This window comes from Chlamydotis macqueenii, chromosome Z (genome assembly GCF_036417535.1).
Source record: "Chlamydotis macqueenii isolate bChlMac1 chromosome Z, bChlMac1.mat, whole genome shotgun sequence".
In the NCBI taxonomy this organism is placed as follows: domain Eukaryota; kingdom Metazoa; phylum Chordata; class Aves; order Otidiformes; family Otididae; genus Chlamydotis; species Chlamydotis macqueenii.
This window is the reverse complement of record NC_141593.1, coordinates 14,090,117-14,234,295: the sequence shown is the minus strand read 5'-3', so window position 1 is coordinate 14,234,295 and position 144,179 is coordinate 14,090,117. Positions and strand designations below refer to the sequence as shown.

Genomic DNA, 144,179 nt, shown 5'->3' with positions numbered 1-144,179 from the left:
GAGATGCTGCTTTGTAAGGTTTTTAGTTCACAGTGAGTTTTTATGAAAGCTGTATTATGGTGACTAAAACTAGCCCCCTGCATCTATCTGCTGTGCACTTTTTTTCCAGTGTTGACACATGAAATCACGAAGCTCTATTGAAATAATTTTTTTTTTTTGCTTAGAATCAACTTTCTCTTTTAAAATGCTAAATTATATCAACTGGGCCTATGATACCTTAAAATACAACATTCACAGAGTGGGAATTGTTTGCAAAAAAGCTGCTTGTTTAACTATGCGGTGCCTTTCTGACCCTTAGCAGTGTTTTGTCTTTGCCTGAGACATGATTGTGGAGCCTTCTCCCACAGCAAGTCACAGGACCTGCTGGGCGCACTAAGTGTTGAAGCTCTGCTCTTGGGAACAGAAACAACCTGTTATATTGTTAAAGTGCAGGCAAATGCCATTGGGTGGACAAATCTGGAAGTTTTGACAAAAAAAAAAATCTGGTAATTTTGACAGTATGGTGTGCACACTGAAACAATATTGAGTTTTCAGGAAATTTAGATTTTCTGTGAGAATGTGAGGTGACATCATCTGAGAGAGTGGCTTGTCCTAAAAATGCAGGTTCATTCTTTTTATGTCCTTCTGCACTCACTCTTTGAATTTATCTTCTGAAAACTTCATACATAAACCACCGTAGACTGAGAGCCAGATCCAGCCTACAGTGCAGCACCTACAACTTCTAGGACTATGAAGAAATGTAAATTAGACAATATGTCCATTTTCCTCCTACTCATGCTGCTGTGGTGTGCTGTGCCTGCTCTTTGCAGAAGACTCCTTCTCTGCACACAGGGAAGATGTGAAGCTTCCCACATGGCATCACCAGCATGCAACCCTACTGAGCCTCTTAACACTCTCTGTCAATCATTTCCTTTTTTTTTTTTTGTGCATGGTAGAAGGATGAAAAAAAGCTTGACTGTGAGCAAAAATATTGTGAAAATATTGATTCAATATCTGCGCCCTTGGCCAGTCAATAGCTCTTCAGTTCCTCACTGCCTAGCTCTTTCCTCCTCTGTTGCAGCAGACTGCAGAAGAAGTATTAAACTCTAGTGTTCAGTTTTGGTTAATAGAAGATGAAAGACCAAACTAGCTAATCTGTCAGGGGCATTTTTTTTGGAAATGTCAGCAGGGTCAGAGAGAAAGTGAGAGCGACTGGTCCAGCAAGGAGACAAGTTTGAGGAAGATGATCTTTGAGCAATTCCAGTCTTCCAAAACCTGGAGCTGTATAGACATGTCTGTGCACATGCATGCAGGTAGATGTTGTGTGTCAATGGCAGTAGCTGTCCTTTTTTTTTTCAGAGCAATATTTCATACTGATGTTTTTATTTTTCAGTAGGAAATAATTTTTTTTTTTGTTTGGAAAACACAGCTTGGAAGTAATTAACCCTACTTTACATTATGCTTTTTATTTCAAGCACTTTACCATGGGCAAGCTAATGAATTAATCATATCATGTCCTATCTTAATAGAGAAATCCAATAGGTGAATAAATTTTTTATAATCATGGCTAATATCTACAGTTATAGATGTGCATAGGACCATCTCTAATGCTAGCCAAGGGAGCCTGGCACGTTGCTTAGGGACTTTTTACAAGTAGAGTCTGCGTAGAAATTGTGACCAAGGATGGTTAAAAGCCACACATTTCACAATCTGTCACATATCTAAATCAGAAACATGTGGGTCTGTAACGTCAGCATCCTCTGCGGGGGCACATAGCCACTTCGACGTGTGCATGGGGCTCTTCTGTCTTAAAATGGCAGAACTCCCTGTGCCAGGTGAGGTTTTTCTGGATAGCTTTGTCATTGTCCACAAGCAAAAACAAATCAGTCTGAATTGTTAGGAATATTTTTGTTGCTTTTCTCAGTTTACAGGAATTCTGCACATTCACTCCCTGCAAGAAGAATGATTTTCTTGTCCTTTGAGGATAGCCTTTTATTACATAGGAGCTAAGATGCGTATGCTTATAACCCTTGAAATGTAATTCCCTGTTTCTACTCAGAAGGTGCAGCAGTCGCGCTGTGAAGAATAAGATCAGCACCATCATTCAATTTTGGAATTTGGATTTTGGAATCACTAGTGTAAAATGAAGGCTTCTCTAGACTATCCAGACAGTACATGCAGCCCAATGATGTTACTTGTTTATTCTTCAAATTCACCTACTGTTCACTGTTGTTTAGTCTCTCATACACAAGTCATGCATGAAGGCACATGTTCTCTGCAGCTTATGCTTATAAGAGCCAGAAACAGTGGCTGAACAGCAGTTTTCTCACTCACTATAAATACCAGATGATCAGAGGGCTGGAGCACCTCTCCTATGAGGACAGGCTGGGAGATTTGGGGCTGTTCAGCTTGGAGAAGAGAAGACTCTGGGGAGACCTGATAGCAGCCTTCCAGGGCCTCAATGGGGCCTACAGGAAAGACAGGGAAAAACTCTTCAGCGGGGCCTGTTGTGATAGTACAAGGGGTAATGGTTTTAAAATACAGGGAGGTAGATATAGAAATTTTAGAAATGGTTTTTTTTTTTTGCAATGAGGGTGGTGGAACAGTGGTTGCCCAGAGAGGTGGTGGATGCCCCATCCCTTTAAACATTCAAGGCCAGGTTGGACGAGGCTCTGAGCAACCTGATCTGGTTGGAGATGTCCCTGCTCCTTGCAGGGGGGTTGGACTAGATGACCTTTAAAGGTCCCTTCCAACCCTAACCATTCTATGATTCTACCCAGGTTTTGCTGGTCCCATTGAAGCCCCTGACTCCTTGTGAGCATCCACTTAGCAAAAACCACATGGCACCCAGTGCTGGGCCAAAGCACGCTGCGACGATGGTGCTGTGAAAGGCCTATGGGCTCTCCAAGTGATATGGCTGCAAAATTATTTCAAAAAGCCCCTGGGTCTACAGAGTTTAACTGGTTTATACAAGAAAGAGTGGGCTTGTAATTCATTCTTTTATAATATTAATGACATTAAACAATCTTTTCCCAGGTGATCTGAACAGAGATTGTTATTTCCCTCATCACATTCAGATTTTCAACAGAGAATAAACTTCAGAAGACACCACATACAGCAATGCACAGTGTGCCTCTGCAGAGGCTCTAACACATGGTGTTAACTTTACTTCTCCCTTCTGTGTACACATAACTAATCAGGATTATCTAGATTTTATACAGGTTCTTACAGAACCCCCACCACTCTAGTTTCTGAAAGGTTTCTGTGGTACTTCAGTCAGGAATGGGCCCTTCTGTAATATGCCTTCAGAGGGAAAAATGTAGTTGTGGAAGAGCATTTTACTTTAGAAATACTTTTGTTTAGATTTGAACCTTTTTGAGTTTCAGGCCCTATTTGTGTTACATGGCTACAGTTCAGGTGGCAGCAATACAAAGCTGTGAAATCAAGGCTGGGTCATGTGTGAGGATTGCAATCAACCTCTTACAGAGATGGCAATGATGAAAGCACTGTTCATTGATGCTACCTGCATCAGCACCATGAAAGAACTGCAAATTTCAGACTGAACTTTTTCTACCTGCAGATACTCGAATAGGAGCCAAGACTTCCTGAGCCACCACGTCTAGTCTCCCCCCTATCCCTGTCCGTCACTTCATGTTTTCCCATTCTGGTGTCTGCCAAGCCCCACTTCAGCATGTTGTCTTGCCCATTGTCCAGGCTGAGAGGCTGCTCCAGAGCCTTTTGTGACTGGGAACATCCCTCTTGCTTCCAGCCTGATCTTACTTGTGGCAATTTGCAGGTTTTGCTGTAGTGCCAAACACACCTCTTGGCTTTAATAATCCTTCTTTCTGGTGTTTAGTTTATCTATACTGTATTTCAAGAGAAAAGTCCCACCACTCCCTGCCATGGTTTCTACGGCTAAGAGCTCCAGGAGATTTCACACCCTCTCGGAGACTGGCCAGCAGCCCTTACCCATCTCGACGTGTGCCTGCTTTAGTTCACGTTCATGCATACTGCAGACAAAGGGCTTTCATTGTATGCCATTGCATTTAAAAATCCTATTATGTTAGCAATTTGTTTTCTGTATTTTGTAATAATATCGTTTAATGGTAGTCACTGGATGAGGTAAGCCCATAGCCTGGTGGACGGGAGCTCTGACGACACTTTCACCTATGGTCACTTTCACCCCCTCTCCATCCTCAGGAGTATTGCATTATCCCTTGCAAAGTGATACTCACAGAGTTTTGCTTCAGGAGAGCCTGCAGCCAGTGGTTTGGGCACTCGGAAAGGTGCTGTGGGCTCAGACCCTTCTCAGTGCAGTCTCCTCATGGAAACCATTGATATGGGGATCTGGGCAGGCACTTGGGGTCCACAGGGTCTTTCCAGGGGACAACAGGGACACAGGATGTTGATGAACCAACATGGCAGGTGAGGAGGGAGTCACAGGGTTTAAACTGGTGACCCTGCATCCCAGAGTGACAAGTCAGTAGTTTTTGGCCTCCAGTGATGCACTGTACCTTAAGCCTTTCCCCTGGCTTGTGGACACCCGTCCAGCCATGGTGACCTGGGCACCTTCACCTCTTCTGCAAAATGAGAGCACAGGGAACTCAACCCGTGGCTGGAAACTCTCCTGTTGAAAGGCACGGATACTCGGGCAAGGATATTTGTGGCACCATTGCCATCAGCAGGAGGAATATCGCTGAAATAGGAGAAGCAAGTGGTTCGGTGTTACCTGGAATATTTTGTAGAAACCATGGCAACAGTCATCCTCAAAATAATAGCAGCTTTGCTGTTGGGGAGCTCATCCTGTGCCAGCTTAAGCTGTTAGTTGTGGCTAATCCCTTTCCTGTGCTAGGGCTGCCTGAGCGGGTGAAGCCAAGCACCTGAGCACTTGTTTGAGAGTTTGGTCATTCGACCATTGCGGCTTCAGAGAAACAGCTTGAGAGTAATTTTCTCAGTGAAATCTCTGTGTATGCATATAAGTGTGCGTGTCTGTGTATAATTTCCACCTAGATAATTTTAATTTATTGATGTATAAAAGCTCTCGCAGTTTGCTGTTCATCCTGCATTGTTCTTGTACACGGTCAAATCACTCTTCAACGCGGTGTCAGAACAATTATTTATGGTCTTGGGAAGGTCTCATTTTTCATTGTATTGTAACATTCTGCTTTATACTAATTAAAAAGTGGGACTGTTTGTTTATTTGCTCAAACCACAGTGGTTTGGCAGTATTTCTATGTATTTTGCAAGGCAATGTGAAGTGCAGAGAAGAGAGTTGCTCTCCAAGAGCATTTGTTTACCCATGCACAAGGGATGCCAGTATTATGGATGTGTGGAGGCACCCACATTTTGCTTATTCTGCCAATGTATATGAATTAATGCTCTGCAATGTTCACTGGAAAGAGGGTATTTTGGAGGTCTTCTAAGAACCAGTTTGGTCCCAGAGCCGTTTTATTTGATGAGGTCTGTTTTGTTTGATGGGTTCTGTAAAGAGCATCTTCTCGGATGCTCTTACAGGAGCATCTCTTGTTGCACCAAAAGGGACGCACTCTGCCACCCCAGGGCTGTTTTGTACCTCGGTGGCTGTGGCAGAGCATCTGGTGCTGCAGAGTGGCCGCACGGGGGCAGCTGTGGCAGCTCCTGTGTTTGTCACCCAGCTCCCGCAGCAGGACCAAATGCATAGGGAAGGCACTGGGGAAGAGGCTATGAGCCCTTGTACTTCCTCCCCGATTTACCGCAGCCTCCCGGGCAGCTGATCTGGCCTGCTAGCCTGAGGATGAATGATAGTAACAGTAGGATTTTTTTTTTTCCAGAGATTTCTGAACTGTACTGCTACATTCAAATGGGAGAATAATTAACTAAAAAAAAAAAAAAATCAAAATCCAAGCATTCCATGCCTATATTGCTTGAGAATTTTTTATTAATATGAGTCACCGAATGCTGTTATTAAAATAAAAACGATTGTCCTCATTGCTGCAAAGAGAGCCAATGTTTTATGGCAGAAGTTCTTTTAGCTGCAGCTGCGTAAAGCCTGGTGTTTTTTATTGAGTCAGAGAGTGACAGGATTTGAACAATACATTAGTGCAAATGGAAAATCGCATAATTTTGTTGCTTGATACGGTGATCCATCTGTAATTCAATATCATCAGTCTTATATCAGTTGGTAATAGAATCATTGTGAGCTGAGGTACAAATCTGGTGGTTATTTTTTTTTTAACTGAATGGAGGCCTTTTCAGCCATTTTTAAGGAGCTCTCCTTGCTAAGAGTACAGAGATTGCTTTTACTTGATCCAATTTCACATTAGGACAAAGAGTAAATTTCATGCTACATTTCATTTTCAGATGTAGAAAATCATGAGCTACAAAAGAAAGTCATGTACTGTTCCTATCCTTTGTCTCATAATGAAACAACAACAAAAAGTGTGGAGAGAAACAGAAAGTTTCCTAGGGAAAAAAGCCCCACCATGTAGAAGTGAAATCAAGACCCTGTGCACCTTCCTATAGAATATGTTGTAGCTTTATTTATTTGAAGAGCAGTGATTTGCCCACCTGCAGGTCAGCAGATTTTATCACCTGCCTACCTTCGTTCGTGCCTGTGGTTCTTACTGAATGCACCATCTTTCATTTGCTGCTCAGATCGGCAGCTATTAAGGCTATTAAGGCTGGAAGACAGCTGTAGTTATTTAGTTTCACCAATATGCCATGTGCTATAAAGGTTCACCCTGCGCATTGATATATGATTTATTTTCCAGAAAGATACCCACTCTTGATATGGAGAGACCAAGTGATGGCTGAACATCAATGTCTCTTGGTGCTTTGTTCCAGCTGTCAGCATCTTCACTTGCCAGACTCTGCATCCTCATATCTCTAAGGTGGGGGTGTCTGCCATCCATTCTTGTTATTCTTAGTCTGTGACAGAGATGACTTGACTTTAGGGATGGCTGTATTTCAGTGGGCAGCAAAAGGAGCCCTTATTCACCCTCTGAGATTTACAGTTCTAGGGAGATCTACACCTTTTTATTCAACCAAAAATACATACATACCCACATAGTAATTTTTAAATTATAAAATCAATATATTATGCTAAGACTATCTAGCCACAATCAGAAGTTTGTCCGTTATCTTTGGCTGAGAATTAAACCTCAGAAACATGAGAATGATCACCTAAGAAAGCACAGTTCAGATAACTGACATTTTCTTTGAAAGCCTTGAGACAGTACATTGCTGGAAAAACATCATCTGAACGTCTCCAAAGAAGAAAATTCCCTGCCAGAGAGACTAGCATGCTGGTACACTGACAAAATACTACAAATTCTGACCATGTCAGATCAAACCCAGCTGTACTTCTTCAATGGCCCCACATTTCTTCATTGTTTTGTAATGAGTATATTAAAAATAGGGACAAAAAAAACAATTAGAGATCAGCATCCCCGCAGAAAACTCATCCAGACTCAAACAAAGCACAGCTGAAAACTCTCGACATCTTTCTGCATTGACATTAGAACACATACCTAAATAATCTCTCTTCCAGGCACAACTGTATCAGACAAATCCTAACTACTGTAACAGCTCTGTGTGACACACAGGTAATTAATCCTGGCTGTCAATTATGTTTCCAGGGGTTGTCTTCTTGATTCTAAGGCAAAATTAGAATGCAGAGATACCAAACCCAAGAAACGTCCTTATTGAAATTTAGACCTGCCCTTCAAAAGAAACCCAGAAGGCTGTTTGTGGTCTACTGACTCTCGGTTTGTCCATAGCATGGAGGCCACACAGCCCAGATGACCAGTCCCTGGAAAGATGTGACTGACCTGCCACCTGCAAACCTGTAGTTGTCCCTGTATACTGCTGGTGCCAGTGACCTCCTGCCACTGCTCAGACCCAGGCTGCCACCTCTGACACGGTGACAGCCCGGTGCAAAGGAGTGCTCATCTTCAGGGTCCCAGCTTTGGATGAGGGTGTGCTGGTGTCATGGACAGCTTGCTGCTGGCCTTGAGCTGGAGGCACCAAGAACAGATGCTTTCATAGGCTTGTGGCAGGATTTTGATATCAAGGAGTGTTAAAAACCTTATATGAGGACTTGAGGACCTCCTTGCACAGGGGTATAACCTTTTGGATCCTAGTTAGGCAGATACTTCTTTCTGTCCATGTAGGTCTGTATGTTGACGAGTCACCCAGGCTCCATCTCTCTCCCTTTGTTTCCTCCCTCCCTCCCATTGCTCACTCTCAGGGAGCTTGTAAGACAAGACATTTACACCATACTTCTGTAGACATACCAATGATTTTCCTTCCTTCTTTTTGCAGAAATCCTGGATATTGGAAAACCTGAACTGATGGGCAGAGAGCAGTAGATGGAAGTTTTACTCAGCCAAGACATTCATGTGAGTTAATAGTTTTGTACCGGTTTTGTACCAGTATTAGGAAACATTTTAAATATCAGTTTCATCTTTTAGTCTCCCCAGTATTTTGAGCACCTCGAAGCAGGATACCAGAGTATAGCATTGTGCTTATGTTTTGTATTTTGGTCAGGAAGTTTTCAGGTAGCTCAGAAACTTTCTCTTTACTTAAGTAAGGAAACATCTCTGCTGATCCACATTCCTGTCATGTCTGTTATAGACTCTCACAACTCCTTATTCCTCTGGCTTAATATGAACACTACAGGAAGCCCGAGATTGTACAGCATGCAGCTACATGCCTCGTAAACAATGATGGCCCACGCAAGCAATTCACATCTGCTCTTTTCTAACCGTGTTTCATCCTCCTCAGTTTCAGAAGAGAGTTCAAAATCCTCCTCATCATCTACAAAGTCATTGCTAGCATAATGATGAGCTCTCCACTTTAGGGACTTCTCCATTTTCCAGAAAGCTTCATGCTCCAGGGAAGACAATACTTCTGGGACAGGTTCTTGGTTGTTTGAGATGCACAGAGCATCTTCAGTTGAGTTTCTTTTTAGAAAGAGGGGAGGGTGCACTGAGCATGAGCTTGACTGTGATGACACAGAAGTGTACAGCACATTCTTCTTTAGGACCTGGGTTTAGTACTAATGCCAATACCATGGCAGTGGGGTTGGCACTAGTTGATCTTTAAAGTCCCTTCCAAACCAAGTCATTCTATGATTCTAATACACGCTAAAAAAAAAAAAAAGAACAAGACACCTAACCTCTTCCAGTACATAGATATTCACACCCTGCAGTAGGGCAAGGGAATGGGCCAGGAAGATGGAGTGACCTGTGATTAAGGTGTTGCCCGCAGGCTTGACTCTGCCTCTAGGCTCCTCTTGCTCAATTTTTAAACCTTTCTGGATCTTGCTATTTCATTTGTAAAATGATGGCTTGAAATACTGCTTTTGTCTTTTATCCAGATAAAATGAGGTTATGTTAAGGAATGATTGTAAGGGACTGGAATAATATGATGATGGGAAAAATACTATTTGCTTTTGAATCTATGGTCCTACCTTGATAAAATCAAGCTTAACGTATAAATACCAAAGATTATTTTCTAAAATTACATATGGTGGACAAATAAAGAATTGAAGACATGTTTAATTAAAGCCCTTGGAGCATCTTGGCTGAAAGTCACCATAAAATTGCTCATTATCATATTTCTACACTGGACTAAAGAGTAGCAGCTTTCCCATTTTTTTTCCACTCAGACTTGCTTTCTTTAGAAGCAAGTGCTTGATGCTTTGATACTGTTTCTTGCCTAAATGAGAAGACCATTGTTTCTACAATATGGCACAAGTCCAGAGCACATGTCCCATTTGTCCTTGCCTGAAAAGTTACCATGATGGTGCCACGTCATGCTTACAAATGTGACCAAGACAAGGCTGTCAGGAGCCGTGCACGCCCTGGTTAATCCTCAAATAATAGCTGATGCTCAAAAAGCTGCTGAGCTGAAAAAACTATCCCCTCATGCTGCTTATCACAAATGAAAGCCATCAGATCTTGTTTTATACGTAGCAGCACTAGCAGTGTGTCTCAAGTCTGGGGAGAATGTTCAACTCCTTTTATTTTGTCTTAGAAAATCATATTGTAAGAAATTACTTAGTCTAGCTGGGATTTAATAAAGCAGTTCTATTATATTTTATGTTGTGGAAAATTATGTTGAAGGAAGAACATATTCCGTAGGAGAGAGGCTATGCCCTTTCCTAATGGTTGTCTCCCTGAAGAAAGAGGGGCTGTTGGCTGTGAGGACTTGCTGTTCCACTGCTCTGGGAGCGTCGGGGCCATGGTTCTCACTGCTGCTAATTAATGGGAGTCACTCCTCTGTGTGAAAGCAAGCCTCACTGGCAGCAAAAATACTTCACCTCACCACTTTCCTTCCCTTCTTCAAAGTTTTTGTAATTTTGTGAATGAATGCAATTACTACTTTGAAATCAGCGAGCTTCAAAGTTGTCAGATTATGCATATACCACTGTTTAAAACAAACAAACAAACAAAAAGGACAAATTGTGGAAATGTGAAAACGTTACCAGTAGTAAGTACAGTGGTGTGAAATGAAATCAGTCACGTTATTACTGGAAAATCTGTTGTGATTATCAAGCAAATAGAAAGTTCAGGGATTATTCCTAATTAATTTGATATACATGACATTCATCCTCTTTGCTGTACACACTAGCTATTTCTACATTAGCCAATAAAATTAAACTATCCATAAACCTGAAGGCTCTGCTCTCATATGCAGCTTAATATGTCAATAAGAACAATGCAATTTCCTGAGGACGAATAACCAGGGGCTTGCTGGGAGCTAATGGGCCAAGGTGTGCACAGAAACAACCAAACCCTTCTGGTCATTAATCCTTGGGATCAGCATGTTGTGATTATTACTGTGTAATTAGTTAATAAAGCCCCTTTCAAAGCGGAAGAGAGCCACTTTCTCTGAGCACAATGTGCATTGCATTTATCACGGTTTATTCATTCTGGATGAATCTGATTCTCATTTAAGAGGCTACATCCTGGGAACTTAACATCTCTATTGTAATGTTTCTGCTGTTTCTAACACTGCAAAAATAAAAGACGGTAATGATTATTAATTATTTTCATCTGAGACAAAATTCAAAGAAGCAACTTATATTGTGAGCAGTGTCTTGCGTTGTGTATAAAAAGTAAAGGTGAAGGAAGGAAACTGATATTTCATAGAGATATTTGCATGTGTGACTTGGAGAAGATGACATATAATCTGAACAACAAATATTTTCTCATTCTCTTGTCCAGAAACAGAGTGATATTTGATTGATTATCTACCATTAAATTACTATTTACTATTAAATAATTTTTTTTAAATAACTGCTTTGAAGAGTAGCTGGTCTTCAAAAAGGATAATTTTGAGCTGTTTTAATTTAATGCATATGTTGCATGGCATTTAAGTGTTAAGTTGCCAGGCCAAAGGTTTCGAAACTCAAAACAACTTAAATTTAATGCTTTCCATGTCAGATCCTTAAGTAACTTCACTGAACAGAATATTCACAGAAACAAACACAAAGAGACCTCATTGAGGTCAGGTGAAATTATTGTGAAATCTTAAATGAATATTCACAGATACAGTGGTGGTTTGTTTATTTTTTTTTTCCCAGCAGTACTTGGCCCAGGCTAACTGTCAACTTCTCAAGTTAGAAAACAAGTCCTTCCTATACATCAGTGAGAATTTGATGAGCTTAGGTCCTGCTCCAGAAGATGTAGTGAGAATTAAATCCAGCCAAAATTGTCTCAATCACTGATCAGTAGCAGCCTGATCTTTTTCCTTATTAAAAGGGCTTTTCTGAAGATACAGATATCATTGTCAGGATCCTGAAATGGGAATGCTGACCACCCTACTTGACCACCACACTGCTTGACCAATGGAGCTGTAATGGGTTCATATAAGCAAGGAACAAAAACATCTCTTTCCTAATACCATCAGATCAGCGGTAGTCTATTTTAATTGCAAATCTCTGCCGGGAGATTAATGGGAACACCTTTTATCGTATAACAAAACACAAAGACAAGGTTGACTAGGTGGAGTGAGCACAGTGGATAGCCACCAGGATGCTTGGGAGGCTGGAACACCCGCCCTCCAAGGGGAGCCTGAGGGATGGAGCTGCTTCTGCTTGGAGAAGGGAAGGCTTTGGGGGCACCTCAGAGCAGCCTTCTCCTGCCTATGGGTAGGTCACTGAGAAGACAGAGCCAGGCTCTCCACAGCAGTTAAGGCAGCAGGAGAGACTGTTCCTCTAAGGCTGAAAGAGGAGAAGCCAACATTGTACATAAAGGGAAACCTTTTTCCCCATAGGGACAGTTCAGAGTGGAGCAGGTTGCCAAGGGAGGTAGTGGTGTCTGTGTTCTTGGAGCTTTTCAAGGTCAGGCTGGAGAAAGCCCCAAGCCACATGTTCTCATCTTCTTGCTGCTGCTGTTTTGAGCAGGCAGGTGCACTGGGGACCTTTTACCATCCCTTCCAGGCTGGGTTACCCAAGCCCATTAGAAGAGAGTCCAGGGACATCTCTGTGCCAAGCCTATTTACGTAATTGTGGTGTGCTGAATTTGATAAGACACTTCCAGTCCTATCCATGTAAGAGTTTTATCTATATGTTTACTGTGTTTTTTAAACAAAGTTTATTGTTTGAAACCCTTGCTAGCCCTTTTTCTACTCAATTTCTGACTCATGCTATGACACACTTATGCCATACTTTTCTGTATCTCAAAACTTCCCATTTTAAGTAACGATTCTCTCTCACAAGCTAAGAAGCTAACTTAAGATGCTTTATTGAGTACTGTGCACAGTCATTCTTTTGTTTTGTTTTGTTTTTTTTTCTACACACCTCTGACTATCCAACATGCTCTGCCTTCTTAAGGCGCATCAGTGTGAGCAGTCTTTGAAAGTCAACTGGATCCCTGGGTGCAACACAGCTCAAACGGCATATGCAATGTTGGTACAGTCTGTATTCGCATTTTCTGAGCTTGGGGATTATCTTGGTGAGGATTCTGCTGCGCATCTTTGCTATCTGCTGATTTCTCAAATGCATTGTACTTTATTTACAGTCTTCTGCTGCTACCATGCAAACTTTCTGTATAACTGAGTTTGTTTCATGCTTTAGCTCATGGCTTAGGTTATGAGGAAGCTGCTGCTCACTGGAGCTCTAGAAACTACAGCTGATGATGGTTTTTCAAATTTCAGGCAACATTTTTCCATATTATTTTATCAGAAACATTCAAACCCATTAGCCACTTCAGGTGCTTTGAAGATATTTCAGAGCACTCATTTTTCAATCGTGACTTTGTAAAGAACAAAGTCAACTACATGTTACCACCATTCAAGACTTCAAGCCAGTTACCCTCAGCCGCTCAATAAATTAAATCAACTGTCTGGCAAGACTTGTTTTCCATAAAATCACATTGACTCAAGTTAATTATTGTCTTCCTCTAATTCTTTATCAATTAAATGCCTACAATAGATCAGATGATAGACTCTACCTAATAGCAACCAACAAGGGTTTAATGAATAAGCAGTTTCTCCAGCTACAACTAAAAGTCATTGACTCAGGAAGCAGAGAGGAGGGCAAGGAGCATAGAAAAGACAGAGAGCTGGGCGTAAGGCCGAAAAGGCCTCAGCCTTTGAGATTAGCTCTATCTTTTTCTTGCCTGCAGAGCAAAACCCTTCACTAAACATCTGGGCAGAATAAAGAGCAACAGTGGCAAATGTGTTGCCATGGTAGATGTAAGATGGCTCATTTTCTGTGGGCTGAATCTCTTACAATTGATTATTTGATTTTCCACTATTTTGCTTGAGATTGCTATCAAATTAAGCCACCATCTGCCATTCTGTTTGCTCCTGCTGAAGTGTGGACAATATTGCAGCTCTTCCAGTCATCAGGTATTTTCTCTGGTCTCTCCTAAAAAGTACTTTAGTATAGAAAAGCAAATGTTTAGAATGTGTCTCAGAAAATTTATATCATGACTTATGAAAAAGTTATTTGATCCTATTGACTCAAGTGTTTATCATAGAATCATAGAACCATATAATGGTTAGGGTTGGAAGGCACCTTCAAAGGTCATCTAGTCCAACCCCCCTGCAAGGAGCAGGGACATCCCCAACCAGATCAGGTTGCTCAGAACCCCATCCAACCTGGCCTTGAATGTTTCCAGGGATGGGGCATCTACCCCCTCTCTGGGCAACCTATGCCAGTGTTTCGCCACCTTCAACATAAAAATTTTTTTCCTTGTATCAAGTCTGACTCTGCCTCCCTCTATTTTAAAACCATTACCCCTAGTCCTATCACAACAGGCCCTGCTAAAGGGTTTCTCCCTGTTTTTCCTGTAGGCCCCCTTGAGGCACTGGAAGGCCACTGTAAGGTCTCCCTGGAGCCTCCTCTTCTCCAGGCTGAACAGCCCTAGCTCTCTCAGCCTGTCCTCATAGGAGACAGCCTTCTGATCATCTTTGTAGCCCTCCTCTGGACTCGCTCCAACAGGTCTACGTCCTTCTTATGTTGGAGGCTCTAGAGCTGGATGCAGTAATGCAGGTGGGGTCTCACGAGAGTGGAGTGGAAGGGCAGAATCACCTCCCTCAACCCGCCGGCCATGCTTCTTTTGATGCAGCCCAGGATGTGGTTGGCCTTCTGGGCTGCAAATGCACATTGCCGGCTCATGTCCAGCTTGTGTCCACCTCTACCAACACTCCCAAGTCCTTCTTCTCAGGGCTGCTCCCTATATATATCTTGGTGTGCTTCTTTGGTTACTGCTGGCCTGGGTATAATTTAATCATCATCATGAAAATACTTCATCTAGTACCTTGTCTTGCCTTTTTCCAGATGTAAAGCAGTAAATGATTATAAAAGGCTGTTACTAACGAGGTAGAAAGAGCTGTTCAGTAAATGGATGCCCGTCTTGCTTTCATTATTTTTTTTTTTCTTAAAACACTTAAATGCAGGTTGCTTTGTTCTTTGCCCTGCCTGCCATGGATTTTTATCTAGCATCATTAACTTCTCTTATTACTCCTTCCTATAAGCTGAGTTAGACATCATATTCATTTTACCTATTCCTCTTTGTTTCTTTATTATATATCTAGCTTCTCTCTGGCCTTCATTTATCCACTAGGAACTTTTACTCAAAAAAGTTGTCTGCCTTGCTTGTAGCTTTTTGACCATGTAGAACTTTTCTTAAAGAACTACAATATTTGTTCTTCTTCCTTCTCTTTTGTCTGATCTTTTCTTTCAGATAAAGTTGCCTAAAACTTTCCTCATGTACAAGAAAAGAACTGTCTCCTTTTTATGAGTACTGATGCTAATCCATGAATCTTACTGTACAGGATTCAGAGAGAACTGGAACAGTTAAAACTTTTAGACCTTGAAAGGCTTCTAAGTGGGAAAGTAAGTAATTAAACTTTTAGGAAAAGAAAACCAACTTTGTTCAATGATCTTTTAATGTTAAATTAAAATCTATGAACATTTACAGAAAGCTTTAAAAAAAACCTCGCAGAAGCACCAGTCAGCAGTCTGAAGCAATGAACAGATAAGGATAGGATCCAGCAGTATGCCAGGTAGCATCCAAGTCAAAGATGCAAATTTCAGAATAGCAACCTGACTAAGACAACATCCACATATATAATTGTATAATTGGTTTACTGTGTTCAATCTACTTGAGTGTGTCAAACATGGAAAAGAAAGAGCTAAAAAAAGAAAAGCAAACCAACTCACAGGTGGTATAACCAGCTTTCAAGCTGCTGTCCATTATATTATTATTATTATTATTATTATTATTATTATTATTATTATTATTATTATTATTATTATTATTATTGTTCTGGATTGTAGCTTCAAGTCCCTAAGGTGAGCAATGGTGCCTGTGACACATGCTGTAATTCTTCCACCTACATTATACCCTCTTTATTCCTCTTAACTAAGTTAAAAGCAATGTTTTTAACATTCCAGACATGCAAATCCTCCCACTAGAGTTCTATAATGCAATTATATTAAATGTCTTCTTGTAAATGAGAAATTTCCATTTCTTTATGCCTCTTACTGCACAATCTAGCAATTGGAATGCTATTTATTTTCACTTTTTCTGTCATTGTAGGTCAATTTGTTCACGATTTGCTGAGTTAATGTCTGTGTTACATTTGTCTCCTTTGCAGACTCTCTTATAATTTTAAAGTACTACCTTCTTTACTGCTCTTTTTGCCTCCATTGCCAATGATTATTGCTGCAACACAGGAGATACTGGTCACCTAGACTTTCAAAAGACTCTTTTGTTACGGCTCTGCAAAAAGAAAACCCATTTCACTCTAGTAATATGTCTAAAGATGCGTCTCTCTTATTTTTATGCTGTTCCCATCTTGCTCTTGGGGACAGAAAAAACGGAGACAAGTTTTCTTCTCTCATTTGTCTACTTTTGCTTGGTGTCATATTGGTCCCAGGATGTATCATCACTAGCAGTGGTTTTTCTGGATGTCTTCATAATTCTGTCCACTTCCTGCAGTTCAAGTAAAAAAGTCAAGATTTGTGCTTTTCTCCTCCAAAGAGACAGCATGTACTACTTCGTTGTTCTTATGTAACCGAGACAAATGGTATGTAAGTTCAGTATTGGCAATAGTTGTCTATAATCTTGATATGGCTGAAGAACTTATCCTGGCTGATGCTTACTTCATACCACAAGGATACCTACCAGGCTACGTCCTTTTTAGCTGAGTTTTGCTTCTTCATAGACAAGTTTCTTGGCAGTCGACGTGCCAACAACCTGGTAACCATCCGATTTCTCCAGCCACAATGAAAACTGTTTATATTTCTCATCTTTGACCAGCAGTCTCCAGTCTGGACTGTACATGAGTATAAGTATGTAAGAGAATAGTAGCTTTTCTAGAATCACAGATTCATAGAACAGTTAGAGTTGGAACCCACCTTTAAAGGTCATCCAGTCCAATCCCCCTGCAAGGAGCAGGGACATCTCCAACTAGATCAGGTTGCTCAGAGACCGTCCAACCTGGCCTTGAATGTTTCCAGTCTTGAATGCTTTATCCAGTCTTGTAGGAAGTTCTGAAAACCACCAAGAACTTGATGTGACTTTATTTTGACATTTGAATTAATTGTTTATTGAAAGGGTCGTTTGATCTGGACCAACATTGGTATCTACCTAGCTTTGTAGCATGAAGTAGACTTTAAAACTGATAAAGGTCTCAGCCAAAGTTTCCTTAGTGGTATGGCTGAGTACAAGAAGGTCACAATTTTTTTCCTACAGCTTGAGAAACATAAGGTACCAGTGGGGTTCCCACACGAAACTACAGAGCACATCTTTGTTATTTATGCATAAGCAAACACAGAGATGCTAGTGGAGTTAAAAATCAAATGGTATGAGGCTATAGCGATATTTTGCTCTTGCCAGTGGATAAACCAGGGCAATCAGAGGGATGAGAAATATTGAAAGCTCCTGTATTTGGACAAAGACCACTAAATACCCTTCAGATAAAATACTTCCTTCAGAAGAAGGGACTTTAATAACTGCTTTTAAGATACACACAGGGCAATTTTTATTTTAGTTAATATGATGCCACCTTTATTGAATTCTGAGCTGCCCCTGCATGTACGAGAAAAGCTTAGACCCATGATTATTTTGTAAGCAAACAGTGATATTGCAGTGCTATCTGTGAAGCACGGTCTTGAACAGCATAGAAGAGAAAGGGAAAGAGTTGCACATAAATGAGTATAAAACAGCAAGGGCCCAAAATTACTCCACAGAAACGAAGTTACATTTCAACCATGCAAGACTGTGCTATGCATTTTGAGTGATAGCCTGTGCCCCCTTTTACACAGGGAAAGGGAGTAAGTACACCTGATGCTGTAACTCCTCTCAACTCTGAGTATCTTCCTGGTGAGCCATGCTGCTGTTCTGCCAGCTTCAGACAAAGTTCACAAAGGTTTTCAGAGAGAAAATAGGAATGAAAAACAGGCACTCTAGGACCTTGAAGCTTATCCCTACATGCTGGTGCGAAGGTTTCCTCAGGTGCTTGCCTACAAATGGAGCAAGAGAAGCCTCTGCCCAGCATGGGTGTCCCTCAAGGACTGGAAAGCTGAACTGAGTCACATCCCTGTGCTCCAGTGCATAAAGGCAACAGTAAATCTGTTTCCTTGTTGCCTGCAAATCTTATGCCTTATGTATTCCTTGGGCAAACCAACCATAAAAGCAACTCTGTTGGGGAGCAAAACAATGAAACTGTTCCTGACTCTTTCTACCTGGACGCTGTGAACAGAAAGCGACAGGCAGCGTGCCTTGGCTTTGCAATGTGGCCAAAGGACTGCATATTGATATGAATGAGAGAAAGGAAAGATTAAGAGAAGTTGCTAAGCAACCAGGGGAAATTACTCTTGGAAATGACATTTGGACTGAAAAGGGCCAATCTAAGCCTTCCTGTTGCAGAGGGGTTAACCTAATAAGAGTGCTATGCACAGTTATCTGCAGTGGGCTCCTCACCGTCTTAAATGGAAGTTACTTAATAGCAAGACAACTAATTTGAAGATGGAAAACTGTAGCTCTAACTCTCAAAAGTGAAATGGGCTAAGACAGAACTAAGGAGGAAAGGCAGAACAACAACTGCTTGCAACAGGAGAGGTAAAGCCCTGTCATTGCTGCAGCTGGAGCACAGACAGCAGTGTTGGAAACAGCACACAACCATTCAGCACCGTAAGTTGCATGCAGTATGTTTACAAGAGGCATGTTCAGTATCTTTTGTTTACAAACACAATATGATTGTATAGTAATATGTTGGGAAACATAGCACCATGCGAAGAGGAACAGAATTATGATGAATTGCAACAGCCAGTTGTGCACTAGCCTCTTGAATTCGCATTCAGTATAAGGAATGTATACAGCTCGTTCCCAATGGTGAACAGGAGTGGGACTAGTCCCCTGATAGCACTGCACAGACCACCTGATAGCACACTCATATATATGTGTGTGTATGTATGCACACACGAGAATGTATTATTCAGTGTTGCGCTGGCAAGGCCAATATCTTTAAAGGAAGCTAGGGATCAGACGACGTCCCTAGCAGCGGAAAAGCACCTAATCTGTCTCTAAATTCAAAGGGAAATTGAGTATCTGGTATTTCAGGGATCTGGCCATAGTTCCTACCAAATAGTCTAGACTCTCACCTCCAATTCTAGACAGAGTCAAGAGTACAGGAACAAAGCTTTTATTTCTAATAGCTCTAATGATCAAAATGTCTTATAGACAACAGTCTGAGCTGGCAATGTCTTTTAGACTACTGTAAATTTCCTTATGGCACTGTGAGCACAGAATTAACTTATTCTGGTGAAACAGAGGAGTGTAAGCTGAGTTCTTGCATTCACCCGGGCAGAAGGAAACTGTAGGCAGCCCCAGGGAGCAAAGAACAGATTCACACTAAGGTCATAAAAGGCCCTCTTTCTATGGTCCTCTTACTTTAGCCTTATTGTCTTGCACCAGCCATTTAATCTAGCTCCATGTTTTGGGCTAAGTATTGTTAAGTTTTGCACTACCTGGAACCAAGAAGCTAATTTTGCACCTTTCTCTAGTGCAGACATTTGCACTGGTATGAGAGGATTGTATCAATACAGATGCTTCTTGTAAACTCACTGAAGTAAGAGGTAATGGCCTTTTTGTTATGAAACTAGCACATCAGTGTCAGCAAGGATAAACACATCTTTAAAAACAAATAACATTTTTGTGGTTTAACCTTGAAGCTGATCTCATGAAATGTTGAGGTCTAAACAGACTATCATCAACTTATCCCATTTTGCTACCCCTGTAGCCTCAGGGATAGACAAGGCAAGTTGGCATCTCTGATTCTGGATTTTCTTGCTCACCTATCTTCTACTTTGGCATATGTTATATGCTTACATCTCTGCTGCACCAAGGAAAATAATGCCAAGCAGTGCATGTTTGTTGTCAACTTTTTAAAGCATGTCAAAATCCTGAAATATTATGCACTGGCTATGCATCTGAAAAAAAAATTATTTGAAATGATGAACCGACTTGTGATTGAAATAGCCTGTTTTGCATAGGCAGAGACTAGTCCGTTTTCCTCAAATAGTTCTATCAAAGATGATTTCCCTCAAAAATGAAAAGCCAGTTGGGAGTAAAAATGTATACAAGCTTGTTTTCCAGTTTATGAATAAAAATGAAGTGTAAAAGTGAAATGTATTTGTTCTAAAATCTTGAAGGACATAGTCACCAGGAACAATCTGCTCAGTTCGTTGTATTTCTTAATAAATCAGTTTTTAATGTAGATATGATTTGATAAGCTTATTTTTCCTTTTGTGTCTAGCAAATTCAATGCAATTTAGCACATAAAACTACTCCTAAAGTCTGCTGCATGTAATTTAGCTGACTTCCAATTTCCATCTAAATGTTGCTTTGACATATCGCAAATACGAAGTTTCTTAGAGACAGGGCATACGCTGTTTACATTTATGTAAGCAGCTATTGAATTGCAAATGGTTATGTAGCTTAACACAGTTATTCAGTCTTATTTAAACTTGTAAAGACACTGTATGCATCCTTGTGTTATCAAGAATTACAAAATCTAGTGGAAGAACTAGAGTAGTTGAAAATCCACATGTAATTATAGCTTCACAACATTAATCAACTTTTCTTTAGGAAAATAAACAGAGAACAAGATTAAAATGCATGACACCATGAATGAAGACTTCTTCCGAGGTGCTGATATGGTATTTTACATCAATTCATTCTGAAAGTACTGTGTAGATCAGGCTTTTGAGTCAGTCTGGCATAATTTGAGCATTATGAAATGTTAGATAGACTAAAGACAGCATGGTGGGGTGCATCTTTGCCTTTGCTAAGCAGCAGTGAAATGCACCTAGCACTGCTAAGGAGCCAGAAAGCCAACGCAGCAGGAAAAACAAGCGTTGGAAGTTGCAGGAAGAAAGGTGCTAATGGAGCTTGAGTGCATGTCCATTTTCACCAGCACGTCCCACATCAGGGAGCTGCCTCTCCCAGCCCACGGCACAGCAAACATGAGGTGTGCAGCAGTGCAACTGTGGGATGCGCTGCAGGGACAAACACAGCCCATGGGCTGCGTTGGGTTAATGACTATGCTAGAAACCATTGCAAGCCCACATCTACAACAATACAAAATTGTTTATAAACAAGTAGTACCGAAACTGAAGAAGCTTTAAATTTCATCTCTGATTAAACCTGTTCTGAGAAAGTATGGATACAGAAGTAGAATCACAGAATCATAGAATTGTTAGGGTTGGAAGGGACCTTTAAAGGTCATCTAGTCCAACTCCCCTGCCAGGAGCAGGGACATCTCCAACCAGATCAGGTTGCTCAGAGCCCCGTCCAACCTGGCCTTGAATGTTTCCAAGGATGGGGCACCCACCACCTCTCTGGGCAACCTGTTACAGTGTTCCACCACCTTCATTGTAAAAAAAAATTTCCTAATCTCTAATCTGAATCTATTTTCCTCTATTTTAAAACCGTTACCCCCTCGCCCTATCGCAACAGGCCCTACTGAACAGCCTCTCCCCATCTTTCTTGCAGGCCCCCTTTAGGTACTGGGAGGCCGCTCTAAGGTCTCCCCGGATCCTTCTCTTCTCCAGGCTGAACAGCCCCAACTCTCGCAGGTGTCCTCATAGGAGAGGTGCTCCAGCCTTGCAAGTAGCCAGTGTCCGTGAAGCCCCAGGCAGTGAGGCAGGGGACAGCAGCAATATTGCCTTTTCCTTCCTGAGTTCTAACACCAGAGCGGCTGGCTTGGGTCGGGTAGCAGTACTGGGACTGCTTTCATACACACAGCTAGTAATTTTTACCAATGGAGAGTGTGCCCTAACCACTCCTGTTTTAGCTGGGAAGTTGGCTGTAAGTGGCTTAACTTTGGGGTCACAGGGTCTCTGGCACTAAAGCTGTCTCTTACTCCAGGGAAATCTCCTGCTTCCAGAAGGGCAGCTTTCTAGCCTTTTCTGACATTAAAGCATTGTTCCAACTGTAATGGGATTGACCTGATTTTGATTAGGTCCCTAGAGTAATATCTGCAGTCGTGAAAACAGACTAAAATGTAGGGGAGGAAAGGACAGACAGCAAACTTATCAGAATTTCTACCGTATATTTTTCCCTATCTTTATCCATTTAAAGCACCATGCCTTTCCAGCAAGGTTAGCAGGTGAAAGCAGGAGTTTGGCACTCACTTCATCTGCTAACACTAAATGCTGTGCTGTGCAGGGTTCAGTCCCGTGTGGCAACCCCGTTTGTTGTCCCCTGCCAGGGTGCTCAGGGAACCAGGGGGGTCATGGGCCACGTGTTGGTGTGATGGTGAATGGCCCCACTCAGCCTCTTCATTGCCTCAGAAGGAGATAATCACAGGTCACCACTTGAGTCTCTCCGTCAATGAAATGTTTTAGCATTAAAGCATTAAAAATAATGCACTGCAGACCTGACTTTTTTTTTTTAGTGACAAAAATCCTCATCGAATCTGCTTAGATTCAAGACAAGCAGAAACACCCAGTGAACAAACAGTGTTTTGAAGCGTACAGGAAACCTTTAAAAATATATTTGCACGCATTTGCTGTCTTGCTTTTCATGCTGTTGCATGTATCTAAATATTCACAAAAAATATTGACAGCGAAGTCAGGTTTCATGCACAACAGAGTGGTAGCACAAAATACCATGGGTGGTTTCACAGGAGACTGCAGCCTGCCAACTGTGCTGGCTGGGGGATCACAGCCATGAGCAGGCTCTCTGATAGCCCAGTTTGGTTTTCACCTGTAATATCTGCCTGCCTTCAAAGCTCTGCTGTGGCACTCTTGTCTCAGCATCATGCACACCCTGTGAGTCCAAAAGGTCGGTGGCCCCAGCAAGATGGAGTCCTCCGAGGAAGATGAAGGATGGTGGCTGCTGGCCACCCAGCCTGGTACCTGAGAGACAGGACATGCTCAAGCAGGTTGTCTCCTTCTGGAGACCTCTGAAGAATGCTCAGGTGTAGACAGGAAGAAGATGAGAGCCCTTCAGGACTCAAGGGATGCACAAAACTGGGGTGAAGGCTGAGACTTTGGACAATACTTATGTGTCAGACAGTAAGGTGCTGCTGTTTCTTGAAATTTTCTTTGCATTAGGCAGTGGCTAACCTGGTGCTGACTGCAAGTCCAATGGTTGCTTTAGGTGGCAACCTCAGAATCATAGAAACATAGACTGGTTTCAGTTGGAATGGACCTTTAAAGGTCATCTAGTCCAATCCCCCCTGCAAGGACCAGGGACATCCCCAACCAGATCAGGTTGCTCAGAGCCTTGTCCAATATGGACCCTTGAGGGACAGCACTTCTCACTAACCTCCATCTGGATATGGAGCCATTGACCACATCCCTCTGGATGTGACCTTCCAACCAATTCCTCAGTTACCAAACAGTCTACCCATTAAATCCATATCTCTCTAACTTAGAGAGAAGGATGTTGTGGGGGACTGTGTCAAAGGCCTTACAGAAGTTGAGACAGATGACATCCGTAGTTCTTCCCTTGTCCACTGATGTAGTCACTCCATCAGAGAAGGCCACTAGGTTGGTCAGGCAGGACTTGCCCTTGGTGAAGCCATCCTCGCTGTCTTGAACCACCTCCCTGTCCTCCAGGTGCCTCAGTATAGCTTCCAGGAGGGTCTGTTCCACAACCTCCCCAGGCACAGAGTGGAGGCTAACAGGTTGGTACTTCCCAGGGTTCTCCTTTTCACCCTTTTTTTAAAAAATGGGTGCAATGTTTCCCTTTTTCCAGTCTCCATGGACTTCACCTGACTGCCATGACTTTTCAGATACCGTGGAGAGTGGCTTGGCAGCTACATCAGCCAATTTCCTCAAGACTCCAGGATACATCTTGTCAGGTTCCACAGACTTACATGTATTCAAATTCCTCAGGTGGTCACAAAACTGATCTTCTCCTACAGTGGAAAGCCCTAAAATTTTCTTAAAAATCAAGATCAACTGAAAAACTGGAAATTAACATCCCTATCTGGTTTTGTTTACATGTGAGTGAAAGAATTTAAGCTTCTTAAGCTGTCATTGCAGTTGCATTAGTGGAAGGTTGTGTAAAACGATTTTATTTCATCTGACAGCACTTACAAGTTCACAGATTGAAAAACATAATGAAATAAAATGTGCTTTAGCTTGCTGAAAAGCAGTAGTGTTCCTTCTCCATTCTGTGTCCAGGTTTCCAATGCAACAGGAATGCAGCAGTCACAACATTGGGACTTTTTGGAATCAGGATGCTGAACAGATTTGAATCTGGCAATACCAGTAATATTTTCTTCATCTTATTTATATTTTTAAGCTGGCATTCAATAAATATCATATCTACGTACACACAAGCACCTTCTGCCTATTTGCTTATGTGTTGGTAATGACACTGAAGCTTGGTTTTGGCTCCTTTTTCCCCCTCTGAGCAGCATAAATATTTACCAAAGCTGGCTGCTGGTGATCTCCACCAGCACGTGAGTTTCTGCACCTTCACTCTAGACGGGCCGTGGGGCTGCTACTGCTCTGCAGATACCCCCCTTCTCTGCGCAGAGCCTCCAGGACATGGATGCTGCAGATCTCTTCTGCCCACTTCCTAACACTTGCCTCCACTATTGAATGCAACCATTTTAAACTATCACACAAGGTAATTTTTAGTTAAGATTAAAAATTTTAAATTACCAACCCAGGGAGCACCTCTCCCCTGGGATTGCTTTTCCCACCTGCAAGAGGCCGTGCCCATGATCCCCACGAGGGCAGTGCTGCCCACAAGCCTGCAGCCACAGCCTGGCTGGCTTTTCGCCCATCGCCACTCCTAGTTAAGTAATTTTTTTTGTTTTGCTTCTTTGTGTGTGTTCTTAGCAGTAAAGTGTAACTTGAGAATCACCTGGGCAGTAATTATGTTCCTCATGAAGCATAATAGCACTGAGTATTTCCTAGCGGGAAAGGCAAATCTTTCACTTTTCAGTTCCAACTCCAGAGTGAAAAGAACATTTCCCCTGTATTGTGAAAACACAACAGCCCCACACTGTGAGATAAACCGTGTGGGGGCACTATTGGATATAATTATTTTAGTGATGCTCTTTGCCTCTGCTTTCAGGTGGCTTGCAGAACAATTTTTTTGAGGCAGGGATCAGTGCCCGTGTTAGGGCTGGGGATGAAGGTTGTAGAGAGGAAACAGGGACAACATAGAAAGGAACATCTCAGGATGAGCTTTGCAGATAATAAAGTGTCTCACCCCCTTCTAGTTTCTGTGAAGGAAGCACGAAAAGAAGTTTCTTGCTTCATTATATGGGTATGTATACATATGTTTTTACGTATCTATGTATATATATGTATAAAAGTCTTGATTTGTTCTTAAAACTCTTCCCAGGGAAGAAGGACTTCTAAAAATCAAGCAGCTGGAAATTAAGAGGAAGGAAAGTAATCTAGGCTGTTTAAAATCCTAAATCTCATTTATGGTCTCTTTTAAAACAGGCCAATGGAATACATGAGTGTTCCTCATAATAAATAGATGTATTTTATTGTGCTGTCAGATTATCTCATGGGAAAGATACCAGAATCTTAAAAGCAATCATAATCTGGTTATCAGTTACAAACTGTATTGATTTATTTTTGAAATGAAAATGTAACTGGGAAGGTACAATATTTGCTTTTAAAAGATGACAATTTTACTGACTTGTGTGGGTTGAGAATAAAAGAGGCAGCTGATGGAAAGTCTGCAGATCTGACTGAAGAATCAAACTGAAAATTATTCCTGTATGAGTTGAAGCATTGACAAATAGCCCAGTTTGCTGTGTTTATGATGGCTGTTAGTGATCCAGGACCAGAGAGAAGGCAAGGTTTAATAACATTTTATTGCTGTTTAGGGAAATTTTAAATGGAGGCATTGTGATCCTTTACTGGTTAAAGCACTGGGGAATGAGAAATGAGTCCTCTAGACAGTGAGAACACAAGTAGGAACTTATCATAGACTCACAGAATGGTTTGGATTGGAAGGGACCTTAAAGATCATACAGTTCCAATCACCTCGTCATGGGCAGGGACACCTTCCACTAGACCAGGTCTCTCAAAGCCCCATCCAACACTTGAACACTTCCAGGGATGGGGCATCCTCAGCTTCTCTGGGCAACCCATTCCAATGTCTCACCACCCTCACAGTAAAGAATTTCTTCTTTATGTCTAGTCTAAACCTACTCTCTTCCAGTTAAAAGCCATTGCCTCTTGTCCTATCACTACAAGCCCTTATCAAAAGTCCCTCTCCAGCTTTCTTGTAGGCCCCTTTTAGGTATTGGTAGGCCACTGTAAGGTCTCCCTGGAGCCTTCTCTTCCACAAGCTGAACAGCCCCAACTCTCGTATCCTTTCTTCACAGGAGAGGTGCTCCAGCACTCCACCTTCATGGCCCTCCTCTGGATTTGCTCTAAGAGGTCCATGTCCTTCTTCTGTTGGGGCCTCCAGAGCTGGGTGCAGTACTGCAGGTCAGGTCTCATCAGAGCAGAGTAGAAGGGGAGAATCGCCTCTCTTGGCCTGCTGGCCACACTTCCTCTTGATGCAGCCCAGGATGTGGTTGGCTTTCCGGGCTGCAAGTGTGCATTGTTGGCTCATGTTGAGCTTCTCATCAATCAACATCCCCAGGTCCTTCTCCTCAGGGCTGGTCTCAATCCATTCTCCGCCCAGCCTATATTTGTGCCTGGGATTGCCCTGACCCATGGGCAGCACCTTGCACTTCGCCTTGTTGAACTTCATGAGATTTGCATTGCCCAACCTCTTCAGCCTGTCAAAGTCCCTCTGGATAGCATCCCTTCCCTCCAGCGTGTTGACAGCACCATACAGCTTGATGTCACTGGTGAACTTGCTGAGGGTGCACTCCATCCCACTGCTCATGTTGTTGACAAAGATATTAAACAGGGCTGGTCCCAATATCGACCCCTAAGGAACACCACTCGTCACCAGTCTCCACTTGGACATTGAGCTGTTGACTGTGACTCCTTGAGGGCAACCATCCAGCCAATTCCTTATCAACCAAGTGGTCCATCCATCAAATCTGTGTCTCGCCAGTTTAGAGACAAGGATGTTGTGTGGGACAGTGTCAAATGTTTTGCACAAGTCCCGATAGAATTACATCAGTCATTCTTCCCTTATCCACAAATGCAGTAACTCCATCGTAGAAGGCCAGCAAATCTGTCAGGCATGATTTGCCCTTAGTCAAGCCACGTTCTCACAGATGAACATGTTTGAGCCACTTCTCACAGATGAGTTTTGCATGTTGATTGGGAATTTGTACCTTTAGAGTTACTGCATGTGTTTATGATGCACAGAAGAATACTTCATTAGGCATTTTTTTCAAGTCACATAGGCCAGACAAAAATGTTCAGGAAAGAACATATATGTAAGAGAAATATGAGAGAAATTTCCAAATCTGCAACATAGTTCAATGGGAGCCAAAAAAAAAAGAAAGGGAGAAAAAAAACCAAACCCCCAGATACATACTTAACTGCTGCTGGAAGAGGTGTGTTAGGGCTGGAAAGTCATCTCAGGAATGTAAAGCATAGAAATTTCACAGATGTTTTTCATTTCTGGCAATAAGAAAGGAAAGAAAAAAGCACTAAGTGTAGATTCAGGACATAAAGAGTCCAATGATGAGCTTCCTTGAAGGGTCCAGCAACGCAGCCTGTCCACCCTTTCTAAGGTGTATTGAGTCACTCTGAGAAGGAGAGCATTTGTCTGCCATCATCCCATCTGACATTTTTTGGTCCAACAAAGAGAGAGGACATAGGACTGTGCTCTTCTCTTGGCTTCTCCCCTTGTGAAAAACCATAGCTTTGTGAATTTGTGAGGAGAGAAGGGTGCCTGGTGAACCTTAAGCTTATTTCAGGAGTTTTGAGGAGAGGAGAGGGAAACATGGAGAACATGAACTTTTGGAGTGGGCAAGTCTGCCAACTTAGAGTCGCTGGCCAGTGCTTGGGTCCCCAGGTGCTGCTGCCCAGCCCCGTGCACCACAACTTCCATACAGACCCCATGGCTGTGCCTGGGCTTCCGTAAACCCATCTTCCTCTCATGCTTCTCAGATGATGGATTTAGTCATTACTATTTTGCATCCACTTACTCCTAGAACTGGGGTGGTATTGCAGAGTATTGATGGAAAAGACTGCCTCCAACTCCTCTGAGGGAAATGCAACATGCAGACCCGCTGACAGCCTGTTTTGCCTCTGAATTTAATTAGTTTTACTAGGACTGATGCAAGGCAGCATTGAAATCAGTCTTTTATTAACCCACAGTCTGTCTACTTCTCTGTGCGGCACTAAACACAGGCTGAAAAAGCACGAGCAGCCTCACTAGGATGCTGAAAAAATTCGTATTTATGAACAAGCTAAAGGGTAAAAGATTAAGACAAAACCTGCTCTCTAACAGTGGCAGGCTGCTTCTTTTAATTAAAATAACAAACTGTAATAAAGTTGTGCCATTTAAAATGAGCCTGCCAGAAGCAAACAAGTGCACATGATGCATAATGGCTAATAAAAAGGAGAGACTGCTGATGAATAATAAAACTTTTGGCGTTTCTAGCTCAACCTTTAAATGCTCCTATAAGGAAGGGGTATCAAACAAAAAAAACCAAAAAAAAATTTGGGTGCCTTGAACCTTTTTTTTCACTCTTTCAGACATACAAAGCATCCATCCAGGGAAAGCATAAAATACAGAGGTTTATTTCCACTGTGATCCTTTCAAGCTTTGTATTCAAAGTATATAAACATTTGTAAAAATACATATACAAATAATAAGTAGGTGAGCATTAAAACAACTGAAATGGGTTTGTGTTTTCCACAGGTCTGGTTCTCCTTTTGCAGAGGTTTTATACCAGAAAAACCTTATTCACATCCACATATTTACACACACAAGAGGAACATGTGGGTTCTTCCGTTTTCTAGAAGGACCTAAAAACCCTTTGGCTGCCCAGAGAAGAAGGACTCAGACAGCCTTTCCTTCTGTTTTAAAGAGGATCAGTTTCTCAATTTTAGTGCCTTGTGCCACTTTACAGGGGGAAGCAGCGTGCTTCTCTGCAGAGAGCAGAAGATAGGTGAACACCATAAAACTGAATCAGAATTTGCATCTCAAATTAAAGAAAAAGATATTTGAGCTTGTTGATAGCACCAGGCACGTAATTAGTCCCGCAGATTTGGTGATAGTATGCACATGATTGAAGTTCTTTCGGAACTCACAAAAGAAGTTAGACAGATGTTCGACTATTTTGTAGTGACAGGGTCAGCAAGCATTTCTTGACATCTGAGGGACTGCTGTTTGATATAAAAAATTGTGTCTGATTAGGTTGGGTTAACAAAGGGGAACGGGAAAACAAGCCTGATTTGGTACTGCATTAGATCTCAAAGATAAATTGTATTTTCTTTTTAACTATTTGAAATTGCAGTGAGACTAAATTTGCAGGAGCAGTGTCAACAGGAGTGTGTATCTGCAGTCAGGTAAGAATCCTAAAGTTTTTTTAATGAAATATTTAGCATAAATCCAGGCTTATGCTGCTGCAGAAATTTACCACTTCAGGACAAAATGTAACAAAAAAAAAAATTTCACTATTATACTTTACAGCTTTATGCTCTTTTAAAATTAAGGAACAGCTGCCAGCTGATGAGAATTTTGGTAGATTATCATTAAAATTTTTAAGTGAGAGCTCTCCTACAGAAGCTCTACAGAAAGATAACTTTTAAAGTCAGGACAAAAATATGAGGTAAAGGGGCATGGCCTAATAAGAAGGAAATGCTCTGCAGTAAGACTCTACTGCTACTTTTCCAAAAGGATGAGGCTCAAAGAAAAGGCAAAAAGAAAAAAAAAAAAAAAAAGAGGAGGAAAACATTTAGCACAAACCTATGTAAGCGAAAAAAACTCAAGCAGTCTAGCAGCTTTTGCAAGCATGAGGCAAGGTGGCTATTGCCTAATGTGCTGAAATTAGGTAGGTTGGCTTCAGAGTACAACCACTTAGACAGCACTCCAAGAAGTGAAAAGGATGACAGTAAATGAATTCCTGTGTGGGAAAGGCAGGAACAGGTTAGCTGGGCTGGGATAAAACCTGACTGGTGTTGCCAGGAGTACTGATACAAACCTGACACCAGCCACCCAGCTCTCTGCAGACCTTCATGCACCCACATCGTCGCTGTGATTTCAGAGCTGATATCTAAACATGAGGGATGGTCTGGTGGTCTTTACTAAGTCTTTCCCCTCTGCACACTGATATTTCCAGGCTGTAGATCCTGGCATTGCACTCAAATCACGCGAGTGGGAGGTGCTGGCCTGGCTATGTTTTCCGTCTTGCAAGGCACTGAAAGAAAACTCTCTTCCCAGGGCAGAAGTTCATCCTGATGCTGATGCGGCATGGAAGGGCCAGGCAGAGGTGATGCTCTCTGCCTGCTCTGCCTCTGCGTCAGGCTTGGCATGGACAGCGTGTGCTCAGGGGTGTGAAACCTGGGTGCATCGGTTCCAGCACCAGCAAGTGATGATCCCTGGGGAGATCCCAGCATTTCGATGCTCCATCCTCACCTGTTGGTCAGCAGCTCTTCCTTGAAACACCACTGTGTTTTCTGGGATGAACACTGGTATTTCAGAGGTTTTATGGATTTCCAGTAAGAGTAAACTAGGGATGGGGATGAAATGTTGACATGAGGCAGTGCTTGCTTTCTGTAACCTTCAGGTGTTTGCTCTGCACCTTAAAAGTTTTGGCTCGGGGAGACTGACGCATAAACAGCAGCTTTTGCTTGCAAAACCTCAGCTTCCAAAGCAAATTTCACCTTAAGTAAAACTGTGATTTTTTTTCAGGAAAATAGTACTATCTGTCATGATTGCATTTGGCAACCCTCACTAGCTTTACAGTTGTTATTTAGAAACACAGTGTTTGCCAACATGATACAACTGTAGATGTGAGTGTCTTTACTTCAAAGAGGAAACGGTTTTGAAATGGCAAAGGAAGTTTGGCAAATTCTGGCAACCACTTTAACAGTGAATTACTACTGAAAACATTTCTTTGCTACACAACTACTCTGTTTACCATGAGAACTCCTGCGGAGCCAGCTCAGGGACAGCAGACGCAGCGGTACGCCTTTCGCAGGCTCGGGCAAAGCCTCGGTGAAGTATTAACACACATCCACATCTCCCACCAAAGCGCTGACTGATTTAAAATAGATTATTCTTTGTGTACTGAGCATTTGGCAGGCTGAACCGAGATGCTTAGATTATTTGATTGATTTCTCTTTCTGTGATAATCCTGTGTTTGTTCAGTCTCGCCTCCTGTTTGATGCCAGGGACAGGTATTTGGGCTCCAGAGTTTTCCCTCCGCCCCCTCCGTATATTGTGTGTAGCAGAGTTGGCATTGCAGTTTGGTTTGTTGCTTGGAGACAGCTGCAGGGACGCACAGTGGCATAAATCACACCTGACTGTTGCTAAGGAAATAAGACTGTCTCCTGCTTTTCCTTCAGGCCTTGTAATAAGAAAGGCAAACAAAATCAGTATTCAGGATATTTAAAATATTGCTTTAATTTAAGAAAAGTGAAAAAGGAAACTACATAATGCACATACGTAACAGCTTTCCTGGGGAACAAATACTGCATTTTCTTTCTTCTGGAGGTGATTACTGGAAGCACAGAATTCAAACACATTGTGTGATGGAGGAGAGTAATTAGACACAATCTGGATTTGGGGCATAAAAACTCAATAAACTTTTTGGTGAGTTTTTATACTTGCAGAGCAGTGCCTGCTGCTCACCCTAAAGTTTATGAGGTTTCAAAGAAAAAAAAGAACAAATTTTTGCTACAAAAAGCTTGACTGTAAAAGTGTGAATTGGGCTTGAGGAGCTAGATTTTCCTTCAGGAAGACCATAAAAGAAATGAATTTGTTAAGCTAATGAAGAACCACAGATGCATACTTCAGTTGTTCTTGACAAAATGTTCATTAAAGAGTTAGCTAAGAAAACATATTTGAGGAACAACAGAAAATCTGTGAACACATTTATCAGTCTTTCCCAGCTTTCCCTTAGGCGTCTTTCCTGAGAGGAATCTGGAAAGAGGCGCAAGCGCGAAGGCCAGTCGGACACACCCACTGTTGCTGCCAGTCCCTCAGAGCAGCAGGAAGGAGCCTGGAATCCTCTGCTCTGAATTATTCTCTCCCCTTGGTGAAAGCAGCAGGCAAACAGCTTCCTTTCTGTAAACATGACCTCACAATGTGCAGCGTATGTTATTTTGCCCTTTTTCAAATAAGACAAACTTTCTCATCTTTTATCCTTTGCAAAACCCCTGTAAGACTGTAATTAGCACAGCATACCAAATAGATGCGTTGCATAGTGTTGGAAACCAAGTTCATCACCACAGGGAAACACATCCTTGGAAATGTTACTCTTGAGCAGTATTAAGAGGTTGAGAGGCACCTTAACATTTAGAGTCTGTTACCAGTACGGGCATTGATTTGCAGGTCTTATAATAATTTCTTTATGTCTCATTTATTTATTTTGATTTATATAACCCATAAAGGAAGAATCTGTCCCTAAGTATTCCTCATAACTTTTGAGATGTGTCTTAAACTTCCCAAGCTTTATCAGACAAAGCACAAGCAACAACATTTCTTTCCTCTTACAAATCTTTTAAAGACCCTAGCTTAAAGGCCCATCCTCCTGAGAAGTTTTGCCTTCAAAATTCAGGAAACAGAGCTGGGCTTTGTAGGCTTGACCATCCTTTCTTAGGTGAAACAAAAATGTCAAACAACACAAATCTTTCCCAGAAATTCTTCCCCTCTGATGCAGAGCAATGCTGATGGCATGAATGGCTGGTCCTGGTGATGGCCGGTGGAGGGTGAGGCAGGTGGTGGATCCTGCAGCTTTCCCCACCATGGGGGACTTTGGACCTGCGGGAGCCCCTGGGGTGAGCTATAGAAATGTCAGAGCGAAAACCTGCCCAGGATTCCACATGCACATTTAAGCACCTGAATACTCACATGCTAATCATTCCTTCAGGTCATTAATTGCATTAGTCTCTGTGAGCATGTCACTGTGAGCAACACCTGAACTGAAGAATCTACTACTATCGCAGAGAAAGTGAATTGAAAGGATAGGGAAAAGTGAGGGAACAGCGAGGGCCAGGGTAGCAGGCAGCGCTGCCGGAGTGTCTGCCCAACCCTTGCAAGCCGTTGTGTAGGTGCTGTGCTGTAAGTGGATTGCAAGAGGAATTTAAAAGAAATTACTGTTCTTTCTCCTTTCTTCTGCCCTCTTATCTCTCACAGACACAGGCAGTTTTAGCAGAGAGATTAATTGCCTTTTCATACTTATATTTTAAAATATTTTTTTTATGTGTGTACATGAAATGTCAGAAGTTCCTTCTATATCTACCAAGACTTCCTTTTTTCAAAGACTGAGTGCATAGGAAAAGGACATTTTCAGATTATACCAATGTACTTTCGTTAGGATTTTTTTCCCAAAGGTATTATTCCTTCGTTGGCAAACCATTTATCCACTGCTGACACACACAGCGCTTCTGAAATTCTTTGCTCTCATATTTTTCTTAATTATCCTTCTTCGTTGTCCTAGAGCTTGTCTTCATGCAGCAGAAAGAAGGTGGCACTTCAAACTGATTTCAGCTGAACTCCTCTAACTTACTGGGAGTTGCCCAAATAGCTTCTCCCAATAAAGAGAATTTCTAGAATACTTTATAGTGAGAATTATTGGAAAAGAAAGTTGGGGTGGTGACTAAGAGTGTTGAAATCCCTCTAATGTGGGTGATGAACAGTGCCCCAGCCAGACTTCCAACTTTAAGTGTGTGCACGTGAAACACACTTCTCCAAATGGCTTTGCAGTAGGGTTTCAAAGTACTTCATTTGCCCTCTGGGATGACTTTAGTTTGGGGGGATTAAGGACATCTGTCTCCACACAGGTCAGGAAAATTTTCAACCTGGCATTCCAAGTTTGTTTCCAGGGGTGAAGAATGATGCCAGAGATGAGTGCATACTTTTGACTCTTATGTGCAATGGAAAAAGCAGCTCCTGAGTTTCCTCCTCCTCCTACAACACTCTGGCTGTTTAGCCAACAGTGTGACTTGCAAAAGTCTTGCAACATTCCAGGGAAACTCAAAACAGTGGTCGTGAAGGCTGGCTCCCTCGCGTTTAGCACTGAGCCTCCCATAGACTTCAAAGGGGCGAGGATTTTACCCACTGTGCCTCCTCAGTCTGTGCGTGATTCAAATTGTTTATCATTCAGACCACTCATAGACCTCCCACTGGCTCTTCCCTTTCAGCAGTGGAAAATTTTTCCAAAAATTAAATTCTAAAAATGAGACTCAGTTTTGCTGGCTTTTTCACTTCATATGGCTAGTGGAATAAAACATCAACACTCCTCTTTCTGAGACGGCATATGCTTAATACAATAGTGAGGAGTCATTATCAGTTTATCTTCACAATTTACCTGCTGCTGAACATGCTGTAGCATTTCCATACAGAGACTCTAAACAAAATGCTTATGCCTTGAATCAGTGTACATATTCTTCCATTCATAAATATATAATGCCTATTTTGATACGCTTACATATGTGCACTTGCATAGATCTCTTGATTTACACAGAACTGCATCTCACCACACTTCAACCCAGAAAGAATCTTTTTCAAACAAGAGGCTACTTGAAAATCTTCAGATTGAACATAGTACTGAAAACTAGAGTAATGAAGCCTACATAAATACTTGGTTATCTTCTGCCACTGTGCTCTGCTCAGAAAAATCTTTTCACTTGTCTGGAAAGCGATGAAACTGAACACCGGGCTTTTTTTTCTCTCCAGCTTCTTCCTCTTCTCCAAGCCTGTCTGCACCTCCTTCATTCCTCGATGCCTTTGCTGGTGCTGGGGACTGTCCTGACAGCAGCTGCGAACACAACCCAGCCCTTCCCTGGCTCTCCAGACCTGGGCTCCGTCTCACCCCCAGCGCCCGAGGAGCCTTCTTCGTGCCGCAGCCTGCTGATGCCCCCCTGAGACTGGTTTAGCTTCATCCTCAGGTATGTGGGCTTTGCAAATCTGTAATTACCACGCGGGAAACATCCTGGATCTCCTCTTAGGTGAAAGAAAACAGCATATGAACAGGCTGGATTAACTTTCTGCTTTCAACAGCAGCAGAAATTGGAAATTTTGTTGCTTTGGACACACAAGAAAGGGCATTTCAGTGAAGTTTGTACATCTGTGTGCAGATTACTGCAGAATTCTTTCACTTTTTGTTGTCTTGTCTGTGCGAGCCCCCACTGATCTCTACAGGGTCTGGAGCTGACATGAGGAAGAGCAGATGCTGCACAATATATCACAGTCGTGCTCTAACCTGCCTCTGCAAAAACAAGTAGAAAGCAGCTTGTTTGTGGAAAGGACAGGGAATATTTATTGCTGTAAAGGATTGCTTTTCCCTATTGTCCCCAAAAATTGTAATGAGAAGACTGAGTGTCTGAAAGAAAGCAGAACAACTAAAAGATCAGATGCGTGTCAAGGCAAAGTGATGGCACGCTGAGTTCAGGCTGTGGGTCAAGGAAAGGAGCTGCCCAGCGCTGTTGTGGGAAGCACTGGGCCTTTGTTTTGTCACTGGAGTGATGCTTTGGATTTGCAAATGACACCTTGAATTTAGACTCCACTTTTGAAGAGATATCCTTCTCCCCATTAAAAAAAAAAAAAAGATGCTCTCCCGTGCTCACAGCGGGCCTTGTGAAGGTAAGGCACAAACAGCCGTGCTCCCAGCCCCGGCGCTGGTCCTGCTGACAGGGGTGTGAGCACTGCCTTTCCCCCCAGCTGCCCATCCCAAACATCCCCATCCCTCCCACCGCCATCCTGCTGGGATCCGTCTTCCCTGTTTTATTTAGTTGATGGCAAAAGAGGACTTCTGAAGGGATGGTATTCATTTGGCCAATGTGTATTTTCTCAAGAGGGCTCCAGATGTCAGAAAAACGTGACCAGACTTTAAGGTCTTGAATCCAAACAGCAAGTGCTGACACCTTCTTTGTTAGACTACGATCATACATAGGTGCTTGGATCGATCAAGGCCTTATTCTGATTTCCAAGCTACTGCATCCAATGAAAAAAAGTTAAAAATGGGCAAAATGAAAAAACACTGCTAAAATACTGGCAGGATGGGAGGAGCACTGCTGCTGGAACCAGATAGCACTTGGAAGCAGCGCAATGGAAAGCAGTTTGCAGGCTCGCCCACCTGCTCGAAAGGAGGCTGGTGGGAGCCAGACGGTGCCTTTTGCCCTTTGTGTTGGTTTTAGGTGCCGTGGGGAGAACCCTATGATGACCTTTTTAACCCTGGTCTTTCCCAAGAGAATTAGGCAAACATTCTACAGCCTAGCAGCTAAAGCGTGTGACTTCACACAGCAAAAAATAATGAATTTTGATCTTAAGGGGATTGTATTTTTATTAGGAATTCCTCATATCTTTTATTCGTTCACTGTCACACGGATCATTACATTTTCAAACTTAATTATCTCTATAATCCAGAGCTGCAGTGCATTTAATGAAACTGTTTTTAACAAATTTTCATTCTGGTAGCAAGTTGCGATGCAGAGTAATTAGGGCCCAAACCTGTCTACAGGACATCTTTCAGCAACTGATGCCTGATTCCCAAGCTCTAGCTAGAAATATTTACAGCCTTTTGGAATGGTTCATTAGGTACAGTGCAGTCAGGCAATTAAGGTCTTAGGTGCATAATTTAATTTGTCATGTAGGTCAAGGGCGAGGCAGCAATTCAAAGCACGGAAAAGTGGAACTGAGTCCACTGAAATCGGGAGGAGCTGGACGGCAGAGTGAAGGACGCTCTCTGAAAGAAAAGCAAGAACAGTTCCTCCACCCCATCGCCCCAGAGGATGGAGGTCCAAGGACAGAGATAAGCCCCAGAACTTGGTCTCTAACCTCTTGGTGATATCACCACCTCTAGATATCAACTTTCTCCATGCCCTTGGCAGATTCTTCTCCTCTCTTAATTACCATCTTTCTCTCTCTCACTTCATTTTCTTGGGCTGGAAGAAGAAATATCCCTGGTTTCAGGTAAGAAGTTTTATGTTGCTGCACAGGCTATCTCCTCTGAGCAAGGACCGTTAGCATTCCTTAACATCACAAGGTGAAGTGATGTTTCACCACAGAAAAGCTGACTTCCCACAATTAGTCATCATCTGTTTCTCTAGCATCCGTGCTGACCTCTTCCTACCTCTTCCTCTAGAGAAGGCAGGTGCACCACCACTTTCTTTGGGGTTGAGACACTGCCCTGCATCCTGTATTACCCGACCTGCAAATGCCACGCTGGGGCAGCTCGGGCTGCTGGCACCAATCATGGTGTGTGTGTAATTAAAAAGGAACATTACCTCTCATCCCCGGCAGCAGGCACTGACTGCAGCCTGTGAAATGTGGCTAGCATACAGGATCGAGTAGAGTGCTAAAATCTCGTTAGTTCTGCTGACTATTTTCAACACCTTTTGGGAGTGCTTCATTACCATGCAAACAGCATGAGCCTGTTTGGAAAGCCTCATCCAGGAGTCAGAAATGCATCTTTCATGGAACACGACTCCAGTTGCCAAGAGTGGAACTGACCACGGTTAACACTCTGCAGCTCCTGTTGGAAAGTCTCTGTGTCATCCATCATCCTTTCTATTTAAAAATAGAAAAGACTTTTCATCTCCAGTGGCTTAGGACGAAAACACAGTAGATGCATCAGCTATTAACCAATTGATACTAGTTTTCCATCTGGGGGATCCAAATCCCACTGAATTCAGTGGAGTATTTTCATTATCCTCACTGATTTTGGACTATTCTCCAACAGGCACAGAAATAAAAATAACTTGTTTATTATTGTTTAATATTAATTGCTTAAGCAGCTATTATACATTTGTTTGCTTTCACTATTCTCATTTAATGCAGTTCCCATTTCTTTCAGCCTCTTTTAATAACATTTACCACAGAACATGAATGATTTGACTGATGTTTGCTCTTTTAAAAATAATCCCACAGCAAAGAAATGGGAACTACATAATAGAGCGTATGTCCTGCTCAGGCATAGCCAAGATCAATTACAAGATGTCACTCTGAATATCTTGACGGTAAAGAAACAGTTGTAAAATCGGAATCCCTTTTCATAGCACTTTATTTCCACACTTTAAGAGATTTAAAAGTACTTTACCCTCTATTTAGAAGTACTGTTTTCCTCTTCTTCCTCAGCTGCTAAATACTCTGCCTGGTAGGTCTGAATGACATCCTTAACGGCTGACACATACAAACTGATTGCATCTTCTGTTTCTGGTGGTCTACTGTAAAATCCTGCAAGCATTATCCGTTTCTGATTATCTCATCCATTTCTTTCCTGCCACCTTCACTGAATTTTCTGTGTATGGATTTGTCTTTTCTTACCACTGCATGGTAACATAATAAATATTGTAAATGAAAATAGGTTTTTCTTTTTTTTCTTGACTTGGTTCAGTCTTGCATTTTTAACAGTTTTTTCCCCTGCCTTGAACATTTCTAATTTGTCTTTGCTAGCTACAACCCCAAAGGTAAGATCTTAGCATCCAGACAATCTGAATTCTTCTGGAGTGTGCTGTCTATTATCATATTGCTTTTTAGTGAAAATTTTTAGATAGACTGGTCAAAATTTTCTATTCATACAAACAGCTCTGTTTTCTGACAAAACTGAGTAGAGCTGTGGGACTATGTGACTACCTTGAAAACTTCTCATTCTTTTTTGCTGCTGCTGGAAAACTTAAAAGTTAGGAGGGGAGAGGTTAGTTTGGGGCTTTCAATTCTATTTTTTTTTAACCAAAGGTAGATATTTTCATATTGATAGTCTTTTGTGACTATGTTACAGTAGATTGAACAGTACATCGATTATGTTCAGCACTGGAGCTCACTTCTGCATTGTCTGTGGTAACTCCACCACTAAATACGCTCATTTAGCTCTTTTTTTTTTGTTAAAGCACAGTTGGGGTTTTTTTTGCCTTGAGAATGTGCTGAAACTTACATGCTTTCTCTGCAAGTTCTTTACCAAGCTAAATGTAGGGCCTTCAAGTCACAGAGACGCTTGCTCATACAAAATGTTCACGAGCTTCCACAGAAAATTTTTAAACACTGTCAGGTCTGTTTAGAAATAAAAAGCAACCTCTCTCTCATCCTTCCTACTATGGAAGTTGCATACTTTGCTCTGATCGTACAGCACTGGGTAGAAAACAGGGCTTTTCATGTTCTCCCATCGCTGCTATCGGTAATGCCACAAGAGTCTCTGCAGCAATGCCAAGATAAACAAACTTGTTTGTTTTTAACCAGGTAAAAAAAGTAGCCACTGCCGTGTTTTTAAGCAAACATCTTAGGTGAGACACAGCATGACTCCGAGTGACAAACTTAGAAAAGAACAAAACAAAATAAACATTCTTCCAGAAACCTGAGGAATACTGTGCTGAGAATTAAATATGGTAAAATTGATTTCCATCTGAGAACTGGATGCAAATATTATCACTTGCCTTTTACTCTCTTTGTTTCAAGTTTCCGGAATTTGGTTAACTATAACAAACTGTCTTGTCATACTCTTTAATTATTTTATTCTGTTCTAACAGTAGATGTATTATGCATTTTGGACTTGATTTTTATTTGCATTAAGACACATAGACTCCTGTGGATCTTCTGCATATTATTTTAACGTCTCTGCTTTGGTTTTAAAGTATGCAAATAAAAATGTATCTTTTTTCTTTATATTAACCCATCATGTTCACAGTGTCTGTAGTCCACAACAACAAGGAGTGGGAATAACATTAACATCCTAACATTTGTCAGCTGCCTGGAACAAATATGGCTCTTTCTCAGATTCAATAACAGCACCAGCAAAGATGCTTAGGTTTTCTTAGTAGTGAATAACAAGTCAGAGTGCAGAATAAACCACATTTTCTCTTGCTTGAAAAGCAGAAATAGACATATTCTTTCACATAAAATGAAGAAAAGACTATTTACCCTGTTTCTACAAGGCTTTTTTTTTGTGTCAACTCAGAAATTTTTTAAGCTATTCTGACAGGATGAATACTGCTAAATAGAGATTGCTTAATGAATGCAAGGGGAGATTATCAAAGTAGCCAGACAAAGTATGAAATGACAACAAAAATGCTTATCATCTCTTATATTCACCCATACGGTCATTTAAAAATTATCTTATTCAATCAACCTACTTATGTTGACTATTCAGGGTTTTACACACTCGTATTACAGTAAAAATGAGTTTTTACACCTGTCAGCCATGAGGACTAACGAAGTTGAGAATAATGTGGATCCACTGCATTCTCAGGTAACAAGAAGAGAATTGGGAATTCAGCTGCAAACAACTGGAAGGGCTTTGCTGCCCAGATGTGACTGATGGCGACATTTAAAGCCATGAGAGCTACAAATATGGGATGGCAGCCAGGATTTGTTCTGAAAAACTTCTATTAATAGAAATGGGCAGTAAGAAGGAGGAAGGGACCAAACCTCAGAGGCAGAATCGACTGAAAAACTTCAAATGTTTAAACAATAGTCATTCTTCTGTTCAAAGCCTCATTTTGAATTCATTAACAACAGATTTAGAGTCGCCTTTAAATAAATCAGATATAATAGGAAAATCACAGAGAGACAATGCCCCACTAAGCCATTTTTTCCTTTAATTTTCTGAGTGGAATGTACTTTATGTAATTTAGAGAAAAAGGTCCTGTTACTCCTTTGTTATTCACATGATTAAAATAGATGCCAAGGACATATGAAAAGGTAAAGTATCTGACTGTTAAAATGACAAAGAATAACAGTGCATGTTTACCATTACAATGCTAATTTTTAAGAGAATAAAAACAATGGGAAGTCTTTTTTAACAATGAAATTGATTTTGAGTGCTGAAGCGACATTACTACTGTCTAAATTACTCTGTTTTTCTGTTCCATAGAAGCAAAGGTGTCACTATTCATCCATGCTGTTATAGCTGCAGACTGGAGAGAACACAATACGTGATGAACAGATAGTATGATTTCAATTTTCCTTCTCTTCATGGCATCTTCAGTGAGCTGTGAATAAAGGTGCAAAGACGGTATTTTTCAGTATCTTGGCACTGCCTTTCATTTTCATTGTACCTGGTCTCTCTTAAGATTTTAAAGTATTCAATTCCTGGAATCCACTTTCTTTGACAGTCCAGACTTGTTATGTGTAGGGATTTCAGTAATTTGACTAAAAATGTGATTTTTAATTTTACTCTTTTTAAATAGGAACAAAAGATTGTATGGATGCTCTGATTTTTACTTACAGGCTGCCATTGTTTATAACTTAGTTAAAATCAGTAAAAGGGCGGGTTCAAGCTAAACCACAGTAAGCTGCTCTCCAATCAAGATAAACGAAGAGTTTGCTGTTTTTTATTAAACTCTTCCCAACCAGATACATAGACCATAGACCAATGCTGACATTTCAAACCACTGAAGAGCTGCAAAAAGCTCTTTTATTGTAAGTCAAATCTTCCACATAAATATTTCTTCAAGTTGCTGTAGAAATGTTTCCTACTTTCTGTCCCATTCTTCCTCTCTTATCCCACTTCCCTCCAAATTATTTACGCTTGTGTTTCCACAGGTTCACAGAGACTCCGCTAGAGTTCATTAGAAATGGAGGTAAACCTCTTCAAACATGATCAGTCTGAGACATGTTAGAGAGCACTGGTTTTTACAAAACAGATTATCCATAGTTTGAAAATCCACACTATGAAGAATCTTACCTTGGGTATTTAAAAAACCAAAATAAGGTGACTCAAAAGCTCTAATTACTTTTGGAAGCAAAGGTCAGTAAGTTTCCAGTCAGTGCAGAGAGGGACATTTACAGTTCTGCAGTAAAGTAGAAAGCATTACTGAGAGACCTGGAATGACATCAAATAGTTTAGGCATTATTATACATAATCATACATTTTAAAATGACAGGGTTTTGCAGGCATTTGTTTTATTTTGCTCTAAGCTACAACCAACGCTTTAGAGACTGGAAGAGATCAACAACAATATTAACGACATGTTTAACCTTTCAAAAAGCTGTATCTCAGAAAAGATAGAATACACAGTGGAGAGGATAAAAATTCAGCAGCAGTTTTCCAAGTAACCAGTGCAATCCATTAATAACTTTGACACTTAAACTGATTTAATCCAATCATGTTGATAAAAACATTCATTACTCCTTACTTTAATGATCTTTAGAAATACTAAATTTTTTAACTGTAATTTCTGCCCATTCTTTGAAGATTATCTAAAGTAACATCTTCCATGTTTATGTCATTAGTGGGTTTTCTGTCTTTGTATCCAAAAGATGGAGTAGTCTTTTTTTTTTTTTGCCCTCATGTTTACTAATACCAGTGATTTTGGAAGGGGCAGATTAGCATCCCAACAGTCAGGAATTAATACTGCAAAAATTAAACCTGTCTCAGTGACTGTTTGCTTACTCCTCCCTCTTTTTCGTGTACTGCTTGATTCAGATTCAACACCTCCCCTGAGGTAAACCACCTGTTCATATTTCCACAGTCAAACCCCACCTTAAGAGCTATTTCTATTGCAAAAAGTGAGTAAGCAAAATTTTCTTTATTTAAATACCTCAGAAATATCCACTCATTTCCCCATAAATTGTTCCTTTATTTTGTGCCTGAAGGAAGAGTTTTTCTTCATACTTGCTCTGGAAATTTGGACAGAAAGAGAAAAGAGGGTTATTCTTAGTTGTTCCCTGCATTTTTATTCCCACAGCCAGTTGTTATAGAAGATGTTGAGCAAGAACACCAGCTACCACACCTGACTCTCCTAGGAATTCAGGGTGAACTGATAATTGGTGCTGGCTCAGGTGTGGCTGTCTCCAGGCTCTATTTTTGACAGACCTATCAGTGAACTTCCACACACGTATCAAAAACTTTAGATAAAAAAAAAAAAAACAAAAAAAAAAACAGGCAAGAAGAACTCAAAAGATCAGCCTTGTTGTAGCAGTTCAATCCCGCAGAGCTTTATCAGGTTCATTCAGGTTGATCTGGAGGCAGTAATGCAAATGCTCTGTTAATGTCAACATTTAAGATGCTTCTCCAAAGACAGTTTGGTTGGGAATGAGAATGGAAGATACTACTTTAGATCATCCTCAAAGGACAATAAAAAATTATTGCCAAAAAATTACGGATCTCTGAGGCACATTCAAGTAAGAAGCAATTTTTTTTTTCCTTAAAATGTGAGCAACCCGTTGCAAAAGCAGAAGTTTAGGAGGGGCAGGCAAGCCTGCCAGGGGAGCCGGCTGGAGACGGCCTCGGCCCCAGGGGAGCGGACGCCCACCGCCCACCCCCCCCCGACCCAGCCCCGGGGGTCCCCAAGGCTCCGGGCCGCGCAGGGGCACAGGTGCCAGCCAGCCCCCCCCCCCCGAGCCACCCCGGCAGCGGGGTGCTGGGCCATGAGATAAGCTCTGCTGGCTGCCTCCGCCTCATGGGGGACAATGAGGTGGCCCGGTATCTCGCCCGCCCAGGGGGGGTTGGCGGGTACGAGGGGCAGGTGCGGGCGCGGCTCCGCCCAGGGCCTGGGCCGGGACTTTGCTCCCTCCTCCAGCCCCCCTCCCCCGTTCCTCCCGGTGTTATTTAGGGCGGGTTCGCCCTCCCCACCGCAGGCTGCTCAGAGGGGAGAGGGCGGTGCTGGCCGGGGAGCCCCGGCCGGTATCTCACAGGACGCGGTCCGGTGTCGCAGGGGGGGGGCCCGGGGCAGCGCCCGGGCTCGGCGGGGCGGGGGGAGGCGGGGCCAGGGCTGGAGCGGGAGCGGGAGCGGTCGGCGGCGGGGCCAGGGCTGGAGCGGGAGCGGTCGGCGGCGGGAGAGCGGCAGGGGCAGCATGGCTTCCTCGCAAGGGAAGAACGACCTGCGGTTCGCCGACTGGATGGCGGCTCTGCCCGGCAGCATCCACCGCACCCCGCTCACCAACCTGGCCATCCCGGGTAGGTGCTCCCCGCGGGGGAGGCGAGGGGGGAGAGCGGGGCGTTCGGCGGGTTTGAGCTCTGCCTACCGCCCGGGGTGGCTGGTGGGGGGGGGGTGCACGGGATGGGTCCGCTGTTCGTGCGGGGAAAGTGGTGTGTCCCCGCAGCGCTCTGCGGGAGCGACAGCCTGTGTGCCGGACCTCGCGCACCGGCAAAATTCTGACAGTTTCCTCTGAAACTTGCGTGGCGGGGTCGGGGGGAGCCGGGGCAGGATGCGGGGCTGCCTTGAGGGCGAGCATCCCGCTCCTCTCTGCGGGTTCGTTGCTTGTCGCCTTCAGAAAAGGATCGACCTCCACGATAACTTAAGCAAGACGAGACATGGCAGGTCACGGTGCTCTGATTACGAACTCTTTCTTTCCTGCTTTCTCTCTGGGTTTTTTTTTTTTTTTTGTAAGATTATTTTGCAGAATACATGTCAGAATCCAAAGCAGTAACGGATTCGGATGATGCCTGGTTTGAGGGACCACCTCATTTTGCAAGACCTCTTTAGCAGCATCCCGTCCTCTCTGAGGTATCTGCAGGAATTAGGTTTCAGAGATGCTGAAGCTGTGATATGTCTTCAGCTCCTTATGAGAAATGTTCACTTCTTGCTAGTTTTGTGTAGCAGCTGCTTGTGTTACAGCATTTTTTCTAATACTGGTCAAAGACACTTTTTTTTTTTAAGACAAAGTAATTGCAGCAGTTACTTTCTAGAATGTCTTCTACAGTTTCATTTAAACACATACATGCCCTTATAAAATCATGCGTCTCTTAGTTTCTTACAGTTTACACAAGCTGTGTCTCATATTTTACTTCCTATGCTTTTTTTTTGCCATTGTTTGAATATATCCTGTATAAAACTTGTCCTTCTGAGGCATAGGAATACTGCATCTGTGACTGTGATGCCAAATTATGATGGAGCTGTAAAAGCTTTTGGTGTTAGTAACTTTTCATTAACCCACAAGCTGTGGAATGTTCTTGCAGAATATTGTCTACAATGACAAATGAGTCAGTTTGCAATTCACTGCACCTTTACAGGTTAAATGTATTGTTTTAGAGACTTTTTTTTGGTTTTGAGGAGATCATAATCAAACTTGCTTCCAGGTGCAAGAAATTGCCTTTGGTAGGCATCACCTTTAACTGGCTTCCTTGACTGAGGCATCATGAGGCAGTTACTGGTGCATCTATCTCTCTGAGATCTCTTGGTTACTTTTTCATAACTTGTAGGACAGCCTTTCACAGTGGACATTTTTCAGAGCTTTGTCAGTAATAATATAATCTTTCACAATTTGGTAATTTGTTTAAATTAAAAAAAAAAAAACCTACTGTGGGCTGTAAATGCCAGTTAAACCTAGTACAGTATTAAGCAGTGGCCAAGTTCTGCCGCCTGTAAGTGTGGAGATTGATCCCTTATGTTGGCAGAAGGGTTTTGTTCATCTAATGGCAGTGTACTCAGTATTGCTTTTTGTGAAATTAGTAGCTAAATTTTTACGACTTGAGTGGCATAGTGTTAAGACCTTTGAATTTTGCCCTTCTGTTGTTACAAATTGAAACAAACCTCACTTATCTGCCTGTCTCACTTCTAAAATGCCAGCTTTGGCACATAGAGCCTTATGGGGTGGGGGGGGGCGGGGGGCAATATATTTCATATTGATTTGTCCATTAGGGAGCCTGGCACACAGGCTATAGGTATCAGTGCAGTTTAAATAGTATCTTCTAACAGTAGATTTATTATTATACTTGATATACAATGTGGAAACACAATATTAGTACAAAGGCAAATATGGCACTGGTTTCATTGTTTAAGAAGAAACAACCTTTGAGACATGAATAATGTTTATTTGGAAGCTTCCCCCCGTATGACCACAGCTGAACGTTAATACTATGTGTGTGTAATAGCTATTAACATAGAACTGCTATTGAAGTAGTTAATGCAAGGAATGTGTAGAATCAAAAACCTTGTATGTCAAATTTTCATAGTTTTAACTTGTGAATTTTTCACTGTTTTGGAAACTAATGTGTAATTACTAATGTATTCATAGAATTACTACAATATCTTGTAAATGGCATTCTGTTACATTGCTTTTTTTTTTTTTTTTTACTTACCAAGACAAATTAACATACTTTTTTTTTTTATTATTTTTTTTCTAGCAGGAGGTAAACTTCCCCTGCACAGTAGGAATACAGAGTTCAACCTTAATTTCGTAGCATAAAATTCAGTTCCTGGAGCAAGAGTAACAGCCCGATGCTAGTGTTGAAGAAAACAAACTATTAGCTAGTTAGAATGAATTTTCCAAATGAATATGTCCTCATTTATTCAATACAGAGGATGTTCCACCGTATTAGGGGAAAAATGTTGTTTTAATAGAAATCATTGGTACATTTCTCTTTGTTTAGAAGGAGCACTTGGAATTGAGATTATAGACCACATTGTCTTTGCATAGATTTACATGTAATATTTTAACTATTGCCACGAGAAGCACAAAAGCCATAGTATTCTGTCATGGTTGTATTTAAACAGTACTATTGAAGGTGTGTTATGTTCATACTATGTTTAAAAACATGTTTATATGACAAATAAGAAGTTGTTAAGCTTATGCAGGCACAAATTTATATTATTTATCACCACTTACGCTTCCATAGTCAGTACTGGATTTTGTTAGTGTTCCAGTAAATTCATTTACTTGTTTCATTCTCTGCAGTTCAGTCCGGGTACTTCTCTGTTCCTAAGACCAGGAATCCAGTAGATGCAGCAGAAATCCCTAATATAACTTGCGTCAGCTTTGTCAATTGTAAACTTTTTATTTGAATTTCTTCCAAATACAAGGATGATATGTTACACCATGGTGTTTTCTGCTTTCGTTGTGCCATCTATGTCTTGTGTTCTCTTGCACTGGAAATGGCAGATTTTCCTCAAGTGAAGGATACCAGTAGCAAATAATAATATATGCTCTTTGGAAACAAAATAATCTCTTAGCTTCCAGAAAATACCACGCATATTTAATCTTCTATTGCTATGACAATTAGAACAACGAAAGGATATATTCTTAGGATTCCAGCCCAAGGTGTATGTCTCCTGATGTCTGTAAACTGCTTCTTATGTTAAGAGATCTGCCTGGCTCAAGTCAGAACAGTTTGGTGGAGGATTGTAGATTTTTGTTGTTGTGGGGAGGGAGAGGTCTTCTGGTAGTTGTAGTTTTGTTCAATGCCTGTGCCTCTTTGACTAGGACAAATAATATTTTTTTTGTAGATAATGTACATTTACAGAACTGAAATCTTTCTGCCCCCAAGCTGAGGCTAGAAGGTGATGTACAGAGTCTGTATATTCTGCTGTGTTAATGCCTCCTTCTTAATCTGGGTTGAGGATACAAGCTACGTGCAATGCAGTAAATAGACATCAGTAGGCAGCATTTCCTTATGGATTGACCCACTTACTGATCAATTAACTCTTATTGACAATCTGTAAATATGTATCTAGTTTTATATCAACCTGAATGTCCTGGTTTCAGCTGGGATGGAGTTAATGTTCCTCTCAGTAGCTGCCATGTTTTGGATGTTATGAGGGGTTGCTAAAGAGAGCAAGGACACTGTCCTGATTCCCAGGTTTGGCTAATGTGCAGGAAGCTGGGAAGGATACAGACACAACAATTGACCCAAACTGGCCAAAGAGCACTCCATGCCATAAACATCATGCTCAGTATATAAGTGGGGGCTGGCTGGGGGGGTGTCTCCCCTTCTCCTTTGCTGGCTGCTCGGTTTCGTTTCCGTGATCGCTGCTCAGGATGGGCTGTTATCAGTCATTGGGACATTGGGTGGTGAGAAATTGTGCCTCGTGGATTTTGTATATTTAAGTATCCTTATATTCAGTTATTGTTGTAACTTTCCTGTGCTATTCCAGTAAACTGTGTTCATCTCAACCCACGAGTTCTTCTTTCTTCACAATTCTCTCCCCCATCTTGCTGGGGAGGGGGAGGTAGAGTGAGAAACTGTGTTGTGACTAGAGCTAAACTACAACACTGAGGGTTTTTTTTGGTTTTGTTTTTTTTTTTTTTACAAATAGGTGTAATACATGTTGCCTTTTCCCCTGGTGATAATTTTAGACTTCTCAGAGGCTTGGAATAATAAATTATGATGAAAAAAAAAAAAGTATTTTCCTTCCCAAGTAACTAATCCCTACATCAAAACTGGTGCTAGCCTAAGATCTACCATATCAGCAATCCTCATGTGTGCTAGGGACATGTCTCTCCTTCATATAGTGTAGATAAAATCTTCTGAATGAATTTGAGACCCAAAATATTCCTTGAGTGTGTAATTTTGAGAGTTGGGACTTCTCAGGCTTGTCTTTCATAGGAGGATTTTCCGCTTTCTTTAAGCGGATGAGACCTTTGGCCTCAGCATGTGCTCTTGTTGCTGGAGGATTAATATAATTGAGTGAAAATTATTTTCACAGTGATACCAGCTTGGCAGCTATATTTGCTTAAGGTAGTTGCTTAAGAGGAATGCACTGGACCTGACTGGCTTCTTTTGTTTCTCAGATGAGATTTTTTTTTTTTATTTTGACCTATAAAATTCTTTGTCCATCAGCCAGAAAGCAATTACTAGACACAGCAGAGCTGAAGTTGGCTCATTTTAAATAAGAAGCTGTTGGCAGGTGGAATTTTCTTATGCTACCTGTCTTTAGAAGGAGGTTCACTTCTCATTCTGAGCCCCATGGGGAAATTCTTTCATCTTAAAAATGGCTAGAAATACTTCCTTGTTTGTTACATAGATACAGAACATTTCCACTGTTTAAATGTTACTAGGGAGCTCTTTAATATTGAGCTTGTATAGCCAATACACCAGATGCTCTTAGAGGGAAGAGTGATTGTCTTTGGGAAGTGCCTGGAACCCGTTTCATCCTTGTCCATCCACTAGCACTCAATGGACTACCTCCACTTTGCTTCCCAGGGCCTGGCTCTATACAAAATTATCTCTTCCTAGAACTGTAAACTGATAATGCAGGTAAACTTCCAAATAAACCTACAATGCAGGTTACCCACTTAGCTTTTGACATGCATGTAAGGATCTAGAAGAATTGCTTCTTTTTCCAGTGCACCCCGTACTCTATCTCGGTGTTCTTCTACCTGAAATAAGTACTTTATGCTTTATTTTCTGCTCAGAAAAGGAGTGAAGGTCTTCATAACTGACCTTCCTAACTGCTGTAGGATAGCTCTCTTCTTCTTTATAGATGGTCTCATTTTTTACATCACTCTTATCGATAAATCAGTCTCTTACTGGCCCTGCACATGCTAATATGTCATTTTCAGCTGTTTCAAAAATATTTAACTGTGATAGCTTCCTGTGGCATTTGCTATTATTTTCTCCTGCCGTGGCACGTTTCTAGCATGCACAGAATGATGCTGTTTGGTTCTTCGTACTGCCATAAAAATCAAACAGTTCAAGACGTTCAGTTACTTGCCCATCTGCTACAAGGAGTAATTTGAAACCACTTTTGCTTGGTTTCCCAACAGGAGCTATTTATTTGATCCAGCAATCTCTGTCCACTCCATCTCCTGCGGCTTAGTTCCAGCAGAGCTGGCTGCTTCTCTGACCAGCCTTGCATCTTGCCACCATGGCAGGTGTGGCAGAGGGAACAGCTTTATTGCCATCTGGAGTTGTTCCTCTTTCCACCTCACTGAATTTCTGTTTCATTTCATCTCTTGGCTGAGAACTTCTTAACTATTGTGTGTATCCAAACTGCAAGTATTCTGCGTGTCTTCCTGACAATTTTTAACTTTGTATTTGGTATGTGTTTTATGCTTGGTAACTTTCTACAGTTCTTACTATAGCACAACCTGTGCTGCGTCACATTCAACTGTGTAAGTGAGTAAAAATACAAGTGCAAAGTAGATGAAGTTCTGGAGACTTTAAGCCCCCTAAGAGGGCTATGCAATCTCTTCTACTGTTCTGCATAGAGCTATTGATTAAAATTTTAGCAACTTAATTAGAAATTATTGTATATCATTAATAAATACTTTTCAGATTTAGTAAACAAATTTGTGTTTAATGGTTCTGCTTTTGAAAGAGCAGCCAGTTCCAGGGAGGATAATCTCCATGCCCATCTTGACCTTTCTGCAGAGTAGGTACAAATTATAGGTCCTTAGTTTGTGAACAGATCTGCTTGTGTAGTCCTTACAATAAAGCAATGGGACACTGCAAAAAATGTCATTTGGAGGAAAGATGGTTCAAAATCTGAAAATCTGAGTTTTTATATAACTTTCTGCAAAGTTGAATGGTTTTTTGTTTGACCTACTGTAGCATACCTTGGTTTAACCTTGTCTTTTGCATTATTTTGAACAGCTGTGTAGTATCAGCTGATAACAATACAGAAATACTGAAAAGCTGGGGTAATGTGAACAAATGCAATGAAACACTTCTTTTCCCTTCTCAAGTAGCCTGACAGAAATGGGAATCACTAGTGATTTTCTCTGGGGGACACCCATCTACAAGAAGGGATGGAAAGAACATCTGGGGAACTACAGGCCTGTCAGCTTGACCTTGGTACCGGGGAAGGTCATGGACCAGATCACCATGAGTGCTGTCACATGGCACATACAAGACAGCCAGGGGATTTATGAGTTTATGAAAGGCAGGTCCTGTTTGACTAATCTCATCTCCTCTATGATAAGGTGACCCCCTTAGTGGATGAGGGAAAGGCTGTGGATGTAGTCTACCTGGGCTTTAGTAAAGCCTTTGACACCATTTCCCACAGCATTCTCCTGGAGAAACTGTCTGCTCATGATTTGGACAGGTCTACTCTTTGCTGGGTAAAAAAACTGACTGGATGACTGAGCTCAGAGAGTGGTGGTGAACAGAGTTAAATCCAATTGGCAGCCAGTCACAAGTGGTGTTCCCCAGGGCTCAGTACTGGGGCCAGTTTATCAATGATGTGGATGAGGGGATTGAGTGCCCCCTCAGTAAGTTTACAGACAACACCAAGTTGGGCAGGGTTTTTGATCCCCTTGAGGGTAGGAAGGCTCTACAGAGGCATTTGGACAGGCTGGATTGGTGGGCTGAGGCCAGTTGTGTGAGATTCAGCAAGGCTAATTGCCAGGTCCTGCACTTGGGTCATAACAACGCCATGCAGTACTACAGGCTTGAGGAAGAGTCGCTGGAAAGCTGTCTGGCGGAAAAGAGCCTGATGCTGTTCGTTGACAGCCAGCTGAAGATAGTTGTCAGCATGCCAAGAAGACCAGTAGCATCCTGGCTTGTATCAGAAACAGTGTGGCCACCAGGAGTAGGGAAGTGAGTGTCCCCCTGTACTCAGCACTGATGAGGATGCACCTTAAATACTTGGTTCAGTTTTGGGCCCCTTGCTGCAAGAATCATAGAATGATTTGGGTTGGAAGGGACCTTTAAAGATCACCTAGTCCAACCCCTCTGCAAGAAGCAGGGACATCTCCAAGCAGATCAGGTTGCTCAGAGCCCCGTCCAACCTGGCCTTGAATGTTTCCAGGGATGGGGCACCCACCACCTCTCTGGGCAACCAGTGCCAGTGTTCCACCACCCTCATTGTGGAAAAAAATTCCTTCCTAAAAAAATATCTAGTCTAAACCTACCCTCTTTTAGTTTAAGACTGTTACTACTTGTCCTATCACAACAGACACTGCTAAAGAGTTTATCCTCATCTTTCTCATAAGCCCCCTTTTAGGTACCGGAAGACCGGAATAAGCCTTCTCTTCTCCAGGCTGAACAGCCCCAACTCCCTCAGCCTGTCATCAGAGGAGAGGTGCTCCAGCCTTCTCATCTTTGTGGCCCTTCTCTGGACTCTCTCCAACAGGTCCATGTCCTTCTTTTGGGGCTCCAGAACTGGACACAGTACTGCAGATGAGGTCTCATGAGAGCAGAGTAGAAGGGCAGAACCACCTCCCTAGACCTGCTGGCTGCGCTTCTTTTGATGCAGTTGGTTGTCTTGGCTGCAAGCACACATTGCTGCCTCGTGTCGAGCTTTTTGTCCTCCGGTATCTCCAGGTATTCCTTGGCAGGGCTGCTCTCAATCCCTTCGTCTCCCAGCCTGTATTGATACTAGGTTGCCCCAACCCAGGTACAGAACCTTGCACTTAGTCTTATTGAACCTCATGAGCTTTGCATGAGCCACTTCTTGAGCTTTTCCAGGTCCCTCTGAGTGACATCCTGTCCCTCAGGCATGTTGACTGTATCGCTGAGCTTGGTATAATCTGGTGAGTTGCTGAGGGTGCACTTGATCCCATTATATGTAACTGATGAAGACATTAAACAGTACTGGTCCCAGTTTGGACCCTTGAGGGACACCACTTGTCACTGACCTTCATCTGGATATGGAGCCATTAGTCAATGGCTCCATTAGTCAACTAATCCATCCAACTAATTAATCGTCCACCGAACAGTCCACCCATCAAATGCATCTCTGTCCAATTTGGAGAAAAGGATATTGTGGGGGACTGTGTCAAAGGCCTTACAGAAGTTGAGACAGATGATATCTGTAGCTCTTCCCTTGTCCGCTGATGTAGTCACTCCATCAGAGAAGGCCACTAGGTTGGTCAGGCAGGACTTGCCCTTGGTGGAGCCATGCTGGCTGTCTCAAATCACCTCCCTGTCCTCCAGGTGCCTCAGTATAGCTGTATATTCAGGTTTCTCAGGGGTTCTCAGGTCTCTTGCAGTGGGAAGGACTTTGCTTTTCCAGTCCATGTCTTGGGATGGGGTGAAAGACATTGAGGTGCTAGAGCGTGTCCAAAGAGGAGCAATGAAGGTGCTGAAAGTTCTAGAGAACAAGTCTTAGGAGGAAAGGCTGAGGGAACTGAGGTTTAGTCTGGACAAAAGGAGACTGAAGGAAAACCTTATTGCTCTCTACAACTTCCTGAAAGGAGGTTTTAGCGAGGTCTGTGTTGGTCTCTTTTCCCCAGTAACAAGTGATAGGTTGAGAGGAAGTGGCCTCAAGTCACTCCAGGGGAGGTTTTGATTGGATAGTAGGAAAAATTTATTCACTGAAAGGATTGTCAAGCATTGGAACAGGCTGCCCAGGGAAGTGTTGGAGTCACTATCCCTGGAGGTAATGAAAAACCGTGTAGATGTGGCACTTCAGTGACATGATTTAGTGGTGGACTTGGTGCTGTTAGGTTAATGGCTGGACTCAATCTCAAAGTTGTTTTCCAACGTAGGTGATTCTATGCTTCGATGATGTCAGTGGTGCAGAATTTGTGCACTTTCATGTATTTATGCTTCTGGTAGAAAACTGTACCAGTGCTGCATATATTTGCACAGCTAGACCACCTGAGGTCATATTTCACATTTTTATAGTAAGGTTTCACTTTCCTTATTGGATATAGATAGGTAGCAAAGAAGTAGTTTGTTTTAAGAAGTGGTTGATTAATCTGGATTTCTGAAAACTTTTTTTTTTGTTTTTCTACCATTGGCTACATGGAAGAACAGCTACACTACAAAAATACAAATTTCAGTTCATAATACCAGTATGCCATCTGTCCAGAATGCTTGAGGCAAAGCTGAATGTCTGTCTTCCCTTGTAGAGTAGTTCCTGGTAGATGGAGACAAAATGTTGAAAGGTGCTGAGTGCTGCCAGCTCCCTTGGAAGCTGAGGGTCCTGAGTCTTCCAGCAGCTCAAGTCCGGGTATCCAAATAGAATCTTCACTGTGATGTTCCTACTGTAGCAAAATGTTATAGCCACTTAGAAGTGTTTTTTTTTTTTCTTGCAGTGAAATGAAATATGTTGTTTCCTCTGTTTGAAAGTACAGATTTGGTCTTTTTCTGTCTGTTTTAAAACCACATCAGTTTTCACCATGATCTGATTTAAAACAAATCACTAGGACAGTTTTCAGATGCTTTTCTGCCTTCTAAAACATCTCTGTTCATATTAAATAAAGTTTGATCTTTGCCTAATCTAATCTCTTATCTGGTTAGGTTGCATACCTCTTGCTTGAATACTTCATCTTTGTATTTCGACTATGAAATAAAATATTGCAGAATAACTAGAGAAAGAGAAAAGTGAAGAAAAAGTGGATTTCCTTAGTCGTGGTTCCAGGCTTTTCTCCTCTCTGTGACATGTCAGATGTTTTAGATGATTGGAGATGTATAACGTGCTCCTGCTGCTACGAAGGGGGAAACCTGTCCAGAAAGTTTATTGGATTGTAAATTTTGCTTCTGGTTTAAAAAAGCCAGGATAAAGGGCACTGAACTAACTTGGCCTTTAAATAAGTTCTGTAGCTTTTTTCTTTTTTTTTTTTTTTTTTTTTTGCACAAAGCAAAACCTAGTGTGATGAATAGTATACATTTATGCTTTACTTTGTTGTTGTGCTATAATCAACAATGTATTTGTGTTTTGAGAGAAGATTTTTTTCAATATTTGGCATGTATTTATACTTCAGCAGTCATGCAACTTGGTTTTATAACTATGAAAGGCTGCTGAACTGGGACTTAAGGGAGAGTAGGAAAAATGTACAATATGAGTTGCATGGAATGCTACACAATCAAACTGTTGGATCAGGGCCTCAAAGTATATTGTTTGTTTTTAAGTCCTGGTGTTAAAACTTTGTATTCTTTAAAAATACATGCTTCAAACTAATCTGATGTTCATGCCAAAGCCGAATGACATGTTTGTACATCTTCTGAACCAGAGCATGACTGGAGTTGTCTTCTGATGTTTCACTCAGAAAGTGAAACATCAGAAGACATTAAAGAGTGGAAGAGAAACAGAGAAGTTTTAGTCACTTTCATTACTGTTATGTTGCTCTATGATCTTAAAGCTGTTAGTAATCTCTGCTGTGTTTTCTTCTTTGTAGACTGGGGCTGGTAATATCAAGAATCCTGGGTTGGCCTTCCTCTTAGGAGGAGAACTGGAACATCCCACTGACCCCTAGGCAATGTTTTGGGATAAGGGCTGTTTGTTTTACACTGCAAAGCTCACACAAGGTTTTGCTCTCCAGCCATGTCAATGCTACCCAGCAGTTGCTTTGTCAGCAGAGCAGAGGTTTGCGTAGGCAATGATTCTGGTCGCTACTGCAGGAATTGCAACGTTTGCTATTTTAGGATTAGTCTTACTTCTTTCTGTTGAAGCCCTTAAATTTTGCAAGACTGTTCTAATGATCTAGATCACGTTCACAAATACTGTCTCGAAGCAATATAAGCCGGGAAGGCAGCATTCTTAATATATATCCTGTGTGCAAATGCATGTTCCTGCTGTGTTCTCACTGCACTAAAAAAAAGTGCTTTTAGGTGATTGCATCATTGGATCTGCAGAACCTCTGCTCAGCAGGTGCACGCTGGAATTAGCTGTGCTCGCTGCTTGTGCGTAATGGGCCTCAGAGTACACCACAGTAGTCAGCAGTGTATTTTTTTGGTCAACAAACTGCGTGTTTAAATTCAGGATGGCTTAGGCTATGTGAGTATGTGAATCCAAGTCTGTAATTTTCTGTTTTGGGCAGTGTTTGTGGGTTGTTTATTTTTTTTTAATGCTTCAGCTTTTCCCCCAGTTGGTATAGCACTCTCACCATCTTCAGGATTGAAGTGGAGGTTTTTCCAGTGGCATGGAGATGCTCAGTTTTGATGAACTTAAAAGCATTGCTCAGTTGGACTTCTGGCTTGTCCTACTTCTGATGCAAAATGAACAGCCTTTACACTTCACAGTAGGAGAGGTTGCCTCGAAAGAATTCTGTCTGGGATGGCAATGGGGAGCACATGTATTTTGACCTTCTGGTCATGCTTCAAGGCTTATCTAGTAGTGCAGGCTCTTGCTGCGAGAGGGAGCTGGACTTGTGCCGGTAGTCAAGTGTTATTTAATGCATGTGCCTATTGAATGTTTTGAGAAACATTTTGTAAGTTGACAGTAAATAAGGAGAAATCAAGCCAGCTTCAGTAATTTTTGGATGTAGCTGTCTTATTGGGGGAAGCAAGCCAAGGAACACTGTGAGGGACATGAACAGTGCACGTACATATGAGTGCTGTTGCCTCTAGTGTGCAAGAGGCAGGAATCCCTTTAGAAATCACAATGTGGAATATGCAGAAAACCAGAATTTCTAAGATCAGTTTTGATGACCTGGCTATCAATGATGCAGTCTCTTCTGGCTTGAAGTGATGTGAATATGAACTGATCAGACACTGAATGTTTGAGACCTTGGGATGATGTGGTGATCATACTGGGGAGAAGGGGTTTGCTTTTCTGTCATTATGTATTTGGCCCTGTCATATCCTCCTGCTCTGCAGGGGTCAGAACAAGTTACTGAAAGGTTGGCTGACCTGGTCCACGTTACGATTTCAATTTGTAGCTAGCTGTTAATGTACTTTCTACACTGTGAAATTCTTGCAGTTTCCTTTGAGGCTGCATCCTTTCCAAGAGCAGAGATTACTTCTGGTTTTGTAAAGTGACTTCAGTTTTGCAGGAGAGGCCTGTTATTACACAAACAGATAAACATAACAAGGATTAAACTGAGCCAGGCTTATACAGCATGGGAGGTGCAAGGGTGGAGATGAAAGGCTGGAGTGAGAAGTGCTGTGCTGAAGGAGATGAAAGATGCAATTAATTTAGTGCCCTGGGTCTGACATCTTCTCTGGCCTATGTCTGGGAAAGGGCTTAAGGATGAGGTGAGAATAAAGGGATATTCCTCCCCACACACATCCCTTTACTCTTGTGGACTGTGGGTTTCTTGAGGCAAAAGGTTGCTTCCAAATTGCTATGTTGTATGACCCCTGATGGACTGCTTTTCCAGCGAGTGTCAGGGAGAGCTGTGTCCATTAGTCTGTAAATGGGGCTGGAGTAAGGACTTACCCTACTCCCCTGGGCTGCTGGAGAGTGCCAGGTTTGTAGGAGGCCATTGGGAGAGGGCTCAAGAGGGTTTGTGACACTGGGTCAGTGATGGGAGAATGGGACTGGAACAAGAGAAGACTGATACAAGTTTGGATCCCTGCTTCTGGGACTACTTAGGTTTTTGACACTGAATAAATACTGGATAGAGCAACAGAACCTGTGCTGGGGGCAGCGAATGCAGCCTGAACACTTTCTTTCCAACCGAGCATGAATGTTGGTCTTGTTTGTGTCTCCTGGGGACTGTGAATCTCACCTACCGCGGTGGAGTTGTAGGGGCCTGGCTGGAGGATGTCCTCTTCATTCTCCCAATGCTCAGTAGTTTCTGCCTGTTTACAATCCGTATAAATCAACATTTCGCTGCTCTAGAGGAAACATATCTTTCTGAAATGCATGCATTGTGCCACCTACCCTAGAGGAGCTAACATCTGTGGTGGCCTCTTTCCAGCTCAGCCTGCTTCTCAAGTAAGTCTTCAGGCAACAATAAGCCACCAGTGTAATTTTCAGGACTGGATTTTATCTTTCTTTGGCATTGCTTTCCCAGATGTGCCAAGAGAGATAAGGCTTCTTAATCTTTAAACCACCTTTCTAGGCTGTGAATTAGCTTGAATTTTATCGGAGGGGGAGGTGATGGTGTTTTGTTATCACTTTAAGATTTTAATAATAGGTGTTTTCATATGAATGATATTCAAAGCACTGATAAACAAACAAAATGCCGTGAAAGCAACTTCTTCGAGTCAAGTGAGAGATAATACCCTTTTCCTCTCAAAATTCCTGTTTTGTACAAGAGCGTGCTGTTCCTGGAACATAGAAGCCAAGGAGCTAAACACAATCCCTGTTGTTTTGCATTTTTCTTGAGGTGTCATTTCAACTCTGCCCTAAGTGTGGGATACAGGCCAGAGATACTTTGTTAGAGAATTTCTGAGGGAAGTAGAAATATGTTAGAAGTGTTCTTCTAACATGGAAATCATGTTTAAAAGTAAGTGAGGATTTTGGGTGAATCCCAAAATGGGGAGGATAGGTTAGAAATCATGTGTCTCTGTCTTAGATGATAATTTGTGAGCAATGTTTTAATCTAGGAGGCCAAGCAGTATGTTTTCAAAACTCCCACCAATTTAGGACAAACCAGGAAAGATCCAGGAAGGAGGGAAGGAAACATTATGCATGAAGTAAGCTTTTTGCATGAGTTCAGCCCAATTCACCTTGAAGTTTGGGTGTATTTCAGGTTAGTTTGCTTTTGGACAGTTTATTGGATAATGGAATTCACTGACTGCCAGGAGAAATTTTGATATTAGTCTCGCTGAGCCTGGTTTTCCACTGCCTTGTACCGTGTGTAAATGCAGATCTGTATGAAGTGTCACTAAATCAGAGTAGTGACTCTGTATTTTTACTTTGTGCACCATGCAGTGTGGAACTGAGTCTGTCTTGGTTAGCTCTTGATGAATAAATTTCTCTGAGCAGCTGAAGAAAGCAATGCTGATTAGATGATGGACTTAAATATGACCCTCTAAAATAACCAGTGCAACTCATTTGTCAGAAAAATGAGTACCAGCTTATGTTGCTTCCAGTCTTTAAGTGAACCATTACTAAATAGCTACATGAAAGAAAAAGTAATCTGTCTTCAAAGTGAAAAAACCACAAGCTTTACAATTCAATTTTATCCAAATCTTCCATTGTCTTTGATTATGACCTAAATATAGGTTAGGGAACAACTACAGAAAAGCAAGATTTGGGATTTTACTTACTGCATTTCAAAGTCAACTGACAGATGCATGTGATGACTAATAGTGCTAGATCAAGCCCTTGGTTTGTTATTGTAGTGAGTTAAGGAACATGCAGAAGATGAGGAAAGAGTATATAATCTAATCTTTTTGAGACAGTGCGCTACGGAAATACCACTTAAGTAATATTTTAGTTTTGGTCTGTATTATAATGATACTGGAGCCAACTGACCTTTCACAGACTTGCTCCTTTTTACTGTAAAATTAAGAAAGCACCTGAGGCTTTCAAATGTATTTCTAATAATATGTTTTAATATTAAGGCAGCAGTATTTCAAAACAAGCTAGCTTATTTTCAGAGTCTTAACATATCTTTTAAGATGTTCTTATAACTGAAGTCTAGAGAACTCTTGGGACAAGTAAAGGTTGTAATTTCTGTTGTTTGGTTTCTGTTTTTGTTTTGTTTTGTTTTTTTCTCACAGTTAAAATACAGTGATCTGTTCCTGGAATTACTATGGAATTAAGATATACATAGCAACAGAAAATATTCTCCAAGAGAGGGCTTTAAAATGTCAGTGATGTATTTGAGGCCGTGTGTGGTTGTTTCATGACAGCAGTATCAGTCTGTTTTCTGAAGCCTTGGAACACCAAGGCTCTTTATATCTCTTTTGAAAAGCTTCTTTGAAAAGACCAATCCTCTTGCTTTGGTCTGATCTTAGCTGGATATTCATGTCGTATTATGACTGTGGAACACTTTGAAATCAAGTGGTTTAAATGATACAGAGGTGCAAGGGGAGAACAGAAGAGCAGCTGTCAGAAACACTGCATAGATTTGTGTATCACATTAAAGGTAAGGATTTATGGAGTTTTTGGTGCCTGGACTGGGTGCTGAGAAGAGCAGTAAAGATGGAGATCCCTGTGTCATCACAGCGCAAGTGACCAGACTGGGTGACTTTGCTATTAGCCTAGCAACTTAGCAACTTATTAGCCTAGTGTAACTAAGAAACAATGTATTCTACTCTGACAGTGAATTAGTGTTGTTTAGTAGAAGACAAAGAGAGTATCCAAAGCTTCTCATGACAGCTGACACATTAGGTTTTGATGTCTTCTACATGAAACTTGTGTGGTTTGGACTTTGTCATACCAGCAAGGGAAGGAAACATTTCCCACAGGAAAGTAACACAAGTTCATTAGTCATTAGAGGGTATGATGGCAAACGGAGCACTGGATTGCCCAGCGCACGTCTGAGGTGGTCTCTGAAGAGACAGACCAGTTGGAGTGGAAACCAGGTCTTGTAAGCAGCTGTGGCAGATCCCCACAGGTTAGAGGATGAACTGCAGGAGATGAGGTTTCTGGCCTTATTTGAAAAGCAAAGAAACTGTTACAGCAGCTTCAGCTAAATGGGAGGACTGGAAGGTCTGCAGAGGAAGGGCTGGCCAGTTAGCAACAAATTCTGAGTTACATTAAGGGTTGCACATGCCATCCTTTGGAGTTACAAGCAAACACTGCCTTGCTGTTGCACTGAGTGTTTCCTGATGCCCCCTTTTCACCTTTCAGCAGGTGAACCATAGCCAGCTGTTTTTACCTGTGTCCTTCAATCACCTGAGCAAAGAACCAGAGTGTGGGGTTTGTTTTCTGCAGTGAAGGTCGTTGACCAAGTTGCCTATCACTGTGGTCTTAAATGTACACTAATGCGGAGTGGGACAAGGTGTGAGAAGCCTCCTCTGGCACTGTTTGAAAGCTTGAGGCACCACTAGTTTCATCTATGCACCCAAAATCCTGCGAGAGAGAGAATACAGTAAGTTAAGAGGCGAATAAATACACTGAAGGCTGGAGGGATGATGGCAAGCCATTTAGGTTATTACACTAAATACCTGCCTGCAGATTAGAGGGTGAGTGCTGCCAGACTTAGCTTCTTTGCAAAGTGATGCTTCAAAAAGCATCTAGAGCACAGCCCAGGAGTGATTTGCTGACAGATTTTCTTTCTAAGACTTGAGCAAAAGTGAAGGAAAACGTGTGTGCAGAAAGAGAGGGCACAGGTATTATGCTGCTATGGGAAAATAAGTGAAATTTTCAGTAACAGACCCCACATTTTACTGCTAAATGAAAGGATATACCCAGGCACTTTACCAGCTGCTGAGTTCATTTGTGGGCTCTGAAAAGACTACTTTACTTCTGTCATTCTTACGTGTGTTCCAAAAATATGTATGGCTGCAATATCCCTATCTATTAAATTTTGTCCCCAGGACCTCTGTTTGGAAAGAACTGTCTGTATACTGTTGCAGCCCAGGCCTTTCTTTAAAAAGTGTGAAAGTGACAGAATTTGCTGTGGAGAACTTTAAGTAAAATGAATGATAAACCATGCAGGAAAAAGGTTTCTTTGAGCTCCCAGCAGAATGGGGCTGTGTTCTGACAGTTCAGTGCTGAGATCAAGCTATTCTGCAGTATTGAGATATTCCACAAGTGCCAAGCTGGGATATTTAAAGTGAAAACTGTTGATGGAAGATTTTTTTTTTTTCACTCCCAAATTTGAATTGGGATATGGAATTGCTGAGGGCCTAAAATGATATTTGCCCCTAGGCCTGTGCCTGCTGTTACGTGCTGCTTGCTGCTGTCTTTGACAACGAATTCGTGTTGACTTTAGAGAAATAAGCTTCAAGTAATTTCTTTTGAGAGGGAGCTGATTAATGACTTTGGCAAAACCATAGGTTAGAACTTGTTTACTGTTGCCCTGTTATGTATACTTGCTAAAAAAAAAATAAATAATTAAAATAAAATATTGGTCATAGTGTTTGCACCCAATCAATCTGAACAGCTTTCAAGTGAAAACAGCACTGAATTGTTAACATTGGGTTCTAAGCAGGGTGTTTTTTGACTGTTGCAGTGTTTGGGTCCTGTTTGATGTAGTATTTTTCATTAATAACCTAGGTGAGAACAATCTCATTATGGAAATACGTGAGTAATAACAATTGAAAGAAGAAGTACATAAGGAAAAAGTGGCCCATACTGCAGCACTCTGCAATGAACTTAATTTGAATAAAAATAAACCAATAGACTGGGGCTGAACTGTAGAATTACTCAGAAGGCAGTTTTTTTTTTCAGAAGGGACATTTAAAACGTCGTAATTTGGGAAGAGACCTGGAGGGTAGCGGTGACTGGGGTGTTGACAGGTGAAGCAGCAGGGAAGAAATCAGCACTGCAGGCTTCAGCCACCTGCTCAGAAGTCTGATGGGTAGCGTAGAGATGGTAGTCTGGCGTGGCCACAAATGAGGTACAGTATTCATCGCTGCTGGAAATGCAGATAGAAATGGAAGCTGGAAGTGAAGTGACAAAGCCCTCTGAGATAGTGTGTCACTGTGAGGAGCAGTGAAGCACTGAGATGCAACTCTGGAAATGGGGCTGAAATCAGCAAGAGGTGACAAGAGCAGGAAAATACATTGGTGGTGGTTGTATTGTATAAAAAGCCTGGGCAAGCACTGGAAGAGTGGATTTTCTTACATGACCTGACTTGCTCTGAGATCTTCTCTGTATGGGGCATCTCAAACTCTGTCAAAATGCAGTGCTTCTTCTCAGTGAAGTTTTGTTCTTAGTAGCTCCATCTGGTGAAAAGCCAGGATCTGTGACCTAGGAGGCCCTCTCTCAATGGTTGTGTGTATGGCAGAGCCTAGACAATTGAATTACAGCATGATAATTATGTGGAAATTGCTCCTCATCAGGAAGCAAATTTCAAATTTTTTTTCTCTTACCAGTGAATTTTATTTTTATGCAAACAGGCCTGCTGGTAGGACTGCTTATGCTTACGAAACCTCTTACAAACCTGGAGAATGAGAACCACAGCTGAGTCTTTAACTAGTCATGGGTGTAATTCAGGTGAGAGTTAAATTCATGCCTTAATGCTTTGCTGGAATCAAGGCACATTCTGTCTTAGAAGAAAATCTAAAGCTGGGAAGATGTGAGGAAATACACTAAGAATTAAAGGCAATATTACTTTCCGAAGTGCAGTAATACTTCGAGGTTACAGTCCTCACTGCTCTGCCAGTACTTCAGCCTTAATCACGTGGAAGAACCTCTGCAAGATCCAGACAGAGAGAAAATTTTCCCCTCCATGGTGAGGTTCAGGGGTGCTAGTCGCATCCTGTGTTGCAGAAATACTTCCATGAAGCAAAGGTAAACCAGAGGTTTGGTGATGTGGAAAAAAATGGCTAGTGTCTCCTTTTCTGAAGTGTGTCTTGTAAAAATACATACTTTAAAATAATTCCTGTTAGTTTTTAATTCACACAGTTCCTGAATGTGTGTGTTAAAATGCTGTGATGCCTAGCAGGGAGCCCACGTGATATCATATTGCTCTCTTCCCCTTTAGAGAGGGATGCTAATTTTCTGAGCTGTTCCTGAGCTTGCAAAGGAAAGAAAGAACCAAGCCAAACCCCACACCATTACCACAGTATGGGTTACTCTGTTTGTACGACCTGAACATCCCTAGTGCAGCCCTCTTTTTACCCTCGTAAAGACATTGTGCCTTTCAAAGAGTATTTGAGGTTCAGGTACGTGGCAGTGCCATTATGTATAAAAGAATGTGTTTCTGACTGTGCTGTGCTCCATAATGACAGTTCTCTGGTTGCCCGAGAAGAGGCTATTGCTGTGTAATGTGTCGGAGTAGGATTTCAAAACCTGAGGAACCGCAAATGGTGAGGAATAGCTTCCCCTAGCCAAAGGGAGGAGAAGGAAGCTGGCAGCATCAGGAGAAGAGGCTGAGGTCTTTGCTGCTCCTGTGCGTTTCAGTCTTTCTCTTTGGAGATCAGTTGGAGATGATGTCCTGTAAACTGTTCCATGAGCTGTCCTTTTAAAGCTTCTAATGACACGTTTTATTCCGACACTAGAAATTACGAAATCCTGGGGAGACCATTTGCTACATGAAGACTGCGAGGAAGGCCAGCATTAGAGACCTTGTGAGATTCATATTTTTGATGGAACTGTCTCTTCCTACAGAGTATGAAAATGTTTGAGTCTGATTAAAGAATATGAGCAATGTTTTTTCAGGATTGCTCTCCAGGAGGAGCATAACTATCACAGCATGCTCTGGGGGTAGTCAAGAAGTGAAATATAAATGTCATTTTTTACTCCATATATATTCAACTTGGAATTAAACTGTGCGCAACCAATGAGGCTTTTAGCACAACTGATAGATTGGGAAGTGAAATCTGTTAAGTGAGATTAGAGTTCTTTCCAGAAAAAAACACTCCATATTAGCACAAGGTTTCAGCACTGCTGTAGAGTCTATTGAATGGAATTTTTCTGTGGCTTGAACCGATTTCTTCTGTACTATGCAACAGTCCAGCATAAACAACCATTACCTATTGTGGCCATAGAGGTCTATAAAGGGACCCTGATCTGAAATCCCCTAAGACTATTGTCTGTTTTCCAGTAGATTCCATATTGTCAGGAAAAGAACTTGGAAAGTAACAGATGCTTTTTTTTTTGATTAGCCATTGACAAAAGCCAATGAAAAAGGAATACTTAAATAGGCTTTTTCTCATTAGAAAGTAAAATAAATGTACTTCAGTCATGAGCCAATTTAGATGTACTAATTCAGTAATGGCAAGATATATCAAACCCAAAGGATTTATTTCAAACTAAAACGTTACGTTTAAATAGCCATATAAACAGCTGTACTGCCATCTCCCCGTGTTCTGCTTTCCAGCAGTGATCATATGCAGAGTTGTAGGGAAGAGCAAGAACAGAGGCAAGCAGATCTGCTGCTTCCCTTGTATGTTCTTGCAGTTTACAGCTACTAAAAATAGTGTAAGCTTTGCTTGTATTTCACTGAAATACTTGTGCATCTTCTAAATCTTCTGGTGATGCTGGATGGAGAGATGTGTGCTTTTTCAAGACCATGAAAAATGTTCAGCTAGTTCTGTTCAGAAGGCCTCTAAGATCAAAGTGGCTTTTTGTTCTGTGAGTTTTTGCAGGTCTTGAGGGTTTTCTAACTTCTGTCTGGGTCATTTTACAAATAGGACATTTATTGTAAAAGATTCATTTGCAGGGAGCTGAATGCCCCTGTACAGAATGCTATATTCCACTGAAACTCCCCATATTAAGCTCCTATTTTAAAGCTGTTTCAAAAATGAACAGATTTCTGGTTGAAAGCTTCATTTTCTGTAACATCTGTAATATAGATATTTAAAAAAACCCTTATGTTACATATTTCAGTTTTTGGTGAGTGTGGATTTAGATTAGAAGTAGGACTTGCAGGATGGAAACTCTTGACGAAAAGCCAACATGAGCTGGAAATACTTGACAACTAAGTACATTTCTGCCTCCAGTTTTTTAAATCTGCTTCTCTTGTGGAGCTGACTGTTGTAGGCTGTTTTTGTTGAACAGCCTATATTGAATTCTAACATCATTTTGCTGTGAATCTGTAGATAGTGTCGGTTGATTATCTTGGGTGTTTCTGTTCTGTTAACCAACCATGTAGGATTAGTTTCCTCTAGAACAATACCTTGCAGACTTTCTTGAACAATAAAATGTGTAAGCTTGGGTTGATAGGTGATCACACATTAAAAATTAATGTTATTTCTTACTGATTCAAGTAAATGTAAAGTATCTTATAAAATGAACAACATATCGTGCTAGGTTAAAATCAATATTCTAACAAAAATAATCATTTTTCTATTACCTGCAAGATCTGTAAAGTGTGGTAGTATTACCACTTTGTAGAGGCTCCTGAGATCTATCAGACACCAAACCGATACCACTACTTTTTTATTTTTATTTTTTTAAAAACAGGCATGCAAGAAGCAGAGGCTATTGCTGACAAGGTTATGAAAGAATGCTTCACTGCAATGCCAATTTTGCTGTCTGCTTCAGGAGGAATTTTACCTGGATGACTAAATGGCTGGTTTACTTGTACATGCTCTGAAGTAGTGAGTATTTTTCAGTCTTTTAGGAGCAAAAGTTTGGTTTTTAGGAGCCGGAAGCAGGCAGTGATATCTGAAAATTCTCACTTAAACAAAATGCAGAGAATACGTGGGCTGGCACAGTTTTCTCTCCAGATCGAACAAGGACTGATAATCCTGGCACAGTTAATCAGGGGCATTTAATCATGGCTACAACCATTTCTTATAATTAGATTTTTTTTCTCACTTTATTTCTTTCTTCATAATCATTAGACTTACTTAATTGACTCATACAACAGATAGTGCAATCCCATTGACTTGTAGAATTTTTACTTTCCTTACTCTTATTGTCTTTTGACATTATTTATGAAGTTTTTCGTCTTCAGTCTTTTAAAAATCAAACTATTATTTTGTAGAATTGCAATTAGGTCTTTGCATCCTTTTTTGGCTGTTTGGTAAGGGTTTTTCTTTGGATCTTTATTTCTTCTTCAGCAGACTAAGATCTCAAATACAGATAATTTAGAAAGCATTTATAAACATAGGCTGTTGTGGGGAAGATTAGGGTAGACAGAGCAGGGTGTAACAATGAAAAACATGCTTTCAGCTATGACTTGTGTTCAGTTTTTCTGGATAAATTATAATTCTTCCAGTATTAGAGTTGCTTAGCTAGCGCTTTGTTCTCAGGATGTTTTATAAAAGCTCTAATTCTAGAATCTTGCTTATGTCTTCAGAACAGAGAAAGTCAGGATGTGAATAGGGTACAGTGTGGCTGTGATCCTGGTTCAGTAGGTTAAAAACATTTGGGATACAGTAAATTAAAAGTATGAGAAGATAATTCTTGAATGCAGTGACCCAGTGAACTTTCCTGAACACTCATATAACCTTTCTTATGAGAAGCAATTACTTATGTGAAAGTAATCTGAGAGGGTTTCCTCACCGCTACTCATAGGAGAATAAATTGATGAATCTGACTGATAAATAGGCTGCAAAATGCAGACAGTATTATTAGTCACAGCCAAATTCAGTGTTTCAAAGCAAACTGTAGATTAAGCTACGTAATACGAAGAGTGAATCTGTGTGCTTGGAGCATGTGTAAGAGCTGGAAGCGTGAACAGCGGGGCTAGAACATTGTAGAAGATAATGAAAAAACTCTGTAAGCCACATAAAGGCAGTGAGTCTTTTCAGTAGGTGATCAGCCAAAGGTAAAGCTAATGTGTATGAAAGCACTTTTTAAATTCCTTTTTTTTTTTTTTTTTTTACAACACCAGCACTGGACTCCTAAGAAGCAAATGGTATCTGTATATATTTTTAGGTGTCCAGGTGCTTAATGTCAGGTGGTGATTTACAGAATGCAAATATTTTTCTGCAGTGTTTAACATATTTAACAAGTGCATACCTGCCAGTTTGGGATTTTTTCTGGCACTTGCTCGGGTAACATATGTACATGAGTTTACTTTTACAGGAACTGGTGAAAGTTTAAATGTGGATTTTCAGATGCACCTGTAATTCACAAAACCGCTATCTCTCAAAATCAGAATTACATCAGTGCTGAGATCTGTGTACGTGTTACCCTAAGCTGGCCCATTTGAACCTTAAATAAATGCTTCTGGACTCCCCTGAGGACCGCAAGTTTTTTATATTTTTCAAGGCAATTTGAAAGTGGCCACATTATGTGACCATGTTTTTGTGATGCGTGTCCCTTCCCCTAGCGCAGGGCAAAGTATTGCCTGTGGCTGAGTGTCCTGATTTTGCCATGTTCTTGAATTCCCAGAGTGGGCAGTGAGTAGGGTTAGGATGTAACAAATGATTGCAAGGATCCATCACAGCCTTTTAAAGGTGGCTGTACACGTCACAAGGTGACTATTTAGGCTCCCATTCAAAGGAGTCCTGCACACTTTATCATTCATATATATATATATATAGATAAAAAATATATTTAAAAAAAAATTGCGTGTATTTACTTTGTGTTTTTTTCCAGCTGTTGAGCTAGGCTTTCACTTGTAGTGATCTTCTCGATTAATTATTGTCTGTATACAGGTCTTTAGGGTAAAGAAGTTAAAATGCAGTATGACTTTTCTGCTCAAAGTTCATCACTGCTTAATTGGTGCATTGGAGCTGGCGGTACTGTGTCTTTAGCTCTGTGTTGGACACCAGCTGTGCCAGTGATTTGAGAGGTGGTTATTAAAAGTACCTGAAAGGCTTACTTCTCTTCATCAAATATTGTAACCAGCTGAACACAGGGCTTTGTAGCCAATTTACTGCCTCAAAGCTGAGTGAAATTAGTAATGTCACTCATCTGGGCTTCAGAACTATTTGCTCACCTTTCCTCCTGAGAGGGACTTTAGCGACTGGGCTTTCTTTCTCAGATTCTGAAAGTTGGTTCTTTGAAACACGTTGTTAAAAATAGACTCCCAGGAGCAGGCTGGTCCAGCCTGCCCCTCTCCCTGCTGTGCATGCTCAAAGGCCTTGAAGATTAAAGAGCCCAGGCTTGCTCTGCGCCGTACGTGGGCACAGATCTCACAGGCTGAAAAGAGGTAGTTAGGAGATGTTACTTTAAAGCCTTGTTGAATTTGTACAGTTACATGATCAAACACTTGCTAGAGACCAGCACAATGTTACTTTTGTGAGTTAGCTCCTCGTTAGACCAACCCTCCAGGAAGAAGAGACAAGAGCATCCCTGGCTGTAGCTGTATTGCTCTTCCTGCACTGGGAACACCTATGCAAACCCAACATAAATGTGAACAGGTGTCTGGAAAAAAAAAAATCAATCTTCTCTCCCTTTGTGGCTGCCACCAGTAGTCCTTTTTCTTCCTTTGCTGTCTCTCGTCTGTCTCTTGTCCCTGTTCTAGATTGTGTGATGCCCAGGGCAAGGGCTGCCCGTGGCTTAGGATGCTTAAGTCCTGCACAGGTGTAATGTTAAATCCTAAATTCTTTTTAAAAAAAACAATTAAAAAAAAAAAAAAAGACTAAAGGACCATGCTTAGTGTCAGATGTAGAGCCTCAGGTCATGTGCCATCTCTCTGCCTGGAAGCCTTTTTGGTACCTAAAGCATGCCTTCGGCAAAGCTCGCTCTGTGTGTGGACAGCAGCATAGAGTGGGCGCCTTCCAGGCTCTGACCATTAACAGCAACTTCACACAGAAGCTTCCTCGGAAGGCAAGTATTTTACCTGTAGACTAAAGCATGGGTCATCTGAAACAAAACAACCAATGCCTATATGGAAAACCTCCTCTGTTTCCTTGGCTCTGCTGAAAATATCCTGCACTGTAGATTATTATAACTCTGTTTCTATTTCTGTCTCCTTGCACAGCCTTGTCTTGTGTTCTGATCTCTTCTGCTATAGATGATCTGCTTTATTGCATTGTCTCTTCCTGTCTTTTCTTTGAGGTTTTTCCGCTTATGAGTTGTGATTTTCAATATCTTCTCTCTCTGCTCTCCTCTCTCCAGTACTCTCTGTATCTGCTGAATATTTGTGTTCAGTACAGTGGTTAGGAACCATTAGCAAGACAGTCATCTTCTTTGGCCAGGCGTTATCATTGCCAAAACCAGTAATTACTTTCTCTGGACGGACACAGAGACATTTCAACTTCTTTCTGGAGAAATGGAGCATAGAGTAAAACTTAAAAGCAATTCAGAGAGCTGCTACAGTGAGATTGGAATTTGCAGGATGGATGTGGTCAGACTACCCACATTCACCCCGTGCCACCGTTTATTTTCAGTTCTAGTGTTCTGGGGGGTTTGGAGGGCTTCAGAAATGGTGATGCTTGTGGAGACAACAGTGACCTCTCCAAGTGCCATATCATGAAGAAAGTATGCTAGATCAGGAGTCCGCAAAGAATGTATGGACCATGTTCTCAAGCTGAAATAGATGCTATGTCTGCACATATCGTCAGTTGGACTGAAGGAGAAATCTAACTTAATTTTGCTGTAATGCTGCTTTGGAAGTAGAAGTTTTACATCTGTAGATTGAAGAAAATGGGTATGAAAACCTTGTTTACTAGGATTCATTAGAGGTAAGAAATTTTTTCAACATGGAATACAGATGTAGAACTAAACCTTTGGCAGTGAAATGGGCACTGGCTTTGGAGGCTTTAAGGCAAACTCCGTGTCCTTCTGCTTTCTTCAGTTAAATGCTTGTTATCCTCCCTAGCTTTACTGTGATTGTTCTGTAGGATGCTGCTGGATTTGTCCTAAGGACGTTTTCTACTGAATGGAACCTAATAGGGCTTTGAAATATTGATGAATAAAAGGTTAATTTTTAATTCCCCATCAATCTGAACTAATTGGAATTCAGTATGCTTTTGTCTAAGAGACTTTCTGACATCATATGGTTTAATGTGTCTGCACATTTAAATAAGCATGGAGCTACAGGATTTTACTCTCCTGGAGAGCAAAGTGTTCAGTTTAATAGAAGAAAATGGTTTCATGCTTTCAATGGTTCATCATTATGCCAATGCCCCAAATTCTGCTCTTGCATAGGCTTTGACTGTTGTCATTTAATGCTGCTTCCATTGAGCTGATCCAGCCATAAGGTCTTCAAGAGCTCATGCCACGGATAATACATTAACAAATTAATATTGAGCCTATCTGAACAATGGTGTCCTGTAAGCACAGATATAAAACTTCTTGATGTGTACTTCTGCATTCTCTTCTTGTGCTGGATCACTGACCTGCTGTGTCTTCAGTCTTGAATGCCTGCATTTGTGCTTGTGGCTTAAGAGACCTGAGCCAGCTAGAGTGATGGTCTCCTCACTTCTGTCCTTGTTTGTGTTTTGGTTGTCTAATGACTTCACTTAATTAAAATTAATGAATTTCTATTATGTCTCTATTTGGAAGTGTAGAATGATGGTCACAAATCCCAATTTTCATTAGTGGGGTAGAACTTAACAACTGGAAAATAAATGTTAATCCCTGTTTTTCTAGTCAAATGTTGTTTCGTTTGAAATGCATGAAATACAGCTAACATGTTATAGCCTCTTTGTGCTGCCAGGATAAAGGAGCTTAATGACAGTACAAGAAATAGTAGCAAAGAACTGAAAAAGATGGGGAAATGTTTTCTTCTTCCCCAGGAAAATACATTATTCAGTGACTACCACTGTGATATGTGCCTGACTGAGCCAAAACCCAACATAGTTGATGCTCAGATTGCGTTTTTGTTTGGGTGAGTGCGGACTGTGTTCGCATAAGCCTCTCGGTAGGCACGGCCACACGGAGAAGCTGCTGATGGTAGGTCACCACAATAACTGCTTCACTGGTGGTTGTCCAAAAGGTTGGTTCTGTTTGTGTGTTTGCTATCGAAGCATTTATGTGATGCCATCTCTGGCATTACAAGTTTAGCCACTCTGCTGCCAGAGAACAGAAACTTGGACTCTTGCTCTTGCCTCCTCATTTTTTTTTTTTTTTCCCTGCAAAACTGGGGAGATGATTGCTGGTGTGTGCATGGTAATAAAGCTAGTCAGACATAGCCAGCCAGAATTCTTCTGAATTCACATTTAATTTATTCACAGCACAGCACGCAGCAAAGCTGATGGCTGCAAGTTAATGTGCTGCACTTTAATGAGATAACTGTTTGCCTCCCAGGTTCTGAGGCTTATGCTAGTTTTATTTGTCAACCTGGCCAAAGCCAGAGCCATAAGGAATCACAGCTCTACACTGAAATACTTTATTTACTTAGCTGATGCTTTTGCCAGAGGATAAATCGGTGAAGTAGTTAAATAGTGCTACTTCTATTTTAGAGCAGAGATTTTTTTTTTTGAGCCTGCAGTTTACAATGTGTCCTTGTCAGTGTTCTGGCTCACCAGGATTACCTAGATAAAAATATATTCATGATTTCTCTGTACTAGTAGCTTTAAATTTCTACCTGTTTTTGAAAATTGATCCCCTCTTCATTTCCTTTAGAGGTGTGTATTACTGGGGAGGAGGGGCAGGGGGAGAAATGTAGGAACTCTGAAATGTCTGCATTTGCATTTGGTATTACAGTGTGACAGACTTGCAAAGTCTTCATTAAAAAACAGATTATATGGCTCCACTCAGGTTCTGAAATCCTGTTCATGCCAATCGAGTCTTTGCATTACCACTCAGTCTTCTAACAGTGGTGGTTCCTTCTCTTAAACTAATTACTGCATCCCTAATGAAAAGAAGGTGAGCCCTAGTCAAGAAAATGAGGTTATGATGTATTGCTGAGCTGTGCCTGTTGCGCAGTGGGAAGAGGCTGGGGCCGAGGGGCCCCTAGGATCATCACCCCTGCAGATGACTACCGAGTGCCAGCTCTCCCGGGTCTGCTGTTCGAACCAGATCCCCCTGGGGTGGGCAAAGGGGAGCACAGCGTTTGGGCATGGTGCCTCTTACAGCAGTGTGCAGTCTGAACCGCTTAAATCAGCGTAAGCGTCCTCTGAGAGCCTTACAGTGATTTATCTAAAGCCGGCTGAAATACCGTTTTAAGTCTCACTTGTACTCCTGCCACTCTTTGATGGGCTTGGCTGTGTTAGGTTAACGGTGGGACTTGTTTCTGTACACAAAGAAGTGTTTGGAAAGGAGAATTTGAGACGGAGCTAACATTCTTTGTGTGTCTTAACCTTTAATGTCAAAAACCTGTTGAAGTGGCGGTCAGATTGACCTTTCTCTTTACCACTGTACCTTTGCATTAGGTTTTCTGCAAATCCAAAAGCTGGTGGACTTGCCACCTTTTGCAGCAGGAACACAGCTGTGTTAGGAAACAGTGTCATTCCCTGTCAGTTTTGTGTACCCTTTGTGATGCAAGCTATTGCCTGTTTGGATGCAAATGCATAAATAAATAATTACTATGAAGTAACTGATAGATTTATGGGAAAATGCTGTAACAGGCTTCAGTTGAAATGTGCCTGATGATATTAGTTATAATCTCCTCTTCTCTGGTTTCTTTGTTGCTAACAGAAGGTTGGAGGGAGTGGAGAGGGATAGGGAGGGGATGTGCCACTGAACATAATTGATTTTGGGCACAGCGACGACCAAATTTGTGTCCAGCCCTTTGCTGAGAGACTTCAGAAAAAGATGTACAGGGGCTATATTTGGAAATATTAAACTATGTGTGCCAGTTGAGCCAGGTGATGAGCCCACAGAAAGCACAAGACTGAGCCGACCTTCTATGCATATCCTCAACCAAGTTTAAAAAAGTTGATTTCCAATGCCGTGCAGGTGGAAGGAAGCACATAGACAAAGTATCAGCACATTTGCCTGTGTGTAATGCTTTTTATTTATAGGCATCTTTCCCTTCTCTTGAGCCATGAGATGGCTGTTACGGTGTGTGTGTTCTCAGGATGCCGTAGCGCATCAAAAGGAAAAGTCGTGCATGTGGGCAGGGAGGGGGTGCGGAGGTGGCTGGGGTAGACAGGACACTGTCTTTTGGGATGTGCCACCTCTACAGCAAGACAGTTCACACAGCTTCTGGGGTTTCGTTTTTTGTCTTGATGATGGAGCCTTAGATATTAGAGCAGTCTGAGGTTAATAGGTATTTACTTGGCAGCAGCAAAGGTAAATTACTACTATGGATTGCCAGGTGCCATTTCCTGTATCATTAAGAGCTGGCAGCCGAGTTTGTTACCTGTTGATCTGGAGTTAATGGGATTAGCTTAATGCAGACACTTAGGGTTCACAAAATTATAACATTTTAAGAGGTTTGGGTTTTTTATTAGCCTCCTCCTGTTCAAGAAATAATCTTTTTAAGGACTTTGCTTCAAATTTGTGTCCAAAGCTGTCCAATCTGACATTATTGCTATCTTTCTGATGCATTCACAGGGTTTTGTGCGTGTGGGTGTTTTCATCATGTTAATGAGATTTCTTTTTTTTTTTCTTGTTTTGTCTGTTATCAAGTTATTTTAGCAGTGTTTTAGAGTTTGCTGTACAGTGCTTAGTTTTGTTTCAGGAGTGTTTTTGTGTGTTGGAGCACGTTTCTTCTTTCAAGTATTTCCTGTAGAGTTGAGTAGCTGAGTGAAAGAAAGATTTCTGTGTTTGAAATTCTCTACTTAGTTGTACATAGTGTACATAGTTGTACATAGTTGTACTAAGTGTACTCACTTAGTTAAAAGTGAGTAATACTTAGCAATTCGGGGGTATCAGTCTTCTTGGTGTGGTGTGTAAACTTGAGAACTGAATGGTAATGTGGCTTCATTTTTCTTTATTTTGGGCAATCTCCATTCAGACACCAAATTCAATATCTTCCCATGTTGTGCTAGTTTCCTTATGGCTATGATAGTCCAGGAATATAAAGAGCCAGGCATGTAGAAAAGATGTTATCTTTTAAGGACTGGTGGCTATGATTGGAAAAAAATTGGATAAACTTTTAGGTATAGAAAGCTTCCTCCAGGCCTGAAATGGAAGCAGCAGACTTCAAACTAAGTACAAAAATACAACCTGACACTAATGTAATGCTAGTGCTATCTAAGAATAAACACAGTCTGAGCAGCTCAGTCTGTGAAACATTGAGGTGTCACTGTCTGGATGTCAAATGGAGCCCAGCCTGGCTTGTGCTGAGCTTATCCCAAAAGATGCTTTCCTTTGGACTGCTGAGGATGGGCCAGCTGGGTACTGTTCTCGTGTTGTGGGGACAGAAATACCAAGATGCCTTGTGTGATTTTTAGTTTGCGCAGCACAAAGCGTTACGAGGTGATATGCTGTTTCTCCCAGTAGGATGCCTGTCTGGTAGCGTACGGGGAGTGCTTGGTTAGGTTGTGGTGGTTCTCTCTGGGCTGCATGTGGCTGTGTGCCTTCCTCTCTGCACTGCTTGTCTAGAGCAAACGTGCAAGGAGGACAGTGCATTTCCCCACGCGTGTTTCTGCAGGACTCTAACAGTAACTCTGTTCTTGCAGGCTCTCCTTCCTTTTGTCCTTGTCTGCACGTCCCTACCCGTCACAGCAAACACAGGGTGCTCACCCCTGGTTTCGGAGCCCAGCTTGCATCAGCCAAACCTGGGAGCTGTGAAGGGTTGGTTCTTGCTTGTGTTCCTGTGTTCTTGCCCCTTCCCTTGTGCCTGAGTCAGCATTTCCCACAAACACCATCACCTTTCCTCGTGTGCTTTTTTTTCTGTACTTCTGTGGCAGAGAAACACTGTTTCAGAGAGAGAGTCTTATTTTAGTCTTTCCCTGAAATTGTGCTTTAACATGATGTAAAAGCGTGAAGCACTTAGCAAGCAATTGATATGCTGTGACCTTTTTTTTATGCTGTTATTATCTTAGTGTTTCTCTCTTCTCTTTTGATTTTTATTTCTACTTCATGCATTTCTTTTTATCCTTAGATACTTAGATCCTTGCAGAGATACAGGCTGTCTGTGATGTGTTTCTGTAGTTTTTCCAACTCACATTTTGAACAAGGCAACCATGCTTCTTGATGAGAACTTCAAGCTACCCCAATACAGATGTCTCTGCTATAACTGTACCTCAATGAGACAGGAAAAAAAATTGAGATATCACTGAATATGGGAGAGTACATTTAAAATTTTTTTAAAAATCCTCACACCCAAACCAAACTGAACATTTCTGGTGCTTAGTTTGAAATATTGTGGGCCTGGATTTCCAGACTTCTTGCACTCTCAAGAAGTACCCACAACACACCCCCCTGATCCCTGAACCATACTTCTCCCTCTGGACCATGTGGCCTCTTGTCTGTAGTTACTGAGCACCTTCAGGTCTTTCTGATGTTCTCTTGTTGTGTGTGCTCACAGCTTAGTTCCTAAATAGGAATATAGAGCAAGGACACTTTAAATTTGTGTATCCAAACAGGGATTTTATGCTGTTTGGGCGCTGAGCTGTTCTTCCATGAGACTAACTAATTTCTGGGCAACTCTCATTCCTTGGGAAATGCTGTGTTAAGATGTAAGACTTTCTACTCTTTGCATGTCTGCCACAGAGGGGTTTTCAGGGTCATAATTTTAGACTTTGAACTTCTAAATTCCACGTAGATGGACTTTAAATTCTTGTAAGGTACAATTTTCATCCTCTTGAGACCCTAACTTGCCCATTAATAGTACAGGGATAATGTTTCCTTCCCCTTAAAGATGCATTCGTTAATAGTGGAGGTGCTGGGATTCATCTCACCTGATTTTAGCTGCCTGAAGTGGGCAGTTTGTCTCATTTACAGAGTAGAGAAAAAGAATAGCCTCCACTGATGAATTATCCCAACTTATATTAGACACTTATATCTGGACAGGGTAAGTACACACCAGAGGTCTCTTCTCTCTCACCTCTGCAGGAATTTAGATGACCAGTACCAGTTTAGAAGTGAGGCTTAATTTTAAACAGCTGCAGTTGGGTTGAGGTGGTCAGGGTGATAACCGTGGACCAGCTAAGTAGATGTTCATCTGTGTGATGATATTAAATACCTAACACATTGCTACTGCTGCAAACAGCATGTGTTCAGCTGCAGGTGGTTTTACTGCTAGAATTTTGTAGAGATTTCCCGCAATTTTTAATTTTTAATGCTGAGGATTCAAATCCACCCATACTGAGATCCTGGAAATCGTCTCTGTGTCTGCACTGTACAGTTGCAGGAGCAAAATCATAAAAAGCATTTCTCTGCTTTGGCTTGGTTTCAAATAAGGTGTCATCGTTTTTATCAAACTGTCTCTATTAGTGCTTTAATTCAGCAAACAGAGATTGCTAAGTAAGATTCCTTTTCCAGCCAAAACGTCAATCAGAACGGTGTGCTCCGCAGAGTACTGTACAGATTAACATTTTAACATCACTGTTGTAGTAATTATTCTGAGCATCTTTCTTTTATGACACTCACAAGAAAAAGGACGGCTTGTCGCTGAGTTTCCAGACTCTAATTTTCTCCCTGTGTAAGTGTGCTCTGCTGACATCTCTTTCCCCTCTGGCTGTGCAGCATTTCTCTGCTGCTCGTACCCAGCTGGGAGCTCCCCGTCTCAGTTATTGAGCTGCCAAAATAGAGGGCAGGAAGGATCCAAACAGCCTTTGTGTATGTGAACAGGTGGTAGTTTGGATGTTCAGAGGATCTGATGAATAGACAAACATATGATTTGACTGCTAGGGAGATGATTTGATAGCAAACAAAAGGTCACATACCAGCAAAACTGTTAGCTGGTGACGTGAGGGTGGGGACTGCAGTTCTGCTCCGTGTTCATTTTCCTCCTACACTGAGCGGCAGGTTCTGCCTTTGTTGCAGCTCCTTGCTGCATAGGATGAGCAAGTTTTTCTGGGTGACGTGTCTATGCGCAACCGCTAAGTAGAGCGTGCAGGGGACAGGGATGGATTTCAGCATAGACTGGTTGCCGTATGTCCCCTATTCCTCTCCATAGACCGTTTTTATGTGGCATCATGAACAAACCTGTGCCTGGCACCTGCACTCACACTTGCCTTGTCATCCTTGAATGCTTCATTTGCTGTCCAGAGTGCAGGGCCCTTGTATGCCTCTTTGTTGCTCCTTGACAGGTGAAAATAAGTCAGTGCCATGAAATCTGGCTTTCTGTAGGCAAACAATTGAGCCTTTTTGTTTCTGGAGTTCTTCAAAGGAGGCTCGCTTGTGGAAGAGGGAAACAATTAGTGTTTAATGTGGATTTGTACTTCTGCATAGAGAGAGGTATGTTAGTGAGATAAGGCAAAAGACAGAAGGTATCTTTTGCTTGGGGATCACATGGAATTCTGGCTTTTCACTTTCTGGTGTGAGAAGTACCTGTGCTTAAAGTGCACTGCAGCAAATAAAGAAGCCATTGTATTACCAGTCTGCTCAGACAAAATAGCTTGCAATTCAAAAGCTTTTCATCTCAAGGCTTTGTGCTGATTATTCCTTTGGCTTTTATTCACCTGCACCGGATTTACTTTTTATTCTTGCTACTTAGGGGAAAATTATGGATGACCTAACAGATCCAGCAAATTCGTAGAACTCCACTCTTGATAATGGGGCTGCACTAAAGCTGCCTGGAACAATGCTTGGAAATCAACTGTGGATGTTGAAGAACTGTATAGTAGTGAGATCTGAACTTTAGTAACACAACAGCTCCGTCACTATTATAAAGGGTAGAAATCTTTAATTTAAATTTTAAATTCCTGTCTTTTCAGTAGCAATGATAACTCTACGTTGTAGTTAAGCACTGTCAGGCTTAGATCTGTCTGTCTCACTTGGAAAAGCCTGGGTGTCACTGGCTCCCAGCAGCAGACTCCTGCGAGTTAGAGTTTCAAAGGTCTTTGGGAACAGAAAGATAGACGTGTATGCTCAGAGGGTTTTTCAAAAGAACTGAAGAAGATTAGTTTCTCTGTTCTGTTGAAATACATTTAAAAAAAAAAATACTAGTCACTATAGCGAGGGAGTGATTTCTTCCTTTTTCCTTTATTGTGTTCAGTTAAGAGAGACTTTAATACTTTTAGCTATTAGTTTGCAAGTGGCTTTCAAAAAACCAGAGTACTTAGTGGGAAGACAGGTATGTCATAATTCGTGATGCGAAAAGAGATCTTTTTTGTTGCATTAATGACTTCAGTAACATTAAAGCAACTGTGCGTTGATAAAGGTGTAAAACTACTTTATAACAAGTGCATTGCAAATTTTCTAGACAGTGATTATAATGTGTGAATTAGAGCTAATTAAAGTATGTCAGTAACATAATGTACAAAATGGCTGATTGCCAGTTGCGGGAACAGACTTAGGAGCTTCCTGGAAATTTTAATTTTTGATGAATATGTTTAGATTTCAAACATGCCCTCTGATAAGAGGGATTTATTCTTTGTTTATGTGTCAGTGCTGTTGCTAGTAACAGCAGATTACGGACTAGGTGTTTGTCATAGGTGAGAAATAATTTGCCATGCAATTAGTTTGATACTTACTTCTTAAAATATTGAACACTTTCACCATATGCAGGGGTGGATGTTTTACGTTTATGAGCACAGCACAAAACTGAACGTCTGAAAAGAGGCCTTTTGTAGGATCTGTCCAATCAGTGACGATGCTACCAAGGCAGGAGGGGACGATCGCATCCTCCTTGCGGCACCACCCGGAGCGCTGAATCTGTCTTCCACACCGCTCTCTGGGTCTCAGCTGTGTGTGGAAGGGATGGGCGGTCCTGGGAACTTTGGCTCTACATACTCCATAGCTTCAGTGATGTCCTGGCAGGATGGTGGTTCTGCATCCAAAAGAAAGTAATCTCAGTTACTCAAAACTTGTCAAATTCCTGAATTAATATATATGTCTATAACTGAAAGAAAGGCAGAGAAAAAAGACACTGTCTGATAAAGGTTGAGCTTTGACAGTCTACTTGAAAAATGATGATAATGACAGTAAGGAACAGCTGCCATTGTGTTTGTCTGTGGAGTGAGACTGTAGAACCAAGATGCTGTCTGCCAGTGCCATTTTACTAAAGAATTACTTAATGGTTTAAAGCAGAGGGTCACTTTTCACACAAGCCACTCACATCCTCTCATAACTGCATCAAAAATGGGCCATCTTGAGCAAATCCTTGGAAATGTCTTTAAGTAATAAATATTCAGGACAGCATAGAGCTAGAGACTGGAGGGGAAAGGGATGTTAAGGCAGTTTGGTCTGTGATATTCCTGCCTGAGTAATAAAGGCAATCTCTACCCAGAAGAGAAGGGTTACACAGAAGTTATTAGTGAATTCAAAGGAAGCATGAAAGAATTTGTGCTGGCATCATCACTGCACTATAAATGTCAGCTTTACCAATATTGGCAGTTTTACCAGCTGTGGGATTATTGCAGACAATAATATTTTGACTTCTAAGCTGAGGAAGTGTCACATTAAAGCCAAAACGCTGTCAATCTAGGTGGACTGCAGACATTGCCATGATGTTCAGAGAAAACATGGCTTTTTTTGGGCACATTCAAGACTGAAAACGTTCCATGTTCTGATACTTTGAAAGGTTCTTAAAATACATTTACTAATTTGTAAGTTTTACCATATCAAAGTTATCTTTTGAACCAGGGGGATGAAAACAGCTGAAATGAGTGAGAGGTAGGATGAGGATAATATCCAATTACATGTTAGGAAAATACTATGAAATGTTGTATTTCTGTAGTGTTAGTATGAAACAGCTATACTAATTATTGTTTTAAAAGATATTAGCGTATTTGGTGTAAATTAGATGTATCCCAAGCCTGGACAAAGAGTAGACTGTTAATTCAGTTAATCAAGAGTACTGCCTGTGCTTTTTCATTGACTTCTGAATGCTAAATGGTAGACACTAGCAGCTAGATCTGCAGCAGTCTAAACTGGCCTAATGTGTCGTTAGAGCTGTCCTGATAATACCAGCTGGGAATCTGGTGTGGACTGTAGACTGGAAGTTCAGGAAATGGAATCCTGCTATTTTATAACTAGTTTCATTCTTTTCTTATAGTCCTCTGTATTGTGTAGTAGCTTATTTGATTATTGTATCAAGCAAGGATATTGTTAGCAACAAATAATGCAAGAGGAACTGGACTGAAACTGGATTGCTAGGCACAGTGTATTTGATGGAACTCCAGGTTGATCGATCGTGCAGGGCTTTAAATTGCCTATTCAGTGATGGTGGAAGAGATGAGTAAAAGGCAAGCATTGACAGTTTGAATCCTCTCTGTTCTGTGTGTCTTTACTCGTCGCTATTCTGTTTGCAAAATGAAATCATTAGTCTCTTTGTGTTCCTGGACCAGAGAGGATGTGCACCAGGTGATGTGACTGGTAAACAGATTTGCAATCCTAGCTAAGACTCTTCCAACAGCAGCACTTATAATGCTTACCTGTGTTACACTGTGGGTTTATTTGTTTGTTTTGTTTTTTCTTTTTTTATTTGACCTCCTGGCTAAATTAGCATCCAAATGAGTCCCGTTTCCTGCATTTTGGTTGAGACTGAGACTTTTCTTTAGGCCTCTCGTGTTTTGCTGTGCTTTCTTTTCTGTTTGTAGTGATGTATCTCGTGGTCTTCAAAGTCAAAAATGAAACAAGTCACTGGTGTGGACAGGAAGAGTGTTCATAGTTATAAATAAAAGCATGAAAACTTTGGAAGTGTTATTACTAAACCTGGTATTTTAGGGCTTAACCTTATTCAGAAGTCAGTTTGTGAACCTGTGGGGAAGAGGGGGTGGCAGATTATCCTAGACCTCTGTCTGGAGGGCTCTTAAAGCTCTGCTGAGGTGTAGCCCCTGGCAGAAAGGAGATACTGCCTTCTCACAGCATGGCTGATCTGACGATGCTTACCTGAACCATACGGGGCTGCGAATGTACTTGCATCCACCTTGGATAGGATTTATTTTTAAATCTCTCTGGTTGCAGAGATTTCATGTCTATCTGCACCTCAGAGCCCAGGAGTGAAAATACAGCTCATCTTTGCTTATGTTTCCATTTAGCAGTGACAAAATAAATAGTTTTATTTAAACTTGTCCTCTGGATTCTCCTTTTCCAACTGAGTGCATCTTTCCAATGTTCCCTTCTATAAAGCCTCCTGGCTTATTGTCTTCTAGTCTTGGTGTCGCCTCACAGCAAGAGGCTATTTTTCTTGCATTGATCTGATGTTTTACAGGTGGTGTAGTTGCTTTTCTTCACTCAGCGTGCAGCCAGTCACATTTTTATCTTTGGTACATGCTCCCAGAAAGGACAGTTTACAGCAGCTCCACGTGAGTGTGGATATCTTCCATAAGAATTTGAGCAGCAAAGCGTGGTGTCAGAAGGTGATGAAAGATGTGCGGGCAGTGTTGGATGTGAGAAGGACGTGCTCTGACGCCTGCCGCAGACTCTGGGTGCCAGCAGGCTCAGGGTGTGTTTTCGTCTGATGCTTCACGATGCCCTGCAGATGATGTTTTATGAAGCAACAGCTGTCTTGAGCTCTCACACACAAAATCTTTGAATTAGATTATTTTCCTTGTCCTGCAGTTGTATGTAAAAGTCAAATACTGACTGTGTAGAGGACACAGTGAGGACTCCTAGAAAAGTTTTTTCCTCTGTAGTGCTTTCCCAGGGAGTCGTGTTGTACAGCAGTGGTTGTATGTAGTAAAGCAGAACTGTGCTGTATTTGCAGACCTCTGGGCTTGAGAAGGCCAGTGACACCATGCTGTGCTGACTTGGTGGAGGGGTTATGTTTATGGTCAGCTGAATGAGCCCATGTGCTTCCTCATGGTGATGCTGCTGCAGTTGCCCATCCTATTGCACCCTGTTGAGTTACAGCAAAGTGAACTGACTGTGGGGGACTCTTGGACTGGAGGGATGCTCCATTTATATGTGCGTGGCTGGTGATTTCCTGAAGTTCAGGCTTCAAGTGCCTAGGGCTCTTTTTCTCGATTTTCGCAGGAAAAAAAAATGCTTTGGCAAAGACAACAGTGTTTTCCATTTGCATCTCAGGGTCCAAGGGAAAGTATTTCACTATTTCCCTCTAGTGAGCCTGAAGTCAAACGTTACAGTGTCTTTGCTTTTAGTTGAAGAGACCTTGCATGAGAGAGACTTCTTCTAGAGCCCCTTTTCTCAGGAGACACGTCTTGCATTCAACACAGTGGCTAAGGGAGCTAATTTGTTTGTAGCAGTTTGTCAAATGTGCCAGGCAATACACAAAACCAGAACAATGTCTAATGTGAAGATTTGAGGCAACTAAAAAGTAAGGAAAAGTGTTGAGGAAGGGGAATGGTCAAAATATAACACCTTACATGCCTCCCTCTTCCTCCCCTTCCTTTGTAGTATTTTACATCCTTTTGTTATCTCTCAGCCTTGGTATGGTCAGTCAGCTAAATTTATATGGACAGCTTATTAAAAGTAATCTTTTAAGATCTTGTGAAATAACTCAGAAAAGGGAATAATAGTTCTTCCACCTGCTGTCCCAGCTTTCTTCCACAAGAATCAGATGAACTGCTCAGATTTGTCTCAGCTTTTCAAGCTCAGGGACTGAGAAAATGAAAAGAATTCCAGTCTGGATTTCTTGCATGGTAATAGAGAACTCTACCAATATTGTCCCTAGGACAGCCCGTCCGGGAGTGCTGATAAACTGACTGTCAGGGCACTCATTACAGTGCAGGAGGAATCTTTATTCTTGGATTCTTCATCCTTGCAGCAGAGTTCGGTGCTTGTACAAACAATTGAAAAATCTTGCCTTTTAAAGTTCTTGTGGAGATCCATCTCAGATGGCAGTGACTTTCTTGGAGGGATCTTAAAGTAGGAGAAAAACCTGTTTTAAGTCATCATTCTTTCACTGGCTTTGCAGTGCAGTCTCATTTTATCCAGCCACACCTCCTGGTTTTCCTTTTCTTGGCCTTAAAATAATGGGTAAAAATACAGAAACTGCATATGCTGTGCACCTAATTTCTGTCAGCTACAAGATCACTAGAACCATTCAGTAGTGATACTCAGATTTAATAGAAAATACTACAGTTTTTTGTCTTTAAAAAAAAAGAGAAGGGAGAGCACCATGAAATAAGAACTATACTGAGGCTAATACATGTGTCAATGCAGCCATAAGTTAGGAGAGGGCTATACTGTGTATACCAGAGGGAAAAAAATGTAGATCAAAGAAGAGGGGAGAGGCAAGAGATAGGGGAATGTAAAATCAAGTATCTGAAATGTTCTGCATTGTTGAAAATATGCCATAAGTGGAAAGAGAGAAGTCTGTGTAATCAGAAGCAATTATGTCAGGGAAAATTTCTGTTATTACCAAGAATATTAAAGGACATTTTCCATGAAAAGAAATCAAATAAATAAAAGCAGAAGAAGCCAAGGTGGTCTGATTGGATCCTATTTTAGCGTGTGAACATTGAATTGCTTGTGGCTGTACATAATAAGTAGTGCTTCATGTGTGCATGGAGAGGAAGAGAGTTGAACTGATCAACGGCCTGGACACTCTTTTTTTTTTTTTTTTTTTTTTTTTTTTTTTTAATAAGCCTCCTTAGTTGCATACTACCCTTGAAGCCTGTCCTGTCAATGGTAGCATTAGGTTTATGAACAAGAATTGTGATTGTAAGGCACTTACTGCGGGCAGATGCCATTTCGCATGCTCAGCAGAGCTGCCAGGGGTCATCACAGCTTCTTGCTCATCCCAAAGCCATTGGCTCACAATTCAAGTGCTGCTGATTGCCCCAGGAGATGTGACTTGGATGCTGATGACATACTTAGCCAGACTGAGCTGGTGCTGGAATAAAAAATGCCCCAAACTGTTCCTGGAACGTTAATTTTATGCGTAGTATCAGGTATACCACTTGCTATTTTGCGTCGTAACTTAATGTGACCAGATACATAGCCAGTGGGCCTATGTAGACAAGAACAGGCCATCTATGTCCTCTTGCTCTGACTCTGACATGTTCATTATCTGGACTTTTGCATTAGCTGAGGTAGTGTCTCTCTTTCCATGCCTTTGCCTCATGGAGTGCTCAGTGAATATAGGTGGCTAAGCCCTGTGACCTTCGGTTGGTGTTGGGGCGCGTAGCTGGTGATGCACACTGAAAGAACAGCTGGTAAGTGAGGCCGTTACCTGTGGGGAAGATGAGTCCCTGCGTGGTCTGTAATCTCTTTTTTTTCCCTAGTTGTTTTTTATTTCCTGGGTAATATCTTTATGAAACAAAGTATCACCCAAGCAGTTTGAATTCTAAAGGTAACTGGACTGTGAAGTCTGAATTGCATTGCTCTTCGCAGCCCCTTTTGACTTCTGGGATGTGCTGTGGCCTTGATGGAGAGAACAATGCTCAGCCATCTTAAAAAGAAGATGAAACACAATATGGAGGTGCACCACCTCTAGTGTTCATGACTAGGCTTTGCTGTTCCTGAAATCACAGGCTCGGTAACGATTCATAGGACTTGTTTTCTTGTTTGATTTTTTTAAGGCCAAACAAGACAGTGAGAACACACCAAATGAGACTGTGAGAATGTCTGCATCGGTCTCCTGTCTACCAGTGGTCATGAGATTTGTCCTAGCTGTTCTTCACAACATCCAAGAAATATGTTGTGATCTGCTGTCAGTCACTGTAGAGCCCTCATTGACAAGGAAGTTAGACTGCAGCACGTGTAAGATTTCAGCAATAGTTACCAGGGGATGTCATCTCGTAAATACAGGAAGACAACAGCAGGTGAAACTTTTAATGACACCCAAAGTGGTAGTAAAAGACTCCACTTTCGACAGCTGTTGGATAACTCCCAGTGCAGGGGCAAGAGAAGCTTGACATCTGTGGGAGATATGAAGACGGGATGAGAAGTGAAGAGGAGGTGAAAGGAAGAGAGTGAAACATGCCAAAACCTGTGAAACTTTCCTTCTAACTGTGTGTATTTTCTCTGTCACTTGTGGATCTTCAGGGTGTGATTCCTGCTGTTGGGAGCATGTTGGGCAGTGCTGTTTGATTCGGTATTTCAGGTGCTGTTTACCAGGCTGTTACAAGGGATGGCCAGAGCTGACAGTGAAGCAAGGGAACGACAGAGTGAAGTTCAGCTATGCCTGTCGGCTTTATGTTAAATGTTAAAACTTAGCCACCTAAAATAGTAGCTTCACTGTGCCTCTGTGTAAATTCCTGTGGGACTGAATAAACTATTTTGAACTGAAACGCACTCTCCCTGAGGGACTTTTTTTTAGCACTGAGCCCGCTTGTTTTTTAAATGGGGGGTTTAGCCTTCAAGAGAAGCCATAAATAAGTCTATAGCTGAGCTGTAGTGGGTTATATATTCCCAGTTGTCCTATTATGGGAATTCAGTAAAGAAAACACGAGATCGTTTTTCCTAGCAGCTATTTTCTTGCAAGCTAAGTGATACCAAACATTTTACTCTTGAATATCTAGTGTTTGGCCACACGTAAGTTCATTAAGACCTAATGTCTCAGTGACTGAAACTGGCCACTTTTGGTTTTTGGATCATGGCTGGTGCCATGGATGTCTCTTGATAATTACTTCTAAGGTAGAGAGACAAGAAACTAATCTTTTTTTTTTTTTTTTTGTCTTGAGGGAGGGGGCATTAAGCAGCTACAGAATAATTTACATTGGATAGGCACTCCAGAAGTCATGTGACCCATCCCCTGCTGAAAGCAGAGCTAATTCTGTGTTAGATGAGTCTGTCAAGCCAAGTGTTGAGAATCAGAGATGCAAAGTCCAGCCTTGCTTGGCTCCCGCTCATACAGTGAAGTCTCTGTGGTAGAGACTGTCCCATACATCAGGGCAGTGTGTCCCCTGCCCTGCTATAATAGACAGGTGATGTGCAAGCACTGCTAGCTTTCAGAGATTGCAGGCATCATTGCATTAGTATTTCTGAATGTACCCTGCACCCCATCTTCATGGGAGCTGGAATTTGGTGATACAGAGAACCTGCAAGCCCACTTGGCAGGGGCAAAGTAGAGTGGGAATGTCCCCATGCACCAAAGCAAGGCTGGAAGGAAACCTGCTTGCTAAAAACAGGTGTGTGTTCCTACAGGATTCTCTCATTACCAGAAACATAGTGATTTGGGGCATGGCAGTGGAAAAGATCGTACTCTAATTTGCTCTGCCAAGTGTAAGGATTTTGAATTTCCCCAAGTTATGAGTAAGCTGATTAGGGCAACAGCCAGGATGAAAGTAAAAGGAAATGTAGATGAGTGCATGATGAAAATAAATATTTAAATAACCTGTTCAAATTACTTATGGACCTGGAAAGACAAAATATTTGCTGTATTTTTCAGTCAGGAGGAATCTTTACTCTTGAATAGCTGACATCTGCTTTGTTCAGTGTCAACCAAGTTAAGTCAAGCTTTATTTTCTTTCTGTAGTATTTAATAGTGCTTCCTTGTTTAGGTTACAAAAGATGGAGGTTCTCAGTGCACTGTGCGCTTTTCTCTGTGCCTTCTGTGTAGGAATCCTCATTTTTATACTCAAATATATGCACGAAGACCTTAACTAAGAAAAATTTTTTTTTCTGAACTATCCTGCTTGCAATGTTCAGTCATTCTTACTGTGTTTCCCTCCCCCTGTTCTGTGTTTTTTACATTACCAGTAGGTAAAAGCTACCTGCTGACAAGTTGTTCACCTTAGTTTTCTGCTGTGAGAACTGTGCTGCCTCTCCCGACTTCAGTAGTTTTAAGTAGCATTTGGTGTTGTCTTCTGTATGGGCTGTGGTGGTCAAGTTTAGCTACCTCTTCTGCAACTTAAGAATGCCAGTGGCTGTAGATCAGGCAATAAAGGACAAGTAATTTAATTAATACCATTTTGAGCCTGTTGCTACATGATGTTGATCATGTTTAAATGTATACTTATTCTGAGATAAAATCCTGCTGAAATAAAAGGGACCTCAATGGACAAAGTGAGAGTTTGCAAGATCCATCCCTTGCTAATATCAGTAGCTATGCCCTGTTTTAAACAAGACTGTATTTACTTTGATTCCTAGATTAGTGAAGGTTACATTGAGCAGAACATTTAATGTATCTCATTGATTTTCCTGGTAATACTGTTGAAACACAAGTCACTGCTCTAATCACTTGTTTTACCATTAAAATTCTGTATGCAGATCTGGTCCCCTGGGATATCAGTGTGTAACCAGATACTCTGTGATCTAATCAGGTTCTGCAAGGAATATGCTGTCGCTTCAACACTTAGCAGTAGAACGCTTAATCAAAATGGAAAATTTAACTGTTATTTAAAGTAAAGTGTAGTTCAAAGAGACAATCACAAAAAGCTGAGGTGTACAAAACTTTAAGACCTTTCTGGGATTGAATAAAGCCATATCCAAGCCAGAAGAAAAATGTTATAACTGTTATTTCAGTTTTAGGGTTTGTTCCAGTTCAATTAAATAGATTGCCATCAAAAATGACTGACTAGCAGGATTTTATTAGTGTGATACTTATTTGCCACAGCATGCGTGCTTTGGAAAGTAATTTTGAAAGGTAGCTACAAAAGCATCAGCAGCAGGCAAGACTTGTGCTCTGAACTCATTCTGATGGTAGGATTTCGATCTCTGTGGGCCTAGTGCTGCAGTCCATTTCAGAAATACAAGTCCTGCTGACTGGAAGGAGTGCTGCAAGCGGTGTGACGTAGGCCAAGGAGCAGACCTGCTTGCCTCAGTGAGTCTGGGCAGAAGCATCCCCTCTGGCTGGGAATGTGGCCGTGTGGCTCTGCCTGCAGCTGACCAGTGTTTATGAATGACCAGATTTCACAACCAGATGTTCACGTGGCTAGTGGTGGACAAGCGTGATGAGCATCTCCTAGGGTCAGCTTATCTCTCCATAAAGCAAGACAAAGTCATAGAATCATAGAATGGTTTGGATTGAAAGGAACCTTTAAAGATCATCTAGTCTAGCCCCCGTGCAAGGAGCAGAGAGATGATCATATGTTTACAGGTGTCCCTAGCTTTATCAGCTGCTTTCCTGTAAATGTCTAAATGTTGAGCAAAATAAGTTGTTGTTTTCTTGGTTTGTGGGGTTTGGTTTTATTTTGGTTTTTTTTTTTTTTAAATGGATGTACCTTGAGACAGAGATAATTTTGCATAGCAAAACCTCTTACATATTTGTTGTCAACTTTGTTATGTTGTGGAAAAGAATAACTTCTGTACGTAGGCATGTTGAGTAGTATGTCTTGTTTGTCAAAAGCATGCAGTGGACTTTCTATATTTTATTTGGGAATGCAATGCTATCCTGGGCTCTGTGTGTTGTACTTATGTAGCAGAGGAAAGCAAAGAATTCTAGAGGTAAATTTAAGAAGGAAACAGCATTCAGTAACCTCGTTGATGACCAGATGAGACTTGAAATAAAGAAAAGGTCAGAAAGGTTACATGTCCTTGGTGTTTTTCAACTTGTATTTTAGAGAGTTATAAAGGTGTGGGGGGGAGGTTGTTGGTTTGGTTTGGCATTTTCTTTGGTTCTGCAAACTAGCCAGGGCACGATTCAGTGTGCGGGGCCAGGCTCTTTGTTGGCCCTAGGGATTTATTACATAACCAGCTTTGCTGGAGTTATGCCAGGGTTGCTTTGATGTTCAGAGCCCGCTGACTGGGGTGAGCTAAAGCCGTAAGTAAGAGCTAGAAGAGAGAGAGGAGGTGCCCAGACAATCAGTGAAGCAGGCACTACTTTTCCTTCAAGTTCCTGTGAGGTGCTGGTGGGGTAAATGCTGGCAGATAAATGTGGTGTATTGAGAAAAAGGGCAGGGGAGGAATCCATTGGTGAGTGTTGGCAGAGGTCAGAAAATTATCTTTATTACAAAAAAAATCACTAATGACTCTTAATATATGAATTCAATATTGATTGTTTTTCTCTGTTGTGTTTTTAGGGTCTCATGACTCATTTAGCTTCTACATTGATGAAGCCTCTCCAGTTGGGCCTGAACAGCCAGAGACGGTCCAGAATTTTGTGTCTGTATTTGGGACTGTGGCTAAAAAGCTGATGAGGAAGTGGCTGGCTACGCAGACCATGAACTTCACCAGCCAGCTGGGGGCAGGTATACGGTATTTTGATCTTAGAATTTCCACCAAGCCCAGAGACCCAGACAATGAACTCTACTTTGCTCATGGTTTATTCAGTGCCAAAGTCAAGGAGGGTCTGGAAGAGATTAATGCATTTCTCGCTGACCACCCAAAAGAAGTGATCTTCTTGGACTTCAATCACTTCTACGGGATGCAGAAATACCATCATGAAAAGCTTGTCCAAATGCTCAAAGACACATATGGAAACAGAATGTGTCCTGCTATATTTGCGCAGGAAGTCAGCCTCCAGTACCTGTGGGAAAAGGAACACCAAGTGCTGGTGTTCTACCATAGTCCAGTGGCTCTCGAGGTACCATTTCTTTGGCCAGGCCAGATGATGCCAGCTCCCTGGGCAAACACAACGGATCCGGAAAAACTGATTCAGTTCCTCCAGGCATCAATCACTGAAAGAAGAAAGAAGGGTTCCTTTTTTATATCTCAAGTAGTGCTGACGCCAAAGGCTAGTACAGTGGTGAAAGGGGTTGCTAGTGGTCTCAGAGAAACGATCACAGAAAGGTAAGTTTCTGGCAGGTATAACATGTGCTGACTGTGCTGAGTGTCTGTGGTGGTAATGCTGCTTTTCTAATTCCATTTAAAGAAACTCCAGCAGATACGTTTCTTCCACACTGTTGTGGGTTAGTCAGAACCTAGGCATAATCCTAAAATATTTAAAGAGAAATACATTGAAGGAGCTTTTGTATCTTGAAAGAAAATCTGGCACTAACGCCTAATGAGATCTTATGGGATTGGCTTAATATTTTTTTTTCCCTGAATGCATGTTTCTGCATTTATTATGTTTTTCAAATGTGGCTTCTTACCATGAGCACTGAACACCTTGTCTCAAGTTGCCTTACTGGATGTGGACAAATCTGAATGATCTAGATTGTTTAAGTTTTAATTTATGCATCAGGCTTCAGGTATTGGGTAAATAATTTTTTTCATTTTAGCTTATCAGCAAAACCTGACACTACAGAATTTGCATCCTTAACTACCTTTACACATCTTAAAGATGCATGGCTTTTCTCTCTGCATGCCATCACACATTGTATCAAAGATACCAGGACACCATTAGAGTGAATTTGCCTCATAACAGGCCTTCATTTATCGTACAGGAAAGAGACTGCAGACCATTGTAGAGGTTTTGTACATGGAATACTGTGTTGATAGGCCATTAGTTACTACACTACAAAAAAAAGATGTCTGTACAAGACATGCATTATTTATATCATTCTGACTTTGATAAATCACAGCCAATTTTCAACTTAAAGGCAGGTGTGTGTGACTATGTTCTTGACAACTTGGTAGGAAACCTGAAATTGTGCCAAGACACAAGAGCTTCCCCCCCACATCTCCCTTAAAAAGAAAAGATTTGCAAAGTGTAAAAAATTCATAGTGGGGATCCATGGCCTGCTAATATTCTACTTTCTGCATGGTGGTGCCTGTGCCAGGAAGGTCTGTTGGGAGTACTGTCTCCCGTGAGATTAGTGACACAGTAGTGCCTGTGACACTACAACCTGCAAAGAAAACACGCGTCATTTTTGAGAAAGGTTGAGCCATTTTTGTGGCAGCTTTCCCAAGCAACTGTGGTGCAGGTTTCCTGAGTGACTGTGGTGCAGCAACTTGAAGAAACCGGGAAAAACTTCACCTGAAATGGTAAAACACTGACAGAGAAGGTTTTGGAAGCAGTGGGCTATGATTCAGAAGTGCTTGCGCAACTGCACGTGCGGCTATTTATATGTCCTTCGTGCGTGTTTTTATAGGCTCCCTTGGACTGGGGATCTCCCTTTCTGCTGAGTTTGAAGAGCACTTCTCTGTACTACTTTGGTGATGGATTTTACTGTTGAACACTCATCTTGTTGTTCAGGGATTTGTTATCCCTGGTAAACATCTTTCTGAGTGTTCTTTAGAACATGAAGTAGCACAATCAAGAAACTACCAGATTGTTCTTAAAACTTGCTGCATCAATAAAGCAACCATTAAAAAACCTTTTCGTCTTTTCAGGCTTATAATGAGCTTTCTTGAAGGTTTTTGGAAAAAAATGGAAACTTCAGATGGATTCTAGATAAGTTTGGCTAAGCTCTGAGTTACTTTAGCCTTTGAAGTCTTAGTGTACCTTTCTCCACAGCAGATTTTGAGATTATAACTAACTTGAAATGTCAGTAAATAATTGGGCTGGGATACCTGGAAATGTTGATTTTTCCAAATTGCAGCTGAGATTTTTCACATGAGCCACAAGTGTGTAATCATGTCTGCTGCATGGATACCTTTCCTTCTTTGCAGAACTCTTTTAACCATTGCAAAAGAAATTGACCTTTAAAATTATCTCCAAGGTTAGTATTTAGTCTTCCAAGTGTGGCATCTAATTTTTAATTTTTATTTGTATTTTTATTAAAAAAATACACTGCAGGAAGACACAGACTTAGACTATGTATTAATCTACATAGGAACTGAGTTGGTATATTGAATGCTCTAAAAGTAAACATCAAATATCCTCAGAACTGCTCCTCATTTGATAATGATCCTGTTAAAAAATAAATAGATGAGCAATTAAAGGGTGCAGCAAAATTAGTAAAATTTACTGAATTCTCTTAAATCTCGCTACATTAATGTTTCAGTAACTTAAAAGTGTATAATCCATACTAAAGGAGTCAGGGCATATGTTCCAGCTCCACTGTGAACCATCTCATGATTATTTGTAAAAAGATTATTCTGTCCTTTTCAGAATATATACACAAATCAAATGCCATTAATTGTGTCCAGGTAGATAACATATGTGTTTTTGTTGCCAATTGCTGCATAGATTCAGACATTTTATACTGTTTTCTCCTTATTAATAAATGCTGGTGAAGAGCTTTGCATTCTTAATGCAATATGCTGCTTTTGGCAGCAGTTTTGTTACCCTACTTGAGTAGGGTTTTTCCCTCACATTAAATTTTGAAAGATCTGAATTCAAATGTGGAATAAGGTTGCATTTTTCAAACAATTCTGGTGTGTGTTATTATTTTTTCCCCTAAATTAAATATTATATTTGAGAAATGTACCTTTTCCTTTAAATACTGACTTAATGCTGAAAATAGAACAAAGTTTAGATCCTTTTGGATACAATGAAACATACCCCGTTTTGATCTCTGAAATGGTTAGTCCTGAGATTATGTATGATTTGAAGAGCAGTGAGAGAGAATCTGCTTTCTTTGAGTTGCAGCATCTGTCAGACCAGCAAAACTGCAAGCAGACACCATTTAACAACCCACGCTCCTTTCTACTGCGTTGTAGCTCGTGTTGTGAAAGAGCACGATGAAATATTCCTCCATAGCTGAGATGGTTGGTTTAATAGCTTTTCCTCACGACTGCTTGTGGTGGTGGAGGTCCCCATATTCAAACAGCACTAGAGCAGTCTTCTCAGTCAACACATTTCAGGAGAAGTGATGCTGTTCCTCAACCTATTCCCCACAGCACAGATATGCAAGATGGGTGGCCCACGGTAACCTCGATTGAAAAAAAAAAAAAAAAAAAACAAACAAACAAACCCAGTTTCACACTCCTAAGACTGAATTCAGTAGAAAATATACTGGGGCTGTTTTTTACTGATAATGCTTGCTCACAGTCTTTGCTGCTGTCATCACAGGTAATGCTCTGTGGGATAATAATTTGAAAGAAGGAGAAATTATAAAGTCATCAAGCTTTCTATCCTGCACAAATACAAGACAGAAAAGCCATTTCTCATAAACTCCTGTTAGGACCATGGCTTAGCATAACAAAGCTTAATTACGCATCTTTCATCTTCCTTACTTGAATGAGGACAATCACTGGCATGCACGCATGTTATGTTTCTTGGATTTGATGAAAAACTTTGAGGACTAACAATATGTTTTTTAGCTTAATGTTCTGTCACACACAGTTTAGATGCCAACAAATATTCTTTGATTAACAAACAGTACATACCAGATGACTTACATTCCCTCTGCTTTGTGAAGTAACTTCACAGTGAGGCAGCTGCCTTTAGTACATTTGAAAGGCAGTTGTGAAACCACCTTTTGATGAGTGTAGAGCTGTTCTTCGTAGTCTAATTTTCTGATTTGCAGTGAAACTACTAATTTTATCTCTAACACGGGACACGAGCATGATATCTCTTTGTTGTCTCTGAGGCTGAATATGAAAGAATAATAGATCTTCAGAGGATGCACATATCCTGTGGTACTCTTAAAGCTTTCGAGAAACAGAAAATAAACACATACCCAGCCAATTGTAATTTGATTTCCAAATTAATCTCTAAGAATTATGTTCAGTGTAGCTCACATGTGACTAAATCTTTGCCCACCATGCTAAATCTTCCCCCTTAGCGACGAAAGCAAATAGAATTCTGCATGTGAGAATGAACCTTTGAAGTAAAAGCAAAGCATCCGCACTATTAACAAAAGAGGTGGTAAGCAGGCCACAGAAGCTGTGTGGAGAAAAGCCATCTCTGGGTGCAGTCATAAGCTAAGCAGGGTCAGATTTAGCTAGCAAATACGTGGGTATTATATGAAAAATAATTCCTGAAGTTGCAAGAAGTGGGACTTTTGAGTCAGTTACTGAGTGCAGTCTTTTTCCAAGCTGTATCTCAGCTAGCTGAATTTTTGAGAGCCTCTGTGATGCTGAGAGAGTGGGATTTGATAATATTTTGTTTCACACTCGGTACTGACTTGATTGTGTTGTTAAACTATTTTATGTGAAAAAGAAAACAATAACAGAAATGGCAACTGTGGCAACTGTGTTTTGCAAATTGTGTGCACATCCTTCCTGCTTGTAACCCTGATGTCTGTCTGATTATGGGCTGCAGGAGAGCGGCAAGGTCCAATGAGCTGGTTTGGGTTTAGGACTTAGTGATCCCAGAGCAGCATGGGTGGTGTGTGAGCTCTTCGGCTGCCGAGAGGCAAGTGTGGACTTGGTCCTTCACTAATGTGTATGGTACAAGCATGCTTGTCCCTCACTACATTTGACTTTAGAGGTGGCTGCCTTTTCTATTCCCTGCCTGCGCGCGCCCCCCCCCCCCCCCCCCCCCCCCCCCCCGCTTTATTTTGACCCCAGAAGGCACAAACTATTATTCTGGTATATTACTAGGGAATTTCAAAGTGGTCTAGGCAATCCAGCCAAATCCATAGTATTTATATTCTTCCTCAAACTGTCCCTAATTACTTTTCTAGTCTTTCCACACAAGAGGCAATCTCTGTGTTTGCACATAGAGCAGCACAGGGAGACCTTGGTTTCATTTAAAGCATCTATCTGCCTCATCAACAGGCCTGCACAGTAGAATCCCACATGGGCTGTGTATGTTCAGACTGATTTTGCTGACAGGCATTTTAGTGGCATTTCATCATCGGAGCATCTGTCTGCAGAGAGATTTTAGTGTAGCGTTCCCTTGGGAAGGACTGGGTGGTTGTGTCTGATGGCTTTGGTCATGAGCCTGGAGTAGTATTAAAATGCCACAAAATACAAGAGCACAGGATTTTTAATAACTTCATTAGGGAAGAGCATTTATCTACATACCTATTAGTAGCCTTTGGGATTTAGTCCAGAAAGGAAGTTGGCACAGTGACCACCAGCTCTGTGACCACCAGCATTACTGGTGGCTTAGCTTTGGGGTAGCTGGGTTGGTGTTTTCGTGTGGGAGGTAGGGGTGTCTCACAGTCTTTTCCTCTCTTTGGCCTGCTTATAACTTTTATCATGTTATACACCAAAACACCTACTTGCAGTTACAGTATATGCTGCGTGGCTACTTGTAAAGATATTTTATGGGATCCCATCATCACACTCAGAGCACAGCCTGACCCTGCGTATACAGTGTTTTTAATCACAAAAAGGAAATGTTAATTCCATTAGCACCGCTGCTGTAAGCTGTCACTGACATCTACTTGTCTCGAAGATTTCATGCTTCAATCTGCATGGCTGCTGCAGTGAAATTGCAAATAGCACATTAAGTCAGTTGGGTTTTCTTTGATCTTTCTGACATTACTTAGATCACTAAGGAAACTCTACAGCTCATGGATGCTAACAAGTGCTGACACTGGGGGCAATGCATTTGTTGATGCTGGGCCTGGGTCTGGGTCTGCCTAGTTGCTTTTACCTCATTGTGAAGGGAATGGTTCCTTGATGGGTTGGTTCTTCTCCTCTTCATTTATAAGGTACAAAATGAGCACAGAGATTTACATGAGCAAGCCTTTCCAGATTTATTTACAAGGTGGCTTTCAAGCTGATAACGACTTTCTGTAATACAAAGACATTTAATACAAACTTGAGTGAATACAAACTCAGCAGGTATGACAACATCCATGTCTCTATGCTGTATTAGCACTTGCATGCTACAAACCGTTGACTTCAGGAATATATGAATAAGAGGATGTATGGGCACATCCTTGTCAATTCTTAAACAGTGAGCTGAGCAGGTCTGGACTAACTAACGTGCAGTCACTATATGTTTCGGAGTTTGATTTTTTTAATCCCCTGTAGGTATTCCATGGTCCTGGAGTGGTAGAATGTGGATAGAAATTGTAAAAAAATTCCTGTGAGCTCCTAAAACCCTATTGCATACACCGTATCATTCCAGTTGGATTTTGGCAATTGTAAGTATCCTCCAAGGCCTTAGAGGGCTTTCAGTTGTAATCTAGGGAGAATGCATCCACACTCTCCCTAGAGAAGGAGACTGAACGAGCAGTTAGACGTGCAGGCTATAGCCAGGGTTGTGTTGGGGAAAGGGTGCAGAGGAAGCAGTAAGGGATCCTGGCATCTTGGTGCCACATCTGTACAAAAGAAGCATCTGGAACAAGGGGAGTGGAAAAGGGTTTGTATGTAGGGAAGGCAGCCAAGCCAAAGGTCTTGCATCTGTACGATGCAGAAGTTGCATAGGCGATAAAAAATGCTCGTGTTTTTCTTCTGTTAAAACAGAGATGATAAATCTTGTTTCCTGGGAATTCAGTCATGTCTTTGGGATGCAATGCGATTCTTTCTTAGGGAGCCACTGTCATTGTGAAAGATGCTGTTTTGATACAATATAAAGCTTATTTTGTCTTCTTTTGTTCTTAAAGCCTGAAAATGTTTAACCTCATTTTATTGGTGGTTTCTCTACAACTTTACTCCTAGGCAAATGTTTCGTAATTCTATTTTCTTCCAGAGTTGTTGTTTTTTTTTTCTTATTTGTGGCTAAGATAGAAACTTCCTGTAGTTAGAGATTATAATAAGATTATGTCTATAATTATAATGATAGCATTGCATGTATTGTCCCAGGCTGTACAGTTGTTTCAACAGAGCATAGCCTATTTAGTAAAACATCTTTCAGTATTTATCTCAGACACAAAAATAATAAAAGACATGTCTCTGAGACACTGAGTGATCATACTGATTTGACCCCTGGCAAGATTTTAATATTGTAGCTGTTGATCTGAGAGTTTTTGTAACTAAGCAACTGTCATCCAAAATGTATTATATCGTAAAATAATATTAAGATATGAAGGAGACAGAGTAGTTACAGTGGAGTAGGAGCCATGATGAGATGCAAGCACTCTCCCAGTGAAAATGTTTGGTTTCTGAGCTATAGCACAAAGGAGGAACCTTACCATCATTTGTTTCATAGTGGGGTATCGAAACCTGCTTAACTTTATCTTTCAGACAGCACCACAGCACTCTCAGTTGTGCCATCAAGCACTGTTGTGTAGTAAGTCAAGAACGAAATCAGATCTTGGGTGATGTGCTCCTAAATTTTACTGCTGGACAATAAACAGGGACAACTGTGGAGTTTTATTCCCTTACTACATGCATGGATTTACACGCTCTGAAGTTGGAAACTGGCTTCTCTCCTGTTCCAGTGAGACCTGTTCAAATCACAGCTCTGAGGCAGTGTTGTAATCCGGGTAATTCCTGTAGGTATGGTAGTGTGCTGCATTGGTTGAGTAACTGGGAAGGGGTCATTTTAGCCAGCATGTTTGCTGCCTTGTTTCCCAAGATTTGAGTGGACATTGCAAAGACACTTGCCTCCTTGTGAGCAGAGCTTTTCTCAGAGCTAAGTTCATCATGGTTTGCCTTGGTTTTCCTCCTTAGCAAAGGAAAGCAGCAACAGGGCCACCCCTCCATTCCCTGCTTTTCATTGAGGAAGATGCTGAAGCAGGGAGAACTCACCTCCCTGCCCTTCCCTCCTGTCTCAACTGAGCCGTTGGATGTGCAGGGCTCATGACCACCATCCCTGCATCGGGAGGAGGGTTTGCCTCTGCTCAGGACCACTGTTGTGGCTTCCTTTTCTTAACTGCCTTTCACCATCTCTCTCCTCCCATGTAGTCTTTACTTTGTTTTCATTTCTTCCTCTGGGCTGTTGCAAGCAGTCCGCCCAGCAAGTTTCAATTCTACCTCAGCTGCATGCACAGTCATGATCAGAATTTGGACAATTAAGATGAAATGATTAAATCTGACACCAGAGTGTTACCATTGGCCTTTAAAGTTGCCCCTGGGAGGAATTAGGGAAAGGGTATTTCATACTCAGAGAAGCTGTTTCAGGCTGTCATTGGGTGCTAGACAGACAGCCTGAAGCTCATTGCTGGAAGGTCATCGAGGTAGACTAGTGTTGTCTAAGGCCAGTGCTGTTTCTCTGAAGAGTGTGAGCACGTGGCATGGCAAATGTCTGCACCTGGTTTGGTCCATCTGTTAAGTATCCTTCTGCAGAAGGTAAAGGACAGGGCTCAGCCAAGAACAGTGAGTAAGGTCACCACTGCAGCACTGGAAATGAGAGCCGTGGTCTCGCCCTGCTTCTCACCAGGCACAGTCAGTTTTTCTGAGCCTGTTGCTAATCTCAGCTCAGAGAGCATTTGGCTGATAACAATCTGTCTCACTTAGTGGCATTTGCTGCTGGCTCCCTCTCTCCATCAGACAGTGTTTCAGTGCTATTACTGTCTGACTGCGCTAAAGCAGGAGAGATACAAATCCAGCAGAACACTTTTCTCTTGGTGGAAAGCTCCCTCCTATGAACTCTGCAGTCTGAGGAACATTTTTGGAAGTAATAATCCGTATGATGGACACCTAGGTTTTTTTTTTTTTTTCTTCTAAGCTACTTCTCATGAGAGTTATAGGTGGGCTATTGCTTGGAAAAATATTTCCAGCTTAGGAAGGACTTTTTTTTTTATTCTGTAGTAACTGGAAATAATGCATTGGATGGACTGACCACAAGGCTCAGTTACTGTAATTTCCTCTCAGCAACCTGCTGGTCTTCTCTCCTGCTTACAGCCAGCATCGACCATTTTTGTTTGGTTTTGTTTTTTTTTTTTTAAGTGGTGTGTATTTTTCTGCAGTCTATGCTTGTGAACTCTTGTAATCTCTTACATAATGTGCATGCTGATGCGTTGGACCACACTGACAGAGGCTGTGCTGTCTAGCAGATCGCCCACCAAGTCAGTGCTGCGTGGAGGTGCTCAAGGTCTCTCTAGCTGGTCTTTGATGCTTGATGCAAGGCTGAGGCTGACCACCATCAGCATCTGGTGTCAAAGGTCTGTAGGAGGAAGGGGACTGCAGCACTTCTGTGGTGAATGTGCTGCTTGGTTTGTATCCCACAAGGTGAGTGTGAGCCATGGCAGGGACTCCTGCACTAAGTGGATAGCTGACACAACAGATCTGCATTTCCTTGTGTTGATGGAGTGGAGTGGTCCAGCATGACTCCACGTCATCCTGAAAGAGGAGGGAATAACCCCTCTTCCCACACCTCTCAAGTGGATGGACCGCCAGACTGAGACTGGGGAAGCAAAGTCCATCCCACTGTAAGAGAAGATCATGTTTGAAACCACCTGAGGAATTTGAATATGTAAGTCTATGGGACCTGATAAGATGCATCCCAGAGTCCTGAGGGAATTGGCTGATGTAGTTGCTAGGCCACTCTCCACGATACTTGAAAAGTCATAGCAGTCAGGTGAAGTCCACAAACACTGGAAAAAAGGAAACATTGCACCCATTTTTAAAAAGGGTAAAAAGGAGGACCCTAGGAACTACCAACCTGTCAGCCTCCCCTCTCTACCTGGGAAGATCATGGAACAGATCCTCCTAGAAGCTATATTAAGGCACCTGGAGGACAGGGAGGTGGTTCAAGATGGCCAGCATGGCTTCACCAAGGGCAAGTTCTGCCTGACCAACCTAGTGGCCTTCTCTGATGGAGTGACTACATCAGTGGACAAGGGAGGAGCTACAGATGTCATCTACCTGGATTTCTGTAAGGCCTTTGACACAGTCCCCCACAACATCCTTCTCTCTAAATTTGAGAGATGGATTCTGTGAGTGGACTGTTTGATGGGTAAGGAATTGGGACCTTTAAAGGTGCAAGGGTAATCCAGAGGGTAGTGGTCAATGGCTCCATGTTCAGATGGAGATCACTGGCAAGTGGTGTCCCTCAAGGGTCCATATTGGGACCAGTACTGTTAAATATCTTCATAAATGACATAGTGGGATGAAGTGCACCCTCAGCAAATTTGCTGATGACACTATGCTGAGTGGTGCGGTTGACATGCCTGAGGGACAGGATGCCATTCAGAGGGACCTGGACAAACTCGAGAAGTGGCCCCATGCGAAGCTCATGAAGTTCAATAAGACTAAGTAAAAGGTCCTCCACCTGGGTTGGGGCAACCCCCAGTATTAATAAAGTCTGGGGGGTGAAGGGATTTAGAGCATCACTGCCAAGAAAGACCTGGAGGTACTAGAGGATGAAAAGCTGGACATGAACTGTCAATGTGTGCTCACAGCCCAGAAAGCCAACCACATCCTGGGCTGCATCAAGAGGAGCATGGCCAGCAGGTCGAGGGAGGTGATTCTGCCTCTCCACTCTGCTCTCATGAGACCCCACCTGCAGTACTGTGTCCAGTTCTGGAGCTCCCAGCACAAAAAGGACGTGGACCTATTGGAGCAAGTCCAGAGAAGGGCCACAAAAATGATCAGAGAGCTGGAGCACCTCTCCTATGAAGACTGGCTGAGAGAGTTGGGGCTGTTCAGCCTGGAGACCAGAAGGGTCTGGGGAGACCTTATAATGGTCTTCCAGTACCTAAAAGGGGGCTTATGAGAAAGATGAGGATAAACTCTTTAGCAGGGCCTGTTGTGATAGGACAAGAAGTAATGGTTTTAACATAGGAGGCAGATTAGACTTGATATAAGGAAAAAAATTTTCACAATGAGGATGGTGCAACACTGGTACAGGTTGCCCGGAGAGGTGGTGGATGCCCCATCCCTGGAAACATTCAAGGCCAGGTTGGATGGGGCTCTGAGCAACCTGATCTGATTGGAGATGTCCCTGCTCCTTGCAGGGGGGTTGGACTAGATGGCCTTTACAGGTCCCTTCCAACCCAAACAATTGTATGATTCTATGACCTCTTTGTTATGGGTTATCTCATTGAAATATGTATTGTATCTTCACTCCAAGAGGATTTTAAGTTTATTGTTGATGCATCCTTTGCAATCCCTTGCTGTATTTTTACAAGCTATATAATGCATTTTTCAGTCTGCTTTTTCCCTGATGATCTGTGATGTGGTTTGTTTCATTTGTGGTATAGCAACCCAACTTCATCAGTGTGGAGTTCTCATTAAATAAAACATGAGATCAATTCAGAAGTTACCAGTATTACTGGAAACATGAGACTTCTCATAATGTCTGCCTATTTTTAGTGCTGATCAGAACCAGTAAGAGCTCTCTAAATCATCAGAACATTTTTATTTTTAAAGCTAATTTGAGATCACGAGTGGCATATTGGTTAATATTTTATTTCCTTTTTTAAGAGTTTGGCCTACAGTTGTCAGTTTTGTTACATGTGGCAGCAAGTACATTTTGTGTAAATTGTTTCAACTTAGAGATTACAAAACCATTTCTTCTTTTCCCCCTTGGTGCGGCTTTTTATTGAAAACTGCAGATATCTTAAAAGTCTACTCTTTTTTTTTTTTTTTTTTTTAGGAGTGCATCTTTCAGTGTTTTTCTCCAGGGAGAAGTCTATTTTAGTGAAATATTTTATGCCAAAACATTTCAACTTTGTACTTGTATTAATTTTGTCTCATCTTCAGATTTATGTTGCAGTGTTAACTGCAATATTTAATGCTGTTTCAATAGTCACAGCTTTTAATTTTATTTTTTTTTTTCAGAAATAGGTCTTGAAGTTCATTTGATGGGAAAAGCCAACATTTTTTATTTGATTTCTAATTCAAAACCAGATCACGTTTTGACATGCTGGAGTTTCTCAAAGAGCAGCAGTTCTTGTTTTTTTAGCCAGATCTGTAATACCACAGCGGGTGTCTAGCTCTGCCATACCCAGCCTTTACCTACCCCTCGATGTCACTGTTGGTGAAGTGACAGTCTGCAGACAGTATCATACTTTTTCTCTCATTCCTAACGTCCATTTAAATTTTGATTATGACTATTGGAAATTACAATTCCAGCTGTATTAGCTGTAGGGTGAATACCACTGGCCAAGCAAAGTAGCAGTATTATTAACAATAATAATTCACCTGGTGTGCATGCGATAAAAACAGTAGAAGGACAGAGTTCTTCAGGGAGGCACTGTCGTCTCAGTAGGACCGTGGCACATCTCCAGGACCTTTAGTTTTTTGCAGGAAAAATAAGTCAGAACCTGGTTTAATTTTTTTTTTTTTAAGACAGTTCAACCTCATTATTATGGCCAAAAGTGAAATGGCCTGACCGCCCTCTTTAAAATTTAAAATTATTAGAAGTCAAGGTGGACAGCATAGTGGTAGATGTAGTCCTGAGTTAGGGATTTGGGACTATGCAGTGTGGAAGAGTCCAATTCAGCTTTATGACTGATCAGAGTGCTGCTGTCAGTCATGTTATGTTGCCATTGATTGTATCAGCTAGACATTTCAGGACTGTTGGCTATGAGGTTGAGTTAAAAGAAAAGATGACTATTAGCATTTCATTACAAAATCTGCCAGTCATGAATGTTAAAAAGGGTGACTGTGAAAGGTCAGCAGAAATATCTACCAGAGTGAATCAAGCCAATTTTATTCCTTCCAGTGGATTCCTTTGCACCGTGCAGTAAGTAAACCGTACCACTGCTGCCTTAATGATAGGCTCTTGTGAGTTGGCTGAAATAACTGTATTAATCCTGCTTATGTTCATGTTGAGTTCTGCTATATTCGATGTGAAGCTTGGAAGTTAGTTTTTCAGCCAGTGTTGGAGCTGTCAGGATTTCTCTTGGAGCCTTCTTTGTGACTCCTGAGACCACTGGGGAAGATGTTTTATAGAAGCTATAAGAAGTGAATACATTCAAGCACAGAGGAGAGTGATCTGTGTGATCCCCAGAGCAGAAGTGCTGAAGGACTGGCGTGAGCATTGCACACATTAAAGCAGACCTATGAAAGCAGTGGTTTAGAGTGGAGAGCAGCAAACATAACACTCTTATCTAAAAATGGCAGGGGAATGGTCTGAGCCCCTCCAGGCTTTCATGAGGAGAAGGCGAGACTGAAGAGCTTAGCTGGAAAGAAGTGATAATTAAAGATACAGAGGTTAATGGAAAGTAGGATAAACGTTGATGAGGTTTTGCCAAAGGTGGATGATGTCAAATGGTCTTGATCTGGTTTTGTAATTAATTCTGTGGAAATTGAAGAGGAAAATTTTGGGATTTTGCTAATGTAACTGGCAAAGTGTTAAATAGGATATTATCAACCAAAGTGGAATTTGGGAATTGGAAATGGAGTTGAGACTGGTTGGGAGTACCAGACTGAAGAGAAGGTAATGGTAGCTTTCCTCAAGGAGCCTGGTTGTCTTTAATATTTCTGTGAAGGACCTTGGATTCAGCTGTAGGAGCCTGCTGATGGAGTTTGCTGATAACACCAAGTAAGAGGCTATCATAGTAACAGAGGAAAGCTCAGAGTGACATGCAGCAAGAACTGGATGCCTGCAGTGTTTAGAAATGAGCTGCAATTCAGTGGTGCAAAATTCCAAGTTTTAATGGTGGCAGCATGCTCTGGTAAGGTGGGATCTCACCAGCTGGGGAAGCCAGGAAGGCAGATGCTGGAGCATCACCTGTGGCTGGCTCAAACTGAACCCTCAATGGACACTGTCTGGGAAAAAGAGTGGTATCCTCTTAATACGCTCCAAGGCTTTTCTTATGTGCAGAAAGGAGGTGATAATTCTGCCAAGGTGCGGGTGGGATATCTTTCTGGATATCCTGTGCAATTCTGGTCATCTGTGTTCTGGGGAGCAGATTAAAGTTGGAACAGATGCAGAGAGGAACTACTAACTAGCATAATCAGGGAATGAATCGCTGAAGACATCAAGAGAGCTTGTCTTGTTTATCCTAGCACAATGAAGCCTGAGAGGCTATGTGATTACTGTCTATAAATACCACAGGGGAATAAATACCAGGGAGGGAAAAGAACAGTTTAAGCTAAAGGCCAGTGTTCTCACAAGAGCAACAGTTACACAGTGACTGAATAAATTTAGGCTAGGAGTGAGAGAAGGGCTCCCGGCCGTCAGAGCAGTGACGTTTTCCAATGATGTTACAGCTGGAAAAGCGGGATTGAGAAAGCTGACTGCTTTTAAGATGAGCTCTGTCAGCTTTTGAAAGAAGAGAGATAATCAGCAGGTTCCTTCCAGGCTGCCTTCTGCAGGGGGACGGCATGGCTGCTAAAATGCCTTTCAAACACGACTGCGCACGATCTTGTCCGTACCACTTGCTTTCTCATTGGAGGCAGGACAGGACCGCACGGCACAGCTTTCCTCTCCCTACCAGGTTGCCTGTGGGAGCCACGGCAGCAGTCTGGTCTCAAGGGATGTGCAAAGCCACCACCCAGGGATGGGGAAGGAGGTGCCCTTGCAGAATTTGTTCATAGTCCCCTGGTTATTGCTGAGTCAGAGAAGTCTGTGTTAAGGGGGCAGACATTCCTGACATGGGACCACCATGGCAGGAATGTGGGCTGGTGAGCATCTCCCCAGCTGTAGCCAGAACAAACATTTCTCACTGTTGAAAGAGCAGCAGCTCTTCTGTAGTATCTCCTGGGTACCGTATCTGGCATAATTATAACTGGTATAATACCGAGCTTATCATATGAATGCTTTGAGCTTGCTAATACTGGGCTGTGAGGAACACAAGTGGAAGGAATGAGGCGTAGCTCAGGGAAGGCTGCTCCTGGTAAACGATTCACAGCAATGCCCAGGATGCTATTTAGGAGGATATTGCCTCTGGGATCCACCTGATTAACAAAGCTGGTTGAGCTGTGTGAGGCCAGAGCTAGAAGCAGAAAATGTATAAAGGATAATCAGCAGCTTAGTCACCCTCTCTGGTGAGATGGAGCAGTTGTTGCAGAGGAGCTTGTGGGTGCGTGACGACCGGAGACCCCCACAGCCTGCGGTCCGGGTGCTGGGCTGGGCTGCTGGGTGGCAAAAGCCTGGGTGGCAGTGACAGCAGCATAATGAGGATTCTCGGTGCTGTGTGTGTTTGATACAGGCCTTGTGAAGGGAAATGGTAAAACTGGCTTGGCACATAAAGGCTTGGTGGAGGAAGTTCAGTACACCCAAAAAGGCAGTTGCCAGTGTAACCACAGGAAATGACAGCAGGAAGCAGAAGAGGTAATGCCTCAGATGGAGAGAGGTACAGCAGAGAGAAATTTTGGTCCTAAACAGAAATTTGCTGGAAAAACAGATTTCTGAGCACCATTTGTACTATTTGTGAAATTGGGTCAAACTTGATGACTGTATTTGAGGAAAATGTGTAGGAAAACATCTCCTCTTGATAGTTTAATATTTCTCAAGCATTAAATTAGAAAGTGTTTTCGGCAGTTTCAAAGCAACTGTATTTTAAAAGACACCTGATTTAAAATTATTTAAATTTTAAAAGTCCAAAAAGGAAGAAAAGAATGTTTAATTGGCTACATTGAAAATGAACTACACATTTGATTTTTTTAATTAACTGACAAAGGGTATGTTCCTATATAATTTTGTCCCCCACCATTTCATTCACTGACTTGTTTTAAGCACATAATTCAAATTAGTGCTGCAATTATGCCCAATTTCTATTATTTGGATGTGCAGCCTGAAGCTCTTACTATATTCTCTGCTTCCTCTTGCCATCCAGATAGCAGCCGTGATGAAAAATTGCTACTTCCCTGTATCTTTTTTCAAAGGTAATTATTTTTGTCATAATTTTCCATTTAAACTTTGTTGGGTGGATTGCTGCTTTGTAAGGTACTCGCTGACGCTTCATGAATGAAGCAGATTTCCACCTTCTCTGAAGAATGAGAAAGTGTTAAATGCCTGGGAATGCTGTAAGACCCATCTCTTTACTGCAGCTTTCTCTGATTTCAGTATGGTTATTTTCCTTGCATTTTTTCAACATTTATGTTTAATATGAATTATTCTACGGTATGTCTGTCTGAATAATGCATTGTGGAATATACTGAGCAAGGTACTACGGCAAACAGCTGTCTGCAGTTTCATCTACTTTGATTGTCTGTTCTCTGCCACTGCAGACTCTTGACTTTATATCTCCACTTGATTGAACAAAAAAATTAGAACCACTTAGAGTAGTTTATCTGAAAGAAAATGGAAATTGCTTTGCTCTGTATTCAATAGCAAAGGATTCAAATATAGGTGAGATTTAGTTTAATTTTGAACCATCTGTGGGAAGAAAACATTAATTTTGCAGACTACGCTATTAGACTAAAAAAAAAAAAATCCATATTTTACCTATTTAAGTAATTTAGATTTATTGTAGTATCTATTTCAGTGGAAACTGTGCAATGATGTGAGAAATTCTGTTACAGGTCATACAGCGGAGTTATAGTGCTGGCAGCCAGAAGTTTTTTAAATGAACTCTGTCTTCCACCTAGCTGCTGTGCTTTCGCTGAGACTGATACCTACCTTTTTACTGACTTCACCAGTTACCAAAAGTGGGGTTTTTTTGGAGTCACTTGCTAATTCGTCTGTGTTCCAAAGTTCTGGGCAGGACTAAACACTGGTAAAAAAAAAGCACCTCTTCCTGTTTGGTCTGCTAAATTCTATTTCATTGTTCTCCACATTAAATTTCAGAGTATTTCCTCCATGCACAACCTTTTTTTAAAAAAAAAAAATCATTACCTTTTAATCTTTTCTTATGTTATTCAAGTTTTACATGCTCAAGGATGTGAGTTTTGTAACAAGGGACTGAACCAGCCAGCAGTAAGTGAAACTGTGAACTGGGGGGTAGTTGGACAGCTTGGTACCTGGAGTCCCCTACCACGTTCTTCGGCAGGAGGGCTCTTAGAAAAGTCCCAGGGAACACATGGTGGCAGCCCTTGGAGAAAAGGAAGCCCTTGGCCAAGTTTGGTGGAGGAAGCCTTGGCTATGAATGGTCTAATACTGACTGCAACATATGCCTGGACAAAACAGTTCCCGCTCTGCAGACAGCTGTAACACCTGTTTTGAATGGTTTTAGAACAGTGATTCAAGTGTAATGAGTATATGAATAAATCATAACACTTTTTTTTTTTAAAGAACTAGAAGATGGCAGAGAAAAAGGCCCTAAACCTGTACCTGTTCCCTCAACTGGTGACAGTTCCCTCTACTCTGCCCTGGTGAGACCCTACCTGGAGTACTGTGTCCAGTTCTGGAGCCCCCAGCACAAGAAGGACATGGACCAGTTGGAGAAGGTCCAGAGGAGGGCCACAAAGATGATAAAAGGGCTGGAGCACCTCTCTTATGAGGACAGGCTGAGAGAGTTGGGGCTGTTCAGCCTGCAGAAGAGGAGGCTCCGGGGAGACCTGACAGCGGTCTTCCAGTACCTCAAGGGGGCCTACAAGAAAGATGGGGAAAGGCTGTTTAGTAGGGCCTGTTGCGATAGGACGAGAGGTAATGGTTTTAAAATAGAGGGGGGTAGATTTAGATTAGAAATTAGGAAAAAATTTTTTACGATGCGAGTTGTAGAACACTGGAACAGGTCGCCCAGAGAGGTGGTGGAGGCCCCATCTCTGGAAACGTTCAAGGCCAGGCTGGACGAGGCTCTGAGCAACCTGACCTAGTCAGGGATGTCCCTGCTCCTTGCAGGGGGGTTGGACTAGATGACCTTTGAAGGTCCCTTCCAACCCTAACCATTCTATGATTCTATGATTCTATGTTTTCTTATGTAAAGCAGTGGTTTTCTCTGTTTCATGGGCAGTGGAATAAGCTCCAGTTACTCTTTCTATAGTGCATGCTTACTGTCATTTCTGTGAATTTGCTGGTGTTTTTTGAACGGTCAGATTTGTGTCTGGAACTGGGACCACGAGCAACCATCTCAAGCAGGTAAACTGTGCCACATGCAGGCACCTGTGTAAATGGATGCTCAGGCTTGTCTCTGTTTGGGCCACAAAAGCTTGAAAGGAACAACATCTGAACAGCATTCAAATCTCTCTTTCCCTTCTGTTTTTGTAGCTTATGGCTTGCACCACCATTATTAAAATGGGAGATGTTTCTCCCCTATGTGATCTCCAAAGAGATAACTGGTTAAAAGAGCTTGTCTAACTTGATCTCCTGGATAGCTGAAAAAAGGTAGGCTTCGAACACAGGCATCCCCATGGCTGGCAGTAGTTTTCCTGTTAAACCATGGACTATCCCGTATTTGTCCATTTGTCCAAGCTAAACGCCTCACTTTTTGTGCTAACCAATCAAGCTTTTTAGCTCTGGCATTTCCCACTTCAGCTCCCCACTACTCTGAACGAGAAAGTAGCCAAAATACTAGAGTTGCCTCATTAATGAGATCTTTTATAATACAGGGTCCACTGAGTCCTTTCTCATCTATCTACATTCCTTGTGCTGTTAGTTAATACTCTAGGTGCAATGGCTAAAAACACAGAATCAGGAAGAAAATAGGATGTTGAATATTAATCACCTCCAGAGCCATCCTTTGCTGTTATTAAATATCCCATTGCATTTTTTTTTTTTTTTTTTTTTTGTAGAGGCATAGAGGTGGAGGTTCAATAAATTAATCTGAAATGTTCTTTGCAGGGAGCGCAGGAACGGCCCTATTGAGCTCATTTCTGCCTCCCCTTAAAAATGAAAGCTAGAAAGCTAACAACAGCTCAATAGAACAGTGAAGACATCTGGCCCATGGTGACTCTGCAGAGTACGGTGCTGTGATCAATTACATTAAAATATTCATCTGACCCCGGGCATGGTAGTCTGTGTTACCTGATTAGATGTGTTTCCAAACTGTATAAAGCAACTGGAGATGACAGAATAAGGCAGTATAAAGCAATGGGAGATGACAGATGACAGAAGATTAAATTCAGGGCTGTTGGACATTAACATAGGGAGATCTTGCAGCGTGACAGCTTGTGGGCAATGTAGTGTCCATTCAGAATCTGGGGAAAGGAATTCCCACCTGTGTGCCTTCAAGACTATTAATAGTAAAATTTCACCCAGGGTTGCCCAAATTTTCTGGCTTTAGGCAGTCTGGCCTTGGTAGTGCCAATTTTCTAACCATGCTACTGCTGCCTGGAGAGGATCCAAGGGGTAAGGAGTGAGTTTAAGGAGTGCTTTCCCAGCCCGTTCATGCCAACCTCATGTAAATCTCTGTGCTTCAGTTCATTTGTTCCTTGGTTGTACCAATTCAACAATTTGTGAAGTCCTGGTGTAAATTGAATCTATTCAATGACCTGGGGCTGTTTGGGACAGAGGGAGAGCGAAAATGGTTCATTTGTTTCTGTTAATCCAGACCATTTCTGTGTGCTGCTTTTTATTTTGTCTCTACAGGTCTATTAGCACAACTGAGAGAATGGTAAATTTTGATCGGGGGGGGGCAGAAACAAATGGCTGGCATGTAAAAGAAGAGGACCTTTTAGAGTACTTTTGCCACAGGAGAGAATTATGGTAGAATGATGTACTGTGGAATGGTCCCTAAGGTTCATGTTCCACAAGGCAGCTTATTTACTGATGAGCAATAAATCTTTAGTAGGAACAGGGCGAGGACATGGCGAACACTCTTGTGTAGTACACCTTAATGCCATTATTTTTGGTGGCATCTATTTGTGGTTACTCGAGTTGAAGTTAATGAGTATGTATAAGGATATTTATGCAGGGATGCTCAGAATACAGAGAAAGGTTGTGACATGTCCATCACTGGAGGCTTGTAAGAACTGATTAAATTGAACATTTGCCAGGAGTGGTTTGTATAGTTGATCTTTGTGTAGTTGATCTTGCCTGAGATGAGCTGGATGAACTGGAATGACCTTTCAAGGTTCTTCCTAGTCGTGATTTTTATGATTCAGTAACATGAGACATCCACTGGAGCAGTGAATTCTTAGCATCCTTGAAAAGCCAAAATCGGCATGTGCTGAATTATGGTTCCAGAATTAATCAGTGTTTGTGGAAATGTGGTTAAAATTGGATAGAGGGGGTGAAAAGTTAAAGAGCATAGGGATGCAGGCTCATATGAGTGCATCCTCCTGCAGAGGAGCGGTGTTTTTCTTGGACAGTGATGCCTTTTGCAAAAGGCTGCAGGGAGGCAGTGCGTGCATCACTGGAAGGGGAAGAAGTGCCAGATGTCACTTCTGCCCTGAGCAAGTGGACCTGCTTCTGTTCTCGCTGGTGTTACTGGTGATAGGTGCTTAATGCTAGCCAGCGTTATACTCTGTAGATGAGACCAGTTTCTCGTTCTGGATTGGGTTGTATTAGCTCCCTGCACTCCATAAGAAAACTTGTTCTCTGCCTTTAGTGATCAGACTCTCATTAAACAGTGAGCAGCCCTTTTATTTTGTGTTTAAGAAGCTGCTTTTCCTCCTCCTCTCCCTTGAAAGCTCTGCAGAGAGGAACGGCTGTTTCGCCACAGGAGGTCCTGTCTCCAGCACTGCTGTCGTTAGTTTTCTGTCACGTTGTCAGGCTTTGGTGACTCAGGCATTAAAAAAAAAAAAAAAAAGAGAACAACCACCCCTCTTTCTGAAGTAAAATAGCCTAAGAGCATATTTTTTCAAGCACATTTTAATGCAATTAGTTAGGTCATATTTTCCTTCTGAAAGCTTGTAATGGAACTCGCAGCTTTGCTACTTGAACTGAAGCTACTTGAATGTTTATTATTTTTTAAACAAAATTCAATACCATTGGAGTCCACTTGAGGTCTTTGATAGATTAAAAAAAAAAAAAGAAAAAGTTCTTGAATATTCAATAGCTTTGGAAAGGGCTATGTGTGTTTTGTAGTTTAAGGCAGTGTTTCTCAGCTGAGTTCTTTAATGCATCAGAAAATGGTTCCTGAAAGAAGTTAAAAACTTAAAAAGAAATCTGCACACATTTCTGTTTATATGAGTAAGCAAATAGAACAGGGAAAATAGAGGTAATAAAATTAACTGTCAAAGCTGAGCCTAGATTTTATGGGGTTGTGAATTAAAATCACTGTAGCAATGCTATATGAGAAAGTTCATGGCTCCTCAACAAAAAAAGTCTGGAAATGGTGATGTAGGGCACATTTGCATGTGTGATGTAATCCATCCTGATACCCAAGCCATGCCAAAATGATTAACACCTCTGACTGACCTAGTGAGGTACCACCCAGAGAAAAAAGCTTTGGTCTCAGAAGAAATGTAGCCACATTAAATATCCCTGCACAACACAGCATTGTCCAGCATAGGCAGGTCCCTACTGCCCCCATCTCCTCCACTCTCCTACTCCTCATGCAGACTTTTTGGTGGGTCCGAGAGGCCCTGCAGCAGGCCGCTGCGTGGGTCTGGCCCCTGGTGGCGGTGGGCTGGGGCTGGACCATAGCCCTTCCCGTGAGCTCCTTCCGTGTTGCATCCAGCCACATCACTTTCATCCCACTTCTCTCTCGCCCTCCTGGAGTGAGGGGCAGCAGCCTGGTATCTCCTAGTTGCAGGTCTGTGCAGGTTGGTGGAGCTGCAGCAGGATGAAAACAGTGCTTCAGGTAGTGGGGTGAGAGGAGGAGACTTCTGTCTTTCTCTCTGTGCAGATTTTGCTGACGAGCATACCTTCTCGCCTCCCTGGCTCTAGGCTGAGGCAAGCAAGGACCCTTCTGTGTGTGTGGCTCAGCATTACATGGTGGCTTCTGCAGGCCTTAGGGGTTGGAAGTGATTCCTTCCAAGAAGTGGGATTGTAGCCACAAGGGCTGGACTGGCTCGTAGTTTGTAGCATGTTAACATAGGACTTTTAATCTTGTATGCCCTTCAGAACATTTACTCACAGCACTGAAACCTCACAACACATCTCTGGGGCCGGTAGGACTCCTGATCAACTCGTCCAGCTTTCATGGCATCACTTAGAGCAGAGGCAGCTGAGGCACAGAAGGGCTGGAAGGCTGGACTTTACTCTCAGGAGAGCTGGATCCTGTCCTGCGTGCAGTTTCAATAGTGGCATGCTGTCATTATTGCCAGCACAACACTGTTTTATTAGGAATAATTATTGCAGTAGCACAGTGGAGTTGTGGATGTAGTTATAGTATGACTACACCTCTGCAGTTAGTGGGGTAAGAGCAGAGATTACTGTCCTCTAGTATCTAGAAGCGTGGTCTGTACTCCCATGGCTGGGCTGTCCTCAGCCCTTGCCGGGTTCGGATCTGAACCACTGGTGCCAGAGCAGCAGTGAGACCCTTAAGCACAGGCATCAGCATCCTCCGCAGGAGACGCAGGACCTGCCTAACACAGAGGCAGTGGTGCTGTTGGAGTTTGCAGGCTGGGAGGCTTGCATATCCTCATACACAGAATAATGTCTTACCAACATTGCAAGAATATCTGCAAGACCATGGTATGTACTGGGTTTCTGTGAGCACAGTCATGTAGGTGGCTGCCACACAGCATGGTTTGTGCCTCTGACTAAAACCCTTAATGAGAACAATTACTAGTTTGAGGCATGCAGAGACTGGAAATTACAAGGAAGGGTGAACAAGGTTTGTGCTGCTACCACAAAAGCACCCTGAGGAATGTTAAAACAGACTTATTCTCATAATTATTGTGAGCATGTAAGATATTTGTACTGAAACTGAGCAATGCATGGTTTCTTACTGTCATCCACTTCCAGGATGGCGCTGTGGGAGAAAGATTATCTGTATGTGTTTTTTTTTTCCCTATAATTTCTATCAAAAGCAGAGTTGCATAGCCCGGATCAAATCTTTAAGCAAATCTGAACAAAAGATTCAAGTGGGGTGTTTTTTACAGCATTATGTTCTTTGGCTTTGCTATGCAAATAGGCTTTTTGTTGGATGATGTGATTCACTTTCTGACTTATCTTTAAGGGCTCTCTAGTCTCATGAACAAAAGATTTCTGTGACTTTATCTGACACTTTGCATATGAGGAAAGGGTCATGCACCTGTGTCCTGTGCGAAATATCAGTAAAATGTAAATAACCCATTTAACTACCAAGCCTAACTGGAAATGAAATGGCAGGGCAAACTGAGTTTAAGATAGAGCACTAAGCAAAAGGAGGCATGACTGTCTGTTAAAGATTGGCTTAATAAAAACACAGTAGGAAAAAGAAAACAGTATTTCAGTCTGTATGGCTAAGCATATAGACAGCAGACTATGGTCTGAAGACAGAATTACGTCAGAACCGTATTCAGAACAAATAAAGGACACCAAAAGAAGTTAATTATGCCTCAAGGGGGAGTAAAATATCAAGGGTATCAACTTAAGCAGAAGGAAGGAAGAAAAAATCTGTGCCTGCCTGAAATCAATCAGTTCACCTTTAAACCTGAAAAGCTTTCAGCTTAAACGGGAGGATATTAAAGACAAAGGCAACGTACTGCCGTCCTGAAAGTTCAGCCTTGTGTCTTTGTCCAGTCTTAGAATCATAGAATCATAGAATGGTTAGGGTTGGAAGGGACCTTCAAAGGTCATCTAGTCCAACCCCCCTGCAAGGAGCAGGGACATCCCTGACTAGGTCAAGTTGCTCAGAGCCTCATCCAGCCTGGCCTTGAACGTTTCCAGGGATGGGGCCTCCACCACCTCTCTGGGCAACCTGTTCCAGTGTTCTATAACCCTCATCGTAAAAATTTTTTTCCTAATTTCTAATCTAAATCTACCCCCTCTATTTTAAAACCATTACCTCTCGTCCTATCGCAACAGGCCCTACTAAACAGCCTTTCCCCACCTTTCTTGTAGGCCCCCTTGAGGTACTGGAAGACCGCTATCAGGTCTCCCCGGAGCCTCCTCTTCTGCAGGCTGAACAGCCCCAACTCTCTCAGCCTGTCCTCATAAGAGAGGTGCTCCAGCCCTTTTATCATCTTTGTGGCCCTCCTCTGGACCTTCTCCAACTGGTCCATGTCCTTCTTGTGCTGGGGGCTCCAGAACTGGACATGGTACTCCAGGTGGGGTCTCACCAGGGCAGAGTAGAGGGGGAGAATCACCTCCCTCGACCTGCTGGCCATGCTTCTCTTGATGCAGCCCAGGATGCGGTTGGCCTTCTGGGCCGCAAGGGCGCATTGCCTGCTCATGTTAAGCTTCTCATCCACCAGCACTCCCAAGTCCTTCTCCTCAGGGCTGCTCTCAATCCATTCCCCGCCCAGCCTGTGTTTGTGCCTGGGATTGCCATGACCCAGGTGCAGGACCTTGCACTTGGCCTGGTTGAACTTCATGAGGTTGGCACGGGCCCACCTCTCCAGCCTGTCAAGGTCCCTCTGGATGGCATCCCTCCCTTCCAGCGTGTCGACGGCACCACACAGCTTGGTGTCATCGGCGAACTTGCTGAGGGTGCACTCTATCCCACTGTCCATGTCGCCGACAAAGATGTTGAACAGGGCCGGGCCCAGCACAGACCCCTGAGGGAAGCCACTCGTGACCAGTCTCCACCTGGACATTGAGCCATTGACCACCACTCTCTGAGTGCGGCCATCCAGCCAACTCCTTATCCACCGAGTGGTCCATCCATCAAACCCATGTCTCTCTAGTTTAGAGAGAAGGATGTCGTGCGGGACAGTGCCAAAAGCTTTGCACAAGTCCAGGTAGATGATGTCAGTTGCTTGTCCCTTGTCCACCGATGCTGTCACCCTGTCATAGAAGGCCACCAAATTGGTCAGGCACGATCTGCCCTCGGTGAAGCCATGTTGGCTGTCACCAACCACCTCCTTGCTCTCCATGTGCCTTAGCATGGTTTCCAGGAGAATCTGCTCCATGACCTTGCCAGGCACAGAGGTGAGGCTGACTGGCCTGTAGTTACCTGGGTCTTCCTTATTCCCCTTTTTAAAAATTGGGGTTATGTTCCCCCTCTTCCAGTCATCGGGGACCTCACCAGACCGCCACGACTTCTCAAATACGATGGCCAGTGGCTTGGCAACTTCATCCGCCAGTTCCCTCAGGACCCAAGGATGGATCTCATCAGGACCCATGGACTTGTGCACCTTCAGGTTCCTTAGATGATCCCGAACCTGCTCTTCGAGTACAATGGGCAGTTCTTCATCCTCGCAGTCCCTGCTTGCACCTTCTACAGCTTGGGCGGTGGGACAGGAACTCTTGTCGGTGAAGACTGAGGCAAAAAAGTCATAGAATCATAGAATCATAGAATCACATGGTTGGATGGGACCTATAAGATCATCTAGTCCAACCGTCTTCCCACTACCATTGCTGCCACAGCTACTAAACCATAAGTCATTGAGAACCTCAGCCTTCTCCATGTCCTGGGTAACCACGACACCAGTTCCCTTCTGGAGGGGGCCTACATTTACCCTGGACTTTCTTTTGTCCCCTATGTACCTATAAAAGCTCTTCCTGTTACATTTTATATCCCTGGCCAGATTCAGTTCTGCTAGGGCTTTGGCCTTCCTTACCTTATCCCTGGCCACTCGCGCAGCCTCTTTGTAGTCCTCCCAGGCTACCTGTCCCCACTTCCACCCTCTATAGGCTTCCTTTTTCACTTTCAGTTGGTCCAGGAGCTCCTTGCTCATCCACGCCAGCCTCCTGGCCTTTTTGCCCGACTTGTTTTTCATCGGGATGCACCTCTGCTGAGCTTGGAGGAGGTGCTCCTTGAATATGGACCAACTTTCCTGGGCCCCTCTTCCCTCCAGGGCCGCCTCCCATGGCACTTGGCCCATCAGGTCCCTGAAGAGGCCAAAGTCCGCCTTCCTGAAGTCTAGGGCAGAGAGCTTGCCGTGTATTTTCCTTGCTGCCCCGTGGATCTTGAACTCCACCATGTCATGGTCGCTGCAGCCAAGGCTGTCCTTTAGTTTCACATCCCCCACCAGTCCCTCCCTGTTGGTGAGCACAAGGTCGAGCATGGCACCCCGTCTTCAGCAGTATCTGTTGCATGTGGAGATGCAGTGGAGTTTTCAGCTGCTCTGAGCTGCCTTTTATCAGCTTGATGGTCCATGCCATTCTGCTGACATCGGTTCTGATTCTGGTTGCTCACAGATCTTTTCAAACAGTCCAGACGTTGCTGGATCTTTAACACCTGACCTGTGCCTGTTACAGTTCCACAGAGTGCAGCTTTTCAGGATTACATAAAGTTAAATCTAAAGATACTGGATGGGTTCTTATACAACAGAGTGCTTAAAGCTCAGTTTTATGGGCTGATGTGCGTACATGCTGAATCAATGGGTGACATAAAATGCGTTGCTGGGCTTAAACATGGATCTTACAGTAGAATTAAGCACATTTTGCTGAAGCAAAGCCTTAGCATTCTCCTGTAAAATCATAGAGGGGGCTAATTATAACTGCTTTTTTTTTTACTGTACAAAACTTTTTAAAAAATGACTGATTCTGGTGGCCACTGACAAGTACAATCTGTGTCTGCTAGTAGTTCTGTTTTCTTTAGATCTATTTTCCTAAAGCTTTTGGGAGCAGATTTAGGTTCTTCATGTTCAGCTTGGTTTAAATTACTGTCAGACCAACATTTACGTGTACCTTGCGGCTGTGGAGAAGGCTATACAACGTGCTGTCTGAGAGGGAATCAGATGTATAGATTTTAGAGCAAAGGGAGAACACGATGTTCATCTAAACTGACTGCGGCTCTGCCCAATCTATACGTTCTTTTATTTAACTCAGCAGCTTGAGGTTGACCAAGAGTGTATTTTCTGGAATGACATCCAGACTTGATTTAAAGACTCCAAGTGTTTGTCACAGTCATTGGGATTTTGTTCCAATAGTCAATTACCCTTTCTCTTAAAGGTTGGTTTTTGGTTTTGTTTTTTTTTTTTTTTTTTTTTTTTTTGGAACACTGTTAACTTCTGCCTTCTGAAACTGGATCTTGCTGCTCGACTTCCTCAGCAGGACTGGGGAGCCCTTTATTTTCCCATATGTATTTCTTGTGATTATTAGTTTATATTTTCATGGTGTCACAAAAATGTCTTTACACTCACAAAGCCAGTTAGGCAGACGTCTTTTACACTCTAGTACCCCCATGCTAAGGGTCTGATATAATTAAAATATACCATCTTAGAAAAGAGTCAGTATGACTGTGCTCCTTTTTATTTCAATTACTAACCACTGATTTATGATGAAGTATAATTCATAGCGAGGATATTAATACTGGGAAATAAAGAGTATTTGGTATATGCTGTACTTACACTGTATAAGTCATGGTTGCTAGAGTGTCCCCCAAAATATTATTTTCAGTATTTCCTTGGATATGTCAAACATGATTTGCAAATGGCTTGAGCTCTCTGTTACTTCTTTTTCCATAAACAATTCCCATGGAGTCATGTGGCTGCATGATATCAAAAGGTATCTGGTTCATGCCGTTGTTCTAAGGCAAGATCAATAATTACTGTGAGCCTATATGATGTTCCTGACATTCTTTTCTATTGCAAAGTTGAAGTACATCAACATATTAATTCCACAGATAATGAAAATTATAAAAAGAAGGGTTTTCAAAAAGCCTGAGCAGTAACCTGTGTCCTTTCTCGCATGGTTCCCTTAGAAACCAAGTAAGATCAACGGGAGTCACGTTGGTAAATCCTGCCTCAATGCATTTTTGTCGCTGCTTTATGAGTAATTATTGTTCCTGTTTTCTCCTTAGGGCTCTTCCTGCAATGATGCAGTGGGTCCGAACTCAGAAACCAGGAGAAAGTGGTGTGAATATTATCACTGCAGATTTTGTAGAACTTGGTGACTTTATCAGCACAGTCATAAAGCTCAACTATGCCCTGGATGGAGGTGAAGATGACACTACTTGATAGTACTGTAATACATGTGTTGTTGCATTATTTAGAGCTTAAAAAGAAAGGTTGCATTTTAAAAGAATTATCTTGTAAAACACAAATCTTCCCATAACACACTGAGGTGTTTAGGGCTTTAGTGGGTGGGGATAGGGGAAATGTTTTAATCAATTATGGTAATTTTTTACATTTGTGTTTCATGTGAAGAGCAAAACAAAATATGTTTACAGTGTTTGATAAAATAAGGCCATTTACATGTTTTCCATGAGGTACCAAATGCGATTCATGTGTCTTCTATGGTTATGAACAGTGCCAAGAAATTTGCTGCTTCTAGAGCAGTGTGATGTGTATTGCTCTCTGCCTGGCCACAGCGGGATTCCCGATGGCGTGAGCATTACACCGGGAGACTGACGACAGTATATCTGGCCCAAAAATTTTAAGCGCCTACACTTGTCTGTTAGGTGGCTTAACTGATTGTATTTATCAGTGAGCTACAGGTTTAAATGCCTTTGTGAAGCAAATCCAAAGTCATGCCTCTAACACACGCATAATCAGTGGACAGCAAACATGATGTGTTACGTAGCTTGCGCAGACTTAAGTCCTGCTTGCTTTTCATTCTCAGAATTGAGCTTTCCAATGTCTCTGCCCCAGGTCAAGTCAGCAGATTTGTGATGCTGGCCTAACTCTGTACTAGGAGGTATCAGTGCATATTTTCCCTGGTTCTAGCAGGAACGAAGTTAGGCCAGCTTGGAGCACTGCTTCCTCCCAACATTAATCTAATCTAAGAGCCTGATCCAAGGTCTGCTGAGTTTAATAGGAAAATTTCCTGTTTAGCCTGTATTGGGGATAGTATCAGTAAATTGTGTGTACTGTAAATTATGTATACTGTAAGCTGGGCAGGATTTTGTCCTGTAGTGGAAACCTGCTTTTTGCAGGACTAAAACTGCACTTAAAAAAAAATAGGTGCAGTCTAAGCTTCTCTTTAAGGCAGCTACGAGCACAACACTTCTCTGCTGATTACAAAAAAAAATCAGTGCCAGTTTCATCAGTGTAAAATTGCTGTACTGAAGATTGTAGTAGTTCAATTCCTAGCTAATAACAGGAATATATATATAGTCCTTAAATTGTTTGTGGGATATAATACTGCATAACACAAGGTTGGGAGTCTACAGAATGGCACTGTTCTAGCAGCAGAATCGCTGATCATCCTACTTTTAATGAAACATAGATAAAACTCAAATATGTGGAAAACTTTGTGATTTCTAAAATGAGACCATTGCCACTGTATGACACCTAACTGGATACAGTGCAATCAGTCACATCTTTCTCCTGGACACATCAGTGCCCAGGCACACAACTTTGGAAAGCAAAACATTTCATTTGTGCAAAACAGGAGATGCTATACTGTCTTACAAGGGAAGTGCTTTTTGAAATATTGCAGGGCTTTATGGGATAAGACTAAGGTCAAGTTTCCGTTGATATTGCTAGAAGTTTTACTCGAGTGAGAAAAGAGAATGGCATCATATGGTCCTTTGCTATTTTCTGTCAGGTGATAAGGATTACCATCTACCATCAGAGTTTAGAAAAACAAAAATGGTCTTACCAAACAGATGGGGTGGGGGGAGGGGGGTTGCACAGCCTTTGTTGTTGTTTTAAGTTTAGGAAGGAGTGGAATAAGATGAACACTTGCTGCTATTTTGTACTGAGAGGGTGCCTTGGAAAAAGTGTTTGTGTGTGTACTATAAAGAAATATTTAAGTGTATGTGTAGTATAATGACACATTTAAATGTATGTATATGACACCTAGACATCCATGCATACTTGCTTAATGATAATCGGATTTCTGTACAGGAGTATTACAAATTTGGTTGAAAAACACTGTGCAGTTGTTATAAAGTTATGATGACTCCTTCAGTAGCAGTTTTTTCTGTTTAGCTTAGGACTGTAAGATTCATCCCCAGTGAAACTGTGATCTAAGCTAGTTGGGTTTTTTATGGCATTAAAACTTTACCTGAACTGCCTCAAAAATTTACTAAGAGTCACAGCCCATCTTGCATTGAACAAGGGATAGGACTCTATGCTTTCACCCACAACTAAACAAGATACGGGGTGGGTTGATGCACTTTGTTTCCAGTTTCCACAGCCTCTCCAAGCAAAATTCATGTAACAGACACCTAAAATTAAACATGAGCGTATGGGTTTTTTTGAACCCACCCTATGTGGATGTCCCACCTAGAAACATGAAAATATTTGCTTATTTATTGGTGATGTGGTGTGAAATACTCTGATCTTTTTCTGTTTAGCTGGATATTGTTGTTTCCAGACTCTTCCTGTCATCATTCAGCTGCTTAAGTATAGTCAAAAGAGTTAACCTGTCATTTTAATATAGTAAAGTAATCTGAATCCTTGGGTGGAGTAAAAACTAGGTTTCTTTTTTTGGATTTTAATTGAAATTCTGTTGAATCTGAGAGCATCAACACCACCAAGTTCCTGAGACTCCCTGCTCAAACACACACCAAACACACTGAGCTTTTTACTTACAGAGGTGTACTCAAAGCAACTGTTCTGCTGTATTTAAGAAAAGTGTGTGTGTGTGTATCTGCCTGTATATATGAATAAATATAGAGCTATCTTGAGCTTGTTGGCGTTGTTACGAAATATTCGCTTAGCTTCAGTTTTATTCTCATTGTCATTTGGGTGCTGGAAAATAAAAGCAAAGCAAAAAAAAAAAAATCCTCAGACAAGAAGGATAACAGACAAATCATGTAGTTTTTCCATTAATGGGGATAAAAAAAATCTTAGCAAAATGTTAAATTTTGGTTAGAAAAATTATGTTTTCATTTAGCTGTTGGTCTCCTTTCTGTTGGAGAAGCACAGCACTTTATGATTCTATGACAGGTAAACAAACTTGCCTTAATTACCGAAACAAAGTGTGTTTGGGGACATAATATCTATGCTTTTCTGGTGATTTCACCTGTGAGGCCTCAAGACTGTGAGTCCTGATAGGGATGCACTCCCTGTTGTTACTGTTTGGGAGATCTCACCAGAAGAGAACAAACCAGAAGGCACTATGCAGCACAACTGGACGATTCAAGAGCCCAGTTTTGCTACCAATATGCAGCTAAAACTCCATTTGATTTCAACCAGAAGTGTGCTTGCAGGGTTGGGTTAGATGAGTTGTTCTGACCTGATTCACTTGAAAGGTTTCTACACATGTATTATGAGGAATCTTGCACAGGAAATTGGGTTGCTGTAATCAGCCCATCAGAGGAAAAATACCTGTCTACGCTACTGATCTTCATAACAATCTATTTACTCAATCTGTCATGTCATTCTCCGCCAAAACATTTTTTTCTTCCTGTGCTCATTTTCCCCCTCACTATGTTCATTGTATACATATCAAGTAGTGGTGTTTTCTGACATTTTCATGTGATTACTTGATCCTTTCTTTTCAGTCATGCTTGAAAAACTGCAGTTGCGCTGCACCACGCAGGCAGTGTCTCAGCTGGTGCAAACCTGCCTGGCTCCATTTTCCAGTTTACACAAGCTGAGATGTCTGTGTTTGGTACTGATCCATCCTGCAGTGACTGGGACCAAATAGCAGCTGGTCCTGGGGTCTGATGCCTGCCTTGTGCAGAGAGGGGTAAGATCAGAATCAGACCACAGGAGCCTGGTTTGAAAATCAGTCAGTTATTGCTGTTGGTGACATTACTGGTTTTGTAGGTCCTGCCATTTCAAGCCATTCTTTTAAACATACACGTGTGTGTGTGTGTATACATGTGTGAGAGGGAATGTATGTTCCTGTATACTGGACTAAGTCTTTCTGCCATACCATTACAGATCTAGACCATTTCTACTAACTTCAAAGTAGTTAATAAACCTTTATCCTGGGACGAGAGGGAGCAGGTAGTCAGTGTGTAGAAAGTATGTGCTGTGTTGCAAAGAAAATTTAAAATCGTGGAGCTTAACTCCACCATATAAAAAAAGTGGAGTGCCCTGAAAACACAGCTCCTGTGCTGTTTATCCTGAATGTAGTATATGGAGCACTAGGTATTAGCAGCTGAGTAGGCTATTTGGTGATTTCAAGAGTTCAGTTAACACCGTTTTAGACTCCTTTTCAGTGAAGTAAAAGCTAATAGTGTATATGATGTATTTGCCATATCTCAGTGGAAGCTTCAATGTTAAATACAGTCTATGTTGTTCTGAATTGTGTATGTTTACCCAATGATGAGGTTAAATATGCTGTATTCTATGTGCAATGTATTGATTACAAGTATGTTGGAGTTCAGTGATCTATTTAGTTTTTACTGTGCTGCTGTTTTGTAGGTGTGTGTGGGAGTATGGATTGTCTACAATGTATGAGGAAATAATAATTAATCCTAAAGGAAAAGGGCAGTTATGTAACCTGCCTCAATGCATTCACATAATATTGTTTAAATCTCATAATTATCAGTTCTGATTTCAAACGTTACCTAGGATAGTCCATAGGGTGGAGTGCCTCAGTTTTCGGCACTAAGGAGTTAAGCTGGAAGTTACTTGGAGCTCACTTACATCTTGGAAATAAGGAACAGGATGTTTGCCTGATCACTGCCTTGATTGTAGGAGGTGGCAAAGAAGAGGTTTCCAGTGTGATACAGATCAGGTAACTTCTGTGCACACACAGCTCCTGCTGATGCCAGTGGGCATTGTGATCATGTAATTGAGTGGCCTAAAATTAATCTTCTGGGATATGATAATGATAGGTGGGTGGTGATACTCTGGCTTTGTGGAAGTGCCTGGATGCTATGGAATACTGCTTATTTCCCGTGCTGGAATGTACTTGCAAATTCACAGGAGGAGCTTTGAACCCTGCTTCAGTCTAGGTTGGACTGTAAGAATACTTATGTAAAAATGATCGATGTCACAGGCTGAGCAGCTTGGCCTGGGCTGCCCATGTACAGCATTCTGCTTTCAGGAGCCATGACAGCTTTAATTTACAAAGCTATAATAATTTCCCAGTGACTCGCAGGACCTAGTGCTCTGCTTGGGAATCTCTACATTGCCCACAGGTATGACCCCTCACAGCCAGGTCTAGCTCTCCCTTCATGGTTTCTGCCTGGATACCTCTGCCTGATGGCAAGGGTAATTCTGAAAGATGTGCTGAACACAGAGAGGGTCCAGGTCCAGCGCATGCCTGGCCAGTTGGACTGGAGTCAGCAGAGCATGCCTGCCCTACAGTATGTTTAGTGTGAGGCCAGCTTCAGTCAAACCCACCTTTGCCTCTGCTCAGTGCTCCTTACCTCAACTTTGGCATACGCATCCCTTTATCTGCCAGCTGTGAGCAGCACTGCTCAAAATGAGTGTTACAGGTTTGTCATCCCCAGTACACCATAGAAATCTGCAAGTTCTTGAAAGATGTTGAGTACAGGGGTAAAAGATGGCAGTGTCACACATCTGATGTTCTGGAATGATTTATCTCCACACTCCAAGTTATGTAGATATGTCTTCTTAGCTGGGCCTCACCTTAGCTGATGAGAAGTCAGTTATAAACTTTCTCCCTCCAAATTAAAACCAGATTCGATGATATGCCAATGAGTATCTCCTAAGATAGACGTACACTTGGGCTTTTTTTTTTTTTCTGCAGTGAGATGACATGTACTAGTCTCTTCCCTCAGCTCTGGGTCCTACAAAAGTCAATTTGATCAGGAGAGATTCCTTGCATAGCTGAAATCGGTTTTGCTGTAAAGCTAGGATCCTTAAAGCAGAATCCTGTGTTTATATGTAATTATTATTATTGAAAATAAATATATGTGGTTAAAAATACAAAAAGAAAAAGAAGAAATATCTGGGCTTGCCAGGACAGTTGTTAAGATTTTGACTGCCTCAGTCATCAGTAGCTTTAGGATCATGTAGGTGAGGGTTAGGATGTTACCCCCACGCTGCCTCCTGACACTGTTCAGGGTCTCTGTAGAGAAGCCTTATTATCCCACTGAGCATTAATGCATTTGAATGACTTTTCTCCATTTTGGTGGGAAGGACAATTGTGTAACACTGAGGATATGGAGCTCCCTGTGTGTTGTGCCCATAAAGGTTCACAGAGCTGCACCTTCTCTGTTTAGGATCTATTCAATGGTACTTTAATAAGTGTTGTGTAAAAACTGCCTACAGTTCTGTATAGCAAATGTGAATTTTTATGACAAGAATGTGTATTTAATGTAAAAAAAAAGAGTAATATAAAATCTAGTTTCTTTGTATTCGGTGAAACATCTAATAAAGATCTGGTACCTGTGTACTTCGTTTATGGCTTCATTCCCGCATTCAAAACTTTACGTGTAGGAGGCTTTTTAAACACAGTTTTGCGATATGGGGTGGAGTTGGATGTTAGATGCAGGCAGTGCTATTATGTTAAGGACGTATGTGGACTGCACCCACATGCCACAGGAGTACTGTTTCACCTGGTTGCTGTGGGACCCTTGAATAAAAGAGGACACTGTGGTGTGTTTATGCTGCCAGGGACTCAGCAGGCTCTCAGCTACTTCTTCCCCTGGCAGGACTCTCCCGCCCCAATTTGCCTCAAGCACCAACTGTAGCATCCATGAGCCTATGCTGTTGACTCTTTCTACTGGTGGTATCTTGGAAGAAGGAGGGAGATGGAAAGCAGGGACTAGACCTCTGAAATGTTAGTCAGTCCCATTGCTCCCCTGTGTCCTCTCAGCATTGCTGCCTACAGCTCACGTAGGCGTGGTGCTCCTCTCCTCCTCAAGCGTGCCCACCACTGATGCAAACTCAGCCTGCCTGCAGGTGCTGGTGGAACAGACAAGCCTCTGCATCAATCCTGACTCCAGGACATGCCAGACAGCAGGTGAGTTCCCTCCATTACCTCCCTCGTGCCTCCTATGGGGTCTGGAGACCTGCTCCTCAGAGGGGGATGCAGGCAAGCCCTGCACCAAGAGCTCTGCCCCAAGGAGCATGGCCAGCAAGGCGGGGCTTTGCAGCATCCTGTGATGGTGGCATCTGGCATGTTAGAAGCTAGAGCCTTTCTGCATGGCAACAGCTGCGAGTTTAAGACATATTCCTTTTTCTTCTTAGCGAGGCCAGAAATGTTGTTTTTCAGGACAGACCTCTTTTGCTCACCTCTGCAACTAAGTCACAGGCAACTGCATCCCAACTGCTCTGCTCCTGCGCTCTTCGTGCCCTCTCCCATGGCCCAGTTTGAAGTCAAGGAGCCAGGTGCAAGCTGCCAGAGTTGCAGAAGAAGATGCCATGAAAGATGAGCAATGCCAAGGAGGCCTCTCTGTTGGTGCCTCCTTGCAGAAACCCATGAATGAAATTTGCCTGCAGCTTAAAATGCCTCCCCTCTGATTCCTACCCCACCAGTACTGTCTTACCAACAGGAGAGTGTGGGTTGCTCAGCACATAGAATGGATTTTCCTCATTGCAAAAGCAGTTCTCTTCTCACTCCTTTTTTTCCCTAACCTACTCCAGTGTTAGAATCAGCAGGCCAACTTTATCTTGCTGTTGCAATAGCTACTTTATTGCAAATATGAGTTGCCTCTGTCCTAACCATTAATGTAGTGCTCTGATGATAGGTGAGAACACAGCCAGCTGACGTGCCTAAGAAATCATACGTAATGCTAGGTGAGACAGGTATTTAGTAAATGGCTCTGATGCCAGAAAAGTAATTGTGTATTAAACAAGATTTGAGAGGAGGGGAGAAAAAAAAATAAAAATGCTTTATATGTTTTTAATTTGAATTTGAGTTCAATTAAAATGGAACTATTCTGTTGCAAGGTAAATTTTAAATAGATTTTATGGAAATAAGCAGTTCATGGGCATAGGCACAGGGTAACTAATAAAAAGGACTTCTAAATTTTTGGCCCAGTTTTTTTGCTCCTTAGTGCCCTAGCTGCATTATTCATTTATTTTTGGTTTTCTCCCAGCAACTGTGAAATTTCTGAGGAAAAAATAATTGCATTGTAAATTTATTGATTGAAATCAAAGTAACTTAAACAACTGTTCTTAATCAGGTTTAAATCTGCAAGTACCAAACAGTGGTTTAAATAATGAATTTTAGTCTTACTTGCACTTTTTTCATTGTAGCTTTTTGTTCTCTAAAGACAGGTTGCTCATTACATATAATCATTAAGACCTGGTTTAGCAACTAAGTGGAACAGCACATTAATCTTGGTATATCTTTGCTGAACAGAAGGGTAAACTATACACATGGGTAAAGAAGTATCTGTGTTAACATACATTCATGTAGATTGTTTCTTCACCTTTTATTCTGTGAGGAAACAGCAAAAGGCATTTCTTATTTATGAAATTAATTTTTTTTTTTTTAGTTATTTTCATCCTGTCTCCTGAAGATGGTTAGAGCAACTTAAGACATATAAAATCAGCACTACAGCTAAGAAAAAAAAGTGTGGGAAATAAAATGGAGCTAAATACAGTGGATATGAAATAAAATTTATATAAATGCTGAAACCTATGGAAAGTAATTTGCTAAATGGTAAAAGTTTTATCTAGAGTTAAGGATTTGAGTAGGATTTTAAAAAATAATAATTATCAAATTATCTTATTTTTTTAGGACCAAAAGGTCCCAAAAATGTGCATGTACTTTTTGTTCATAGATGAGCAGAAAAGGGAAGTTTTCCTGGATTTTAAGGCAATTTTTTTCAACTTTGAAAAAGCTAATTATTGAACTAAACTAAAGAGAGGAAAGTTTATTGATTTCTGCTGCAGAGAGCCCACATGCCAAAATAAATGACAGCTTCTCCACTTCAGGAAACTTTATTCCTCGGTGCGTGGAGCTGGGGAACTCACCCATTTCAGCTTTTTACATTTGTCCATGTTTCAGTGTGAACAAATTGGAAATTATTTTACAGTTCTAAATAGTGAATGTAAGCTTTCATTTGGATCAGCATTGATCGGCAAAGCTTCCATCTCTCTGTTAAAATGGTGGAAGTGATACCCAATTTTCCTGTAGTCATTAACAGCTAGCAAACCTGCCCAGAAGGGAGGGCATCTGGAATAAAATCTGCAGCTCTTGGGAGAGAGGGAGAATGTGACTCCTGTGCTGTGGAGAGGAGCACAGCGGGGGTGGCACAAACTGCAGAAGGAGCTGGTCAGCTGGAAGGGACCCAAATGCGGGAATGAATTTCACAGGATGGCTCCAAACGGGATGTCTGGGGGCCTGTGGTGTGGAAAAAAAATTATTTTGGGCAGAATCAATGAGCAAGTGGAAAAACCTAAGAACAGAGGGGCTTTGTTCACCTGAGAGAGGAATTACTGCCTTAGGAGACATCAGGTGGGAAGGAACTGAATTTGCTTCTTCATAAAATGCAAGAGTAAATACTCTAGGTGTTTTATTCTCTGGGAGATGCAGATGTAAATGCATTGCCTGGTTGATCACACAGATTCAGTGCAGTCAGTGTGCCCTGAAAGACATACCTGAGCATCTTCACCTTCAGATAAGCATATTTGATCTGGACTGAGCCATGGAAAGAGAGAAACATTAAGACTGAATAACGAGCTGCAGGCAGAGAGGAGCTCACAGGGCTTTGGGAGATTAAAAGATCAAAAGAAAGAGAGCATTCAGATTAAAAGAAAGGGAGCTTTAAAAAACTCCCGTGCTTGATTTATGTGATGCATGCAGTCCTTGCTTATTAATGCCATGCGATCTGTCTATGCAGATCCATTCTGTTTTCTTGTTCCTGTGCAGTTTGTACAGGTGAGGAAGTGTCATCCTCATTAGCAAAACTATTGCCTGACCAAAGCACTTCTCATTCCTCAAGTCACTCTCATATTTCTGAAGTTCATAAACATCTTAAAATAAAACTTTTGCAAGGAAGTTTTGGAGAGCATGACCTAGGATGTATTTTAGATATGTCTGGTGCCACTTGGATGAATCAGCCAAAACATGTCTTACCTTGGACTACAAAAGCCTATTATTAGCCAATTGTTTAAATTCTCTGGTTTTCTTTTTCTAGTAACTCTGAAAAAAAGGTGAAACCTATCTCTCAGCTTGCATTCACATCCAGGAGGATGGTGCATTATGTTACTGGATGTGCAACCTGATGTAACTGGAGATGTCCCTGCTTCTTGCAGGGGGTTTGGACTAGATGACCTTTAAAGATTCTGTGATAACTGAATGAATTGGTTTTTCCCAAGCTTCCAAGCCCTGCCTGCTCCGGTGCAGATCGACCCTAGAGCAGGCACTGCAGGCAAGAGCACTGATGCCAGCCAGAGTTTAGAACTTTTGTTTTTCTCTAAGTGCTATAGTCATCAACCTGGCAGTCATCAGACCAGAGTCATAAAAGATCTTGCAAAAGGTTTTTGAGGGGTGGTTTCTTGATCGCAAATCACCATTTATTTCCATACAGTAATGTGAATATTTGCCCATGTTCATTTTAACACGACCCCAGGTTTGAGTGAACTCCTTTTCCACTGTGTCATGCATCTGCTACCACATAAAATTCACCTCTGCTCTTTCTCGAATGACAACATTAAAAAATAGAAAGCATGAGAAGTCAGAAGTAAAGTGTACTGGATGTACTTTCACATGCTCAAGCCTTGCAGCTTATAGAGTCACTGCAAGTGCACAAAGTGGCCAGTACATTATAATAATTCCATTGGCACTGCATTGTTTCAAGAATAAGTGTCTGGTTTTATACGTTAGCTGAAATTAAATATGCAATTAACAGTAGATATAGACAGTGAATGGCTGTAGCCTATTCTCTGGGCTATTGAGAAATGTGTGTTTGTAATCTGTCTACCTTTTGATCGTCCAATGACTGTTAGCATCAGCACTGAAACAAACTGTAAATAAGGAAGCAATAAAATTCATTTGCTTTAGCAGTCAAAAAAGCAAATCACAGTAGGGATCATGACGAAAGAAATAGGAACAAACCAGAGCACATCATTATGCACTTTGTTCATCTAAGGAGCATCTGCATCTGAAGTATGGAGTGCTGTTTGATCACCCAGTCTTAAGGAGCATGAGACAGAGCTGAAAAAGACTCAGAGAAAAGCAACAAGGATGAGCAAAATTTCAGCTAATTTCTACTTCAGGGAAGTTGAGGTCAGGACTCTTCAAACTGGAAAAGCAGCTGATACAGGGAGGTGAGATAGATGGCTCTGAAACCATGAATGGCATGGAAAGGGTGGACTGCAATGGGTGGCCAACAAAGGAGAGGAAGCATCAGGTAAATTTTGCTGGAGGCCTGTTCAGAGGGGAAAAAAAAAGAAAAAAAAAGAGGTTTTTCACTTGCTGTGTAGTTACGCTGGGGAGCTGCTTGCTCAGGATGCTGGGGTGGCTGGGGTGGGTGCTGGATGTTTTCATCAGCCCAAGGGGAGACTAGGCAAGTCATGAAAAATAAATGTATTGAAAGTTACTAAATACACAGACAGTGGATTCATCTCAGGGAGTTTCGAAGCTGCAAATAGTTGGGGCTGGGAGGGTGGTTAGGAGCTGTTGTTTCATACCAGAAATAAAAGTTACTACTTTTGACTGGTAAATAAAGCATAATCTTTCACAAAAATCAAAATCTGATAGCACTTGTCTAGTGGTGAATAGAAAAGTTAATTCATGTTATACAGATGCAAAGGTAAGCTCTGCTTGGATAGCTCACCATTGAACACCCCACTGATTTGTTATCGTAGGGTCACAGAATAATTCAGATTCATCTATTTCCATATTTAATCCTTCCTAATACCCTTGGCTAGACAGGATTATTGGATGCTAAAAGCATTATCTTGGAGGAGAAGATCCTGCTATGCCTTCATTCGTCTGTTTGATGTATTTGTTTTCATAAGACTGCCTGGCTGTTCACCCAACCTGCACTTGTGTAATAGTATTTTTGTGGCTAAAGATTTGCACACATAATTCACAGCAGAGTGGAGAGCCAGGAGTACTTTCTTAGCTGTAGTCACAGCTTGTCACAGGGCCTAGTATCAAACCGACCTGCGTGCCTCATCTCTGTAGTCCAACCTAACATGCTATTGTCTCTTCATGCTCTGCGCTCAATAAAGACCGCAATAGCCTTTTTCAGATGAAACACAAGCTTCCACATTGAATGCTTTGGGATGATTAACTACGCAGTTATACAAATAGGTAATGATACCCATGGTACATGGACTTGCACAAAATAGCAGTGCTCCAATTAATCAAACCTTTTAGAGATGAGTTTGTCATCTGCTTGAATTACTGCATTGCTGAAGCTCTGATATGGTCTGATCAGGTGCTTTTTTTTGTAATACAAGGATTATTACTCTGTACCTCTGTTTGTGCAGACAGTGTATTCTGTAAGAAAATCAGTTAATCTGTATTCTCCTTACTAGAACAGTTAAATGTGCAAGCTAAACTTGTCTGAACCTTTCTGTGTATGTGCGTAATTTGTATGTCTGCATGTAATAGGGAGGGGAAGGGGAACTTCTTTCAAAAAGCTGCTTGCAAAGTCCAACACCACCACTGTAAGCACTGACTACGTAGGCTGGACACTGGGATTTTAGGTTGCGTACAGCAAAACCGAAGTGGAAAGTGAGGGAATGGTTGAGGCAGTTAGCTGCCTCCTCTTTGAAATGCAGCAAGGCAAAGCTGGTTTGGTTCAAGGCTAAGGAAAATTAATGGGGGCTGTGATATCAGATATCGCCAGCTAGTGCTGGAAGTACACCTGCCTTTTTAGTGAGGACTAAGGCTTTTTGCATTTACTGCAGAACTGGAGCATGGACCACCCAGCCAGTCATTATGGAGTAGATAAGATGCAATAAATTTAGCCTTTGAGTTTTATTGGCCGTAATTTATTAAGAGCTGGTGCCCTGGGCTACCCTACCACTCTAGAAGAAATCACATCAGGTAGGATCTCAGCTTTCTAGGGGTTCAACTAAAGGGTTCTGGGTTTGTAAATTTTGGCTGTGATTTACCCTGATAATGAGCAACTGGTGATTTAAAACCAGAAACAGGAGTAGATGTCAACAAACAGAACCCCAGCCTTCCTGGAGCCACCTAGGGCTTTTTGCTGGTGAAGGGAGAAAACACAGCTGCTGCTCTCAAACATTTGTTATCTTCCCTCCAGTTTCTTTTTTATAAAGCTTGAGTCCTAAATTAGAGCTTACTAAAAGGACTTGACAAAGAGAAATGTAAATCAACAATTTATGATGAGCTTCTTTTCAACTTTCAGGGCTGCTCTTTCTATACATGGAAAGTGTCCGTTGTGCAAAGGCTGCAGTTAACAAATATATGTAAAGTGCGTTAATTTGCCTGTAATCATAATGTTTAACACAGTGGAGCTCTGAGGAGCTTTTCCCCTGATGTCCTCTTTGTGCAGCTAAGATTAGATTTTTGGATTCAATAAATACAATTTTTATTAGAGTAAAAAAGGAGCTTGATTTAAAAGACTAAGTTGCTGATGTGAGAACTTGTATATATGTTACTAATTTAATTACTCAGTGAACCTCCTGCTACTTTTTTTTTAATTTGCCCTTTTTCCAGATCTTTAGTTAAAGCTCTTGACCTTCTAGAAGAATTAAATAACTAGCTTGGAGAATTACACTGACAATTTTGTAGTAAATTTTAGTCCCGTAGCATTATGCAGAAGAATAGAGAATTGGACTGGAATGTCTCACTTTTCTTATCAAACACCTGACCTGCTACTGCTGCAAGGAGCTCTTTTTTTTCTCTTTCTTGAGTATCATGGACAGAAACAGGAGAAAAACCTGATAGCATTAACCAGTGGTGTTTAATGCCAATGTCCTGCAGGTCCTATTACAGTGTTTGCTGCATCGACTGGATGAGATCAGTGGAAGGAAGTGGTCTAAGTGGAACCTTCGTGGGAGCAAAATATCAGTGGTAACTTTTGGTCTTGTGTGTCTTGTGGGACCCAGTGCATGCTCAGAAATGGTTTGTGAATAAATATAAATGGGATTTATTTACAGGTCTGCACAAGTTCTCTCTCACTTCAGAGAAAGTGGTAAATATTGTAATATTAATGATCTGAGTGCTATTTTGGTGTAGAGAGTTTATGATACTGAGTTTATGATACTGAGGAACTTTGTTAGTTTTTTTGAAAGGCCATATAATGGAGCTGGGACAAACTACATTTACGAAGATATTCAGTAAATCTATATATTTTTATCCTTTAAGAAAAAAGAAACAGTGATTCTACCTGCATATGTGTGAGCACCTGTGAGCATGCACTTAATGGGAGAGAGGTGACCTCCTCCAAAGAGGAGTTGTCCGGTGTTTTTATATTTTACAGGCTTGCCTGTGTTTTTTTTTTAATCATTATTCTTTTCCTTCTTGAACTTTGTTTTCTGAAACATGCAGTTTTTCACCACAAAATTGTTAATTTCTATCGTGTTAGACAAATATTTTGGCGGTGCAGGAGCCCTGGGCTCCAGCCCCAGGCAGCTCCCCTGGAACAGGTCCATCTGCCATCTGGTCTCCAGCTCTTCCAGTCTCTTCTCCTGAGGCTCTTTTATGTGGCACAGAGCACTTAAATACCAACAGACATGTGAGAAATACAATATCTTGATTCAAGTCCATAGTCCTCTAATAACTGGACAAGATGGAAGGGAACAAAATTATTTGGGGACCTTTCTGTTGCTATTTTTTTGATTACAAAGGGAGTGGGTAGCTTTAGAAGCATAAAGAAGAAGAGAAAACATGTTTGTCTCCTGTTTCTTGGGTATCTTTTCTTGAATTGCCGTACAAAACCTGTGTGGGAGGTGGTTCAGAGCACATTGACCTTCCAAACAGAAACCCCTTTTCCTCTCTGAGAAAAAAACAATGTTAATTCTCCCTGTCTGTGTTATATGTATTTACGTATGGGCAGCTGTTGGGGCATCAGTTGCTGTCTTTTAACATGGGATTGCCTTCTGCGTGCCTCTTACAGCATTTCTGGTGTGAGAACATGCCCAGGTTTAGATCTGGTTTTGCCTCCTCTCAGTTTATTTGCTTCCCTACCTCGGAGCTTGCCTGACATTTATACCTCTACAGGGTGAGGGTAAGATATTGGTGCTTTAGTTTGCTAGCACTTCATAATTCGCTTGGGAAAAACCTAAAGCCTTGGAAATGGGAGCTTCTTTGTGGATTTTGCAGGCAGCTGGAGATGGCTGTGGTGGGAGACTTGGGGTCCAGCACGTACCGAGCTGCCCATGGGTAAGCAGAAACAGCCTTGTCATCCTCTGGGAAAGGCAACCTCTGCTACATCACATTGCAAAGGATTCCCGTTTGAACTACAACATGACTGCCAGTTTCTATACCTTCAAGCATATTTGTTTGTCAGTCTGACTGTTCTATCTAAACCGTGTCATTTGGGATCCCATTAATTGCATTTTTATGATAGATTGAGATGGTTTTTCCATTTCTTTGCTGTATCTCAATGTTTCCCTTCAGTGGTACACCCAGCTCTCCTGCATGAGTAACACGTCCCTGATAGTTCCTGGGCATGTCAGGATATAAGCATGGCTCCATAACACGTTCAGGTGCCTCTATGCTGCAGCTGTGTGTCCAGATGGCAGACAGAATACTTTGTTTAAAACACTGTCTGCAAGCTACATTTATCCTGTTGCTTTGAAGGTGATGAACTGTGCAATTCTGACTGTATTTGCATATTGATGAAAGAAAGAAGAATTTTCAGGAAGTTCAGGAGAGACACCTGACTCTGAAATTAACTTCTTCAGGCCAGCCCTGGCGTTTGGATAAATCTCAGCCTTTAAGGACCTAGTTCTTGGTCACTATAAATCCGTGTAGTCCCACTGTAGTTACTAAAGCAGCATGTGTACCATCTTATTGCCTGGCTGTCACCTGTGTTTGTGTCTGGTTTATGTATTTCCCCTGGGAATCAGAGAATCATAGAAACATAGAATCATAGAATTGTTTAGATCGAAAAAGACCCTTAAGATCATTGGGTCCAACCGTAAACCTAACACTGACAAGTCCACCACTAAACCATGTCTAAGTGCCACATCTACATGTCTTCTAAACACCTCCAGGGGCGGTGACTCAACCACTTTCCTGGGTAGCCTGTTTCAATGCTTGACAACCTTTTCAGAGAATAAATTCTTCCTAATATTCAATCTAAACCTCCCCTGGTGTAACTTAAGGCCATTTCCTTTCATCCTATCACTTGTTACTTGGGAAAAGAGACCAACGCCCACCTGGCTACAGCCTCCTTTCAGGTTGTTGTAGAGAGCAATAAGGTTTTCCTTCAGCTTCCTTTTCTCCAGACAGAATATCACCAGTTCCCCCAGCCACTCCTCATAAGCCTTGTTCTGTAGACTCTCCATCAGCTTCATTGCTCTTCTTTGGACGTGCTGCAGCACCTCAATATCTTTCTTGTAGTACTGAACACAGTATTTAAAGTGCGACCTCACCAGTGCCGAGTACAGGAGGACACTCACTTCCCTACTCCTCCTGGTCACACCATTTGTAATACAAGCCAGGATGCTGTTGACTCTCTTGACATTCTGCACACTGCTGGCTCATCTTCAGCCAGCTGTCAACCAATACTCCCAGGTCCTTTTCCACCCAGCAGCTTTCCAGTGACTCTTCTCCAAGCCTGTAGCACTGCATGGGGTTGTTCTGACTCAAGTGCAGGACCTGGCACTTGGCCTTGTTGAATCTCATGCAGTTGGCCTTGGCCCATTGATCCAGCCTGTCCAGATCCCTCTGCAGAGCCTTCCTACCCTCAAGCAGATCAAGATGCCCACCCAATGTGTTGTCGTCTGCAAACTTACTGAGGGTGCACTTGATGCCCTCATCCAGATCATTGATAAAAATATTAAACAGAACTGGCCCCAATACTGAGCCCTGGGGAACACCACTTGTGACTGGCCACCAACTGGACTTAACTCCTCTCACTAAGAGACTTCTGGCCCAGCCATCCAGCTAGATTTTTACCCATTGAATACTACACCCATGCAAGCCATGAGCAGCCAGTTTCTCCAGGAGAATGCTATGGGAAATGGTGTCAAAGGCTTTACTAAAGTCCAGGTAAACAATATCCACAGCCTTTCCCTCATCCACTAAGGGGGTCACCTTCTCATAGAAGGAGACCTGGTTAGCCAAGCAGGACTTGCCTTTCATACACCCATGCTGACTGGGCCTGATCACCTGGTTGTTGTGTACGTGCCATGTGATGGCACTCAGGGTGATCTGGTCCATAACCTTCCTGGCACCAAGGTCAGACTGACAGGCCTGTAGCTCCCCAGATCCTCCTTCCAGCCCTTCTTGTAGATGGGCATCACATTTGCTAACTTCCCGTCAGCTAGGACCTCCCTGGTTTGCCAGGACTCCTGATAAATGATGGAATGTGGTTTGGTGAGCACTTCTGCGAGCTCCCTCAGTACCCTTGGGTGGATCCCATCCAGCCCCATAGACTTGTGTGTATCCAAGTGGTGTAGCAGGTCACTAACCATTTCCTGTTGGATTATGGAGGCTTCATTCTGCTCCCTGTCCCTGTCCCCCAGCTCAGGAGGCTGGGTACCTGGAGAAAAACTGGTCTTACTATTAAAGACTGTGGCAAAGGTGGCATTAATAACCTTGACCTTTTCCTCATCTTTTGTCACTGTGTTTCCCCCTGCATCCATAAAAGATTAAGATTCTCCTTAGACCTCTTTTTGTTGCTAATGTATTTATAGAAACATCTTTTCTTGTCTTTTATGACAGTAGCCAGATTAAGTTCTAGCTGGGCTTTGGTCCTACTCATTTTCTCCCTGCATAAGCTCACGACATCCTTGTTACTCCTTCTGAGTGGCCTGCCCCTTCTTCCAAAGGTCATAAACTCTCTTTTTTTTCCCCTGAGTTTCAGCCAAAGCTCTCTGTTCAGCCAGGTGTGTCTTCTTTCCCAGTGGCTCGTCTTTTGGCACATGGGGAAGGCCTGCTCCTTTGCCTTTCTGATTTCCTTCTTGAAGAATGTCCAGCCTTCCTGGACTGCTTTGCCCTCCAGGACTGCCACCCAAGGGACTCTGTCAACTAGGCCCTTAAACAGGCCAAAGTCTGCCCTCCAGAAGTCCAAGGTAGCAATTCTGCTGACCCCCATCCTTACTTCTATGATAAATGAAAACTCCATCATTGTCATGCTCCAATTTCAGATGAGAGGAAGGCCCCCTTGCGTTCCAGCCGACCTCAGACGATTCTGGGAGGCTAGGGGTGGCTGGACCGACCTCTCACACACCGGAGCGTGGTTTTGTTCGTATTCTTGGGAACAGAATTAAGACTCAAAATGGAGTCAAGCACCAGGTAATTTTATTAACCTGACAAGAAGTTCGCAAATGCAAGAGAAAAGAGACAAAGAAAGGAAAGAGGGAAAAGAGTTTTGGTTGCAATAGCTACCATCACAGAGCTGCGGTGTCCTGACAGTCCAGTTGACTCGGTGGGGGAATGTTCTGATGTTGGTCGTTTCTGTCCTTTTATTGTTCGTCTTATTCACATCATATATTCCAAGAGCAGGTTTGCTTGGCCGCACTCCTCACCTGGCGGTGATACGCATGCCCAATACCGTCTCTGGGCCCCTCTGTTTTTCTGGCCTGGGTCTGGGTGCATACGTAGGGGTAAGGCTAAATTTTGCAGAATCAGCTCTGCATTCAGGTTCGTGGGAAAACAGGAGGAAAAAACAGGAAGCTTTCAGTCCTGTGCCTTGACTGGCTTGCAAGATAAGGGAATCATCTTGCAGGAAAACAGAAAGACTCCAGTCCTATGGTTTGACTGATGTACCATTGTTTAGGTGGTGGTTTGACGCTTCAACAATGTTGAGACAAACATTCAACGCAGTCTGTCACAATCATTTCATGATCACTGGGCCCAAGATGGCCTCCAACCACCACATCACCCACAAGTCCTTCTCTGTTCAAAAAGAAGAGGTCCAGCAAGGCGTCTTCCTTCATTGGCTCACTCACCAACTGTGTCAGGAAGTTATCTTCCACATACTCCAGGAACCTCCCAGATCGCTTCCTCTCCACTATAATTATATTTCCAGCAGGCATCTGATAAGTTGAAGTACCCCATGAAAACAAGGGCTAGTGATCGTGTGACTTCTCCCATCTGCTTGTAGAATATTTCATCTGCCACTTCATCCTGGTTGGGTGGTCCATAACAGACTCCCACCTTGTCTTCTCCCACCTGTCTGCCTTGTTGACCTTTGCCCTGAGGCTCACCCATAAATGCTCGACCTTGCCATTACTGTTGTCAAGCTCTAGACAGTCAAATACTCTCTAACATACAGGGCTCTCCCACCACCTCTCCCTCCTTGCTTATCCCTTCTGAAGGGCTTACAGCCATCCATTGCAGCAATCCTGTTGTGTGAGACAACCCACCATGTTTCCACAATTGCAACTATATCATAGTTTTTCAGCTTCCAACTCCTCCTGTTTGTTGTCCATGCTGCATGCATTGGTGTTGAGGCATTTCAGTTAGGCTATTGATCCCACTACCTTTTTTGGTGGATAAGCCACAATTCCTATGTGACCATTCTCAAGTGCTTCCATGGTTTCTACCACATCAACAACTCTTGCATTTTTGCTCTTGCTTGGTTTTTCATCTCCTACCTCCACTGATACGCCAGACTGAAGGACCTTGCTGTCGCTCAAACACTGGTGTGCTGCCCCCAGGCTTATCTCTAGCGAGTCTGGTTTGATCTGTTTCACTCCTTCAAATCTAGTTTAAAGCTCCTTGAAAAGCTTTAGAATCATCAAGGGTTCAAAATACTGCCACTCAGGCTGACCTACAAGTTCCATGCAAAGAATGTTGCAGTGGGGGTTTACTGCTAAGCACTTCTATTGGTCTGTCTGTTTTCAAACCCAAAAGTCTAGCATGGACTTTTTTTTGATGAGGAGAGGGACAAGAAAACATCCACTTTCAGGACAGTGCCTCCCCCTTCCCCATCCCCTCCCTGCCCAAAAAGATGCTTGTGAAACCTAAATACGCTGAAATTTGATAGGATTTAGAGGATCTGGATTACAGAGTCTGTGATAATTCCTTTTGCAGTGCTGCTCAAGGACCAAATCAGGAGAAAATGAGCTGTTGGAAAACAAACAATGAATGTGCACTGTGGGCAGCTGTGAGGCTGCAGGGACAATTTACCTTAGTGCCACTAGCCAAACATTCAAATGTATTTGCGTGGTGCTCTGAACAGTTCAAGGCTTAAATCAAGATGAGTGCTTTACAGTGGCTTAGCAACCTACAAAATCCTACATTAAGGAGCCAAACACATGTAACACGAGATGTGCTTGCTTTGTCCTGAAGTCCATAACTGCTGCTCTGCAGGTGCTCAGTGCATTATTTCTAGTGCCGGCTCCTGTTAAGCGTGGCATGACTTGTTTTGTCAGCCTCTGCTGCTTGATTCAGCAGTGTTGTGATCTAAAAGTTATATTGTTATGAATTATAAAACACAGTAATTCTTACTGCAACACTGATGCCTATACACTCAGGGTATGTTAGCCCTGAACTTCGCCCTGAATATTAAGGCATTAAATGGCAGAGTTTGCTTCTCCTAGCAAGGGGTGATGGTGCGGCTGCAAATCACTCACCTGAACGAAGACAAGAACATTCTGCTGTGATTTAATTAATACAGATCCAGTTTTCATGGTTATCCCTGAGGACCTTGAAAAAGATCAGTTATTGCTCACGTTTGTAAATTCTCAAGTGAATAGTGCAATTAAGCTTCAAGTGATATTTAAGAAATTAAATCAATGTTTCAGTAGCCCCTCTTCAGCATTCTTGCCTTGTGTTAGGCAGAAAACAGTAAGTCTGGCTATAATAAACACACATGCATGCACATACACAGGAGGCAATATTTGTATTGAACAAGGTGTGATTTCTCTTGGGAGAGCATTCAGCACAAGGTCCCTGTTGTACAAGCACTGCTCTCTCACTTCAGCTCTAGCTGAATGTGTCCTACAAATACAACATGTACAGTTTCAGTATTATTTTGCTTTATTAAATTTAGTAACCCTAAAAACTGCCTCTGTATCATATCAGCTTTCTTTTTAGGCAGATTGTGAGGATTCTAGAAACGCAAAGTCTTTATGCACAGCTGCTATGAGGTATCAGCTGGATCATGTCTGATTAGATAGCACACACTCTGGGTAATTAATTTTTTTTTTTTATGCAATGGATCCTTCTTTTCTTCCACTCTTCTAATTATACCACAAGACCTTTATGATCATCAAAACAATAAAACCAAATTACTGTCAGTGAAGCTGAATCTCACTTAGCTCATTCATAAGAAAAATTAAGCCAAGTTAATGCGGTGATACCAAAATCCTATTTTTTAGATTTGGATATCTTGTTCAAAAACAATTGAAATTCCTTCATGGGCTTGGTAATACATATTATGGTCCTTTTTGCTGTTGTCTTCTTCTCCAAACTTGCAGCTCTAGTCACTGTAGCAGTCCCTCCTCTGGATACTCACCTTCTGTTACACGCATTGAGTCTCTCTGACATTTCATCTAAGAGAAGCTTCTCAACTGCCTTGCTCTTAATATTTTTTTTAATTAAAAAAGATCTAGCCACTGCGATCACAAAATATCAAAAGAATTTTAAAATGTTCTTCCCAATGCTCTGTTTACAACCTTGCTTTTAAATTTGACCTTTTCTACTTTTTGTATGAAAGGAATAGCCTGTTTATACCTAGAGATGGAGCTAACCATGGCTGTAGCATTGTAATTGCACCGTGCTGATTCTATGCAGCTTAAAAAATTCAGGTCACTGACCATATTCTCACCTCTGCAGAGCTAACACTGCACAGTCAGCTGGACATTAATGACGTAAATTGCCTTTAATGAAATGAAAGATATTTTGCATGACCTTCTTGGCTGGGGTGAATAGCGGCAAAAAGAAGCCAAATCTCTGATATGTGCTCCTTATTTTTTTTCTACAGTTTCCCTTGGGCTAAATTACTGCTATGGTGCAGTTAGCTTTCTTCACAAGGCCCGCCATCATTAGCAGTGCTGAAAAACTTTTAATTATGAGTATCTTTACAGGGCAAAAGTGGTGTTAAATAAGTGTTCCTGTAATGTACAGTGAGTCTGGCAATTGCAATATACTGATGCTGCACTGTGTTCAACTTGTTCCAGCTTCTTTCACCAAGACTGACTTCAAATGTCAAAATGAGAAATTGTACAGCCAGAACCGCGATCTTAGAATATCCCCTTCATAGTCACCAGAAAGCCTGCTTGCTCCTCCAGTTGGCTGCAAAGCAGCTTGTGATGCCTCAGTGGAGAGGAATACAATGGCAGTCTGTGGAGAAGAAATCATAACCAAGGCTGCCTGAAGTGCTGCCAAGTCTCTGTGCAAATAGGGTGGGTGAGTGGATGCAGGGATGTAAGGATGGATGAATGGAAGGATGGATGGAGAGAAGGGGACCAGTGGAGGACGGTGGCAGCAGGTCATTGCTGCACTGCAAACTGGACAAGCAAAAAGGAGTGTCACAGCTGGGGTGGTTATGTACCAGGAACATACACAGAAGCTGGTAGCCAGGGCTTTTCATACCGGAGCACTGGGAACAGAAGGATTTAGTGGAGAATGGGTGAGTGGGAATGCAAGCCTCAAAACGCCTGCGGTTAGCAATGCTGATGCACCAGAGGCCCAAGTGTGGTACGTTAGTCATGAGACCTCCTTCCTGTGGAGTTAAATCCCAGAGGACAGCATGGGTTTGCATCTCCACCAGCTTCCTCTATCAGGAGCCTCCTTGCATCCTGCATCCGTGTGGCTCACGAGCGCAGAACAAAAGCCCTTCCAGTACCTTCCCCTCCTTCTGCACAGCACTATCTTCTCTCTCCAGTGTGAGTTTGTGCAGCTGGCAGGGAGCAGAAAGGCGAGTCCAGGCTGCACCCAGCTGTGCTGCAACATGTGATGAGAAGCAGAGCTGGCTGTCAGTGATGTATTTATCCAAGAAAATGAATCACTTGAAGATCATGTAGTGGATTTAGAGGTGAACAAATCTTTTTTTTTAAAATAGGTGAATAAACCCCCAAGTCTAAAAATAGATGAGGAAAAGGACAAGAAAAGTAAGTGACTCGGCATAATCCATAGCAAAGAAGGCATGGGACCGGGTGTTTTAATTTCTAGTTCCTAACCTTGTATTTTGTCGTCTGGACTATGCTTCCCTCTGCTGCTCTTGAATTTCATTACTTTAATTACTTCAGTAGGAACAGGAGCAAGACCTTTAGCTGGGATTTTCAAGGGCAACTGAGAAACTGCAGGTTTCCAGAGAGATTTTGCTGTTTTTAAAACTTATTGGAAAGCCAAGATCTCAGTTACTTGTAAATGAAGTTCTTTTATTCCCCTCCTGCTTGCAAAGGAGGAGGTCAGAAGAATTATGTGGAGCCTGGTAGAGCCATCAGTTGATTGTTGTATTTGTTGACCATTGCACATAGCTGTCTGGTTCCTTGACAGCTAAGTATGCACATATGCTTTCTACAGTACATTTTTAAAGACAATTCCAAAAAAAATGTAAAACTAAGAGTGTGTAACAGGTAGACTTACAACAAAAAAAATCACTGTATGACCTACAGGATCCACCTCTTGGATGCCTCAAAATATGTTAGTACAGGTAAGGCTGAAGATCATAAACTCAAAAATGAGTCACCGAAGACTTACTGACACCTGGGGCAGAGGAAGGGACATCCTGTGACTGCACGGACATCCACAGCAGGGAGCAAGGACGGAGTCAGTTTTCTCTCTTCATCGGTCTAACTCTTCTACAAAGGACTTAGCAGCATGAGTAGATTATGTAGGCGTAATGGAGATCCCCCTTTATTTATCTGGATTTATAGTGCAGCTCAGGAGATTAAGGCTGCCAGCTGCGGCTGAGCTGTGAGTTGTGTCATCCTGAGGGTCTCACCACGCACGCTGAAGGAGCTCCGTGGGAAGGGTGAGTGGCAGAATGACTGCCTGCTCCATAGGCCATAGCATATCATTTTTCTCCCATCTTCATACAGGTGTTCAAGGAGTCATGCACGCAGTTGTCCCTGGATACAGAAGCACGCACATGAAATTTGCACAGCCAGCTGTGCTCTGCGTGCAGGTTACGTGCAGATAAATGCACATGGAGCAAGTCTGGCATGCAACTCTCCTTCAAACACACAAATGTCAGGGTAAGGCATGACAATTAGAGACCCATAGCTGAAAACCTTAGCCATTATCATGCAAACAAGTTTCAGTATCATCAGAGTCCCCTGTGCTTTGTCTTACCATAAATGGATCATGAATAAAACATTCTGAGTCATGGAGAAGAGCACAGCTCCCATAATTGCAGGTGAGCAATAAAAAGATGGCATGACAACACCACCAACTCCATCTCACTGTAGGAATGGAGGCTGCAGGAAGTGACAGAGAAACAGTCATCTCTGCTGTCAGCAGAGCCATCTCAGGAGCCTGCCTGTCTGCCATGGAGGCATGTCTGCACTGGCGAATCATCACTAGACAGATCTACAGCCACAGTTACTGGCTCTGCTATGGGGATGCTGGACTGGGAGTTTAGGTCCATCCCAAGGTTTTGGTGGAGAGCTGAGAACATGCCTTTCTAATGCAACTCCTCCACTGGCTTTTGGATTTCATCAGTCCGTTCTTTCCAGCATTGAGCAGAATTGCCTGAACACAAAAATGCATACATGTAAATGTTTATTCATGTTTGCAGAACTGTAAAAAGGGGACGCATTTGAGGCAAAATTCCTTTCAGGATTTGTGGAAAGCTATGGTAACTTACAACTCTCACCTTGGCCAAGGCAAAGATGTTACCATCCAGCAGGAACTGTTGTGTAATCTGCCCTCTCTAAAGCCTTTCTATAAGAGTAGGGACATTAATGGCAGAAGGTAGAGGTGATATTTAGTCCCAGGGAAAGGAAAGCAAAGCTCCATTTCCAAATTTGCCCTATTTCTGGAAATACTTTGTATAGGATTTCCTATGTGAAGAAGGATCCGCTGCTTGCTCCTCTACTTCTGTTGTGAGTGACCTCTAAAACAAGCACACAAAGACAAATGCACAAGTCTGTCATTCCAGCTGCGGCTCTCCGTAGACAGATCTAACCATATATTTGTTGAAGTTACTTTCTAAATCTGTCATGATTGGTAGTGTGTCATGTTCCTTGGAAGCAGTCTGTTTCAGGTCACAGAGTATAATTAAAGGCAATTAATGCAATTACTCACAACTGTGCTACTGATAATGCTCCAGATGCCATTACAGCACTGTGCTTCCCGCTGCTGGTCCTCGCAGGCTGTGCGTCTATCTTCTCCTAGTGTTGTCATTGGGGTTAAACCAGGGTGCTGTAAACAGGAGAAAAGTACAGTTTATTGTTCCTAATCCTCTCACTCTGAAAATTTCAGGTGTGCTAGTGTCACAGTTTAGCCTCGCTCGGGACCACACTACGCAGTCTCTCTCTCACTCCTCCCAACCTCCAAGAGAATAAGGAGAGATAATATAAGAAAAAAGGCTCAAGTTTTGAGATAAGGACAGAGAAAGATCCTTAAAGTTACTGTTACGGGAAAAACAGACCTGACTTGGGGAAAAATATTTATTTATTATTGAAACCAAAGCAGGATAATGACACAGAGAACAAGATAACTTCCCCCCACCTCTCCCTCTTCCCAGGTTTAACATTATCTCTACCTCCTTCCCTACCCAAAGTGGCACAGGGGGGAAGAGGGAATGGGGGTTATGGTCAGTTCATCACTTGTCACTTCATGCTGCTCCTTCCTCCTTAGGGGAAGAACTCCTCACATTGCTCCCCTGCTCCAGCGTGGGGTCCCTCCCATGGGCTACAGTCCTTCATGAACTGCACCAGTGTGGGTTGTTTCTTCACAGAGTGCAGTCCCCTCTGGAACAGCTGCCCCAGTGTGGGCCCTCCACGGGCCACAGCCTTCTTCAGGCATCCGCCTGCCCCGGCATGGGGTCCTCCCGGGGCTGCAGGTGGATCTCTGCTCCTCCGTGGGCCTCCATGGGCTGCAGGGGCACAGCCGGCCTCACCATGGGCTGCACCACGTGCTGCACGGGAATCTCTGCTGGGAGCAGCGTTACTGCTCCCCCTCCTTCTTCACCGACCTTGGCGTCTGCAGCCGTTCCTCTCACCAGAAATTCTTCACAACTGGCTCAGGCAGACGCCTCTCAGGATCTCATTCACTTCTCACCTCCTCTCCACTGCCTGCAGCCGGGCCGGGCTGAGTTGGGCCCAGTCAGCCGCCCCATGGGAGGCCAGAGGGTGAGGCCTGCAAGGCCCACAAGGCTCACACCTCCCCCTCTCTGCCTCCAGCTTCTGCTTGTTCACGTCTTCTCTTGTTTTTTTTTCCTGTTTTCCCCCTTCTTAAATACGTTATTGTAGAGGCATTACCAGGGAACACTTTGCTACCAATTGGCTCGGCCTTGGCCAGCAGTGGGTCTGCCCTAGGCCCAGCCAAGTCCACTGAACAAAGGGGAAACAACTTCTAGCAGCTTCTTACAGAAGCTGCCCCTGTAGGACCCTCCCCCCAAATAAAACCAGAACAGCTAGGCAGACTCCAAACCCATTTGTCTGTTCTTTTTTCTGTTCACTGACTGATGAAGAATAAGAAGGAGACAAGGGTGAAGACTGCAGTGGAAAATGGTCATAGTTGAAACATTATAAAGCACTTATAGCTAAAAAATATATTTTACAGTAGTCTGTTCTACAGTTAAACAGGTACTAAATGTGTCAATTTCCACTAATGAGTTTTATAATTATGGAGTAACTATTCAAAGGGCTTTCAAAGGGCTTTAGGCAGTAAAATCTGGAAGGCTTGCATTAGCTGTGAACTTCAAACTTTTCCTTTGGCATCCAGCCCTGTCTTTCCCTTTTGTCTCAGCCACTGCCAAATCATTTACAGTTCAAGAAAGGCTAATGGAGCTATAAACAAAGCACAGATGCCTCTCACATTTCCTTTGTTGGGCTGTGGTATGGAAATGGCCTCCGCTTCCAGAGGAGGGCACATGTGTAATTACAGAAGTGCCTTGGGTCTCCTGTTTATCTGCAGAACAGGTAGCACCATAAATAACCTTTCTTCCTCAATCAGGCTGGCTTGAGGGGCTGAAACTTACCCGAATTCACTCTCAGTCCTCTGGATTTATTTTTTTAAAGTGAGCATTGGCCTACTGGGATGATCATTAAACTCATTAAGTGTCTAAAGAAGGATTGACTACTGTAAGCTCAGTTTTAAAAGCTGTCTTTGATAGATAGTGGGATATCTTTGGATCACATCATGAGCCTGTCAGTCACTGCATGCACATTAAAGTTCAACATTTCCCACTCACACTAGCATGAAACAAAAATAGCTCAGCTGAGCTGCATGATGTTGAAACTGCTTTATCAAGATGCAGTCATGACTGAATTCATTAGCACCAGGTCAGGGCTGCCTCATGTCCTCCTATGCCTTTCCCAAAAAGCAGGTTCGGCCATGCTGGAGTTTGGGCAAAGAGTACTATCCTGCTGCAGCTGATGTCTCCAAGCTCTGCCTGCCTCCAGGGCCAGCTCCTGC

The 144,179-nt window shown here is 42.1% G+C and overlaps 1 protein-coding gene across 1 annotated transcript; it reads left to right on the top strand.

The window, feature by feature from the left end:
- The first annotated feature begins 43,772 nt into the window (after nt 1–43,772).
- On the top strand, nt 43,773–116,734 carry PLCXD3 (phosphatidylinositol specific phospholipase C X domain containing 3). The gene is made up of 3 exons (XM_086770930.1): nt 43,773–43,887; nt 88,489–89,197; nt 116,578–116,734. Exons 1-3 carry the CDS (start codon nt 43,785–43,787, stop codon nt 116,732–116,734), a joined length of 969 nt encoding a protein of 322 aa, XP_086627056.1. The 5' UTR covers nt 43,773–43,784.
- Nucleotides 116,735–144,179: the final 27,445 nt, after the last annotated feature.

Excerpts from the sequence above, each read along its gene's own strand:
- PLCXD3 (XM_086770930.1), top strand. The coding sequence starts at position 43,785 with ATGGCTTCCTCGCAAGGGAAGAACGACCTGCGGTTCGCCGACTGGATG. Across the intron at positions 43,888-88,488 it reads CACCAACCTGGCCATCCCGG|GGTCTCATGACTCATTTAGC; the intron begins GTAGGTGCTCCC and ends TTGTGTTTTTAG. Across the intron at positions 89,198-116,577 it reads AGAGAAACGATCACAGAAAG|GGCTCTTCCTGCAATGATGC; the intron begins GTAAGTTTCTGG and ends TTTTCTCCTTAG.